A 144179-nucleotide genomic window follows, 5' to 3' on the forward strand; every position below is an offset into this window, starting at 1 on the left:
CCTGTCAAGCCCTCTAAGAATTTTATACATTTCAATGAGATCACCTCTCATTCTTCTAAACTCCAGAAAATATAGGCCTATTTAACTCAATCTTTCCTCATAGGACAATCCTCTCATCCCACTTCTAAGGCAAGTATATCATTCCGTAGGTAAGGAGACCAAAACTGTACACAGTACTCTAGGTGTGGTCTCATCAGAGCCCTGTATAATTGCAGCAAGACGTCCTTACTCTTATACTCCCACCCCCTTGCAATAAAGGCTAACATATCATTTGCCTTCCTAATTGCTTGTTGTACCTGCATGTTAACTTTCTGTGATTCATGTACAAAGACATCTAAATCCCTCTGAACACTAACATTTCTTAGACTCTCACCTTTTAAAAAAATTCTGCTTTTCTATTCTTCCTACCAAAGTGGATAATTTCACGTTTCAAGCTTCAAGTGCTGATTGTGAGCATGGCTTCTGCCTTATGAATAACATAAAACCGAAACCACGAAACGGCTTGAAAGAATATCACCTTGATATGTTTATGTGGATCAAATCTCATCTGTCAAGTGGTGGAGAAGTAAACCTGGACAAAATATATTAACGCTGGAAGAGAGGGAGAGTCAGAAGAGAAAAATACCTGAACCAGAGACAGCCACCCTCTTCTCCACCATCTGGCCTGTCATCTACAGACTCTGGGACTCAATCAGGATGTCCCCATTTCTCTGGTGGTTTACTTCTGGAATTTCTATAACCAGTTTTGTTTAATTAAAAATCCCTGACAGCTCGCCTTGTTACAATTATCCATTATTTTGTACATTTGTTCTGTTTGTTATTTACCCTGAATAATATTTCCGAAAAAGATGTGCTATTTAAAGTTGTGATCTTTTTTTACCATGATGGACACAGCCTTTATATCGCTGCACAAACCCAAAAAACATGGCAAAAAATTTGAGGTTTGAGGGGAGAAAGGGAAAAATCAGGGAGAGAGCCAGAGGAATAGAACATAACTGAAATGGGCCCTGATGGTAGACCTTCTCATTCAAGTCAATTTTATTCGAATTTGGCCATTTTAAAAGGGACGAGAGCTGAGCTCAGACTTGCTCTGAGGGAGCAAAAGTTATGTGAGGCCAGAGTAGGTTTGACGTCAGGAGGTGGTTCTTCTCCCAGAGAATAGTGGGCCTCTGGTACAGGCTCGTGCAGTGAACGCCGATTCGCTGAATTCCTTCAAGCAAGAGCAGGGCCTTTTTCTGGCTGAGGCGGAGATCATCTCGTACCAAAAGGTAGGTGCTGCACGACATTAATCAGGGCCAGGGTAGTTTGCTGGACTGGTTTCGATCACTTAAGGAGGTTGGAGAGGAAACATAGAAACATAGAAAATAGGAGCAGGAGTAGGCCATTCGGCCCTTCGAGCCTGCTCCGCCAGTCAATATGATCATGGCTGATCCTCTATCTCAATACCGTATTCCCACTCTCTCCCCATCCCCCTTGATGCCTTTTGTGTCTAGAAATCTATCTAGCTCCTTCTTAAATATATTCAGTGACTTGGCCTCCACAGCCTTCTGTGGTAGAGAATTCCACAGGTTCACCACCCTCTGAGTGAAGAAATTTCTCCTCATCTCAGTCCTAAATGTCCTAGCCCGTATCCTGAGACTGTGACTCCTCGTTCTGGATCCCCCAGCCGGGGGAAACATCCTCCCTGCGTCCAGTCTGTCTAGCCCTGTCAGAATTTCGTGGATTTTATTTTCCCAAATTGGCCTTGGGTTTTTCCTCTGGTTTTTCTCCTCTCCCAGGAGATCGCATGGCTTTCAGGTGGGATGGGGAAGTGTATTTATTGTGATGCACAAGGCATCGCAGTTATGAGGGACATGCTCAAAGAACCAGAGGGTCTTTTCCTGTCTATCTTTGGTCGTATGTCTGTTATTCCCCTTTTGTGAACACAGCAGGTAGAATAAACTGACTGGGGGAGGGTGGGGAAAGCTTTGCCGAGCAGGTTTGCTGCAACACGATTAAAATTCAGGTCGGCATTGGCTAAGATTACAAACAGGGCCAAAATAAATTTTTAAAATTACTTGCATTTCTGATATAAACCAGTATTTTTAAGAGAGAAAATCCTTTTTGCAGCTCCAAATTGAATCTGAGTTTAAAAGGCCAGAGAGCCCACTGGAAAATAAATATATATCTCATTGTTGGACTTATTGCAATCTTCTTTTAATTTACAAAAACATGAGTGGCCCATTACCAGATAGAACCTATCTCATACAGTCCACAGTGATCCATTGGTGTCAAGGGTCACTTGGTCCAAGCACTGAAGTCTATCCCTAAGCTTCAAGCATAGAAATTAGATTCTCTGTTAATTCTATAGTGTTTTTAGCTTTGGAATCGTGGTGATTTATTTGCTTTAAATGTTGTTCATGATCTCACCCATTGCTGCCAGGAGAGAGAAATGCCAGGCTGAAAACTCCCAGGAATGGTGTGTAGAAGAGAGTGGGAGGTCTGGCATGGAAGGAAGTGGGAATGCCATGGAAGAAGGGAGTGGGAATGTCAGGGTGGAAGGGAGTGGGAATGTCAGGGAAGAAGGGAGTGGGAATTTGGAGTAGAAGGGAGTTGGAATACGGAGGTAGAATGGAGTGGGAATGACAGGGAAGATGGGAGTGGGAATGTCAGGGAAGAAGGGAGTGGGAATACGGAGTAAAAGGGAGTGGGAATGCGGAGGTAGAATGGAGTGGGAATGACGGGGAAGAAGGGAGTGGGAATGTCGGGGTGGAAGAGAATGCGAATCCTGGGGTAAAAGGGAATGGGAATGTCGGGGTGGAAGGAAAGATGTCCCCGGAGATGTCAACATTGGACAAATCCCCAGGAGTGAGATTTTCGGTCATGGGCTGTCTGAAGTCCCCCCTCGCACCAACAACAAACGTGGATAAAAATGGCACAAGGGACTGCCAGATGGTGTTGTTATATTCTTTGAGATTCCTATTTCTGATCCTCTTTTCCATGTCCTCTTCTTTTCTCTGTCTCTCTTTTTCTGTATTTCTCTCTCTTCATGACCCGCCTGGCCGTAAGATTTGCAAATATTTTCCCGTGCTACCACTCAGACAAGGCTATTCATAACAACATTTAAAACCCTCCGTTAAACCTTAAATTCTGTGGAGGTTCTCCTGATCACCAGCCGTACCCTAGGGAATGGGTGTCAATGGCTGTTATGCCATTTCTGCCGATCTTTCCACCAAAGTTATGGCCGGGGATCGGAAGAACCATTCCACACCGTAGGATCCATAACTTTAATAGAGGACTTTCAGCTTTATGATGAATGATGGGAGAGCCCTGCCTCCATGACGATCTCTTCTTTTTTCATGCTCCCCAGTGAGCGAAGTGCTGGGAAATGCCAGAACAATACATACACATGCGGGATTGTGATCCAAAGGGTAGCTGGGATTTCAAGGGATTCCTGAAATCCCTTTGGGAGTGGGAAAATTCTGGGTAATGTCGGAGGGTGAGCCACCCTGGATGGTGCTTTTGGATATCTCGCAGTAGCCAGTTCAAGATTAGCACAGCTCGGACTGGGACAAGACTGATTGTCTCATTCCCTGACCAATGAAAGGTACAAGGCTCAGGGGCCCAAAGAGAGCCATTGCAAGTACAATATTACTGCTCATATATCTGGTTTTGTACAGCTCATGCATGTCTGAGTATTATTTTATGTACATGTACTGTGCACTGCAGGTAAATGGGAACAATTCCCTCCCATCTGAAGCTATACAGCTTGTGCATGTCTCAATGTCAGCTCCTGTAAATGTACAGTACAAGGTAAAAAATGAATGATTCACTGCTGTCTGGTGCTATATGGCTCGTGTGAGTGTGTGTGTCTCAGTATCAGCTCCTGTAGACATACAGTATAGCGAGGGTAAAAGGGAATGATTCACTCCCATCTGGTACTAGATGGCTCGTGGGTGTGTCAGATCCTGCACGTAACCGTTATAAACTGAACAAATTGTATGCAAATACAATGATAATTTGAGAGCAAGACAAGCTGTGCTAGTGATAGAGAAAGAAAGAAAGACTTGCATTTAGACTGTCCATTTTAGGATGTCCCCAAGTGCTTTATAACTAATGAAGTACTTCTGAAATGTAGTCACTGTTGTAATGTAGGAAACGCGGCAGCCAATTTGCGCACAGCAAGATCCCACAAACAACAAGGGCATGATTTTAGCATGGTGGCGGGATGTAAATAGGGGTGAGTGGGGGGGGTCAATGGGCGTGTGGGAAACCCGGAAAAATTTGTCCTACCTTTTCTCGAGCGATCGCGACGTAACTGAAGGCCATTAATGTGGCTTTCGGGTTTGGCACCTCCAAGCTGCGCGGTGGGCGCACCGCGATCCTAAAAGACGTGCTGGCAGCTGGAGTATTTAAAGGGCCATTGCAAGAGGGCTCTTGTGGGAGAAAGAAGCTGTTGAAGGAGATTGAGCAGCAGGGGAGCAAGCCAGGTTCAGTGACTCCTCACTTGAGGTGCTACTGGCTGGGGTGAGGAGGAGGAGGGAGACGCTGTACCCGGCGGACAGGAGGAACAAGAAGGCCTGGCTCGAGGTGGCAGAGGAGGTGACCAGCAGTGGCAACATCTCCCGCAGTTGGGTGCAGTGCAGGAAGCGCTTCAATGATCTAACCAGGTCAGGAAAAGTGAGTAATGTTACTGATTCAAATGCATTCTATGGTGCACATCACCCCCCCCCTCACACTCTGCCCTGTTAAGCCTACTCCATCACATCACTCCTCACACCCACTTAAGGCTCATTGTCAACTTACCTTCACTTTCTGTGCACTTCCTCACCTCCCCATTTGTGCACCCAGCACTCCCACTCACCCCAGTCCTGATGCAATGTGAACAATCTGTCATGTAGTCACCCTCTGATGCATCTCTTTCATTGTCAGCCTCACCCAAAGCAATTCATCCATTGGGTGACTCCATTACCCTCACTCACTCACACGTCTGTATCTTCTCTCCTTGTAGGTGGAGAGAGCGCAGAATGCAAGAAAGAGGGCGAGGGCTGGAAGTGGGCCACCACAAACCCTGGCCCTCACAGAGGCGGAGGAGGAGGCCCCGCTACTTAATCGGACGGTGGAGTGCCTGGCCGTTGCTGATGTCGAGACTGGCATCCCGCAAACATCTGGTGACAGAACTTTAACATCCCTCACGCACAACATGAATTGATGTTGTTAGTGATTGACCTGTTGCACACCTCAGTATGTCCATCGCAACAGTACTTCTGCGATGATTGTATTGCTGTATGTTCGCTTCCAGGCCCTTCAAGGAGTGAAGACATGGATAGGGGCAATTCCTCAGAGGAGCACCCTGCCTCTGAGGGCTCACCGTCACATTAGCGATTTTCATTCCCCCCCTCCCCCAGCCCACCTGATCTTGGGGGCTAAAATCATGCCCCAAATCATCTGTTTTAGTGATGTTGGTTGAGGGATAAATATTGGCCATTACACCAGAAAGAACTTTCCTGCTCTTAGTTCAGAATAGTGGCACAAGATCTTTTATATCCACCTGAGAGGGCAGGCAGGGGCCTTGGTTTAACATCTCACCCAAAAGGCAGCTCCTCCAACAGTGCAGCACTCCCTCAGAACTGCACTGGAGCACCAACCTGCATGATGTGTTTATGGCTCTGGAGTGGGACTTGAACCCATAGCCTTCTGACTCAGAGGCAAGAGTGCTACCAACTGAGCCACCGCTAACACTTTCATATAAAGGCTGTACAACTTCCATGTAATACCTGTTCATCAGGCATACAAGGGTCAAAATAACGCACTATATTGTTTTAACATTGTCACCTTCATAAGCAACCAACATACTGAATCCCTTTATGCAATCTCTGCTGGGCTTCTGACAGGTACCTAGATTTTATATTCTCATTTTATAATCAATTAGGTTTTCAGATTCTCTTTTATATCACCGTAAAGTGCTTTTTATTGCTGCTTATTAAAATGAAACACGTTAGGAGTTTTATTGGCTTCTTGTGGGCGGGGATGTGGGGCTGCATTGAGGCTACTGGGCACTTTGGCACTCCGCACTTCAAGAGAAAGGGACTGCCCATCATCGGAAGTGGTTGGCAGCTTGAAGGATTCATTAAAAGGAATGCAACACACCATCAATCTGAGGGGTAGCGAGCAGCAAAGCCTGTAGTGTGCCTTCTCACAGGAAGCGAACTGTTCAATCTGGCTGCAGTGAAAGGTATGGTTTGCAGGGGGAACTCTTTAAGAAATCCCACCAGTGTGTCAGTCTGTGGTACAGTGAGTGGTGAGACCTGCAGGAAAAGCTGAGTCCTCTTTTGTTTTATTCTTGGAGAATTAACAAGCATCCCAAACTACATTTACTCTGCTATATTTAGGCCAGTGTTTATACAACTAAACCTTGCCCACTCTCAACAACAACTTGCATTTAAATAACGCCTTTAACGTAGTTAAGACGTCCCAAGGTGCTTCACAGGAGCGTTTTCAGACAAAATTTGACACCAAGCCACATAAAGAGATATTAAGACAGGTGACCAAAAGCTTGCTTAAAGAGCTAGATTTTAAGGAGCATCTTAAAGGAGGAGAGAGAGAGGTAGAGAGGCAGAGAGGTTTAGGGAGGGAATTCCAGAGCTTAGAGCCTAGGCAGCTGAAGGCACGGCCGTCAATGGTGGAACGATGAAAATCAGGAATGCACAAGAGGCCAGAATTGGAGGAACGCAGAGATGTCAGGGGGTTGTAGGGCTGGAGGAGGTTACAGAGATAGAGAGGGGCGTGGCCATGGAGAGATTTGAACACAAGGATGAGAATTTTAAATTTGAGGCTTTGCGGGACCTGGAGCCAATGTAGGTCAGCGAGCACAGGGGTGATGGGTGAATAGGACTTGGTGTGAGTTAGGATACAGGTAACAGAGTTTTGGATGAGCTCAAGTTTACGGAGGGTGAAGGGTGGGAGGCCGGTCAGGAGAGCATTGGCTACCACCTGTTTTGTTTTGAACTACATTCCATCTTTTGTATCTGCAAATTTCTAAAAAATATAAATTGATCGCTACAGTTCTGATTTTCCAAATGGAAGCCCATTTTCCCACTTACTACTTAATGTTTTATTAGGTGGAGACCTTAACCATTAAGGTTCTTAAGAGTTGAGCATAGTTAAGTTGTCAGCCTTAGCACTCTCACCTCCGAGTCAGAAGGTTGTGGGGTCAACCCCCATTCCAGAGACTTGAGCACAAAATCTAGGCTGACTCTCCAGTGCAGGCCTGAGGGAGTGCTGCTCTGTCAGAGGTGCCGTCTTTTGGATGAGACGTTAAACTGAGGCCCCATCTGCCCTCTCAGATAGACTTAAAAGATCCCATGGTACTATTTCAAAGAAAAGCAGGGCCAACATTTATCCCTCAACCGACATCACTAAAAAACAATTATCCGGTCATTATCACATTGCTGTTTGTGGGAGCTTGCTGTGTCCAAATTGGCTGCCACGTTTCCTACATTACAACAGTGACTATACTTCAAGAAGTACTTAATTGGCTGTAAAGTGCTTTAGGTCATGCTGAGATCGTGAAAGGCCCTGTATAAATGCAAGTTCGTTCTTTCTAATGGTTTTCTATCAACTTTTACTATGAACAAAGCATGACATCTGAAAAGAAGCCAAGATCCTACTCCACACCTTGAACTCTATCCAGCCAGTCCCTCTTGGGCTTGACTGTACAAGGCGACTGTACTTAACAATCGACTGGTGAAGCTGCCACATTCCTTCCAAGGTGCTCTTCATTCCACTTTGTGGTAATGAAGTGTATTGCTGTCCTCTGTTGATACTGGAAAATTCATTTAGCTGAAAGGCTTTCATTGCTAACACTCAGGCCACAGGCGGAAACGGCTTAAAATGTCCCCAGAGCACCATTGTGGTCTCTTCCATCAGAAAATGTATGCACCCAATCAAGGTGTTCCTCTCAGTGAAGGTCAAAGGGCAACTGGTAAAATGTGCCAAGGTTAAGCATTACACTGTGTACTCTGTATGAGGGGTTTTGATAGAGTAAATAAGAAGAAATTGTTTCCAGTGGCACGAGGGTCAGTAACCAGAGGATACAGATTTAAAATAATTGGCAAAAGAGCCAGAGGGGAGATGAGAATTTTTATAACGCAGCGAGTTATTATGATCTGGAATGCGCTGCCTGAAAGCGTGGTGGAAGCAGATTCAATAGTAACTTTCAAAAGGGAATTGGATAAATACTTGAAAAGGAAAATATTACAGGGCCATGGGGAAAGAGCTGAGGGTGGGGGGGGGGGTGGGATTAATTGGATAGCTCTTTCAAAGAGCCAGCACAGGCATGGTGGACCGAATGGCCTCCTTCTGTGCTGTAAGATTCTGTGATTCAATACAGTAGAATTGACAAAGAATGCAAAGATCATACCCTTAGAGAAAAGAAAAAGGTAAAATGACCTTGTGCAAAATAGGCACAAATGGTAACGCTAGAATAATTCCAGCTGCAAGATTTCCAGTCAACTGCCATATATCTGAGGTACCCCCTCCTCCAAACAGCATAAACATTGCTAAAGGTCAGAGAGGTACATCACCACATGGTCCACATGGAAGGGCCAAATGGCATTAAAGAAAGACAGAACTTTATATAACTCCTTTCATGGCTTCAAGACATCCCAAAGTGCTTCACAGCCAATGAATTACTTTTGAAGTGCAGTCGCTGTTGTTATGTAGGCAGCCAATTTTCACACAGCAAGATCCCACAAACAACAAATAAGATGACTGATCAGTTAACCTATTTTTGGTGGTGTTAGTTGAGGGTTAAATGTTGGCAGGACACTGGGAGAATTCCCTGCTCATCTTTCAATAGTGCCGTGGCATAGTTAATGTCCACCTGAACAGGAAGACCGGGCCTCGGTCTAACGTCTCATCTGAAAGACGGCTCCTGTGACAATGCAGCACTCCCTCAGTACTGCACTGAATTGTCAGCCTAGTTTAATGTATTCTTCATCTCTCTCATTTCTTTTCCCTGTATATTATTTTAGTATCTTCCTCTCTCACACTTTTCCTCCTATCAATGCCTGCCTGCCTATGGCACTTGCGAGTGCATTCCCTGGCAGCTATGGAGGCAGACTATCCCAGCATTCATAGCAGTAACGAAAGCCCTCTATTAAAGTTATGGCTCCTTTAGAAAACTACTGTAAAGGATGCTAGGATAGCACAGTAAAAACACATGAGATTGCGATCCCAAATTAGGAGGTCAAAGAAAGGATAATTTCAGGGATAAGGCTTCCACCAAATGTGGGAGAGTTGGTTGACCTGGGAACAGGACTAATGCAATTGACCTTAACAAGGCTGTTCAAAATCATTATGTTCAAAATCATGACGGGTTTAGATAAAGTAAATAAAGAGAAACTGTTCCCATTAGCGAAAGGGTCGAGAACCAGAGGACACAGATTTAAGGTGATTGGCAAAAGAACCAAAAGCGACATGAGGAAAATCTTTTTTTACGCAGCGAGTAGTTATGATCTGGAATGCGGCGTCTGAAAGAGTGGCAGATTCAATCGTGGCTTTCAAAAAGGAATTGGATAAATACTTGAAGGGAAAAAATTTGCAGGGCTACGGGGAAAGAGCGAGGGAATAGGACTAACTGGATTGCTCTGACAAAGAGCTGGCACAGGCTCGATGGGCTGAACAGCCTCCTTCTGTGCTGTAATGATTCTATGATTCTATCTATGCCACATTTTTTGACATCCATCCCCACATTATGCCTACAATCCCATGTCTCACTTTACATCTAACCTTGAGACCCCAGTGAGTTGGACTTTAAGATCCTGATTTAAACCCATAGAGCTTTACAGCACAGTAGGAGGCCACTCAGCCCATTAATTCTGTGCCAGCTCTTTGCTAGAGCAAGCCAAAACTAATCCCACAGATCCACTCTCTCCCTATGGCCCTGTACCTTCCTCGGCTTCAAATATTTATCCAATTTTCCATTATCCACTCCCCTGTCGCAAAGCATGCCATGCTCCAACAACCATCTGTGTAAAAAAATTCTCCTGATCTCTCTCTTATTATAAATTAAAGACCCCTCATCACTGATTCCCCAGCCAGAGAGACCAGTGTTTCCCTATTCACTCCATCAAAATCATTATAATTTTAAAAACCTCTATTAAATCTCCCCCCTAGCCTTTAGGTTTCAGTATTATCTACATACCCACTGACTATAATTCTTGAAGCAATGAAAATCTGTAGCCTGAAATTCCAACGTGGGAAACTCAGTCTCAGCTGATGCATGGTGTGCAGCAAATGCAGGTAGACTGATTTTAAAAGGAAGGGGATGGTTTGTCCAGTGATGTGGGGATCCAACACAAGAAAGAAAATAACCCTAAAAATCATAAGTAAAGATATGAAATGGTGAGCTGTAAGGTATGTACTATACTTGAGATTGGGGCAGGTTTGGTGACAGAATAGCTGGTATTTAAGAATTGGACGGTTTATCAGATCATAGTTGAAAGTGTTGGTGACAGGGGAACAGATAAATTCCTAACTGAGGAGAGAGAGGTGGAGAGGTAGAAAGATTTAGGGAGGGAATTCCAGCTTAGGGCCTAGACGGTTGAAGGCACGGCCGCCAATGGTGAGGTGAAGGAAGTGGGGGATGCACAAAAGGCCAGAGTTGGAGGAACGCTGAGATCTCGGAGGGTTGTAGGGCTGGAAAAAGTTATAGAGATAGGGTGGGCCGAGGCCATGGAGGGATTTGAACACAAGGATAAAAATTTTAAAATCGAGGCGTTGGTGGACCGGGAGCCAAGGTAGGTCAGTGAGCACAGGGGTGATGGGTGAATAGGACTTGGTTTGAGCTAGGATATGGGCAGCAGAGTTTTGGATGAGCTTCAGTTTACGGAGGGTGCAAGGTGGGAGGCCAGCCAGGAGAGCATTGGAATAGTTAAGTCTGGTGGTAACAAAAGCGTGAATGAGGGTTTCAGCAGCAGATAGATTGAGGCAGGAGCGGAGATTAGCGATATTACGGAGGTGGAAGTAGGAGATCTTGCTGATGGAGACTAGCACCTTTCATGTAGAAAATGCCCAAAGCACTTGTCAGAGGAGCGAAAATAGATAAAAAGAATAAAGTGACGGATACTGAGCCATGGTGGAAGAGTTAGGAGAGGTGACTAAAAACTTGGTAGAAAAGATGAGTCTGGGGAAGGTTTCTAACAGTGGAGACGGGATGAGAGACTCCCTGGGCAGATGGTGGAAGCAGGTACCTTTGATTTATTCAAATGCAAATTGGATAGATTTCTTTCAGGAAATAACTTTTTGCGATACAGTATATGAGTAATTTGAGACATGGCATGTGGTGAGTGTAACATGTTTGGGAGGAACAGGTGACTTTGGACCTATGGTTCCCAAAGCTATCCACCACTGGGGGTTTTCCTCACCTCATGTCTGGGTCTGTTGGAGACTAATTGACTGAGATTGATTGCTAGGATTAGTCAACAACTCCATTACCGTTGCGTCAAGTGACTAACAGGATGGTAGAAGGCGAACTAGAATCATAGAATCATAGAAGTTACAACATGGAACTAGATGGGCCTTGGACTTTTTTCATCGAGCAATTCCAATGTTCCTATGTTAAGGAGGGGGTTCCAGAGAGTAGAATCAAGGCAGCTAAAAACTGTGCAACTGATGGTCGAGCAAAAGTTGGGGGGATGAACAAAACATGAAGACAGAAGGATGTAAGAGGGGATTTAAGCAGGGAGGAGATTGCTGAGATAGGGTGGGTGAAGCAGTGGAAGAATTTGACTAAGGCACTACCTTATTTAGCAGTCTCATCTCTGAGTCAGAAGATTGTGGGTTCAAGCACTGCTCCAGAGACTTGAGGACATAATCTAGGTCGACCCTCCAATACAGTACTGAGGGAGTGCTGCACTGTGCTGTCCTTTGAATGAGACGTTAAACCGAGCCCCCTATCTGCCTGTTCGGGTGCGCCCCAGAACATAAGGGAGCTTCTCCCAGCATCCTGGCCAACATTCCCCCCTCAACCACCATGAAAGAAAAACAATTGATTGACTGGTTATTCATCTCATTTGCAGTTTGTTAGATCTTGCTGTGCGCAAAACAGCTGTCACTTCTCGCTACATAACGGCAGGGTCTGCACTTTGAAGCAATTCACATTTCTAGGAGAGAAGACATACCGCTAATTAAACCCCAACCTACCTTTTAAAATAGCGGGCGAACAACTTTTATAAGAACAGTTAGAATTTGGGGCCGTATTTATCTAATGTGGCACAATTTTAAAGCTGCATCTATTGATGCCACTATTCCCGGCCAAAATAGGGATGATTGGGTAAATCCCCCATCAATCACGCCTGGAGTAAGTGACTGGGATTGATTTCACGCACATAATTTGTATTATGGAACTATCCTCCACTCGCTGCATTTTGTTGTAGAAATCACCCTGCTTTTATCGGGAGAAGGTGCTGTAGTTTCGGTTATGGGTTTGGTTTGTTGTAGCTCGTACAGACTCTTTTTAAATAGACTCTGTAGACTGTTTGCTGTAGTGGGCTGTTTAAATAGACTCTATTTGCTAAGCAAATAGACTTTGTTTGCTGTAAAATAGAGTGTTTGCTGTGAATCCTGTCGTAAGTTCCACCCCACCTCCAACTCATTTGCTGACACAGTTAGTGTCAATAGACACTCTGCAATTTTAACCCTCAATGGGCTGGATTTTTTTTCTTTGTGACTAACACTGACCCTTCCTGTTCAATTTCCACCCAGAAAATGTCAGGTGTATTTAGGAGAACGATGGTTTAAGATGGATTTAATGTTTAAACGGAAATGCTCCGACCAATTTTTTTTTAAATTAAGACACTGCAAATGTTTGCTGCCGAGGCAGCTAGACCCCAAATTACGGTAGCGACAATAAGCTCCATGGTTGCGTTTCTGTTCACTATTGCACTGCTGTGTTTGGCTTCCTGCCGAGATTAACAGGAGAGTAACCATCCAGAAGAGAGAAGGAGAAAGGAGAGGAGTGGAGAAAAGGGGAAAGAGAGAAGCTATCATTCTCCCCTGGGGTGGGGGGGGAGAGGGAGGGGGGTCTCTCTTCCACCACCCCAAGAGCTACTGCTCCCGGTCCGAGGGTCTACGGCTCCGGAGAGCTGGGGACATGTAGTTCGCCATGGAGCCGTTGCTTTGGGAAACTGCAGCCAAACCGAGGGGGTGAAACATACAGGAAATAAACAAAAGGGAGGGAGAAAAAAAGCTGCAGTGAGAGAGAGAGAGAGAGAAAATCCAGAGCTGGCAGTCAAGGGGGGGTTCGCCTCGAAAATGTGAGTAAAGCAACATTCATTTTCTATCTGCCCATGTTGTTAGGGACCAGGGAGCCCCCTCCCGCACCCCCTCTCTCCTCCTTTCTAACCGATACAAAATGGTTCCCCTTCAAGATAATGTAGGCAACGGAGCTGGCTTTATAGACAGGAGACTCTGGATCCGATCCAGTAGAGTATGGGAGGCTGGTTTAGATCGGAAGTGAATGGAAAGTGTTTTTGTAATCAAATAACATTCGATCTAGGAACAGGATTCCGACTATTGCTCAGAGAGGGGGGGCTCACATACACGTTCACAGAGAGTGGCAGACACCGAGTCAGATCGAAAAATATACACAAACACACACACAGCAGACAAATGTACAGACACAGCGAAGCACACACATAGAAAGTGGGAGAAATACTGACAGCGAGAGAGAGAATGAGAGAAACCAAGATACAGCGATATAAACAAATACAAACACCAATTGAGAAAGCAATGCATAGAAAGACACAGCAGAAAGCACATACGAAGAAAAGCAGGCAAACACATAATCATAATGGTAACACATCGACACCAGACACACAGAACAACAGACTCAGAGAAACACACATATAGAATCACAAAAAAGATAGACAGGAAACATAGACGTACGGAAAGGCAAAGAAAACAGGGAATAAACACACAGAGAATCAGAGGCAAAGAATACAGAAAGAAAGAGAAAAACAGACGCCTACTCAAAGAGACAGATACAGACGGAGAAATGGACACACAGAACAATAAAGAGGCACAAAGAGAGATTAAAAATACAAAGAAGGAAACAGTGAGAGAGAAAACAGAAAGGATCGCAGAGAGAAACATAGAGACGGACACAAACACAGAGAGGAATGAAACAGGGGGAAGCAAAGAAAGGCATAAAGATGGAACTACAGGTAGAAACCCACAGAAAAAGAGAGATCGGAGAGATTTAAAAAAGACAAACAAAAACTGAGAGAAACATAGAAATGCACAAGAGATCAGAGAAGGCAGAAATGTTGTGTGCAGTGTGTTGTGCCATGTGTGTGCAGTCTGATGTGAAGGATGAAGACACCTGTAACTCAGTATTTGTTAATGCTCCAAATACCACACGCTCTCTGTGTGCACATGGTCTCAGCTGACCCATGGATGCTCTGTGTCCCAGAACTGCTAGCAGACTGTGACTGCTCTCTGTACCAAATCTCATTCCGCATTGCACTCTCCCTCTCAAGGTCTATTACAGGAGCAATCAGCTTGGTGATGCCAGTGTAAAGAAGTAACTATAAAAATTACAACTTGATGCTTTATGAAACTAGATTGAATTATGCATTGCTTAATGCATGCCCATTACTGCGTGGGACTGACGTGCGGAGATGTTTGATGAATGTTTCTGAAGTGCACGGTGCTGTATTTTAGTGTGTATACGGTTCCTTGTGATAAACTTGCTGGGACTGACAAATAATGATTCTGAGTGTGGAGTTTATTGGAACTCCAGATTATGATGAGATTTTCGACATGATCACGGGAAAGATTTGGCCACTGTTTGACAGGGCAGCATTATTAAATGATTATGCTTTTTAAAATGTTTCTATAAAAAGAAAGAAGAACTTGCATTTATATAGCACCTTTCATGATCTCAGGATGTCTCAAAGCGCTTTACAACTGATGAAGTATTTTTGAAGTGCAGTCACTGTTGGAAAGTAGGAAACACAGCAGCCAATTTGTGCACAGCAAGATCCCACAAATAGCAATATGATAATGACCAGATAATCTATTTTTTTTTCGTGATGTTGGTTGAGGGATAAATATTGGCCCAGGACACCGGGGAGAAATTCTCTGCTCTTCTTCGAAATAGTGCCTTGGGATCTTTTACCTGAGAGGGCAGGCGGGGCCTCGGTTTAACGTCTCATCTGAAAGACGGCACTTCTGACAGTGCAGGGCACCCTCCGCTGGAATACTGGTCTAGATTTTGTGCTCAAGTCTTTGGAGCGGGACTTGAACCCATGACCTTCTGACTCAGAACCCGCTCTCTTTCTGTAGCAGCAGGAATCGGACACTTGCACGGCTCATGACCACTGACCAGTGTGGCCAATTGTCCCTCTGGTGAGATTTGTGGGTTTTTTTCTTCTCCTTCATTGTGAGGTTTGAACAATTTTGTTTTCGTCTAAGGTGAAGGCCATAGTGCAGGGCAGCACAAAAGTGCTGGCAAATCAGGAGGTGGCACTAATTTTAACCTAACCCGCCCGTCAGGAAACTGATAGGACCGGGTGCAACACTGGTTTTACACCCAGCCCGATTTTACTCTCAAATTGAAGGCATTTGAAGTTCTTGTGGGTTTCCCACCTGGGGAGTTAGGTTAAAATTACCCCCATGTTTGGGTTTATAAAAGCCTCAAGATTGGACGAGGAAGAGAACTTGTCCAGACAGGGAACACTCACTGGCATCGGGTAACATCAGAGCTAAAGCCAACTAGCTTCAGGTCCGTAATATGGCGCTGCCATTTTGGAGCTGGTCATGTTTGAGTGTCTGGATTTAAAGTGTTTTCCTCTGCTCCACTCACCGTTTCGCTGCTATTATTGGTGCTGGTAATTGATGTCTCAATGGATGTATAATTGGCGATTCAAACTGTCAATCATAACGCTCCTCGTAGAGAGTCAGTGTCAGTGATACTGGCATTAGTCTATAGATCGGCACTGAACCATAACTGAAGAGAGCAGTGGCTTCAGGGCTGACTCAATTTGCCGACGGTGACTGATGGAATCCAGATAATCATTTGGGAACGCGTAATTTATGATTCTGAAAGGAGCGAATTACATGATTCCGAGTGTCAAGAATAGAATTATTCCCCCAATCCCACAATTTTACGGATAGCAAGAGTTTGTCTGACAACAGCAACAGCTCTCATTTATACAGAGCGTTTAACATAGTACAACGTCCTAAGGTGCTTCACAGGAGCGATTATCAAATAAAATTCGACACTGGGTCACGTAAGGAGATATTACGTGACCCAGTGGGTGACCAAAAACTTGGTCAAAGAGATAGGTTTTAAGGAGCATCTTAAAGGAGGAGAGAGAGGTGGAGGATTTCAAGGAGGGAATTCCAGAACTTAGGGCCTACGCAGCTGAAGGCACGGCCACAAATGGAGGAGTGAGAGGCCAGAATTGGAGGAGAGCAGAGATCTCGGAGGGCTGTAGAGCTGGTGGAGGTTTCAGAGATAGGGAGGGGCGAGGCCATGGAGGGATTTGAAATCAAAGGTGAGCATCTTAAAAATGTAAAAACTGGGGTTGTCCCATGACCCGGAGTGACCCCAGGACTTGTAACATCACACGGCATCCGTGAGCATGTTTCTGGTACATTGTAGTGACTGGGACTCAGTGCAACAGCCTTGCGTTGTTTGCTCTGGAGGGAACGGGGCCTGTTAGAGAAGTGCACTCAGGAGCAAATAAATTCCCATTACCTTGGAATTGTCCGAATTGAGGAACATTTGTTTTATTGACGCAGTTCTCAGGCAGAGTTGTGACTAGCTCCATTAGTGGACGAGGACCATAAGAAATATGAGTGGTCCTATCTCTTAATACCATTACTTCCTAATTAAGTATCTATCTCCCTTTAAAACAACAGGACAATGGTGAGTTCAAACCCAGATTTAATGGAGAGCCCACACTTCCTTACCCTCACTATGCAAGTTTTGGTGATTATTGCTCGAACACTAAATGATGCGTCGCTGCTGCTGTGAAACGTCAACGACTGCTCAATTTCACACTCCATGCATGCAACTTTCCACTAAACAGTAATGCAGACACGCGCAGTAAGCCTTTGTTTTCTAAGGGGAAAACACCGTTTTAGAAATATCTTAAACTATCTAGAGTTGTAATGCAACCAATTGGTGGGGCTGCAATTTTGCGTGTTTTGTTCCGACTGAGACAAATGAGCAGGAAATTTCGGCGTAAGTTCCCGATGACAAGATCGGAGCAGAAGCTGGCGTAAATTTCGACCTAATTGCTGCATGCGTGCGATCCAGGAAAATCGGGACCTGCCAGAGTCAAGAAGCCGATGTGGAAGGGCTATTTGGGAACTATCCATGGTACCAGAATTGCATTCAAAAGTTTACTGGATGGGGAAGTACAGGCGAGGAGCCAATTACCATCAGTCTGTCCTGCCGCGTGCTGGAGCATTAAGACTTTGACCCTTGACGTAAAGTTAGTGAGTAACACTGATACTTTATTTTTAAATTGGGAAATCTGTGTGAAGGGTCAAGGCCCACAACGCCAAAGGTTCAGTGGCTTAAAGGCATGTCAAATCTTATCCCCTTGGAATAGGGCTCACTCATTTTGGGTTAACATATGTTAATCTGGAACATCACAGCTCCATCCTGTTCAGTACATCCGCAATCTGTCTCACTCGCTGCTCCCTAATTTCTTTGCCAACCTGTCTTCCTCCTTTCCTGAAGGTGTTGCCACCTTGCTGGGTTGCGGTTCAATGGGCACTAGGCCCCTGCCAGTACCACCCTCCCCCCCCCCACCCCCCCCCATTGGCCATTCCTCACCAGCCAGTGAATGTCGGCAGGTTACTTAACAGTGGAGACCAAGCCCGATCCTGCCCTCACCCGGTATCTGTGCGCACGCACCTTCCCGCAGAGGCTGTTACAATCACCAGTTTCACTCCGAGTCTTTCCCCGCAGTCAGAGCCCCGATCCTGAGTGTGTCTACCAGGCAGCACTGAACGTGCTTTTTCATTCATTGCAGTCAGTGATGTCAGTGCTGGGAAATGAAATCACCTTTCCTGGGTCTAACGCCAGCATCAACACTCCCAGGGCAGGTACAGGATGGGTTAGATACAGAATAAAGCTCCCTCGACACTGTCCCATCAAACACTCCCAGGGCAGGTACAGGATGGGTTAGATACAGAATAAAGCTCCCTCGACACTGTCCCATCAAACACTCCCAGGGCAGGTACAGGATGGGTTAGATACAGAGTAAAGCTCCCTCTACACTGTCCCATCAAACACTCCCAGGGCAGGTACAGCACGGATTAGATACAGAGTAAAGCTCCCTCTACACTGTTCCATCAAACACTCCCAGGGCAGGTACAGCACGGGTTAGATACAGAGTAAAGCTCCCTCTACACTGTCCCATCAAACACTCCCAGGGCAGGTACAGCACGGATTAGATACAGAGTAAAGCTCCCTCTAACCCGGGATAACCAGGATCCAATTCCAACCCTCAAAGCCCAGGCAACAGTGCTGTTTTCCTTTATAGTTCATACTCACTGGCTTGTCCTGTTTTGATCTCATGGGCCTGAAAAGGGCAGTTTTTATCACTGTTGCTTTATTGGTGGATAAATTTTAAATCAGAACATCCAAGATCTGTCACTATCAGCAACTGGAGATATCTGCAAATGAATGAGAGCAGGGATTGGCACTTTATCTATTGGCACACAACTAAGCAGCCCACAGAGATACGAAAACTTGGGACACTCCTGCTCCATGCTGTGCCTATCAAGCACTCTCAGATTTTGTGTGGGCCACGCTGGCAAGACCACATTTATTGCCCATCCCGAGTTGCCCTGTGAAGGTGCTAGCAGGCCCCATTGTATTGGACTGGAGTCAGATGTAGACTAGGTTCCCTTCCCTGAAGGACTTTAGTGAATCAGTTGGATTTTTACCAGCAATCCAGCAGCATTCATGGTCATTTTTTCCTGGCACCAGCCCACAAATGACCAGATTTGTTGAATATATCGGAATTTGGATCTTGTGATCCCAGGGTTCCAGTCTGGTAATGTCACCACTGCACTCCCGCACCCCAGATCAGCTAGATCAAGGGTCAGATGCAGGACAGTTAGTCTTGTTCAGCGCAACATTTGCTTCAGCGGTGGCCTGTCCTAACAGGATGGTTTGCTTCCAGTTTATTGCTCTCTGTGGTCCTCGTATAGATTGATTGGGCTGTGTTATGATGCCTTTAAGTTATTGCTTGCTTTGGATCATAGCAGACTTGCATCCGTACACCCGCTCCCTGACTTTACACCAGCTCTCTTATCCCGGCCCACAGAAAGGTGGGTCAGTAATTCTGCTATTGGGATGACGGAGCTGGATTTAGCAGTGTCGGTGAAAGAGCATCAGTGTCCCGTCATCCAAATTCAAAAGTAACTTCACTGCAGAATTGGAACTGGACCAGTGTAGGGTAGCATTCTGAGTACACCCACCACGACTGGCCTGAGAGGCGATCGGGTGAGAGGCCTGAGAGGCGATCGGGTGAGAGGCCTGAGAGGCGATCGGGTGAGAGGCCTGAGAGGCGATCGGGTGAGAGGCCTGAGAGGCGATCGGGTGAGAGGCCTGAGAGGCGATCGGGTGAGAGGCCTGAGAGGCGATCGGGTGAGAGGCCTGAGAGGCGATCGGGTGAGAGGCCTGAGAGGGGATAGGATGAACTTTACCTACACACACACACACACACACACACACACACACGCATACACACCCGCCCCCAACGGAAATCATTTAGCAGCGGCAACCTGGCCCGATTATTTTTCCTTCTCCTCCCTAGGCCAGGGGAGCTGAGGCCAACTGCAGCGCCCCAGCTGCAACTTGGCCTGGAACTGATAACCCAGCCCAGGCCAGGGACCAGCCCTTGAGGCTCAGTACCATTGCATTTACCCACTATGCCATTTCTATGTATAATGACATGCTGGGCCCACAGGTGGGGTTGCCAAGTCTGGTTGGATGTATTCCAGGAGGTTTCGCCATCTGACCTCCAAACACCCCACCCCGACACTCAAGCTATCGGTCCCCCGACAGGCCAATTGGAATACGAAGAGACTCTTCATTACCTGCTTTGGATGAATCTTGACTATGAGTCAAACAGTTTTCACCCATTCCAATATTTTTATAACTAATAATAAATGAATGCGTTCAAAGAAAATGGAGAAAAAAAACACCCAATTTTCTTTTATTGCCCCTATGATTTTTCTCCCGGAGATTAATCTTCAATTCCTGGAGACTCCAGGGCAATTCCTGGAGACTCCAGGGCAATTTCTGGAGGGTTGGCAACCCCTATTGTGCAGAGCTGTGGAATAATGAACGTAACTCTTGCGATACTCTGTGCCTTCTGATTGGCTAAAGTGCTGTCGGCAACTTATTAAAATGATGCTTCGATGGGCACCGCATAGAAATTCTGATTTTAGTTTAATCTCAATCCCAATGCAAACATTTTTTTCGGCCCCTGTTTATCAGGATTGATTCGGGGAGAGGGGGCAGGAGGGGGACTCGATGAGTTAATTGCTGCAGGTCAACGTTCACAAATGAGGAATTAAAAATGTTTTTAAAAATGCAGAACTACTAGCAAGGGCAATGGAAGGCCCCATTGAGCTCTGCAGGAGATTGCAGGCTGTATCTTATCATTAACATGGGCCTCACATCCTCAGTGCCAGCTTTGAACAGCTTATAACGTAATATAGAATCAATTCCCACCGTCGCCACCTCCTCTCTCCTCGCAAACCAGCATTAATCATTTTCTACACCGGGCTAATACTCCACAGCCAAGGAGCCTGTTTGACATGGGCCTAGGATTCTGCTCTGCACTGAACACAAAGACGTGCCATCAAAGTTTAAATAAGAGGGGGGATAAAGGATTTACTTTTTGCTCTGGGTAGGCCCAGTTCTGTGAGTGAGATACCTCGAGAGGTAAAGGGACTCATCAGAGTGCCGTGTAATGGAGAGTAGGGAAAATCTTCCTTTGTAACACCAGCGAGGCTGGTGTATAAAAGACATTAAATGAGGGTGAAATTCTTTTAATGAGAAAGCAGGAGAGAGCTTGCTTTTTCTCTCTAATTATTCAGCTACCAACAAAATTGCATCCTGAGAAAATCTGCCGTTTTGTTAGTGGGCCGTTAATTGTAAATCAAAATCAGCATTCCTTAATGTTTCCATCTGAACGGTTTTGGGTTTTAACCAGGTAAGATTAGTCTAAGACGTGACTGTGTGATATTAGTATACAAACGCTTGACGCATTTGTACATGAACGTGTCGGCTAATTTCATAGAATCGTAGGCCATTCAGCCCATCGAGTCCGCGCAGGAGTGTATAAGATAGTAAAGGGAATGGGAAAAATAAGTCTGAAATATTACTTTAAATTAAATTGCAAGGGGATGCAGGTTCAAACTAGTAAAAGGTTAATTTAGGACTGATATCAGGGAGTTCTTCTTCATACAAAGGCTGGACAACATGTGAAATGAATTCCTGGAGTGAAAAGTGGAGGCAAAAACCCTGGAATCATTTGAGAAAGAATGGGATGCTGCAATGGGGGGGACTGTGTGGTTTTTCTGGATGGATGAATTAAGATGGGCTGAATGGCTTTCCTTGTCTGTAACTATCTTGGGATCTTACAGGCTTTGGATAAGGAAAGGGAAATCCATGAAAAAGGAGACAGGAAAATAAAAGAAAGACTTGCATTTATATAGCGCCTTTCACGACCTCAGGATGTCCCAAAGCGCTTCACAGCTAACGAAGTGCAGTCACTGTTGTAATGTAGGAAACGCGGCAGCCAATATGCGCACAGCAAGATCCCACAAACAGCAATGAGATAATGACCAGATCATCTATTTTAGTGATGTTGGTTGAGGGATAAATATTGTCCAGGACACAGGGGAGAACTCCCCTGTTCTTCTTCAGAATAGTGCCATGGGATCTTTTAGGTCCATATGAGAGGACAGACGGGGCCTCGGTTTAACGTCTCATCTGAAAAACGGCACCTCCGACAGCGCAGCCCTCCCTCGAGACTGCACTGTGTACTCCCTCAGTACCGCACGTGTCGGCCTGGATTACGTGCTCAAGTTTCTGGAGTGGGGCTTGAACCCACAACCTTCGGTTCAGAGGTGAGAGCGCTACCCACGGAGCCATGGCTGATACCTGCCTTAGGACTGATTTACAGGCAGGAGGACTAGTATGAGCAGCGGAGTACCCAAGGGTCGAGCCAAGACGTGCTGCTGTTTGCAGCGTTTATATAAAGAATTTGATGAGGGTACCACAAGGGGAATGTTGAAGTTTGCAGCTGAAACCAAGTTTCATGGAAAAGGCAAAAATGTTCAGAACAAAGGGATAAAATTCAGAGATTTACAGAGACTGACCACCTAAGAAGATGAATCACAAAAGCGTTTGTATGTGTGTGTCTGTCTGCGTGTGTCTATGCGTGTTTGTCTCTATCACTTTTCTTGTTGCCTGTGTGTTCTTTCTATATATCTGTGTGTCTCTTTTCATGTCTGTGTCCATCTGTCTCCCTGTGTTTCTCTGTTTGTATATGGGTGTCTCTCTCTCCCCAGTCCCACCCACACCCTCTCTGCCTGTGTGTGTCTGTGTCTCTCTTATTGTCTATGTATGTCTTTCTATCTCTCTGGGTGTGTGCACTACTCTCATTTCTTTCTCTTTCTCTGCCTACATCGGTATTTCTGTGCATTTCTCTCTCACGTTTTACTCTGTGTCTGTCTCACTGCTTATCTGTGTGCATATCTCTCTGAGTATCAGTGTCTCTTTTTCTATAATGGTGTACATCTCCCTCCCTTGTCTGTGTTCCTGCGCTTGTATGTCTCTTTCTATTTCTGTATATATGAGTCTCTCTCTGCCTGTTTGTGTCTGCCTACCTGTCTCCCTGTGTACGTATCTCTCTGTACCTTCTTCTTTCTCTCTCCCTCTGGCTCTCATGCTGATTTAAATTTCTCTCTCATCTCTTTCCTTGCGCGTCTGTGTCTCTATTCTTGTATGTATGAGTGTCTCCTTATCTCTTTGCCTGTATGCATCAGTGTGTCTATCTCTCTCTCTCTCTCTCTCACTCCTTTCTCCTGCGGCTGTTAAAGATGACCCCATGTGGTAAACGTAACGATCCCAAGCGGGGTCACGACTCCCAGCGGAGCGCAGATGCATAGGAACAGGAGTAGGCCATTCAGCCCCTCGAGCCTGTTCCGCCATTCAGTGAGATCACATCTGATCTGTATCCTAACTCCATCCACCCGTCTCGGCTCCAGATCCCTTAACACCCTTGACTAGCAAAAATCTATCGATCTTAGATTTAAAATTATGAATTGAGCTAGCATCTACTGCTTTTTGTGGGAGAGATGTTCCACACTTCGACCACCCTTTGTGTGAAGAAGTGTTACCTAACTTCTCTCCTGAATGGCCTGGCTCTGATTTTAAGGTTATGTCCCCTTGTCCTAGACTCCCCCACCAGCGCAGAACCATCGTGCAGACTGAGGATGCACCAGATTGTAGCACTGACCCTACACGGAGGAGGTGTACGAGCACCAGCCTCAGAAAAGACTATTGATGCTGGTTCCGAACAGCCACGCGAAGGCCTCGACAGTCCTTCAGTGAGCGATGGTTGGAGCAGCTTTATAAATTATGGGCTGCGAGCTATTATTAGACCATAATTGCTCTTCAACATATGGCATCGATGAGATAAATTTGTGTTCAGAGTCCCGAGCAGTAACGGGCTGTGTAATATTAAAGATAGAAGCAGCACGACAGCGGTGATTTATAAATACCAAGCTGAGGCCCAGGCGCTCTCGAAAGAAGCTTGTGAGAAGGCCCTTGCTACAAATCAGCCCATCAGACTAATTTACTGCAGAGGTTCCCTGACTTTATCTGTGCTGTTTATCTTGAGGTTCCCTAAATCATGCCCATGTTTTTCAATTTCGCTTTTTTTATTATTATATTTCTAAGGGAGGAATCATGGAAATTAAACTGGGCTCTGTGGATGGGATTTGCTCTGAGCGTCAATCGTTGGGTTGTGGGAGGGGCTTGTTGGGTGTAAACAGGAGGGGGCAGCTTTTTCGGGAATTTTGTTTGTACAAAGTCTGCCGTTGTATTTTAGAAAGGGAAGAGGGACGTGTGGAAAATGCAGTGGAGACTAAGGAGATGGAAGGCATGGAAACAGAAAGATGGAGGGAGAGAGAACAAAGGGAGGGAGAGTGAGAGAGAGAGGAAAGGAAGAATCATACAGATCAGGTATGATCTGCGTGTGTGCAGATCTCAGTTGCTGCAGCTCTTCCAGTGCTACAGTTGACTTCAGCATCCCTGGGCTAGGGAGAGGCAAAGGGAACTCGGATAGGCTTCCTGCTTCCGATCATTATCCAGTGACACCTTACTAGAAAGAGTGAGTCTGTGTATGTGTGTGTGCGCGCGAGTCTGTGTATGTGTGTGTGTGCGCGCGAGTCTGTGTATGTGTGTGTGTGCGCGCGAGTCTGTGTATGTGTGTGTGTGCGCGCGAGTCTGTGTGTGTGTGTATGTGCGCGCGCGAGTCTGTGTATGTGTGTGTGCGCGAGAGTCTGTGTGTGTGTGTGTGTGTGTGTGTGTGTGTGTGTGCGTGCGCGCGAGTCTGTGTGTGTGTGCGTGCGCGCGAGTCTGTGTATGTGTGTGTGCGCGCGAGTCTGTGTATGTGTGTGTGCGCGCGAGTCTGTATGTGTGTGTGTGTGCGCGAGTCTGTATGTGTGTGTGCGCGCGCGAGTCTGTGTGTGTGTGCGCGCGCGAGTCTGTGTATGTGTGTGTGCGCGAGAGTCTGTGTGTGTGTGTGTGTGTGTGTGCGCGCGCGAGTCTGTGTATGTGTGTGTGCGTGCGCGCGAGTCTGTGTGTGTGCGTGCGCGCGAGTCTGTGTGTGTGCTTGCGCGCGAGTCTGTGTACGTGTGTGTGTGTGTGTGTGCGTGAGAGTCTGTGTGTGTGTGTGTGTGTGTGTGCGCGAGAGTCTGTGTGTATGTGTGTGCGCGCGAGTCTGTGTATGTGTGTGTGCGCGAGAGTCTGTGTGTGTGTGTGTGTGTGTGTGTGCGCGCGAGTCTGTGTATGTGTGTGCGCGCGAGTCTGTGTATGTGTGTGCGCGCGAGTCTGTGTATGTGTGTGCGCGCGAGTCTGTGTATGTGTGTGCGCGCGCGAGTCTGTGTATGTGTGTGCGCGCGAGTCTGTGTATGTGTGTGCGCGCGAGTCTGTGTATGTGTGTGCGCGCGAGTCTGTGTATGTGTGTGCGCGAGAGTCTGTGTGTGTGTGTGCGCGAGAGTGTGTGTGTGTGTGTGTGTGTGTGCGCGAGTCTGTGTATGTGTGTGTGCGCGCGAGTCTGTGTGTGTGTGCGTGCGCGCGAGTCTGTGTATGTGTGTGTGCGCGCGAGTCTGTGTGTGTGTGCGTGAGAGTCTGTCTGTGTGTGCGTGTGTGTGTGCGTGAGAGTCTGTGTGTGTGTGTGTGTGCGTGAGAGTCTGTGTGTGTGTGTGTGTGCGCGCGAGTCTGTGTTTGTGCGCACGCGCGCGCGTCTGTGTGTGTGAGTGAGTCTGTGCGGGCGTGTGTGTGTGTGTTAGTGTGACTGAGTCTGTGCGTGCGTGTGAGCGAGCGAGAGCGTGTGTGAAAGACTGGTTGGGGACAGAATGACATTTTGCAGTCATGCCTTCCATAGCCTGCTGACACTCGCTGTCTGGGTGACTGCTGGTACGCATAGAACCAGATGCCGCCACCTTCCAGGGTGGAGGAGAGAAAATTGAAAAATAAAAACCAGGAAGAACAAAATCTGGGGCAGGTTAATAATCCCTTGTTGGAGATTGCTGCTTCTTAAACATGCTATGGGGAATCAGGGAACTGTTTATAAAGAGACACGAGCAGCTCACTGAAGGGCCTGATATTCCCATCCGAGTTACTGAGCACACACAAAGCGAAATGCTCCATCCTTTGAGAACTGGTGTTATTTAAGCTTCTGTAAGCTTGCATATTTCTGTCGTGAACCAGAATTTACTTTAGTCTCCCAGTAACAGTAAATCAAACCTTCCTCCATTCCCCTTCTCCTCCAATTCTGGCCTCTTACGCGCCCCCGATTTCCTTCGCCCCACTATTGGCGGCCATGCCTTCAGCTATCTAGGCCCTAAGCTCTGGAATTCCCTCCCTAAACCTCTCCGCCTCTCTCTCATCCTTTAAGATGCTGCTTAAAACCTACCTCTTTGGCCAAGCTTTCGGTTAGCTGTCCTAATGTCTCCTTCTTTGGCTCGGTGTCAATTTCTGTCTGATTACACTCCTGTGAAGTGCCTTTGGGACGTTTTGCTACATTAAAGGCGCTATATAAATGCAAATTTGTTGTTATAATGAAACATTGGCAGGTTGTACAAGAGCAGTCCTGAGTTCCTCCTCTTCCCAGTGGGAAGTGGATGTTATGTCTGTGTAGTGACACGTTAGAGATTGGGAACTCAGCCCCGAGCAGATTAACGGGAGCAAACCCGTGGTCTGCGGGACATACAAGCAGTGCGCTGCGTTACGGGTCCCTGATGTGAGTAAGCGCACTGACCAGCACGTGCACCGAGAGCGCGAGTTCGTTACTTCATGAGTTACTCGTTTATTAACTCATTTATTAATTCGCTATTAAGCGCTAATTAATAAGTCAGCGGCACGGTGAGAAGGCAGGGTCGAGCTAGGCAGGATCGGTTGGGCCGAGCGGCCTTATCCCCAGCTCACGAGCGTGCCGGCGATCTCGGGGGAAAGACGAGAGCTCGGGGATGCTTGAAGTGCGGAGACAGATGGCGAGGGTGAGGGAGAGAAAGAGGTGCAGAGATACAGAACGGAGAGAGTGCCGCAGGTTAGTGTTGAGATTGTAACGAGCGGCAGATGTGTCACCTCGACTGGCGTCGTTGTGACATTGCCTCGCACCAATTAATATTTCACACCATTTAGTTGCAGCAAAGGCGCCAGTCGGACGGGGGAGGCTAATAAGTGGCACATGCAACTGCCAGGCAAGGGTGCTGACCCTTTACCATAGTCTCCACGCAGTCCTGTTCCGTGCATCCTGAAAGGAGGTCAGTGGAAGCCATCTTCTGCCACAGCGTCACAGACCCCTGGGCATAGGAGGGAGAAAGGACTGGTCGGAATAGGTTGGGATCACTTTGCTGTGTGGCACTTGGAGGTCGCGACTCTCCCACCCAGAACGGAAAAGTCGGGTAGTGGTGGGGGCGGGGGAGTGGATGTAACGAGCAGTCAGCATCAGACCAAACTGGGGGTCAGATCTTTGGTCGTAAGCTGATACGTGAGGAATCCACTTCCTCCACGACCCTAATTCTCCCTCCGAAACTCGTCCCTCTAATACCCTAACTCTCCCTCTGAAACTCGTCCCTCTAGTACAGTAACTCTCCCTCCGAAACTCGTCCCTCCAATACCCTAACTCTCCCTCTGAAACTCGTCCCTCTAGTACAGTAACTCTCCCTCCAAAACTCATCCCTCTAATACCCTAACTCTCCCTCTGAAACTCGTCCCTCTAGTACAGTAACTCTCCCTCCGTAACTCGTCCCTCTAATACCCTAACTCTCCCTCTGAAACTCATCCCTCTAATACAGTAACTCTCCCTTCGTAACTCGTCCCTCTAATACAGTAACTCTCCCTCCGTAACTCATCCCTCTAATACAGTAACTCTCCCTCCGAAACTCATCCCTCTAATACAGTAACTCTCCCTTCGTAACTCGTCCCTCTAATACAGTAACTCTCCCTCCGTAACTCGTCCCTCTAATACCCTAACGCTCCCTCTGAAACTCGTCCCTCCAATACCCTAATTCTCCCTCTGAAGCCCGTCCCTGCCAGAGATCAACAGAACCACCAGAAACGATCGGGCTGCCAAAACAGGGATGAGACTGTGATGTTGAGGCTCAGGTGTGGGAGATTACAGCCTCGCTCAGGAGTGCTGGTGGGCTTGTTGGAGTGAGTGCTGTTTACCTCGAGTGGGAGAGAGGGTTCTATATATTGAGTGTGGGGCGGAGGATGTGTACAGAACCTGTACATTATGTGAGAGTGTACAGCGCTAAAAGAAATCACGCGTCAAACTGCAAAAAGTCAGGCACAAAAAGGCCATGGGGGGACGCTAACTACAACCAAGTCACATTTTGCATTGACTTCTTGAAGGCATTACAATGAGAGCATTGAACCCCCCTCCCCGAGTTTAAGGTTTGCCACCAGCTGTCCAGTACTTGACTGGGCTGCCAGGAAACCATCAATATGTAAACATCCCCATCCTCAATGATGGCGGAGTCCAGCACGTGAGTGCAAAAGACAAGGCTGAAGCGTTTGCAACCATCTTCAGCCAGAAGTGCCGAGTGGATGATCCATCTCGGCCTCCTCCCGATATCCCCACCATCACAGAAGTTAGTCTTCAGCCAATTCGATTCACTCCACGTGATATCAAGAAACGGCTGAGTGCACTGGATACAGCAAAGGCTATGGGCCCCGACAACATCCCAGCTGTAGTGCTAAAGACTTGTGCTCTAGAACTAGCTGCCCCTCTAGCCAAGCTGTTCCAGTACAGCTACAACACTGGCATCTACCCGACAATGTGGAAAATTGCCCAGGTATGTCCTGTCCACAAAAAGCAGGACAAATCCAATCCGGCCAATTACCGCCCTATCAGTCTACTCTCAACCATCAGCAAAGTGATGGAAGGTGTCGTCGACAGTGCTATCAAGCGGCACTTACTCACCAATAACCTGCTCACCGATGCTCAGTTTGGGTTCCGCCAGAACCACTCGGCTCCAGACCTCATTACAGCCTTGGTCCAAACATGGACAAAAGAGATGAAATCCAGAGGTGAGGTGAGAGTGACTGCCCTTGACATCAAGGCAGCATTTGACCGAGTGTGACACCAAGAAGCCCTAGTAAAGTTGAAGTCAATGGGAATCAGGGGGAAAACTCTCCAGTGGCTGGAGTCATACCTAGCACAAAGGAAGATGGTAGTGGTCGTTGGAGGCCAATCATCTCAGCCCCTGGGCATTGCTGCAGGAGTTCCTCAGGGCAGTGTCCTAGGCCCAACCATCCTCAGCTGCTTCATCAATGACCTTCCCTCCATCATAAGGTCAGAAATGGGGATGTTCGCTGATGATTGCACAGTGTTCAGTTCCATTCGCAACCCCTCAAATAATGAAGCAGTCCGAGCCCGCATGCAGCAAGACCTGGACGACATCCAGGCTTGGGCTCATAAGTGGCAAGTAACATTCGCGCCAGATAAGTGCCAAGCAATGACCATCTCCAACAAGAGAGAGTCTAACCACCTCCCCTTGACATTCAACGGCATTACCATCGCCGAATCCCCCACCATCAACATCCTGGGAGTCACCATTGACTAGAAACTTAACTGGACCAGCCATATAAATACTGTGGCTACGAGAGCAGGTCAGAGGCTGGGTGCTCTGCGGCGAGTGACTCACCTCCTGACTCCCCAAAGCCTTTCCACCATCTACAAGGCACAAGTCAGGAGTGTGATGGAATACTCTCCACTTGCTTGGATGAGTGCAGCTCTAACAACACTCGAGAAGCTCAACACCATCCAAGATAAAGCAGCCCGCTTGATTGGCACCCCATCCACAACCCTAAACATTCACTCCCTTCACCACCGGCACACAGTGGCTGCAGTGTGTACCATCCACAGGATGCACTGCAGCAACTCGCCAAGGCTTCTTCGACAGCACCTCCCAAACCCGCGACCTCTACCACCTAGAAGGACAAGAGCAGCAGACACATGGGAACAACACCACCTGCACGTTCCCCTCTAAGTCACACACCATCCCGACTTGGAAATATATCGGCCGTTCCTTCATCGTCGCTGGCTCAAAATCCTGGAACTCCCTTCCTAACAGCACTGTGGGAGAACCGTCACCACACGGACTGCAGCGGTTCAAGAAGGCGGCTCACCTCCACCTTCTCAAGGGCAATTAGGGATGGGCAATAAATGCCGGCCTCGCCAGCGCCGCCCACATCCCGTGAACGAATAAAAAAAATAAATAAACAGGGCACCAAGGCCTTGATATTAGGTTCTGTACATCAGGTACAAAGCATGATAAACCTTTACCCACTGTTTAACAGAGGACCCAACTTGCCCCAAGATATGAACGCCTCTGTTAAGATAGTTGGCAAAGGGCCTTCAAACTAATGTGTTAAGGGTTCACATTTTAATATAGAAAGGGGGAGAAATTCAACATTGTTTTTAGGCCGTAAAATCAATGTTGGTGGGGAACCAATTTCAGGTCGCGATGTCCCGCCGCCCGATGATTCCGGAAGTGCCAAATTGGAAGCCGGTGACTTCTAGGTGCACAGAGTGCCAGCCTGAAACAAGCAAGGCGTTTGTAAATCGGGGCCCTAACACTATTTGCAGGACACCACCCGAAATTGTTCGGCAAATGACGGGAGCTCCCGCCTCGCACGCTCCGCATGCTTGTTCCGGGTCTTGAGCTGCCTAACTATAGGCCCTTAAAGGGACAACTGGAGGCCGCTCAGAAAAATCGGCCCGAAAACCTTTTTAATGGTATTGCTTCTTTGGAGCCAGTGGGAGCAGGAGCCTTGCCCCGATTCCACAAATCTACTGTCAGGCGCTGCTGACCCAGGCTCTCCTCCCGGCCCCCTCTCCTCGCCATCCGTCCCCTCCCCTCCCCTCGCCGTCCGCCCCCTCCCCTCGCCGTCCGCCCCCTCCCCTCGCCGTCCGCCCCCTCCCCTTCTCTCCATCCCTAAGGCCTCCTTGGCCTCTTCAGCTGGCCTGTTTCATTCAAATGGGGCCTGATGCTGAATTTGGCTCGGGCCTCTCGCAGACGCCCTTGGGGCATGGTTTCAGATGACGCAGCCCATTTCTCCCTCAAAGCAGCCTAATTTCAAATGCACAGTGGCCTCGTTCTTGGAACAAAATCCCAGGGCCTTGGAATTAGAAACAAAGGAACCGGAGGAGGCCATTCAGCCCCTCGAACCTGTTCCACCATTCAGTTAGCTCAGGGCTGATCTATATCTTAACCGCCTTGGTTCCGTAACCCTTAATACCCTTACCTAACAAAAATCTCAGTTTTGACATTTTCAATTGACCCCCAGCCTCAACAGCTTCTTGGGGGGAGAGAGTTCCAGATTTCCACTCCCCTTTGGTAAACACTGGGCTAAAAAGGAGGAACGTTTGAAACACTCGGGATGAAGTTCCTCCCTCCAATATTTTCGTGGGGCTGTGTAAAATACACAAGCTAGAATAGCCAGGAGGAATTTCAGGAGAAAGCTTTAAATGCTCGTTACCCGCTATCGACACAGCATCATTTCGAGGCCGACATTTCTCCCCCAAATGCTGATGCTTCGTTATTCATTTTGGATCTTGTGGGGTGTTCTGGGGTGGTTCATGATGATGTCGGCATAGGCGAGGGGATCTGGAGCTCCATCTAGTGGTGGGAGTGTGGGTCGAGCTGTCGGCGTGACGGTGTGTCACAGAATGGTGATGCTCAAATAAGGAGTGTGTGACATACATTGCAAATTTAGTATAATATAGATGGTATTTCAATGTGTTTCTGTTCAAATATCCCAGTCACAGGCTTTATTTAGTCACTGGGATTATTTGGGATCATTTATTCAGTGAAATTGGTAAATTTTCTGTGATTCAGATGATAATGGAAGCTGATTTATTTTTCCCCAAGCGCAAAAATAGACTCTACAGCCTACGGATTTTTTTTCTAAAAAGCTGTGACATTTAGGATATTTTCGGCAAGCTGCAGCCTTCCGAACTGTGAGTCACAAAGGGCTTAGTGACATATCTGGTACACACAGTGCAGGTGACTGATGGTTCCAGGAGGCTGCTGCACACAGACCTTCTTAAAGGGGAACTGTTCTCAGCCAAACAATTTCATAATTCTATATACTGTAACGGGAGGTGACGCTGACTGGTATTTCTCAGTCATTCTCTGAAGTACGCCAGTCAGTGTACAGATATCTCCGTGCGAGAGGGACTGAGAGACACCAGTCAGTGTACAGATATCTCCGTGCGAGAGGGACTGAGAGACACCAGTCAGTGTACAGATATCTCCCTGAGAGAGGGACTGAGAGACACCAGTCAGTGTACAGATATCTCCCTGAGAGAGGGACTGAGAGACACCAGTCAGTGTACAGATATCTCCCCGAGAGAGGGGCTGAGAGACACCAGTCAGTGTACAGATATCTCCGTGCGAGAGGGACTGAGAGACACCAGTCAGTGTACAGATATCTCCCTGAGAGAGGGGCTGAGAGACGCCAGTCAGTGCACAGATATCTCCCCGAGAGAGGGGCTGAGAGACACCAGTCAGTGTACAGATATCTCCCTGAGAGAGAGGGGCTGAGAGACACCACTCAGTGCACAGATAGCTCCCTGAGAGAGGGGCTGAGAGACACCAGTCAGTGTACAGATATCTCCGTGCGAGAGGGACTGAGAGACACCAGTCAGTGTACAGATATCTCCCTGAGAGAGGGGCTGAGAGACGCCAGTCAGTGCACAGATATCTCCCCGAGAGAGGGGCTGAGAGACACCAGTCAGTGTACAGATATCTCCCTGAGAGAGAGGGGCTGAGAGACACCACTCAGTGCACAGATAGCTCCCTGAGAGAGGGGCTGAGAGACACCAGTCAGTGTACAGATATCTCCCTGAGAGAGAGGCTGAGAGACACCACTCAGTGCACAGATAGCTCCCTGATAGAGGGGCTGAGAGATACCAGTCAGTGTACAGATATCTCCCTGAGAGAGAGGGGCTGAGAGACACCAGTCAGTGTACAGATATCTCCCTGAGAGACACCAGTCAGTGTACAGATATCTCCCTGAGGGCGAGGGACTGAGAGATGCTAATCAAAGTAAAGAAAGAGCAAACTTGCATTTATATAGCGTCTTTCATGACTTCAGGATGCCCCAAAGCGCTTTACAGCCAATGAAGTACCTTTGAAGTGTAGTCACTGTTGTAATGTAGGAAACGCAGCAGCCAATTTGCGCACAGCAAGATCCCACAAACAGCAATGTGATAATCACCAGATCATCTGTTTTTAGTGATGTTGATTGAGGGATAAATATTGGGCAGGACACCGGGGAGAACTCCCCTGCTCTTCTTCGAAATAGTGGCCGTGGGACCTTTTGCATCCACCTGAGGGGGCAGATGGGGCCTCAGTTTAATGTCTCATCTGAAAGACGGCACCTCCGACAGAGCAGCACTCCCTCAACGCTGCACTGGGAGTTTCAGCCTAGATTATGTGCTCAAGCTTCTGGAGTGGGACTTGAACCCACGACCTTCTGACTCAGAGGCGAGCGTGCTACCCACTGAGCCAGGGCTGACACCATGGAGGGATTTTAACTCCATCCTCTTGGCAGAAACCAGGTGATGCGGGAGTTAAAACCGAAGCGATGGACTTACCGCTGGTCGTCCCCTCTGCTGCCATCTTCCCACCGCTGGTCTAATAGGCGGCTGAACTGTTCGCCTGATTCAGGCGGGAGCCTTGGGGTTCTATTGTGTAGCTAGGCCCCACACAAATAATCCGGGCCTGTGCCACCCCCGGTTACCCACCCCCTTCCCCCCCTCCCCGATCGTGAACTCCGGCCCTGGATTTACCTCGCTACCAGACGGACACCCCGATATTGCGCCTGTCCGGCGAACTGCATCCCGATGCCCATTTGGGGCAAGCCCTGACCTCAAGATGGTCCTGGCCTCCCAGTCGATCGGCCCGTGAGTTATGCCCAAATGACCGGGGTGGGGTGGGGGGGCGCGGGGGCAGGGAGACCCTGGACATTAATCTTTATTGAATGTAGGATGATGCAGAAATGGAGACGAGCACACTTCCCCTTTAAGGCCTCAGAGTGAATTTTTTTTTTCTTTTTTTAATTAATTGCACGAACACCTTTCTCTCTTCTAATTATCGCCATGTACTTGTAATGTTTGTTGGGACTGCGGCCTGCTCGTGAACAGAGATTTTTTTTAAAAATCTGCTGATCCCACTAAATTAATTATGGCTCAAATGAAATCACGACTGAAAGAAGGATTTTGTAAAAGTTAAACACACACCAATTACTCTTCTGAGCAGATTTCTTTTTCGAGGCTTCAATCTCTCTCTCTCCCACTCCCCAATTTATTTCTGCTTCCCTCTGTCCCTCCCCCTAGTCCCTTCAGGATATCACTTCAAGGAAGCAAAGCAGAGACATAAACTGGTGAGAGATATTTTTAAAGTAAAGGAAAAATAGTTTTACTCAACGAGGGATAAATGTTTGGAATGATCTTCCAGATGGGTTTGCGGAGCCAATTAATTTAGGGATGTTTGGGATGAGGCTAATGTGGGAGTTAGGCTCCAGGAGCGGAGAGCTTCAATAGGCCGAATGGCTTTTTGTCGTCATGGTTGCGTCACCTGCTGCCACATCTCCCAGCTCCCAGCCAATGTTGCTCCAAACCGGCCCACCAAAAGATCTATGGTTCCCCCCACCCGTGCTACTCTTTGCCCACCGCCCCATGGTGAGAAACTCTTGGCCTATACTCACCGCCTCCCCATAGGAGCCCAGCTGAGGTCAGAAAGGACCGTTCGTGGAACACCTCACAATATCGGGTCACCACCTGAGCTGGAGGTGTAACGCAGTCCGCCCGGTTACAAAAATGGAGGCTTCAGAGACTCGGGCTGGGCTGTTGGATTTTGCCTGGTCCCAAAACTGGACAGAGGAAGAGGCGGAAAGGAGGGGCGGGAGGAGAGGGTCGGAGGGGGGTCGGGAGGAGAAGGTCGGAGGGGGGTCGGTAGGAGAGGGCCGGAGGGGGGGCGGGAGGAGAGGGTCGGAGGGCGGGCGGGAGGAGATGGCCGGAGGGGGGGTGGGAGGAGAGGGTCGGAGGGGGGCGGGAGGAAAGGGTCAGAGTGAGAGGGACCGGGAAAGGGGGAGAGCTGTGAATTGACATTTAAAAAATGGCAGCAGACCTGAGCAAACACAAAGCAAACCCCGTCACTCCAGCGCAAATCCGTTTTTAAATGCAGCGGTCGAACAAAGAAATTTTCAGCTTTCCTTCCACAGATTTACTGGCAAATCAGGTTCTCTCCATCCCCAAAACTGGAGTGCCCATTTCCAAATTGGAATGGAATCAAATTGAATTGGAATCAGCCCTGTTAAATTCTGGATGTGTAGCAAAGCCACCAAGTTACACTCCCAAAAAAAAAACTTAATAAGCGTGAAACTAAAAGCCCTGAGCTCCCCAAGGTGGAGGACAGTCGCCTGGAATTTCCGCGGGATTTCCCCCGATCTTGCGCCAAAGTTAAGGCGGGAGATCGGAAATGCGAAAATTCTAATCGTCCCGCAGTTTCGATTCTCTCTCCCTGCCTGACCTACAATGGTGGAAAAGAAAGACATGAGGTTGTAGGATGGTGATACAGCAACTGACAGGAGAAGGACCCAGAGATGATGAATCAAATCCCCCACCCCCCCACAACTAGTCGGGGAGCAGCGTGGAGAATAGGCTCAGATATCTGACTTCAGTGCAAATTCCTGTTTGTGAAAGTGTGGCCTAATAACTGACTACAATCTCTCGGCTAACTGGCAGGGCAGAGTGGTGATAAAACATCAGGAACTTGGTGCTGGATTAGAATCAAAATCCAGCTGTTCGTAATCATTATCCGACTTACTTAGCAGATGGATTTGTGTGAGAGGATTAACCCCATCACTGGCCCACCAGGAACCTTCTCAGCAAACTCTCATTACGACACTCCGTTAAATCTTCTTTGAAGTGCCATGATGTTTGAAAGTTTAAGGGGTTTTTTTTTTTCCCCAGTCTGTTACATGTGTTTCTCTAATGATGTAGTACCAAGAGACTCGAACCAGGAGAGTACAGGACAGGTAAAAGGCACTTCTGTCTTTTGCTGTACAGCTGGTGTGTCTCAGTGCCAACCCCTGTGCATGTACAGTGCACACAGGGTAAAAGAGAATGATTCACTCCCATCTGGTACTGTACGGCTCGTGTGTATCTCAGTATCAGCCCTGTACATGTGTAGCATAAACTGGTTAAATTCAATCATTCATATGTTTCAGTTTCAGCCCCTGTACATGTACAGTACCCTCAGGGTAAAAGGGAATGATTCACTCCCATCTGGTACTGTACAGCTCGTGTGTATCTCAGTATCAGCCCTGTGCATGTGTAGCATAAACTGGTTAAATTCATTCATTCATATGTTTCAGTGTCAGCCCCTGTACATGTACAGTACCCACAGGGTAAAAGGGAATGATTCACTCCCATCTAGGACTGTACAGCTTGTATGTGTCTTAGTGTCAGTGTACATGTACAGTACGCACTGGGTAAAAGGGAAATCGCCTGAGCACACACCAGCGCTCTGTCTATGATTTTCTGATACGCGCTGGTGATAACCAAGGTCTCTCACCTCAAGCCTGTTATCGGAAAATGTAGGCTGTTCAGTAACTCTGGGTATAGGAGAACAATACACTCCCGTCTGGTACTGTGTGACTTGTGTATGTATCAGTGCCAGCTCCTGTATGTATACAATACATTCCAGGCAAAAGGGAATGAATCGGGCCCGTCTGATACTGTGTGCTTCCAGTACAGAGGCTGTAAACTCAATAAACTGTGTGCCCGTTAAACTGTGTGCCAGCTACAACAAATCAGTCAATACCTGAAGCTGTCTCGAGAATGTAGAAATATTTCAGAAGATGTATATCTTCATGAGACACACACAAGCTGTACAGTATCAAATGGCAGTCGCAGCTCCTGTACACATACAGTACACACTGGGTAAAAGGGAATGATTCCTCTCGTCTAGTACTGTACAACCTCGTGTGTGTCTCAGTGTCAGCTCCTGTACATGTACAGTACACATGATAACAGGGAACGATTCACTCCCATCAGGTACTGTACAGCTTGTGTGTCCCAGTATCAGCTCCTGTACTGAGGCACACGTAAGCTGTACAGTATGAGATGGGTGAATTATTCCCTTTTACCTGATGTGTATCGTACCTGTACAGCAACTGATGGTGAGTTGGTCTAACTATCTTTTTTTTAATTCTCGGGATGTGGGCGTCGCTGGCAAGACCAGCATTTATTGCCCATCCCTAGTTGCCCTTGAGAAGGAGGTGGTGAACCGCCTCCTTGCTACAGACCCGTGTGGCGAAGGTGCTCCCGCAATGATATTGGGCCAGAAATCGTGCAGAGCTCACCGCAGCTCCAGCGAATTAAAGTAACAAAAATACTTACTGCGGGCTCAGTGGCGTCGAATTGTTTGATTTTGAACTTTGAAAAGATTGTGCGCTGTCAACCCAGCCTCCGAGCAGTGTGAGTTGACGCACATGGAACAGTCTGTGAGAGAAGACATGCCCACAAAATCTGTCAGGAAGAGAAGCCATGCCCACAGATTCAGGCTGCATTGCTCAAGCGGGCAAACAGACAGACTAACTTTCATTGAAAGTTAGTATTCATGTTTGCCATTGTAAATAAAAATTTAACATTTTTTTATTAAAAAGCCAAAGAAATAATTGAATTAAATTAAAGAGACAGAAAGGGGAAAAAAAATTTAATGACCAAAAACTATTAAAATAAGAAGTAATATGAGACTCCACATTTTTAAAATGTAATTTGTAGTTGTTTGGCAGTCATCGAGACTAATTGCATTTTAAAACTTAGTTTAGATCTGGTATTTTTAAGCGTACCTGTTTGGTGGTGTAGTTAGTTACGTTCCAGCTGGGCGGCTGAGCAAGTTTGCGGTTTTTTTTCAGTGATTTCTCTGATTGCAGCGTGCGATGGCCCTTTAATTCGCAGCCGTCAATCCGCCGGCGAACCAGTAGGAGCAGGTTCACGATTTCTGCGTTTTGGTGCGCGTGTTCAAACGCGGGAACTTGCCCCTTCGGTCCGCCACAGAGGACGGAGAGCGCTGTCGAGATCCTCCGTTATTTCGGGAGCAATTTCTGGCCCATTGAGTAGGGAGTTCCAGGATTTGGACCCAGCGATGATGGAGCAAGGGCGATGTATGTTCGAGTCAGGATTGTGTGTGATTTGGAGGTGGTGGTGTCCCCATGAGCTTGCTTCTCTTGTCCTTCTAGATGGTGGAGTTTACAGAGGAGGGAGATGTTGTCTTAAGACCCATTTACTAATGAATAAATGGTATGTATTTATCTATCTGTGTATATATTTATATATAAGTCTTCAGAGTGTCTGGAATATTTAAGGAATGACACTCCAGTGGTCATACCTCACTCTCATTCCCTGCTTGCTTATTCCCTGATCTGGAGCCAGGAATTTACAAACACCTGGCAATCTGCAGATTTCCCTCACCAAACAGCAACCCTGATTGACATATTGTAACCACTTCTCCACAGCGAGTACTCGAGCCAGTGAGCCTTTAAGGGACAGGCCAGGTTAACAGGTGAACACCATAGCCTGGCTCCAGACCCCAAACTACCCTTGGGCCAACACCGTGGGAGGTCCACTGGGAATGGACTGAAAGCCTTGTGGATGCAGCACACGTTGGCCTTTAAAGGAGCCTCCGGCACGTCACATTTCTGTGATCGCCTCAGATTTATCAGGGAGCAAACAAAAAAAAATTTGCCACTACCGACTTCTCACCACATCTCTCATGAGCTTCCACCATGACCTCCGGCTCACCACTAGCAACATCACTGTGGATTTACCAGTAGGTTAAAATTGCCACGATGCACCTTTCAAAGCTCCTGATCCGCCTGTCAGGATTCTGTCCCGGCCGTGACTGCCCATGTTGCAGGCGAAGCTCCTTAGGGCTGTCTGGAGCGAGGCGTCAGGAGTTGGAGGCCACCACAGATAACCTGGACTCTTCTGCAAGAATTGCAAGGACCACTATTTTCGTTGCTGCACATTTGGATGCCAGTCTTAAGGAACTTTAGATCTGAGACTTACCCGATGGCCACTGCCAGCGAGACAAGTGGCCCGACATGCATCCTCTTCAAATGGTCGAGCTGCCTCTGGAGGATTGACAGGCACTGGCAGATCGTCCAAATGATCGAAATGAGGCCCGAGGCCTAATTTCAGGTGAGTCTCGGGCCTCCTGGCCGAGGTGCGCGTCAGCTGCCTGCGCACCGCTGATTATGCGCCCAAAGAATCGGGCCTAACCAATTTGTACCCCGCCGTCTTTCGGGTGTGCCATTAAAACAAGGGCCTTCCTCACGTGAACATAAGAGATCCTTGGGATTATTTGAAGAATGTGGAGTTAGGAAAAGGAGGAGGCCATTCTGCCCCTCGAGCCTGTTCCGGCCTTTCATTTAGACCATGGCTGATCTGTATCTTAACTCCATCTACCTGCCTTGGTTCTATAACCCTTAATACCCTTGCCTAACAAAAATCTATCAGTCTCAGTTTTGACATTTTCAATTGACCCCCCAGCCTCACCAGCTTTTCGGGGGAAAGAGTTCCAGATTTCCACCACCCTTTGTGTGCAGAAGTGCTTCCTGACATCACCCCTGAACGGCCTAGCTCTAATTTTAAGGTTATGCCCCCTTGTTCTGGACTCCCCCCACCAGAGGAAATATTTTCTCTCTATCTACCCTATCAATTCCTGTAATCATCTTAAACACCTCAATTAGATCACCCCTTAATCTTCTATACTCGAGGGAATACAAGCCTAGTCTATGCGACCTGTCCTCATAATTTAGTCCTTTTAGCCCCGGTATCATTCTGGTGAATCTGCGCTGCACCCCCTCCAAGGCCAATATATCCTTCCTGAATGTTCTGGAATAACACTCTTCCCTCAGTAAGCAATTGTTTCGAAGCAGATGCACAGTTCCAGTCCAGCACATGTTCAATTGCTTCAATGTTGACATTGGCGCTCTGTAAAATGGAGCGGATTCAGAGAAGCCAAAGCTTTAATGCACTGCAGAACCAGGAACGTCATTGATGTCCGCACACCGGTCTTATGTGCTTTATATTCTGAGGGCGTTTTCTCAAATCAAAGCGCAATTTGAAAGAGCCCCTTCACAACAAAGGGAGAGCTTCACACTCCGCCACAGAGTAGAAATCACAAACATCAAAAGGTCAGTCCGACAACGATTAATCCAGTCTCTGAGAGCATCTTTGAATTACACTTCTAACACCTAGCCTTGAGTGACACTCAGCTGATACTGAGCAATTGCGAAGCAGCTCTAACAAACCAGAAGTCCGGACGTGGGCTGAGAATCTCGACATGTGCCCAGTATAGAGAAACGTGGTTAAAGCAGCCCTCGCCGCACAGAGAGACACACGCTCAGATTGCACTGTGACTGAGGCTCGAGAAACCAGGCCCCTCGATGTAGGATCACATGCTCACCTTGAGAGCACAACAACTTGCATTTATATAGCGCCTTTAACGTAGTAAAACGTCCCAAGGCGCTTCCTGTTGTAGATTTTGTTTCGTACTTAAAGAATTGTGAGTCCGATACCACAAGATGGTTTTGCCTTTATTCGCTTCTGTGTAGAGAGCGTTGATTACATGGATTGAGTATCGTCAAAGGCCTGAGCATGGGCTTCTATCAGGTGCCACTTCAAGATAGTGAGGAAAGGCTCCTAGTTACAATACTGCTGAACAAAAGCAGCCAAGCTTTTTTATACATTACTACTGGCTTGCAGTTACATTGCTACCATTGTTTCATTTGAAATTACATAGATTGTTAAACACTTAATCTAATCGTAGGAACTGGCCAGACCAGACCACCATTGAGTGCAAAATAGCTAAGCATTTTTTTTAATTTCAAGATATACTTTATGAAGTCACACTTCAAACAATACAACATAGGTTATACAATTTGCAACGGTAGATCCAGTACAAATCAACGGTCCCTGTACAATCAATACAGTTACACATCATACATTGTACATACAGTTCATGGCACCCTAGGGTGCCTCATTGCATTACAGTCATTACAGGTTACAGAATCAGTACACTGCGTTACATTCTTTTATCATTTTACGTTCAGCCTGAGGGTTTTTTTCTCTGATTCCAGCCCCTCGATGTACAATGGTGGGAGGACCTTGAACTGTGGCCTTTCCCCACGGAGCCTTTGCGACGGCCGCACCCAGCTTCAGTGCGTCCCTCGTCACCTAGTCCTGGACCTTGGAATGTGCCAGTCTGCAACACTAGGTCGAGGACAGCTCCTTGCACTGGAGGACCAGCAAGTTTCGGGCAGACCAAAGGGCGTCTTTCACCGAGTTGATGGTCTTCCAGCAGCAGTTGATGTCTGTCTCGGTGTGCGTCCGGGGAACAGTCTGTAGTGCACAGAGTCTTGTGTTACGGGGCTGCTCAGGATGAACCTGGACAGATACCACTGCATCTCTCTCCAGACCTTCTTTGCAAAGGCACATTCCAGAAGGAGATGGGTGATGGTCTCATCTCCACCGCAGCCTCCTCGGGGACAGCGCGCAGTGGCACTGAGACGCCGGGTGTACATGGAGGATCTGACGGGAAGGGCCCTTCTCACCACCAGCCAAGCTACGTCTTGGTGCTTGTTAGAAAGCTCTGGCAACGAGGCGTTCTGCCAAATGACTTTGACGGTCTGCTCGGGGAACCATCCGACAGGATCCACCATCTCCTTTTCCCGCAGGGTCTCGAGGACGTTACGTGCGGACCACTTGCTAAGCATTGCCTTCCCCAAGACAAAGGAGAATCTTGGATTCAATGGAAGCAGCTAGCTGGTCAGTAAATCTAAGTACTTGTGAACAGGATTCCCATTAAAAGCACATAATCTAATAGAATCATAGAAAGGTTACAGTGCAGAAGGAGGCCATTCAGCCCATCGAGTCCGCGCTGGCTCTGTGCAAGAGCAATCCAGCTAGTCCCACTCCCCCGCCCTTTCCCTGTAGCTCTGCAAATTTTTTCCTTTCAAGTACTTATCCAGTTCCCTTTTGAAGGCCATGATTGAATCTGCCTCCACCGCCCTCTCGGGCAGTGCATTCCAGATCATAACCACTCGCTGCGTAAAAATGTTTTCCCTCACGGCACCTTTGGTTCTTTTGCCAATCACCTTAAATCTATGTCCTCTGGTCCTTGACCCTTCCGCCAGTGGGAACAGTTTCTCTCTAACTGTCTAGACCCTCCATGATTTTAAATACCTCTATCAAATCTCCTCTCAACCTTCTCTGTTCCAAGGAGAACAACCCCATCTTCTCCATTCTACCCAAGTAACTAAAGTCCCTCATCCTTGGAATCATTCTCGTAAATCTCTTCCGCACCCTTTCTAAGGGCTTCACATTTTTCCTGAAGTGCGGTGTCCAGAACTGGACACAATACTCCAGTTGTGGCCGAACCACAATCACTGAGCCCATGACACGCTAATGGGAAAAAGATCTCACCACACAATAATTGGGTTCTGGCCTGTCAAAGTCATTTGGCAGAACGCCTCGTTGCCAGAACTTTCAAACAAGCACCAAGACGTAGCTTGGATGGTGTTGAGAAGGGTCCTTCCCGTCAGATCCTCCATGTACACCCGGCGTCTCAGTGCCACCGCCGCTGTCCCAGAGGAGGCTGCGGTGGAGACGAGACCATCTCCCATCTCCTTCTGGAATGTGCCTTTGCAAAGAAGGTCTGGAGAGCGATGCAGTGGTATCTGTCCAGGTTCGTCCCGAGTAGCTCCGTAACACAGGACTCTGTGCTCTACAGACTGTTCCCAGCGACGCAGACCGAGAAGGGTGGAGCCTACACTTAATACTGGCTGCATATGTAGAAAAAAACACCCGTGAATAGAACCAACTTTATAACGGCTATTTTTAGAAGGGAACCAGAGAAAAGAAAACTCTATCTAAGTTACTTCCTTGCCTTTTCTCAATACTTACCTAACTCTTTACACTTCAATGTTTCCAACTCTTCGCGGGAAGGTAATCTGACAAAAATTGACACTGAGCCAAATATGGAGCTTTTAGGACAGGTGACCAAAAGATTGGTCAAAGAGGTAGATTTTAAGGAGCTTCTAAAAGGCGGAGAGGTTTAGGGAGAGAATTCCAGAGCTTAGGGCCGAGGCAGCTAAAGTTGGGGATAGTCAAGAGGCCAGAATTGGAGGGGCACAGAGATCTCAGAGGGTTGTAGGGCTGGAGGAGGTTTCAGAGATAGGGAGGGGCGAGGCCATGGAGGGATTTGAACACAAGGATGAGAATTTTAAAATCGAGGCATTCCCGGACCGGGAGCCAATGTAGGGTCAGTGAGCGCAGGGGGTGATGAGTGAACGGGACTTGGTGCGAGTTAGGATACGGGGTAGCAGAGTTTTGGGTGAGCTCAAGTTGATGGAAGATGGGAGGCCGGCCTGGAGAGCATTGGAATAGTCACCAAGCTCAGGGCAGAATTGGTTGAGTGTTACTGTATGTTGGGACTGGGCCTAGTTCAGGACAGGGAGAGTTCCCTCCAAACAACCCTAAGCTCTTGGGGGGGGCGATGGGAGAGAGAGGAAGGGCAGCAGGAAAAGGGAGAGAGGAGAAAGGCATGTTGGTTGCTTTCTACAGCTAGGGGCACGTGCTCCCGATTCTCAGCCAGCATGTGACAAAAGAAAAATTACATAAAATAACAACATGTATGAGTCATAAACACCAGGAAATCCAGATTATAAATCACCCTGTTGCGTGAATCATTGTTCTTTAAAAATAGGACATTGTTAAAATGCTCCTGCTTCTTCCAATCACTCAATTGGTAGAGGAAATGTATAAAGAAAGGAAAGCAAAAGAATTTGCATTTATATAGCGCCTTTCATGACTTCAGGACATCCCAAGGTGCTTTACAGCCAATGAAGTACTTTTGAAGTGTAGTCACTGTTGTAATGTAGGAATCGGGGCAGCCAATTTTGCGCACAGCAAGCTCCCACAAACAGCAATGAATAATGACCAGATAATCTGTCGACTGAGGGATAAATATTGGCCAGAATAACGGGGAGAATTCCACTGCCCTTCTTCGAAATAGTGCCATGGGATCTTTTATCTCCATTGGAGAAGGCTGACGGGGCCTCGGTTTAACATCGCATCAGAAAAATGGCACCCCCGACAGTGCAGCACTCCCTCAGTACAGCGCTGGAGGGTCAGCCTAGATTATGTGCTCAAATCTCTGGAGTGAGACTTGAACTCATGACCTTCTGACTGCTTCTGAGTCAGAAGGCTGTGTGGGCTGGAAGGCTCAAGGTTTGATACTCAGTCTTGTTGATCTGCTGAAGGAGCTGACATGTGCTGGGATAACACTTCCACAGGTGCCAGCCGCCTCTGGTACATCACCAAGTGGCTATTCTTCGTGTATGAGTCTAGTCAGGGAGTGTGAACTGTCTATTCAAACATGGAGGGCAATTCTAGCCAAGCCCCGGTCCTGTCCCACCCGTTACCCGCACATGTCTAGTTTCCAGAAAGGGTCACAGGATAGAGAACAGGAGCTGCAACTCCAGCTAATCTTATTTTATCCTTCAAGAACCATGGGGCACTGAGGCTAACACATCACAGTCTGTATGGTTTAGGGCAACAGGAGGTGATGCATTTACCGACTCAGCCAATGGGGTGGTTTAACCATCTCCTCCCATCCAGATGTTAATTTCAGCTGTAGTTTTTCTATTAAAAATGACCCTTCATCCCATCAGAAGGAATGCATCCCAAACTCAAAGCAAACATTCTCCACAAGTATTGTGGGGGGGGAGGGGAAGGAGGCGGGGGAGGGGGAGGAGGATTAGCACCATCAATCCTCCTAATTATGAAGGGTTTTGATAGAGTAAATAAGGAGAAATTGTTTCCATTGGCAGAAAGGTCGGTATCCAGAGGACACAGATTTAAGATAATTGGCAAAAGAACCAGAGAGGAGATGAGGAGAATTCTTTTTACGCAGCGAGTTGTTATGATCTGGAACGCGCTGCCTGAAAGGGCGGTGGAAGCAGATTCAATAGTGAATTTCAAAAGGGAATTGGACAAATACTTGAAAAGGAAAAATTTGCAGGGCTATGGGGAAAGAGCAAGTGGAGTGGGACTGTTTGGATAGCTCCTTCAAAGAGCTGGTACAAGCACGATGGGCCAAATGGCCACCTCCTGTAGTGTAAGATGCTATGATTCTATTGCTATTATGTTAGTGTTTTCCCCTCTCCCAGGAATCATTTGGACATGATTTGCAGTGGAGGGTGAACGTAAAGCTGTTACACAGGGACCATGGCAACGCAACCAGCTCAGGCTCGCCATGTTTGCGGGGGGACAGCGTTTGGTCTCCTCCTGTTCCTATGTACCTTTCAGCCCCTCGAGCCTGTTATGCTATTCAGTTAGATTATGGCTGATCTGTATCTTAACTCCATTTACCCGACTTGGTTCCGTAACCCTTCAGCATTTATTCCTCAACTTTCTCCCCACCCGATTTAATATTTATTTAGTTTCGTAACATAATACTCGGGATAACAGTGAGACAAAGAGCTTAGTGTCATTTCTTAATCAGCTACACATGTAGGAAATACATTAAAGTCACCCTAACTAAGAGCGGAAAATAATCAGACAATCGATAAGTGTACAGTTACACAGGAGGTTTAAAAAGAAAGAACTTGCATTTATATAGTGTTCTCACAACCCCATATCCCAAAGCTCGTTACAGCTAATTGAAGTACTTTTGAAGTGTAGTCAGTGTTGTAATGTAGGAAACGCAGCAGCCAATTTGCGCACAGCAAGATCCCACAAACAGCGAGCGGCGCCCACACCCTGAGATTGAATTTTTATAAAGTACTGTCAGGAACAGGAGGAGGCCATTCAGCCCCTCGAGCCTGTTCTGCCATTCAATTAGATCATGGTTGATCTGTATCTTGACTCCATCCACTCACCTTGGTTCCATAACCTTTAATACCCTTGGCTAACAAAAATCTATTGATCACAGTTTTGAAATTTTCAATTGATCCCTCAGCCTCAATAGTTTTTTTAGGGAGGGGGGGGGAGAGTTCCAGATTTCCATTCCCCTTTGTGTGAAGAAGTGCTTCCTGACATCACCCCTCTACGGCCTAGCTCTAATTTTAAGGTTATGCCCCCTTGTTCTGGACTCTCCCACCAGAGGAAATAGTTTCTCTCTATCTACCCTATCGAATCCTTTAATCATCTTAAAACACCTCAATTAGATCACCCCTTAATCTTCTATACTCAAGGGAATATAAACCATCCTCTCTTTCTGACTAGTAAATCAATTTTGAGTGGGGGTGGCAGTGCAGGGTTGGTTGGAGGTTGAGACTGCCTGCCTGAGACCCATCTCCCCTAGACTGCCGCTCAGGGTATTTAACGCGTAGCATCTTGGAGGGTTGCATCGCTCAGGCCTTGGAGAAAAATAAAATAAATAACGGAGTTGCCACAAATGTCAGGGCGCTACGCTCTGTCAATCGTAACTTATTCTAACAGCTCGATAAAGGCAGAGAGGGGAGCAGAATTTGGAATGGGCCCCAGAGCAGGAATTTGACAAACTGCTAACTTAACCCCCTCCCCGTTCGACAGCAACACTCCGCAAAAGAAGCCTCCAGCACAGGCCTCACTTAAAGGGACAGCTGTGCCACTTTCGGGTATTCGTAGCCAGGCCCGGATTCTAGGAGAATTTTGCACGCAATCTCCTCCTTCGCTGCCTCCTCTGTCCCCCCCCCTCCGAAAGGCAGCGCCTGTTGCTTGCGTGTGGCCTCACGAGGGCTGCTGGGCCTCCAGTATCTAACACAAGCAGCCATTCTGCATGCTTGAGTAAGACAGTGAGCTCAGTGGACTCTTTAACAGTGACGGTGTATAGGAACTTTAGGAACAGGAGTAGGCCATTTCAGCCCCTCGGGCCTGCTCCGCCATTCTATCAGACGATGGGTGATCTGTACCTCAACTCCATTTACCCACCTTTAATCCACATCCCTCGATACCCTTACCTAATAAAAATCCATCGATCTCAGTCTTGAAAGCTCCAATTGACCCTCATCATCCACAGCCTTTTGAGGGAGCAAGTTCGAGATTTCCACTACCATTTGTGTCAAAAATTTCACTCCTAAACGGCCTGGCTCTAATTTTAAGATTATGCCCCCTTGTTCTGGATTCCCCCACCAGAGGAAATAGTTTCTCTGTATCTACCCTGTCGAATCCCTTTATCATTTTGAACACCCCAATTAGATCAACCTTCTAAACTCAGGAGAACACAAGTCACATTTACACAAACTGTCCTCATAATTTAACCATCGTTCTGGTGATGGGCAACGTGGCAGAACTCAATCCTGTCCTCAAGCCCCGAACACATAAATGGACTTTCCATTGAGGGGAGGTCACCAGCTAGCGATTGGGAGCGGGACCCCCCACTTCGCAGCCCAGTGGGACTGAGGCAAAGTCTATCGCTCCAACCGCTGCCAAGATCAGCATGGGACAGGACATTGAACTAAAGGCCACCTGGTCCGGATTACCACCTCCGGGCAGTCCAATTGGCGTAAATAAATTGTAATTTACTCCCCGTTTTCTGCCCTCCTCTCTTTGTGCGTCAGCCCTGGTGAAGATTACAGCCTCTGAGTCAGAAATTTCTTTCCATTCCTTCCTTCCTTTTCTTTCCTTCCTTCCTTCTTTTCTCGGAGGGTTGAAGACACCAGGCCGGTGACCCGAATGGGCCGAGCAACTGGAGGCAGCCGTAGGCTCGAGAAGCTGACCCCGGAGTGGCATGGGGAGTGGCTCACTCCCGGGCGAGCCTAATTGGCTTCATTGTGGCTCTTTTATTTTGCGGTACTAATGCGCTGTCACTTCTCCCCGCACAGTGCTCACTTGGTGATGCATCACAACGGGCTAAAAATATTCAAGAGCGATGGTCACTTTGGGAAATGTCAGGCCCCAGAGAGGAATGGAATCAATCTTTCAGAGCAGCGCTCTGAGCTTGCAGAGTGCTACTTAAAAATGCTTGACAGTTAACATTAAGAACCTGGCGTTGAGTAGCTCAAACTTCTGAGGTCGGGGTGGGTGTGGGGGTCGGGAATGGCATCAAAGTCGGGAGAGGGGAGAGGGGAGATTGAGGCAGGAGATGGCCCACGGTTTCCTTGTGGGGCTTTGAGGAGCTCTCCTGCTCCTTCCCCGCACAGGCCTCAGGTTAAAATTGCAGTCGGGCCCTGATGGTGTCATCACTGTGGCCATTTCAACTGCCTGTCGACCTGATCTCTGCCTGGCAGGCAGGGTTAAAATCGGGCCTTAGGAATGAATTACAATTGATTTAGGTCAATTGCACTGCCAGGAGGTTGCAGTCCTAAAGCCCTGTGGACCAGAAGGCTGTTGATTCAATATCCAATCTATGCCGAGGTATCTGATCTAGGTCGAGGCAGTGGTTTGATCGCTTGCCTGGGACGTGGGTGGGGGGGGTGAAAGAAAATCATCCAGGGTTCCATCTCCTGATCGTAATCTAGTCCAGGCTCACACATGAAGCATACTGTGGCATGGTGCCAGGCAAAGGTTGGAGTCATAAGAGTCAAAGGGGATAGATCTTAGGATTGCCAATACTGATTGGAGGCATTCCTGGAGGTTTGATCACATGATGCTCTGACCACATGACATCTGATCACGTGATGCCTCATCACGTGACAACATGCGGGCGGACTGCGGCGGGAAATCTAAATCACTGATCTCCCGGGTTGCTACAGGCAGCGTCAGGATCGGAACCCAAATTCCAGGAGACTCCTGGTCATTCCGGGAGGGTTGGGAGCCCCAGTAGATCTCGACTTTGTGCGATAGTGTAAAACGGGTGACAGCGAATCGGCAGCTCGTTTCACATCTCTCCCGACTGACTTCAGTGGGAATAAAAATGGGGAGAGATGTAAAACAGACTGCCGACTGGCTATCACCCATTTTACACTATCGCACAAAGTCAAAATTATACCCAGTGCCTTCAAAAAAGAAGGGAAGAAGAAAAGGAGGCGGGGGGAATCTAGTCAGGATCAAAGTTATATCTTTGAATAGAGTGAGGTACTTTCAAAATAAAAATGTTTCAATAGTAAAAAAACAATGTTTGACATGACAGCACTCAGCTGGGATGGGCTCATTCCCATTGATTCACCCACCTCGCCCCTCCACAATAACGCAGGTCAATTTGGAATCCCCCGTCCTCTGTGACTGTGTCGCATTCCTTTCCTTATTTCATCTCAATCCAGTGCAAAGCTCGGGGATAGTTATAAGAAAGCCTTCAGTGTCACCCCTCCATCACTGCCCCAGCAGGCTGCAGCTAACATACAATGCGCTCCTGTGAGAGCAGAGGTGGTGCAGGCGGCCCCTGTGTGCAGGAAGGACTGAGGCAGAAGTGTAGCATCCTTGAGATAGCACACTTCTTTTGTGGTGGGGGGGGGACCATTAAAAGCAGAGTCTGTTGCACCATCAGGCCGACAGTACGACAATTGGAACTCCGGCAGACTCTCCATCTGCAGAGATAACGGGCCAGATTTTTGGCATAGTATCTAATGGCGCCTGCCATTAGTTAGACTTGCTCTTGCACGTTTAGGTTTTTAAAATTATTTGCATGGCAAGTTGCTGATAACTGGGCAGTGAGAGGCAACCGGTCATCTGAGACCTGAGTGAACAGGGCAAGCAACTGTGTATCTCCTGTGCTGAGCCGGGAACAAACAGTACCCACTCCTCGTTAGATTTAAACTTACCCACAAACTATCCACGGGCTTTTGGGCGCCAACTTGCTGTAATAGGGAGTGGAAAAAAGTGCTGCCTCCTCTCCCGGGCATCTGTGAGCTGTGTGCGCGGGGAAAGGAACCGCGTATCCCCTCAACCAATCAGATTGCAGCATCCTTGGCGAGCCGGGCAGCGTGAGAACCAGGAAGTGAAAGTTACAACAGTAAATTCAATGTAAAATCAGTTAGAGAAAGCGAAATAGAGAGAGGGAAAGAAATATTGAATTAAAAGACAGAGATAAAAGACAAAGGAAAACTTAAAATGTTAATTTTTTTTCTTTTAAATGCCCAACAACAATTAAAATTGGAAGGAATGAGACTCCACATTTTTAAAAGTTAATTTTCAGTGCCAAAGAGGTTGTTTGGCAGTCGTTAAGACTTACCACGCGTTAAAAGTTAGCTTAGACCTAAAGGAAACCCAGTGTACTTTTTTCTGTGTAGATTAGTTCGTTTCCAGCTGGGCAGGAGAGCAACTTTGCGCTGGTCCATTTATTTCACCAGGGATCCTGCTGGCGATCTGTCCTTCCCGCGTTTGACAGTGCATGTGTGCTCGCTGGAAGTCGCTGTTCCAATTGCCCTGAACCCTGTTAGCATCGCCGTTATTTTAAGAGCAAATTCGGGGCCAGCAATTAAAACCTGAAGGAATGAGACTCCACACTTGTAATAGTTAATTTTCAGTGCCAGCGAGATTGATTGGCAATAATTAACAATTACCACGTCGTTAATAGAGTACTTACGCTTGGAATGATGGGACTTAAGTATCTGCGGTGAGTTTAGTTCGTATCTACCATGCAAATACAGCAACGTCACGCTGTTCGATGCGTTTCAACGGTGAGGCAGACGGCGAGATGCCATTTTCGCGAAGCTAACAGCGGAACGACACTCCTCGGACAGCAACATTTGGATATCCGTGTTTAACCGCGCATCTGTCCCTCGCCTGAAGTTGCTGTACCATTTACACATATATAATGGCGAGCACCATTAACCTCACCGTTATTTTTTTACCTGGGCCATTCTGTACAAAGACACTAAGTCACTGTGATGCCCTCACTAGTCGAATAGGCTGCTGACACTCACACTGGAAGAATAGCCAGTTGCACGAAATCTTAAAAGACAGCAACTGGTGCAAATGGAACTGTACCACATGAGAGTCGGTGCCTCCAGGAGAGGAGGGAGGAAAAAAATAACCCAGAAAATCTTAATTAAATCTTAATTCCTGGGGCAGCGGAGAGGTTAATTCCACATTCAATCACGGTACTGGATGAATTTTACTATTAGCACATTGATCGAAGTGCACTGTACAATAAGTCTGTCGCTAATGAACATGCACTTGGCACAGTCTTCCTCATTTATTTGCAGGTCAAGATGCTCATTACCCACTGACTGTATATATATCTCACCTTAAAAATTAAAAAACCAGCATCTCTCGAAAAAAAAATATTTCTGTGACAAATCACCAAACATGACAAGGTTAGTGTTTTTAACGTTAATTGGGAGGCTTCTGTTAACCCTCCAAGTACCAATGGAGCCTTTTGCTCACAGCTATCTGCCGACCAATTTTGGATCCAATTGTCAACATGGCCCCTCACCCCCTCCCTCAGCCATGGGTGAATGGTGGCTTAGCCTTGCCCATGAGATTCTCTTCTCCCTGCCAACTGGAAGGGCCATTGATCAAAAGAGGTTGGAGAACTCTAAACCAATTGGGCACAAGGCCATGGTACAAAACTACCCATCATTGGACTTGAATTGATAATAGATTTGCAAGTGAATGGTTTCTAGGTGTCAGCTGTGACTCAGTGGTAGCACTCTCGCCTCTGAGTCAGAAGGTTGTGGGCTCAAGTCCCACTCCAGAGCCTTGAGCACAGAATGTAAGCTGACACTTCAGTGCAGTACTGAGGGAGCGCTGCACTGTCGGATGAGACGCTAAACCGAGGCCCCGTCTGCCCTCTGAGGTGGACATGAAAGATCCCACAGCACTATTTTGAAGATGAACAGAGGAGTTCTCCCCGGTGTCCTGGCCAATATTTATCCCTCAACCAACATCACTAAAACAGATTATCACATTGCTGTTTGTGGGATCTTGCTGTGCGCAAATTGGCTGCTGCGTTTCCTACGTTACAACAGTGACTGCACTTCAAAGGTTCTTCATTGGCACTTTTAAAGTCCTGCAGTTGTGAAAGGTGCTATATAAATGCAAGTTCATTCTTAGGGAACGGGAAATGTCACGTTGTTGCAGTTGAGGTCCTCAGGCATGCAGCTCCCAAACCCTGGCGTTCCAGCCCACGAAGCCCCGATAACCTTGATGAGACGGAATAGAAGGAGCTTTACTCTGTATCTAACCCGTGCTGTACCTACCCTGGGAGTGTTTGATGGGACAGTATAGAAGGAGCTTTACTCTGTATCTAACCCATGCTGTACCTACCCTGGGAGTGTTTGATGGGACAGTATAGAAGGAGCTTTACTCTGTATCTAACCCATGCTGTACCTACCCTGGGAGTGTTTGATGGGACAGTATAGAAGGAGCTTTACTCTGTATCTAACCCATGCTGTACCTACCCTGGGAGTGTTTGATGGGGAAATATAGAAAGAGCTTTACTCTGCATCTAACACTTGATGAGGACAGGTTGTCATAGATTAGGCTTGTATTCCCTTGAGTATAACAGATTAACGGGTGATCTAATTGAGGTGTTTAAGATGATTAAAGGATTCGATAGGGTAGATAGGGAGAAACTATTTCCTCTGGTGGGAGGAGTCCAGAGCAAGTGGGCATAACCTTAAAATTAGAGCTAAACACTTGGGGGCAATGTCAGGAAGCACTTCGTCACACAAAGGGGAGTGGAAATCTGGAATTCTCTTGCCCCAAAAAGCTGTTGAGGCTGGGGGGGCCAATTGAAAATTCCAACCTGAGATTGATAGATTTTTGTTAAGTCAAGGGTGTTAAAGGTTACGGAACCAAGGTTACGGAACCAAGATACAGATCAACCATGATCTAATTGAATGGCGGAACAGCCTCGAGGGGCTGAATGGCCTACTTCTGTTCCTATGGGGTGTGTCCATAGGAGGAAAGAAGTGGAGATTTCTCGGTAGTGTGGTGGGGACGCTCGTAAGCTTGGTGAAGGGTTTCTGCATCGCTGACCAGGAAAAAAATTTGCAGCACAAATAGTGTGCAGCTGCCACTTAGTTAAGATAGGCACAGTACATCCCAGCAGTGGAATACCGTGGATGTAAATTTTGAGCTTGATTCTGCACTTTCCCCTGCCATCCCCTTGTGTGATGCATGGATGTTCCAATACATTCGCTCTCTGCCACATACAGATGCTTCAGTATCTCCCGCACACAGACCTGGCAACACAGAGACTAATCATATACCTGAAGCCTCAACTCAAGCTGTAAACAAAAACGTGACCGAAGGCAAAAGACTGCATCTGCCTCATCGGCCAAGAAGGACGGCCAAATGATATCCCTATCTGAAGCAGATTCAATAGTAACTTTCAAAAGGGAATTGGATATATATTCGGAGAATCGTACAGCACAGAAGGAGGCCATTTGGCCTGTCTTTTCCTATTAATGCCACTCCCCTGCTCTTTCCCCACAGCTCTGCAAATTTTCCCCCTTTCAAGTATTTATCCAACTCCCTTTTGAAAGTTACTATTGAATCTGCTTCCATCGCCCTTTCAGGCAGCGCGTTCCAAATCATAGCAACTCGCTATGTAAAAAATTTTCTCCTCATCTCCCCTTTGGTTCCTTTGCCAATTATCTTAAATCTGTGTCCTGCCAGTGGAAACAGTTTCTCCCCATGTACTCTATCAAAACCCCTTAACATTTTGGAACACCTCTATTAAATCTCCCCTTAACCTTCTCATCTCTAAAGAGAACAATTTGGAAATATTTGCAGGGCTATGAGGAAAGAGCAGGGGAGTGGGATAATTGGATAGCTCTTTCAAAGAGCCGGCACAGGCACGATGGGCTGAATGGCCTCCTTCCGCGCTGTAAGATTCTACGGTCTCTCAGGATACATGCTCCTTCTCAAACGCTGCTAGCGATATCACACATTCCGCACCACTTAGTTGTTAGTGTGAGAACAAAGAGCTCCAAACAATTCTGTTCTGTGAAACGAAAAGACAGCTTTAAAAAAATGCAACGTTAATGGAGGCCTCAGGGTACATTGTAGAAACACAACTACCTTCCTACATGATCTCCCTCCTCCCCGCATCCCCACTGTGTTAAGTCAAGACTCATTGTATCATCTCCTACTCTAACTTGCAAATATAAGACTAAACATAAGAGGTCAGGGAGCAGGAGAAACTTTTTTACACAGAGGGTTGTGAGACTGTAGAATGCACTAAAGAGTTAGTGATTGAAGCAGAGACCAGGTCAACATTTAAGAATAAGTTAGGTAGATGGTTGAAGCAGACGCCTACATCCCATGAATGAATAAAAAGAAAATGGAACTGAAGGGATTTGGGAACAGGGTGGGTACATGGGACTAGAACGAATGCTCCTATGAAGGATTAACACCAGAGTATTGGAGTTCATCTTTAGAGGAATACGTTACAAAAGCAGGGAGGTAATGTTAGATAGAACCTTGGTTGGACCACACTCGGAGTACTGAGCACAGTTCTAGACTCCATACTACGAAACGCACATCGAAGCACTGGAGAAAGTGCAGAAAAGATTTACAAGGATGCAACTCTTTCACTATAACTCACTATAAATATAACTATAACTCAATAACTCATTGAGGGCACTATCGAGTAAGAGTGTGGAGACTGGGCCTCTTTTCTCTGGAAAAGAGAAGACTAAGGAGTGTAGAAATGCATGAACAGTTACTTGACCATATTAAAGAAGAAATGCATTTTGGATATTTGACCATGTTAACTCTTTGGCTCACATAATGGGGTAGCTACAGCACACACACACAGAAAGACACAATTGTGTAATTACGTTTAAGCCTTGGTATGTTGATAATTAAGTTGGCTGTGCAGGTGCTTAGTACCGTCTGGCCCCCCGAGCAGATAAGGGTATTGCTGACTATAAAATATAATGAGAATACAGTTTCTTGAGAGGCCATGTGGCCTTGAGACTGACTTCAGCCAAGAATGTAGGGAGGATAAATGTGCTCAGGCCTACGTGCCAATATAGGAATGAGCTATGGACGTCCAGAGGGGGCAGGCTCACTACTTGATTGACCAACTACCTGAACCAATAAAGAATGTACATGTATGCCCATATTCTATGACAAGTGGGCATTACTAATTAAACTGTATAAATGTGAACTGTTTCCTTTGTTCAGTGAAGAGGTTGTTCTGACCATTGTTCAGAGTACAGCTTCCCTTGTAAACAAGTCAATTAAAGTAAAACTTTTCCCTTTGTGATACTGGTCTGAGTGTGTTAGTGTATTGGTATAGTGTTAAGTTTCGACAGGAGACCTGATAGAGGTCTTTAAAATTATGAAGAGGTTCGATAATGTGGACGAGGAGAAATTGTTTCCACTTGTGGGTGAGTCCAGAACAAGGGCGCATCAATGTAAGATACCCATTAACGGATCATATAAAGAATTTAGGAGGAATTTCTTTACTGAGAGTGGTGAGAATGCGGAACTCGCTGCCACATGGAGTGGATGAAGCAGATAGCAATGATAAATTTAAGGAGAGGCTTGATGCATACATGTGGGAGAAGGGAATAGAGGGATATGGGGACAGGATGGGAAGAGATAATTAGAATGGGAGGAGGCTCATGTGGAGTATAAGCACCAGCCTAGACCAGTTGGGCCGAATCCTGTGCTTAGGTTCAATATACGGACCCTTTTCAACGTGTTGGCCTCCTGCACTTTGACCCTTTACCTAACTTTCTCAGTTCTTAAGATAATTATTATCATAATGTAGCTTTGTTTGCTATCTGGGTCTCATCTGTCGGTTCTATGACAGGCTGGTGTCCTGACCACTCACAATCTAGAAATCTTTGCTCACTACAAAGCAGTGCTCCTGGGGGAGATTAACCAGCTAATACATCTTATCTGATTTGCTATGTTCAATCAAATGGTAAGAATCAAAATTTCAGCTATTTGAGACTTGAGCACAAAATCTAGGCTGACACTGCAGTGCAGTACTGAGGGAGCATTGCAATGTTGGAGGTGCCATTTTTCGGATGAGACGTTAAACCGAGGCCCCATCTAACCTCTCAGGTGGATGTAAAAGGTCCCAAGGTACTATTTCGAAAAAGAGAAGGGGAGTTGTCTCCGGTGCCCAGGCCAATATTTAACCCTCAACCAACAGAATGATAAAACAGATGATCTGGTGATTATCTCATTGCTGTTTGTGGAACCTTGCTGTGCCCAAATTGGCTGCCATGTTTCCTACATTACAAGAGTGACTACGCCTTGAAAGTATTTTATTGGTTGTAAAGCGTTTTGGGTGGTCCTGAGGCCATGAAAGGTACAATATAAACTCCTTCCTCTCCTCTCTTCTCTCTTCTCCTCTCTTCTCCTCTCTTCTCTATGATATTGTCATACAATATAATTGCAAGAGGAATTCGGATCACCAGAGCTGACCTTTGACCCCAAAACCAGAAGCAGTGCTGCTGACAGGGCAATTGATTGAGTGGGAGGTCAGCTCCCAACCTCAGAAACCCCTTCCACACCTATGCCCCATGGGGCAAGTCTGCTTCATGAACAGATTTACCTCTCGCCCGCCCCCATTTCACTTCAACAGAATTCCACTGAGCGGAATGACCCATAATTCCTCATTCTATTTATTTGTGGTCATTAAGATGAACAACACTAGTGCTGGGGAATGGGATACTTTCCATTTCAGACACCGAGGAGTCGATTTCAATGGGAGGCGGGGTCGGTGGATTGGGGGAGTGGTGATCAGGGGAGAGCGGCAGTCTCGAGCGATGGCGCCATGGGAGGCCCGGAAAGATTTTAGCTCCTTGGCCTCGTTATGCTACGGTAGATTGGACTCCCGCCCGAACTCGGCAGGTATCAGTACCCAGCGGGCGGGCGAGAGCAGGGATGTCGGGATATATGAGGCCGCTGCTGAGGACGTGACAGAACGGATCCTGGCACTACAGGAAGGATGTGATCGCTTTGGAGAGGGTGCAGAGGAGATTCACCAGGATGTTACCAGGGCTGGAGCGCTTCAGCTATGAAGAGAGACTGGGAAGATTGGGTTTGTTTTCCTTGGAGCAGAGGAGGCTGAGGGGGGACATGATTGAGGTGTACAAAATTATGAGGGGCATAGATAGGATGGATACTAAGGAGCTTTTTCCCTTCGTTGAGGGTTCTATAACAAGGGGGCATAGATTCAAGGTAAAAGGCGGGAGGTTTAGAGGGGATTTGAGAAAGAACTTTTTCACCCAGAGGGTGGTTGGAGTCTGGAACTCACTGCCTGAGAGGGTTGTGGAGGCAGGAACCCTCACAACATTCAAGAAGCATTTGGATGAGCACTTGAAATGCCATAGCATACAAGGCTACGGACCAAATGCTGGAATATGGGATTAGATTAGACTGGGCTTGATGGCCGGCGCGGACACGATGGGCCGAAGGGCCTCTATCCGTGCTGTATAACTCTATGACTCTATGATAGTTTGTGGGGAGGAGGGGGGTGGAGGAAGGGTCCGGGGGGGGCAATCATTGGCAGGGGAGGGTGAAGCCCAGGACAGGGGAGGTGCAAGGTTTTCTTGCGAAGACCTGGAGAAGCACTGGGTGCTGAGGAGAATTCCATCGTCCCAACTGCTGCCTTGGCTGAGATCAGCTGCCTCAGTGAAGATTGGGATAAAACCTGGGACCGCCAACAGAAAATCGGATGGTGGCTTAAAGTAGACTCGTGGTTATGGTACTGGACTAACAATCCTTGAGTTCAAATTTAATTTTTTTTTTTAAATCTGCTAATTTGTGGACTGGTGCCAGAAAGTGACCATGAAAGCTGCTGGATTGATATAAAAACCCAACTGGTTCACTGAAGTCCTTCGGGGATGGGAGCCTCCCAGTTTGTGCTACACATGACTTCTGTTCAACACTAGATGGCTGCCTCTTAACGCCCTCAGGGCAATTAGAGATGGGCAACAAATGCTGCCTTGCCCATGTCACCATGACCCAAGAGTAAAATTTAATTAAAACAAGCATCAAATATTCTACCCGCTGTGAGGAAGAGGTGGCACTTTAACAAGGAAATTCAGACAGATCTACTGGGACAGCCAGCGCAGGGAAGAGCATCTGCCTAAGAAACTGTGATGAGGGATGGATGGTATCTGTCACATGAAAGGTGGACAATCAGTGGAGCATGAAACCCAGCACAGTATGAGATGTTTGCTTTGTAATGTTAGAGAAAGCCCTGCCTGCAGCCAGTAGGAGCTGGGAGTGTAGGTGGCTCAATTGACTTCAGATTGACTGAGATGCTTTTTCTGGAAGCTTAAACGATGATGTCACTTGCACTAAAGATTTTGTGGCGGTACCTGCGGGCGAATTAGTGACAAAACAAGCAGCTCAAGCCTACCTGGCAATTATGACACATACGGGGAACATCTCTTAAAATGATTCATCCGTACCTTACTGTATCTCCCTGTATTTATAGAAGAAAGAACTTGCATTTATATAGCGCCTTTCATGACCTCTGGAAGTCCCAAAGCGCTTTACAGCCAACGAAGTACTTTTTTGAAATGTAGTCACTGTTGTAATGTAGGAAACACGGCAGCCAATTTGCGCACAGCAAGATCCCACAAACAGCAACGTGATAATGACCATCTGTTTTTAGTGATGTTGGTTGAGGGATAAATATTGGCCAGGACACCGGGGAGAACTCCCCTGCTCTTCTTCGAAATAGTGCCGTGGGATCTTTTATGTCCATCTGAGAGGGCAGATGGAGACTCAATTTAACGTCTCATCCGAAAGACAGCACCTCCGACAGGGCAGCACCCTCTCAGCACTGCACTGGAACGTCAGCCTAGATTTTGTGCTCAAGTCTCTGGAGTGGGACTTGAACGCACCATCTTCAGACTCAGAGGCGAAAATGCTACCACTGAGCCATGGCTGACACCAAAATATATAAATATTAACCAAAAGTTAAGACCTAGCTGAATAAACCAGGCTTCAAAATGGAGCAAAACTCAAGATCCAGGTTCCTGACACAGGACTGACCTCTGAGGGACAAAACTAGTGGGATGGATTTCTAAGAGGTGATCGTCAATTTAATGAGGGTGTTTAAGAAATTTCTTGGTGAATTATTTAAGTTTTTACATTACAAACGCTATTACCATGTCCTCAGGTTGCTGACGAAACAAGATGGCAGCCAAAAACATTTTCAAAGCTATTTTGAGCAGTTCCATTGGTTTGCCTTGTCCTGCTTGTTTCTTATATATTGGTACCTGTGTTCGTTCTTCGTTAGTACTTTTCATAACCACTTACTGCTTATTGTTTGTTGGGTTCTCTACGTGCTCAGCCAATACCTCAGGCAATCAGCATCTGTCGAAAACTTAATTACCTATTATACACAATGCATTAACTCCAAACACTTATTTTCAGACAAGTAAGAATTTTAATTAAAAGAAACTTGAGCTCAAGTGGAAGGGTGTCTAATACAATGGTTAGAACCACCTCTTCACTGAACAGAGGAAACAGTTAACTTTTATACAGTTCAATTAGTAATGTCTGTCTATCATAGAATATGGGCGTACATGTACATTCTTATTGGTTCAAGTGGTTAGTCAATCAAAAATAGGGAACCCACCCTCTAGTTTCTCATGACTGCCTCGTGATTCTTAAACATTGTCTGGGAAAACACATTTCCTTAGTAACACTGTTTCTTATCAGTGGTTCTATACCTAGTCTCAAGGCTATATGGTCATTAATTTCTGTGGGTCAGACAGTTATCTCATAAGCAGACAATAGCTCTTCTGTGTGTCTTTGCTGGGAACTGGAACATAAGCTTTCTATTATATTCAGCTGGTCAGCTAACATGGTCAACTTATCCATCATGCCTTTCAGCTTTATGGTTTAGGTGTATTAGAAAGTTAATTTGGTCAGGCATTTCTTTATGGTTTTCCACACATCATGTAGTTCACTGTGATTAGTTGTTTTAGGAATATATTTGAGCCACTCACAAGCAATTGTGACATACGCTTGCAAGATGAAAAACATTCATATTATAGATATATGCCATATAATAATATACACAAGGTGCTGCATCCCTGTTTTTATAATATACACACAGTTCTGTATCCCTGTATTTATAATATACACAAGGTGCTGCATCCCTGTTTTTATAATATACACACAGTTCTGTATCCCTGTATTTATAATATACACAAGGTGCTGTATCCCTGTATTTATAATATACACACAGTTCTGTATCCCTGTATTTGTAATATACACACAGTTCTGTATCCCTGTATTTATAATATACACACAGTTCTGTATCCCTGTATTTGTAATATACACACAGTTCTGTATCCCTGTATTTATAATATACACACAGTTCTGTATCCCTGTATTTGTAATATACACACAGTTCTGTATCCCTGTATTTATAATATACACACAGTTCTGTATCCCTGTATTTGTAATATACACACAGTTCTGTATCCCTGTATTTATAATATACAGATGGTTCTGTATCCCTGTATTTATAATATACACACAGTTCTGTATCCCTGTATTTATAATATACACAGAGTTCTGTATCCCTCTATTTATAATATACACAAGATGCTGTATCCCTGTATTTATAATATACAGACGGTTCTGTATCCCTGTATTTATAATATACACACAGTTCTGTATCCCTGTATTTATAATATACACACAGTTCTGTATCCCTGTATTTATAATATACAGACGGTTCTGTATCCCTGTATTTATAATATGCACATGGTGTTGTATCCCTGGATTTATAATATACACACAGTTCTGTATCCCTGTATTTATAATATACTCACAGTTCTGTATCCCTGTATTTATAATATGCACATGGTGTTGTATCCCTGTATTTGTAATAAACACACAGTTCTGTATCCCTGTATTTATAATATACACATGGTGCTGTACCCCTCTATTTATAATATACACACAGTTCTGTATCCCTGTATTTATAATGTACACACAGTTCTATATCCCTGTATTTATAATGTACACACAGTGTTGTATCAGAGCAGAACTAGCAGCTCGAAAGATGGCATGCCAGGCTGTCCTGGCTCACTCTATTGCAGGCAGACCTCCTCTTTTGCATTGTCCCACTGCCCTCTCTGGAGTAGTACCATTGGGAGGCTTGCCTGCTGCGTTGGCAGTCAGGAACTGGCACAGGTGATACAGGCTGCTCTCAAGAGAGTTGTGAGCCTGCAGGAGTGCATTGTTTCAGCCTGCTACTCGAGGATAAGACCATTGCAAGGTCTTATACTGTACGTCTGCTTGTCCGATCCTGGTTTGCCTCATGAGCAGAGTGCAGAGCTGTCAATCACTCTACCCTGTGTAACAAACATTGCCAATTATAAGTACATAGCCTTGTAACAACACTTGCTTGTACCTAGCTAAAGAAACATTAAGAAATTGGCAAACAATGGTTGTTACAATCCTCAGCCCTGTACACATCGACAAAGGACAAGGAATGCCAGCACGGAATACGACCTGCAATGAACAAGCTCCACGTTAACCCTTTCTCTGTCAATTCTGATAAAGTAGAATCTCCCACTCCAGCGATTTGAGCACATAATCTAGGCTGACCCGCCTAGTGCAGTACTGAGGGAGTGCCGCACTGTCCGGAGGTGCCGTCTTTCAGAAGAGGCGTTAAACCGAGACCCCCCCCCCTCTGCCATAAAAGATCCCACAGTGCTATTTCGAAGAGTGGGGGAGTTCTCCCTGGTGGCCTGACCAAATTAATCCCTCAATCAAAACGTAAATGATCTCGTCAATGATTGGCCTTTTGCAAATTGGCTGCCATGTTTCCTACATTACAACAGTGACTACACTTTAAAAAGTAATTCATTGGCTGTAAAATGCTTTGGGACGTCATGAGGTCGTGAAAGGTGCTATAAAAATACAAGTTCCTTCCTTCCTTCCTTCCGCCCTTCCCTCCCTCCTTGGTGCATTTCTCTCCCCTTTAACCTAGGGCACTGAAACCAATTGCAGAGCCCCAGCTGCTGCCTTGGGCTGAGATCTGCTAACCCACCGCAGGCTACGGCTGGAACCCGAGACCTTCTGTTGTTTGTGGCTCGATGCCACACCAGGCGCTGACTATTGGGGCGGCCCCAAAATGTAAAATGTATTGAGACAATTAAATACAAAAGAAGTGTTGCTATAGCACCTCACTCTGCAGTGCTTTTGATTCACCGCCATGTGGTTGAGGTCACCAAAAGATGTTTTTAAGGCTCAAAGACAAACGCACTGTTATACGACTCAAATTGCACAGCTGAGTACCCTGCATTGTGGAAATCCAACTCGGAGAAACACTTCCAACCCGCAGTGGGAAAGATGGTATAGATTCCAAAGGTGACTGAGGGTACACCTTGTAAAAGTATAGTAAAGCGGTGTAGAAAAGGTAACAACAGAACACTGCTTCAAGGTAAACTATGGCAATGTTCAAACTGGTGAAGGGTGAATTTAGGACTGATGTTATGGGTTTCTTGGACTACTGGTGGAAGTGAAAACCTTAATGTCATTCAGGAGTCAGTTAAGACGCTGAGATGTGGGAATGCTTTCTGAGTGGATGAGCTAAGATGCCTTTCCTCATCCGTATTTAACTTGTGATGTCCGTACTCTCTGGAATACCAACCCTAAACCCATCCATCTACCTCTGACCTCAAAATCTACTTCATTGGCCAAGTCGTCTAACTTCCTGCTCTGTATCCGTCACTCCTCCTGTAAAGCACCATGAAGGGTATCATTTGTTATTGATGATTACACAGTTACCACCCAACCATTGGTATACAGTTCCCATTTTGTTTTGAGCAGCAATTTACCACTGCCTCGAATTCAAGACCTCAACAGTAGATACAAGGCAAATGATTGTGGGTTCAAGTCCCACTCCAGAGACTTGAGCACATAATCTAGGTTAACACTTCACTGTAGTACTGAGGGAGTGCTGCACTGCCAGAGGTGCCGTCTTTCAGATTAGATGTTAAACTGAGGCCCAGTCTGCCCATTTAGATGGACCTAAAAGATCCCGAGGCACTATTTCGAAGAAGACCAGGGGAGTTCTCCCCGGTGTCCTGGGCAATGTTTATCCCTCAACCAACATCACTAAAAAAACAGATCATTTGGTCATTTTCACATTGCTGTTTGTGGAACCTTGCTGTACACAAATTGGTTGCTGCGTTTCCTACGTTACAACATTGACTACACTTCAAAAGTACTTAATTGGCTATAAACCGCTTTGGGACATCCTGAGGTTGTGAAAGGCGCTATATAAATGCAAGTCCTTTTTTCGTTTAGTGACCCAGAAATGATCCTCTTGACCTTTGTTAACAGGTTTTTTTTCTGCTGATAGTAACTGAGACAAAATGGCACCACACACAAACATAAGGCCTTAGAAAGGGGGCAGAAGAGATTTACTAGAATGATTCCAGGGTTGAGGGAATTCAGTTATGTGGATAGACTGGTGAAGCTGGGGTTGTTCTCCTCGGAACAGTGACAGTTGCAAGGAGATTTGATAGAGGCATCCAAAATCATGAAGGGTCTAGACAGAGTAGATAGAGAGAAACTGTTCCCATTGGCAGAAGGGTCAAGAACCAGAGGGCATAGATTTAAGGTGATTGGCAAAAGAACCGAAGGTGACATGAGGGAAAACCTTTTTATGCAGCAAGTGGTTAGGATCTGGAATACACTGTCCGAGGGGGTGGTGGAGGCAGATTCAATCATGGCCTTCAGAAGGGAACTGGATAAGTACTTGAAAGGAAAAAATTTGCAGGGCTACGGGGATAGGACGGGGGACTGGGACTAGCTGGATTGCTCTTGCATAGAGCCGGCACGGACTCGATGGGCCGAATGGCCGCCTTCCGTGCTGTAACCTTTGTATGATTCTATGATTCCAAGGGAGCATGAGCTTCAAACATTCGTGAAAGGATTTGTTAAAGGGGAAAAGGGCATCTCTTCCCAAAATAACTTTTACCTATAGGAAGCGGATGTTGAAAGGCCCAGGCTAAAAATTACGCCCCCCACCCCCACCACAAACAAAATACTAAAACAAAAAAAGACAAGCAGCGGGCTCCAGAAAGCCCCTCATGACATACGAAGAATGATGAAGATGAAGGTGAAGACGGATGGAGAAGCAAGGCCAAAGATGGCCTTGTGGTACCAAAAACATATTGATTGCTCCGGAAAGAAATGTGACCATATTTTGCTGTCTCACAAGCGAAAGGAGCTTATCCACTGAGGCCCCAGATCCCAGTAAGTTATTTTTAACATTCTATTGTGTCACTGCAATTCAAATGTAATTCATTGTATGCGAAGGGCTTTGAGAGGTTTCTGAGAGATGTGATAAGGCTCTTTCTTTCCTTAACATACTAAGAGATACAATAGGTGAGGTTGGTAAAACACCATCGCCAATGCTTATCCATACCTGACAAAAAATACATTTGTGCCTTATGCCGTGATCTTTCCTTAGTTGATGCAGTGTGCAAGGTTTAAAAGCCACCTTTTATATCCATATAGCTGAGTCTGTGTCCAATTCCTGTGGAAAAAAAGCACCATTATCTCTTCTTGAAGAGGAGACAGAAGATAAGGTGGAAGACGAGGACGAGGACACAGTGGCACTGGACATCGAATAACTGAGGGTCACACGACTGAGAACAGGGAAAGGCTGGAGGGTGTCACCTCAGCTGTGTCATTTTCCACAAAGGCCCTCCAATGAAGAGGTCATCCAATTTTGAGCCAGGAAAACATGAAGTGATAGTTCAGCCACATAGCCTAGGAGCTGCCTTCTTATCTGTTCCATATTCTGAGAGCAGGAGCCAGGGATGCTCAGAGAACACTGAATTTAAATTTTTTTGATGCTGTGCAGAGTAGCTTCAGCTGTATAATAATGCTTTATCTTTATGTCGCACTATGCACATTGGCTGGGTACAAGTAACCAAGCAGATTGTCCTTTTTGTGCTCGCTGATCTACATTGGCTCCCGGTCCAGCAATGCCTCGATTTTAAAATTCTCATCCTTGTGTTCTGATCCCTCCATGGCCTCGCTCCTCCCTATCTCTATAACCTCCTCCGGCCCTACAAACCCTCCGAGATCTCTGCGATCCTCCAGCTCTGGCCTCTTGTGTGCATCTTCGCCCTTCCATTGGTGGCCGTGCCTTCAGCTGCCTAGGCCCTAGGCTGTGCAGTTCTCTCCCTAAGCCTCTCTACCTCTCTCTCCTCCTTTAAGTCTTTGACCAAGTTTTTTGGTCACCTGTCCTAATATCTCCTTATGTGGCTCATTGTCACATCATGTCTGATTACGCTCCTGTGAAACGTCTTGGGGACGTTTTGCTACGTTAAAGGCGCTATATAAATGCAAGTTTTTGTTGTTGTCATTCTTTGTCAACCAACCCCCTTCCCAGCACAAACTCATGGATGCCGCCAAGTATACCTTCTTAGAGTTTCCACCCAGCCAGCCAGGCAGGATCACTGGTGCAACCTGGAGTGCCACTGTGGCTAATGTGCCCTTCCTCTCCGAGGCTGACTTTCAGGAGCATCTTCGTAGTGACCCTAAAGTTCTACTCGAAATAGAATTTACAGCACAGAAACCGGCCATTCGGCCCAACTGGGCTATGCCAGTGTTGACCGCTAACACCTTTTTACTGCATCTATTATTTGTTTATCTTTTTACTGAATCCTTACGGAATATTAAAAAAAAATTTCATTGCTTTAAGCGTCCGAGTTCTTTTTCCTTAATGGCAGAAAGTTGCTTTCAAATTTAAGGTCAATTTTTAAAAAATCCGTCAGAAGAGTCCGTACTGTGAAGGGAGGGGGTCTTGTGTCTTGCACTTTCACTTTCAGTTCATGTTCTCTAAGGTGGGCTATATTTTATCTGGTGGCTCCTCATTTCCTCACCATGCAAATTTAGAGGTAGCTTATTCTACTGGCCAGGTCATTCTTATAAGTAAATAGAGTACAATTTTCATCTGTCATTTTTATTTACTGGAAATAAAGTACATAATATAATTTCTTCCAGAAAGAAAGAATTTGCATTTATATAGCGCCTTTCCTCAGGACGTCTCAAAGCGCTTTACAGCCAATGAGGTACTTTTGAAGTGGAGTCACTGTTGTGATGTAGGAAACGTAGCTGCTAATTTGTGCACAGCAAGATCCCACAAACAGTAAATGAGGCCACGACCAGAGCATCTGTTTTGGTGACGTTGCTTGAGGGATAAATATTTAAATAATATTTATTTCAGTGACATTGTGGCCCAGTGAATGGGGACCTGAGAGAAAGAGGTAGACACCATTAGGGGAGAGTTAGAGAGCCTGATGGTGAGGGGGACAAAAGGAAGTGAGACCTTCATAGGGACCTGGTTGGGAAGAGGAAGAAAGAATGAGAAAGAGGAAGTGCGTTTGAATGAAGGTTACAAAAGAGAGACCTTATTCTGGCATTGCGGAGAGAAAGAAAGAGACTTCTATTGAATGGGAGCAAGAAGACAGAGTGAGATATACAATATTGGGGGAGGGGTGGAGAGAGCAGCTTGGTGAGAAGGGAAGTCCCTGTTGAAGGGGCAAGAGGCAAGAGGATGCCCTGTTGAGCAGGGGAGAGGGGGAGAAAGAGACAGGAAGAGTAACTTTATTGTGGAAAATGGATGGGAGACCTGACTGGTGGGAGTGGGAGGGATGGCTGCTGTCACTCTCAGTGTACCCACATTATAAAACACCACATGCTGACACTCGTTGTGAGCAGGGCAACAGGGGTTTCCATTAGACTTTAAGATCCACACAGAGAAGTTTACCAGTTGCAGTTTCTGCATCAAAGATGAGTTGAGTTAGCTTGTAAGTATTCTGTTCCCAGCGACTTTCGAAACGCTGTCTCCTTCACTGGAGTTACTTCAATATTCCTGCAATAGCCACTCAGCTCAAAAGATTACAATACCATCCTACTGAGATATTCTGGCCATGAACTGCCCCCAGGTGAGGAGCCAATAATGGGACCCTCAGAGCCAGTAATGAGTTCCTCTGGGCCAGTAATTATACCCTCAGGGATAGCTACAACTGCAGTCTCTGAAACAAACCATCATCCTTTCTCACTCTCCAAACAATGCAGAGGTAAGTTTCATTGCCTTGCTTGTGTCTTCTCCCCAACACACTAAATAACATTCATTGGATATGACAACAGGAGTGAGGGGAAAGTATTTTAAAGGATTCCTGACATTTGGTCATAATGGTCTGTTCTGATGGGAACAACTGATGGGAAGGAGAGTCTTTTTTCTTGGTGCTTTTGTTTTCAGCGCCATTGGGCGAGCAAGGGAAGAATGACGCAGGGTTTCCCACTCCTGACTGCTATCTAGCAACCCTATCTAGGGTTTGGCTATGATGCTCCCTCTCCCCACCCACTAACAAGAAATGAAAGAAAGAATTTGCATTTATATAGCGCCTTTCACGACCTCAAGACATCCAAAAGCACTTAACAGCCAATGAATACTTTTGAAGTGTAGTCACTGTTGAAATGTAGGAAATGCGACAGACCTATTTGCGCACAGCAAGATCCCACAAACAGCAACGTGATAATGACCAGATAATCTGTTTTGAGATGTTGGTTGAGGGATAAATATTGGACACCGGGTGGAACTCCCTGCCCTTCATCAAAACAGTACCATGGGATCTTTTACGTCCACCTGAGAGGGCAGACGGGGCCTCGGTTTGATGTCTCATCTGAGAGACGGCACCTCCAACAGTGCAGCACTCCCTCGGTGCTGCACTCGGGTGTCAGCCTAGATTTTGTGCTCAAGTCTTTAGAGTGGGACTTGAACCCACAACCTTCTGACTCAGAGGCGAGAACGCTAACGGCTGAGCATTAACACCGAAATAGCCTGGCAGCACTCACGGGCAAGGGTTACACAAGGATACGAGGGGGTGGCAGCACTTATGGAACTGAACACCAGCCAAGCAGTCGATGCCCTTTAGAAGAGGGGAAAAGGAGAAAATTGACAGGGAGCATTGATTGATCACAGAAAATGTAAATCGATCTCCCCCTCCTGGCTGCGATTCAATGACGTGGCCAGGTTGTCAAGGAGTACAGTGTGGACCTTCTTTACACGAGACTGGTACTGTTTAAGTGCACCTGTGTTCAGTGCCACCGTGCTTCTTAACACCACAGATTAAGCAGACGCAGGTCCATGTGAACATGAGAAATTTTTGGAACATGGAGAAGCGATGAGACCCAACAATTTATCACACATCACCTCACCCACCCTACCACTGCATCATATCCCTTAAACCCGTCTCTCTCCTCAAATGCATGTAATCTCTAATTGTTCCATTTACACTGTTCACTTCAATGCCCTGCCTTGTTCCACTTGTCTCCCCTTCTCACCCCTAACCTCCTTATTTTTAAACTTGTCCTCACTGGTATTTGAACTCTGTGCTGCCGCGAACAGTTTGCCCAGATCAATTTTTGTCAGTTCCCTTCTCATTTCAGTCCCTTCTCTTCCAAAGAAAGCAAGCCTTTTGATTCACCATGGTGGACTATGGACTGATGATTCGGGTTTCCAGAACATATTTTAAATGTGTCAGTTGTTCTCTCCCTCTTTGCCTACAAGACGCAAGTTGTATATGGCAGTTCATTTCATTATAAGTCAGCTCTGTCTCACCGCAACATAGGTGCAGCATCTGAGATCTGGGTTGTGTAGATGGTTGGACTACTGATCATTCATCTCCCTGGGCTTGAAATCAAACCGAGCTGATGGGATGTGTCTTCTCTCTTGATCAGCTGTCAAGGTTCTATATGAACTGAGTTTGGCCAATTTCAATCTGGTTTGACAACAACTTGCATTTATATAGCGCCTTTGATGCAGTAAAACGTCACAAGGCGCTTCAGAGGCGCATAACCAGACAAAAAAATTGATATGGAGCCAAAGAAGGAGATACTGGGACTGGTAGCAAAAAGCTTGGTCAAAGATGTAGGTTTTAAGGAGAGGTTTGGAGAGGGACTTCCAGCAATGGTGGTCTTAATCCAGCACCCAATGGGCAAACATCTGCAGAACAGAGCTCCTCAAAATTCAACACCAGTTGGCATTAGGGCAATCTTACTGAGGCCACAAGGATGGCTGATGTGGGGAATAGAAATAGTAGAGTGAGGTACACAGGAGTGCTCCTCTGAGACTGGGGTTAAGGTACATTGGGACAAGAAATCCTCAGGATGCTTTGTGTAAATGATTCATGAAGATTTCCTCTCTGGTAATTCTAGGCCAATTGTAAATACATTTTAAAAAATGTTTAAAATACCAAACAGCAGCAATCTTTACAAACACACTTACAACATCCGTTACACATGGGAACTAGAGGAATTCTTACCTAATAGTTGGGGCAGTGTAGAGGGGACATCCATGTTGTATCTGACCTGGGAATGCTGGATGAGGCAATGTAGAGGGAGCTATCCTCTGTATCTAATCCTTGCTGTATCTGACCTGTGAGTGCTGGGAGCAATGTAGAGGGAGCTTTCCTCTGTATCTAACCCTTGATGTATCTGACCTGGGAGTTCTGGATGGGTCAATGTAGAGGGAGCTTTCCTCTGTATCTAACCCTTGCTGTATCTGACCTGGGAGTGCTGGATGGGGCAATGTAGAGGGAGCTTCTCACCTGCTTTGGATAGTCTCTGACCTATAGGGTGACGAGGCAATTTATTCCCAAGCCACCGCTAATGCTAATATGCAGTCTGCTTTCCTTCCTGTGGGGAAGGCAAAAAGGACATTACAGCACCAACACTCCATATCAGCGTGCCACTCTGACCACCCCATGAAGCAGCTGGCTCCAGAGCTCCCCTGATGGGTGAAAGCTCTCCCCGCTGTAGGCCTCAGCCACCCAGACCAGAAGGTCGCTGGTTCCACTCCCCTTTTGTACTATGGAAGCCTTTATGCTGCATGCGAGGCCTCACTTGCAGCATGGGCTCCTGCAAAATTCACCCCCAGGCCTGTTGGCTAATTGTTAAGTCATGGGGAATTAACACAAAGGTCACCAGCCTTAAGGGCAAGGTTGGCACATAAAAGTCTAACAGTTACATGCTGTCAAACTCAGTGACAGGGATGAAAAATATTCTTCACAAGGTCCTGGTGATATGAGCCCTTGTTGGGTAAGTAAGGTGAGCACTTAATGTATGGTGAGAAGGCAAATGTTCATTACTAGCTGTTCGCAAGAGTTTTTATTGATTTCATCCCCTATCTCCTCTCCAAAAATAATGATGAAATAATATTTTTTTTTAGGCCAACTCGGACTGGCATCTGGTTCCATTGTTGAAAACACTTGCATTTAGAAAGCATATTTAACGTCCCAAGGCACTTTACTGAGGAGATAAGGAGGGGGATGGGAGAAATGGATACTGAGAAGCAGCAAAAGACAGCTGAAGGCGAGGTCAAAGTTGAAGGTTTCGAGGAGCCATTGGAAGCTGCGGAAAGAGGTAGCAAGAGAGAAAGGGTTTAGGGAGTGAAATCCAGAACGTAGGGGCCAGAGACGGCTGAATGCCTTCGCCTGCACTGACAGCCCTCCACTACCTTACCCAAGTGGCCATTCTTCATGTGTGAGCCCAGGCAAACTATGCGACCGTGAAGGGCATCACATTCGAGCCTTACCCAACGTCCAATAAATACACTTTCCAGTCGGAGTCACAAGATGGAGATCAGATCAAATAATAAAGAAAGACTTGTATTTAAACACCTTTCACAACACCCAAAGCACTTTACAGCCAATGAAGTACTTTTGAAGTGTAGTCACTGTTGTAATGTAGGAAACGCAGCAACCAATTTGCGCACAGCAAGATCCCACAAACAGCAATGAGATAATGACCAGAATATCTGTTTTAGGTGTTGGTTGAGGGATAAATATTGGCCAGGACAACGGGGAGAACTCCCCTGCTCTTCTTCGAAATAGTGCCATGGGATCTTTTACATCCACCTGAGAGGGCAGACGGGGCCTTGGTTTAAAAGCTGATCTGGAAGTGCAGCACTCCCTCAGTACTGCACTGCAGCTTCAGCCTAGATTTTATGCTCAAGTCTCTGGAGTGGGGCTTAAACCCACAAACTTCTGACACAGAGGCGGGAGTTCCACCAATGGAGCCACAGCTGACACGTGCTGATTTATCTCTCTTTCTTGGCCCAGGGGCACTGAGACCAATTTTACCACCTTCACTGCTGCTCTCTCACCACCCAGCTATGCTCAACCAATTTAGCACTGATCAACGATCAGACCTGGGGCCACTTAGTCTTTATGGCTTATGGCAGTGCTTGTAGCTGCTAGGCCATCTGTTGCAGGAGCATCCAAGAGCACAACTTTGTATTGATGTTAAAAATACCCTGCTGCCCGTCTCCTAACTCGCACCAAGTCCCATTCACCCATCACCCCCGTGCTCGCCAACCTACATTGGCTCCCGGTCCATCAACAACTCGATTTTAAAATTCTCATCCTTGTGTCCAAATTCCCTCCATGGCCTCCCCGCTCCCTACCTCTGTAACTTCCCCCAGCCCTGCAACCCTCCGAGATCTCTGTGCTCCTCCAACTCTGGCCTCTCGTGCATTCCCGATCCCCGCTCCATCATTGGCGGCCGTGCCTTCAGCCGACAAGGCCCTAAGCTCTGCAATTCCCTCCCTAAACCTCTCCGCCTCTCTCTCCTCCTTTAAGACGCTCCTTAAAACCTACCTCTTTGACCAAGCTTTCGGTCACCTGTCCTAATATCTCCTTATGTGGCTCGGTGTCAAATTTTGTCTGATAATCGCTCCTGTGAAATGCCTTGGGATGTTTTACTGTATTAAAGGCGCTATATAAATGCAGGTTGTTGTCATTGCTGTACATGGATGGTTCTGCCACCCACTGCCTCCTCTGAGAGTTCTCTGTACCTCTGTCAACTGAATGGCAGGCTGCCACTGTCCCCTAATGGGCAAGCTCAGGGGCAGATATGCGTCGCATGTTATCACCGATCACGTCTCATCGATGCGGAGAGATGTCACAGCCGTGACCAGGCAGGGAGACACCCCCCCCCTAAGTATCCGGAGATATAATCGGAGCGGGGGGGCAGGGGCTTTCCATCAACAAAATGAGGGAATGTCAACGTGGCTGTGCTTTGGTGACATTTTACAAAGAGACTATTCTTTCAGCACTCGTAGGGTTAAGGGTTAGATCTCGGATACACAGCTCCTGTGGCGTTGGGAATCACTGAAGCAGCGAGCTGCATACAGAGCTGGGTGCTGGAAGAGGTTGGTAGCACAGTGCGGAGGAAAGGATGTGAGGGGGCTGTCGTCTGGGTATATTTATTTATTTATTGTTAAAAGAGTAGGAGGGCGCAAGAAGGTGGCGATGTGAGTCTCTGCCTCTCAGCACGGCTCCCTAAACATCTCCAGGACCCTGCTAATCCAATTGGGCAATCGCTGCCAAGATGATGGTCTGTAATTAGAGAATTGGATTTTATGTATTGAAGTGAGAAGAGAGAGTGAGTGAAAGAGGGAGAGAGAGAGAGAGAGAGGAGCAATTCTATGCGTCGAAGAAGGGATACCCTTTCTCAGTCTCAGCCAGTCGAAGTGGACGTATTTTTTTTAAGAAAGAGACACTGGGAATCTGTTGCAAGCCAGAAATTAGAAGAGCAAACCATTTTTTTTTTGCTTTGAGGGCTGGACTGATTTGGGCTGCGAGGGACTCTGAAAAGGCTTCAGGACTGGCACTCTGTGTTTAAAAAAGGAACAATTTCTGCCCGGGTCTACCTGTTATTCAGAAGAAAGGAATCATTTGAAGGTTAAAGGAAGGAGGGGTGACGGAAAATGGATTGTGTTGCTCGTATCCTGGCTGACTGCTGCAGAGTGTGCGCATTGATTTAGAGAGAGAGAGAGAGAGAGAGAGAGGGGGAAGAGAAGATATAGAAAGAAAAGGCAAGAGGAGAGGAAGAATAGGCAGAGAGGAAGGAGCTTGCAGCTGAGAAATTCCCGCACTGCCGTGTGACTGGAAATCTTAATAACTTGACAAAGGCGAGATTATCCCACTAACAAAAGGCTGGGAGAGCAAGCCACATTGAATAGGGTTCCCACTGCAGGGTCTAAATCTTCAGTAGGAGGGAGGAGGGGAAGGGGGCAACCAAAAAATAAAGAAAAAACAAATAGAAAGAGAGGCAGTGAAAGCCATCGATCGGGCGGAAAATGCTGCAATTGTTCAAAGTGTCAACTGGAGAAAGCAAGTGAAACCATCACCACTTCCTCCTCCTCCTCATGTGGGAACAGAAAAAATGGGATTTGGACAATCCGAATCTGGGAAGAGCTGAGGCCTGATTGATTGATTGATTTTTTTTTTTAATTCCCTTCTTTAAATTTTTTTTTTATTGGGGGGGAATGCTTGAGATCAGAGTGACTGTCGTTTCGAGGTTGTGCTGCCATCTACTCTGTGACTGGGCGGAGAAGGGATTTTTTTTTGCTGTGAGGAGATGGAAGGAGGCGGAATGAATAAGAGGCTTTTCATGGGAGACCAGGAGCAGCTCGGAGAGGGTGAGTGGTAACCATGGTGATTGGGGGGTTTTTTTTTTGGGCCATGGGAGATTGGTGTTGGTGGGGGGAGGGAGGGAGGGAGAGAAAGGGAGACAAGCGAGGATGAGAACGAATAAAGAGAGACGGATGAAAGCAGACCTCTGAAAGGAATTCTACAAATAAAAAGATAATCATCAATGAAAGGGCGGTGGAAGCTGATTCAATAGTAACTTTCAAAAGGGAATTGGATAAATACTTGAAGGGGAAAACATTATGGGGAAAGAGCAGGGGAGTGGGACTAATTGGATAGCTCTTTCAAAGAGCCGGCACAGGCATAATGGGCCGAATGGCCCCCTTTTGTGCTCTACCATTCTATGATTCTATGATGAGACTGACAGAAAAATAAGCGAGTGGCCTAAGGGCTGGATATGGAGAAAGAGGATGGCCCCAGTGAGGTAATGAGAGAGGATAAAGAAAGGGGATTAAAAAAAAAAGAAAACAATACAGAAGAGCGTAAAGAGCAAAAATTAAAGGCTGAAAATGAGAACAGAGGGGAATAATATGGGCAAAAATTTAAGAGAGTGACACAATGTGTGAGAAGATGGAAGAGTAGAGCACACAGGATAGAAAGCAGAAAGAAGAAGAAACAGAGAAGTGACAAGAAAGGACAGACAGAAGAGAATGTAACACCAACAGGGTAGACAAAGAAAAAGACAGAGGACAGACAGCAGAGAGCGGTGAGAGTGAGGATAGTAGAGAGAATTGAAGAAACAGGGCAGGCATAACTGAATTGAAAAGTAGACAAAGAGAGTGTGTGTAAGGCAGACGGGACCAGAGAAGTTAATAAGTAATGTAGGGCACACAAAGAAATAAAAGCCTGAAGGAGAAACAGCTGAGAGTGAAAGACAGAAAGAAACAGGAAGTAGGGTGGGTGAATGAAGTTTGACTTCAGTCTTAGATGGAATTGGACATTGTGGAGCTGGGGTAGCCAACCCTCCAGGATTGCCCTGGAGTCTCCAGGAATTAAAGATTAATCTCCTGGACACTGCTTCCAGCAACCCTGGAGAAAAATTAATGGGGCATTAAAGAAATAATGTTTTTTTTTCCATTTTCTTTGAACGCTTTAATTTATTAATTATAAAAATATTGGAGATGGGAGGAAAGAAGGTTGTTTGACTGACCACCAAGAAGCATCCAATCGGGTAAAGGAGAGCCTGTCCGCTTTCCAATTGGCCGTGGGAAGGCGGTGTAGCATGAGGATGGATGCGTTGGTCGACCAATGGCGGGAGAGTGGGGGCGGGGTGGTTGGAGGTGGGAGGGTCACATGACGATACCTCCAGCAAATCTATGTGGCGCTGAATTGTGAGCCGAATGTGTTGTTCTTTCTCCTCCAATTCCCTTGGCTTTACTAAGCTGAGATTTGCATTTAAAGATCCCAGGAAATCCAAACCCACCAGGCCAGGCCAAAGAAGCAGTGAGAAAAGTGTGAGGGAACAACACTTGAGAAACAAGGCGAAATTGAGCAGAGGCAGCTCCTCCAGTGACCTCTGACCTCTAGTGTAAAGGCCACCACCAGGTGTAGGACATGGGCACACGGACTAGCTGATCTCAGGTTGGGGGCATCAATTATGCTGAGTGCCCCTCCATTAGGTAGGAGACGCTCTTGATTGTTAATCAATAACTTCCACTAGAAAGTGAGCACATGTGGATACCAGGTGAGGACTCAAGCTGTGAGGCCCTCCACAGTCAAATACACGACTGTTGCTCACTTTCACAGGCACAATGGGCCGAATGGCCTCCTTCTGTGCTATATCATTCTATGATTTCCAGCCTCAGGCATGAAGAATGGTCATTTTAGCAATGTGTTGGAGGGCTGCCCATGACGATAGCCCATCATGAGTTAGAGCCTTCAGGAAAAAGAGGGAAGGAAATAAAGTCCTAACCCGAGCGCCTCTAATCTAGATCAGAACTGTTCTTAACCCCCTTGCCGGCCAGCTCCCTTTGGCCAATTTTTGTTGCTCCTCAGCAAGGCCATCGTATGGAGTGCTCGGCGGTGGTAGAACACTCCATCTTGGAGAGGAGGAAAACCAGCAGGACTGTCCCACCTCCATCTCAGTGTCCTTCTGGTCAGCCAGTGACAGACAGGTAGCCCAGTAAAGGTCAAGAGGTTTGCAGCCCAGCTCATCACACGCTCTTGGTTTGACGAGGGTACGGGATGATGTAATGCACGTAACAGAGTGAGGGCGTGTAAATAAATAGGGGGAGAGGAAGTTAATAATGAAGTGAAACAGAGCTAAAGGAAGAGAGTATTGGTAGGAGGAGACTGCACTCCTATACACAGGGCCTCCGTTCAGTTTGTGCTGTGTAAAGTGAATCGAGGCTCCCATCCATTTAAAAACTAATAGGGACCAAAATTGCTGGGCCTCTGCTCCACCACCAAGAGTGCGATGCGACAAGGCTTCTGTCCGCCGACTGTCCCGACCTTTGACCCTGTCCCAAATTCCAGCAACGGGGTCATTTTAATATTTGACCCCGTCAAACAGTGCGAAGATCAGAGCAGCTCCAATGGGGGCAGACTGAGGCCTTTATAGGGCCAAAGAAGTAAGAGAAAAAATGTTAATATCGCCCTGCAGGGAAACCAAGGCCTGTATTCTGAGATGGTCGTTCCTTTGTCAGATCCGGATCGATTTGCTTTTGCTCTTTAACATCTTTGAGGCCTTTAGAAAGCCCAGCAAGGGACCTAAGTCTTTCCCTCAGCAGGTGTCGTGTCCACTGGGCCTCTCAGCTTGTGTGCTGGGCATAAATTGCCCGGATAGGCCTGGAACATCCCACAGACACATCCCCAAGGTCTGTGCAGGACACGAGGGGAGCGGAATTTGCAGCATAGGGGCGAAAACTTGATGGATCTTGGCGCGGTGAGTCAGTAAACAGAGGACACAGATTTAAGACCATTGGCAAAAGAGCCGGAGGGGAGATGAGGAGAACTTTTTTACGCAGCGAGTTGTTACGATCTGGAACGCACTGCCTGAAAGGGCGGTGGAAGCAGATTCAATAGTGATTTTCAAAAGGGAATTGGATAAATACTTGAAAAGAAAAGAAAATGCAGGGCTATGGAGAAAGACTAGGGTGAGTGGGACTAATTGGATAGCTCTTTCAAAGAGCCAGCACAGGCATGATGGGCCGAAAGGCCTCCTTCTGTGCTGTATCATTCTATGATCTGGGATCTGCCCCGAATTCCGGCCCAATCCCCACAAGCAAAAAACCCCGCCATCCGCCCTCCCCCAAGGGAGTAATTTCAGGCCCCATAGTTTGTCAAAGAAACATTTGGTCAACTAACATTAGGATAAATTCATGGAGCCCACACTTCCAGTGAGGAGCCACACGCAGAGAGAGCACGGATCAAAGAGGGGGCAACAACACTGTAATTCCAATTCGCCAAAGAGTTGTCCCCTCTAATGCGGGGGTAGGGGAGGGTGGCCCGGGATCAATCAATTTAACCTAATGTCCATTCACCCTTAAACCTGTGCATGTTCTAACTGCATTGATCAAAGCAAGAAATGGTCATTTAATGAAGTGATTCACATTCAGGGGAGGGCAGGTTTGTCTCATGATGTATCTGGAAGCCTTTCAGAGCTGGAGGACGTTGCATGTTTGCCCCACAACAAGCTCAGATCAAAAGGCCTCGACAGTGTACATTATCGCAGCTCAGTTGATAAATGCAATGTCCAGTGTGAAATGCAGCCACACTGGTCCCATGCTCATTCAGTACCATAACCTGACCTCAGCTGGAGTTGCAGTAAGGGTGTCACAGTCAGTCTTGGTGCCCCTGCACTAGGAAGGTGTAAAAAATGAGCCAACAAGCAGGAAATTCAGCAACCCAGGTTGGATGGTGCAATGTGTGTGAGCATGTGTGTAAGGTGTATGAGTGTGTGTGAGTGTGTGCGTGTGTGTGTATGAGCGTGTGTGTGTGTGTGTGTGAGTGAGTGTGTATGTGTGTGTGTGTATGTGTGTGAGTGTGTGTGTGAGTGTGTGTGTGTAAGCGTGTGTGAGTGAGTGTGTGTGTGTAAGCGTGTGTGAGCATATGTGAGCGTGTGTGTGTGTGAGCATGTGTATGTAAGCATGTGAGTGTGTGCATATGTGTGAGCGTTTGTGTGAACATGTGCGTGTGTGAGCGTGTGCATATCCGAGTGTGTGTGTAAGCATGTGCGTGTGTGAGCTTGTGTGTGCGTATCAGCTTGTGTGTTCATGTGTGAACGTGTGCGTGTGTGAGCGTATTATGAGCATGTGTGTGCATTTACGAGCACGTGTGTGAGCATGTGTATGTGCGAGCGTGTGTGTGTATGAGCATGTGTGCATGTGTGAGGGTGAGTGTGCGTATGTGAGCATGTGTGTGTAAGCATGGGTGTGTGAGCTTTTTGTGTGAGCGTGTGAATGTGTGTGTACGCATGAGCGTGTGTGCGTGTGTGTGTGCGAGTGAGCAAGTGTGAGTATGTGTGAGTGTGAGCATGTGTGTGTGTGAGCGAGTGTGTGTGGAGCTCCATGCAGGCAGGATCGGACTCCAGCAGTCAAATAGTCCGCCAGCTCTCACTCTGTAGGCTCACACGTGAAGAATGGCCACTTGAACAAGGTCCTGGGGGGGGCTGCTGGTGCCTGGGGTACCTGTGCCCCTGCAAGAGTCAGCACCTTCAGGAGAGGAGAGGAGGGGAGGAATGTTCAGTAGTAGAGAGGCGGCAGCATAATATTTGCACAGTTGCTATTAAAGGGTTAATGCGGCATGATGGGATGTGCTTACATCCCTCACGAAGTATTCAGATCAGCCAATAGCAGATAACGCAGGATTACGAATGCAGTCTTGGTGTAGGCAGAATGAATCAGAATTGAATCGTGCGATTATTAAGCTGTTATTCAAAAGCATACCACTAGAACATGGATTGGACTTGTCCTCAATGGGTGAAGGGGTTGAGCTGGATTATCAACCAGCAGGTTGCGAGCACAGAGGTTCCTTTTACTGACGCACATTTCTCCTCGGAGAGCTCGGTGTCGGTTTTCCCGTGGATTGGCGGAAAGGAGGCAAACCGCACGACAGCAACGGGGTTGTTGGATCACAGTGTGGCTGACAGGAACTCAGTAACCGGTTGTCACAGTGTAAGAAAGCTCCTGACACACTCGCCCAGAATATCGCGTCCTCCGCCAGTCACAGCATAAACACTCTGCTCACTGTCGGTGCAACGAGCTACCGTTACAGCCTGCGAGTGTGTTAAAACTGCTCCGTGGTCACAATGAAGCCATTTTGATCCAATCAAACAATGAAAGGACAAAGCGTGAAACTACCAAAGCTTTTTTCTTTCTTTTAATCACGTCAGTGCTTATGATTTCTTTTTTTGTTTTAATTTGGTACTTGTGCCAAATGATTGAGGAGACATCTGCTCAGCTTGGACTGCGTCGGTATGAGGTAAAGCTGTGCACTAAGATGAATCCTAGTGGGTCAAACACTGTTTTAGGCGCATTCTGCTGCTTCGTAATTATGCTAAGGGTATTTGATTTTCATTACTGCCATTTTTATTTCTTTTAAATCGTTCTAGCTCCTGCTCGTAGTTCTCTCGACTCCCCAACACTTGCCTGATGCAGAACAGTGAAGGGTTAGAAAGTGTGAGGAGGCAAACAGAGATAGTTATTATTCCTCGATATGGCAGAATTCCACAATTTGCGTGATATATTCAACATTTTGTTGGCACTACTTTTGTTCATCAAACACAAGTGTGAACAGAATGCTGTGTGAGGAACTTTGGGAAGCCAAATCTGTTGTCCAGCGAAAGCAGCTCCTACATAAGTCAATGAACGATGGATTCAAGTGTTATCACAACTCCTTCCCCCTCGAATCAATTCTACGTTCCGTGTTTACTGATCTTCTAATTATTGGAGGATGGGGAGGTTCTAACCCAGACAGAACCAATCCTTCCTCGCATCAACTCCTGATTTAACAGGCTTTCCACCTCTAGACCGTAATCCTGGCTTACCTTTCTCAGACAGGGCCTCCAAATGGCCTGTCGTCACGGGAGGGAGCCAGTAGAGGAAACTGTGCCAAGTGTCCCACCTAATTGGATGGTGTATGTGTGCGTCTCTCTAATCTCTCCATTTCTATCTCTGTCTTTAAAAACCTTCTCAAAGGCCATCTTCTCAGATAAGCTCCTATCTCTTCCCACCTTGGCTCAGTGCCTGTTCTTTTATTCCTCTTATCTACGTCCCCCCTCCCCCATTCAATAAACTGCTTTGAGATGTTTTCAATGTTAAAGGCACTATGTAAGTGCACGTTGTGAGAGTATGTGTGTGCGTGGGAGGAGAGACTGAAAGGAGACAAACATAACTCTTGGGAGCACCTTTTTTTTCAAAGATTATTTTACCCTTCCTCTCCTGAAGGAGCTGGGGGCACCATTCTCTGCACTCCGGCTGCCTTCTGGTGCCACTCACTTGCTGCTCTTCATGTATGAGCCGAGACAGTGAGTGCCATCAGACTGTTTAACCATAGTGGGTATGGAGACAATCCCAAGATCCATACGCGTTCACTGTCCAGCATAGCAATCAGGATCTACTTGATATTTACCCCAGCCCAACACAAGGGCACTGAGGCCCTACTGCTACCCTGCCTGAGATCAGCTAACTCAGCACAGGTTAAGGATCTACTCTGGAACCTTCCTGGTTATGGCTTGTTAACACACTTGGCAGTGCATTTAACCAACTGAGCCAGCGGGGACCACTGTTAAATCGGAAATAGCGAAGCTAGAAGTTCATTCATGCGTTGTCCAAATTTCATCGAGTCCAATATTGAATTCAATTTAGAGAAGATGGAGCTAAATACACATCAGCCACGATCTAATTGAATGGCAGAACAGGCTTGAGGGGCTGAATGGCCTCCTCCTGTTCCTGTGTTCCCAATGTAGTGCTGATCTCTTTATGTAAATATGATCTAATTTTGGTGTTTATTAGATGCACGAGCAGCATTTAGTGGCAGAACACACTGGCCCTGAAATTCCACAGGGCTTCTCCCTATCACCTGCTGTAACTTTGGCATGAGTCTGGATGTACCCCAGTGACACGATGTAAATGGCCCTGCCGAATTTCAGGGGCACTATTAGTAAATTTGCTAATTGATCTCCCGTGGCATTGCTCAAAGTGTGGCCGAGGATATAGTGGAGCTACAACACCACCTAGTGATCGGATGCTGTAACAACAGTGTCACCAGGACTATTTGCCAGCAGAATTGTAACTAATTACACTGGCATTTTCTACGTTAAATGTTGACATAGAAAGCATGACCAAGAATTGCAGTAACACGAAGTGAGATTTGTGCAACATTTTTAATATAATACTAGATTTTATTGACACTTTAGCCCCGATTTTAACCTGGAGCGGGATTTGGGCGGGCGGAGTGAGAGCAATTTTAACTCCCGGCCCTCATCTGCATGCCACTGATTAGCGTGAAAGCTGGCCAGCTTGTGGGAGCAGAAGTTCAGGCGACAATGCTAGCACTGAGCAATGCGAGGGTGAAAATGATGAGAAGTACAATAGATGTCTTTTGAATTTGCCTGTCCACGTGTGTCACTTGTCACATCTGGCAGAAAATCCCAGAAGGGACAGGGGCGAATGGAGAGCCAACGTGGGCGGGGGGTGGGGGGAGGGTGGGGAGGGATCCTGCAGAATCCCCTGCCCATGTCCACCAGATCTACACCATGGAACTAGGAACATAGGAACAGGAGTAGGCCATTCAGCCCCTCATGCCTGCTCCGCCATTTGATAAGATCATGGCTGATCTGTGATCTAACGCCATATACCTGCCTTTGGCCCATATCCCTTAATACCTTTGGTTGCCAAAAAGCTATCTATCTCAGATTTAAATTTAGCAATTGAATTATTTTAATTGCCGTTTGTGGAAGAGAGTTCCAAACTTCTACCACCCTTTGTGTGTAGAAATGTTTTCTAATCACACTCCTGAAAGGTCTGGCTCTAATTTTTAGACTGTGCCCCCTACTCCTAAAATCCCCAACCAGCGGAAATAGTTTCTCTCTATCCACCCTATCTGTTCCCATTAATATCTTATAAACTTCGATCAGATCACCTAGCGTAAATACAGCGGAAAATCCTTCCTAATGTCTATAAGTTGAGTGATTATTGGGCGATATCTCTCGGTTGAATGTGTCTGAGCCATTGTCTATTGATTAGGTAATTTGTTTCATTGGGCGTTGGACACATGGCTCAATCTAGTGATGGTCAGGAGATAAAATTGGAGGAAAACAGAGAGAATAATCAGGGTGAAGCTTACATATTTTAAGCTCACGAGGACCAGGAAAGTACCTCTTATCAGTTATTCATCTAGTTGAGAGTGCAGTCTCTTTGACGTACTATAATGGAATTTTCGGTAGCCAAGAAATAACTTGCATTTCCAGACCTTAAGCTCTTTACAGCCAATGCACTATCTTTGAAGTGAAGTTATTGTTATAATGTAGGAAACAGTGCAGCCAATTTGCACACAGCAAGGACCAGATCATCTGTTTTAGTGATGTAGTTTGAGGGATAAATATTGGCCAGAAGACCTCCCCTGCTGTTCTTCAAATAGTGCCATGGGATCATCTACATCCACCTGAAAGGGCAGACAGTGGTTTTAACATCTTCATCTTACAGTGCAGCACTCCCTTGGCACCTGTACTGGAGTGTCAGCCTAGATTATGTGTTCAAGTTTCTGCAGTGGGACTTGAACCCACAATCATCTGACTCAGAGGCGAGAGTGCTACCCACTGAGCCAAGGCTGACACAACAACATTGATGAACATTGTATTGGTGGAACAGAATATATTAAATATCCAGCTCAAAGCATGCAAATAAGGAGCATCTTTTCAGAGAAGCAGAAGTACTATTTCCACCTTCCCCCAAAGAAATAAATCCACAGCAAAACTGTAACCCATAATTCTACACTAATTGGAATGCCTTGTCTCACTCCGAAAGGAAGGAAGACTTGTATTTATACAACTCTTTATCATGTCTCTCAGAAGCATCCCAAAAGCATTTCACACACAATACTTTACTTTGCGGTGCAGTGACGCTTGTGTTATAGGTAACCATGGCAGTCATTTTGCTCACAGCAAGATCCCACAATCAGCAATGAGATGAATGTCCAGGTATTGTTTTAGGTGGTGTTGGTTAAGTGGAAGGGCGGGGGGGAATGTTGGCCAAGACTCTGAGAGAACTCCATGCTCTTCTTCAAATAATGTCATGGGGTAGTTACCATCCACTTGAACTTAGACGGGAGGCTTGTTTCTGGTTGGACGGAAACGCGACTTTGGCAGGTGGCAACCATACTCCTTGTGTCATTTGTTGTGATGTTAAACAGTAATTATTTCCCATATGTAGTGAGTTCCCTATCTCAGCCATGCCATCACTTATAAGGCCACATAAACAGAGTCCATGGAGCAGGTCAGTTGCCCACTTACATCAACTGGGCAATTGCCCACCTTTCATCTGAACAATGAGATGTGGAGGACGTATGTTACAGAGGACTAGTAACCACAGGAGGTGACTAGAGGGCAATGTGCCTGACTCAAGATGCATAGTAGCTTTTTTAATTCCATTTCCCCTCGGCAATTGTCCAGTTGAATAGGTGGGCAACTGACCTGCTCCTTGGACTCTATAAGTGACCACAAGGAGGTGTGCAAAACAACTCTTTGTCTGGTTTTGACGTTCTTTTTCCTCCTTCCGTAGGCAAAAGTTTTTAAGCTTCTACTTTGTTACCTCCATGATGGCATAGCTGAGATAGGGAACTCACCACATAGGGAAACAGGTAAGAGTCCGACATTGATTGGTGCAGTATCCTCTTATAATATAGCAATGTCACATTGTTTCTAAAAGTTGATGCAGTTTATAGTATTCTGATACAATATATAATATATTTTTTTAATGGATTTAAGTCTGTAGTTTACAGAGTACCTGTTTCTGACATTATTTGAACCTCTTAATGAGATCACTGCCTTGCGATTGCTCCTAAGTATCTGTTATTCTCTCTCTTTCTTTCTCTTTCTGAGAGACAGCTGTGTTAGAGATGGAGCAGCTGATATTTGAATGTGTGACAGGCTGGGTTGGTAATGGAGGAGCTGGCGAATTTAAAGAGCGTGTGCAGGGATGGTGATGGAGGAGCTCGTACAGAATGTGTCAGTGGTGAAGGTGTTGCAACATGAGACACCTTTGTCATAGCTCAGCAAAGAGGGAGCCCTGGGAACAGGTTACCAGTGTCTCAACTGGGGAATCATGTGGTGAACTGAAACAGCTAGATAAAAATACGCTGTGTGGAACATTAGCATACGAAGACTAAACACACTTAGAAAGGAGCAGGAGGAGGCCATTCAGCCCCTCGAGCCTGCTCCGCCATTCAATTAGATCATGGCTGATCTGTACCTCAACTTTATTTATCCGCCTTATCTCCATATCCCTTGATACCCTTACCTAACAAAAATCTATCGCTCTCAATCCTAAATAGCTCCAATTGTTCCCCAGCATCCGCAGCCTTTTTAGGGGAAGAGAGTTCCAGATTTCTACTACCTTTGTGCTTCCTGATTTCATTCCCAAATCTAATTTTAGCTCTAATTTTAAGATGATGTCCCCTCATTCTTGATTTTTTTCCCCCACCTGGGGATATAGCTTTACTGTGTCTACCCTATCGAATCTTTTCAATATTTTAAAAACCTCGCTCAGATCACCCTCAATCTCCTACACTCGAGGGAACATACTCACCCGAACTTCTGAACTTTGCTGTGTTAGTGGAGGCATTAATCAGTTTAAAATAAACAGGGTAACGTCTCCACAGAGAGGAATTTCAGACAAACGTTTCAAGCTTATCTTCAGGGCCCTAATAAATAGCAATTATTGACAATCCAATTGGATAAGACAGCAGGGGTTATTCCCTGGTGGAATATTTTAGATTGCTGTTGTTATTAATGGATTGGGATTTACTTGATGGGCTGAGTCTCAGACCGTTGATCATGTATTATCTATTAAGATGTTCCTGTATCCGACCATGGCAAATTGTGAGAATCAAATTCAATAAATCTCGTAATTTGCAGGCTGGCACCAGAAAAAGAATGGCCATGAAAGCTGCCAGGTTGTCAGTAAAACCCAATTAATGCCCTTCAGGGAAGGGAACCGTCACCCCTTGTCCGGCCTGCACACGAATCCAATCCTTCATTGTACGATTGGCTCCTAATGCCCTCTGAAGTGGCCTGGTAAAAGCCACTCAGTTGTGAAAGCAATTGCCCCCAGTACCACTTTCTCAAGGCGGCTAGGGATGGGCATTAGATGCAGCCTTGCCCACATCCAGAAAAGAAAGGGGAAAAAAATTACAATGCCACGTACCGTCAAGCAATAGGAACATAGGAACAGGAGTAGGCCATTCAGCCCCTCGTGCCTGCTCCGCCATTTGATAAGATCATGGCTGATGTGTGATCTAACTCCATGCACCTGCCTTTGGCCCATATCCCTTAATACCTTTGGTTGCCAAAAAGCTATCTATCTCAGATTTAAATAGAATTGTATTTCCCTGGGCCATTTTCTGTGCAAAGTAAATGTGGTTTGTGTAATTAGACCTCTCAGATACTGAGTGTGTATCAAACCTCATGGAGGAAAAGGACTTGCAGTCCAACTTTGCACCCTGGATTCCCCTTTCTTCCCAGCAGTCAAAGGAGCATTGTTTCCTTGTTAATTCTCCCATCATGCCACCTAATTGTATCTGGAATTTCCCGGGTATTTTATTCCCTTGCTTGATAAATTATTACAAATATTTATCAACGTTGGAGTAAATCTTTTTTCTTTTATCCAATATCTAATTTACCTTTCACTAATTTCCATCTGATTCTACTTTGCTTGCTGAGTTTGAAGTAGTATTCTGAGTTTATCTTATCTATTATGGTGAGTTTTCCTAATTATCCACTTTCTAGACTGTAAAGCTTAATCTTCACTCAAGTGTTTTCGTAACTCATCCTCTTTCCACCTGGGAACAGTCTTGTTATTCTTTTCTATAGCCGTATTATTATTTTTTTTGTAGCATGGTGGTCAAAATTGAACATAAAAGGGATCCTGCAATCCCAGCATTAAAACTTTGCTAGAGGAGAGCAGGTCAGGGAATCAACCATCTCACTGACCTATGTTCCTGTCTAGCGAGACTCAGCACTGAGATAAAAAAATATTCCCTCGTATTCCAAGCGTAGTTTGGCTCCATGAAGCCTTAGCGTCACTTCTATTATCATTAATGACAACAACAACTTGCATTTATATAGCGCCTTTAACACGGTAAACCGTCCCAAGGCACTTCATAGGAACGTTATCAGGCAAAGTTATGAGCCACGTAAGGAGATGTTAGGACAGGTAGGTTTTAAGGAGTGTCGTAAAGGAGGAGAGAGAGGCAGAGAGGTTTAGGGAGGGAATTCCAGAGCTTAGGACATAGGCAGCTCAAGGCATGGCCACCAATGGTGGAGCAAAGGAAATCGAGGATGTGCAAGAGGCAAGAATTGGAGGTTTGTGACTATGACACTTGAATATTCCACCCTACCACCTTCATCTAAACAACATCGACGATTCCCCTTTAAGAGTGCATCATTCCATTTGAATAAGTGCTGTGATTTGGGAACTGTTCTATATATTTTTCATCCCGTGTAGATCACGTTGACTTCCGAGAGTGAAGGCCCCCCTATTGCTGCACCATATTGTAGTGTATGCTCACAGTTGTTTTATAGTCTTTTAGCATGTTTCACAGAACTGGAGGGCCGCCTATTGCTCGATCATACTAGAGATTGTACTGACAACTGCAAGATGTACTCGATAAAACAACCATCAGTGTGCTCGCCAATATGGTGGAACAGTTGGGTTCCTTCATTCTTGCATCTAAAAACAAATGGCCTTTAAAAAGTATTACTCTTCAAGATGGATCGAGCCCTTTTGTTCCACCACAGTTGACTGTGGACTGATGATTTGGGTTTCCAGAACATATTTTAAATGTGTCAGGTTGGGAGGGTCTCCTGGCACTGCAGTATATTTAGTGCAACCGTAGTTGTTCTCTCTTTCTCTCTGCCTACAAGACGCAAGTTGTATATGGCAGTTCATTTCATTATAAGTCAGCTCTGTCTCATCGCAACATAGGTGTAGCAACTGGGACCTGGGTTGTGTAGATGGTTGGACCACTGATTTTTTGTTTCCCTGGGCTTGAAATCAACCTGAGCTGATGGGATGTGTCTTCTCTCTTGATCAGCTGTCATGGTTCGATATGAAATGAGTTTGGCCAGTTTCAATCTGGTTCAACAACAACTTGCATTTATATAGCGCCTTTAACGTAGTAAAACGTCCCTAGGCGCTTCGCAGGGGCGTCATGAGCCGAAAAGTGATACCGAGCCAAGGAAAGGAGACATTAGGACAGGTGACCAAAAGCTTGGTCAAAGGGGTAGGTTTTAAGCAGCATCTTAAAGGAAGAGAGAGAGGTGGAGAGGTGAAAAGGTTTGGGGAGAGAATTCCAGAGCTTAGGGCCTAGACGGCTGAACGCACGGCCGCCAATGGTGGGGCAAAGGAAGTGGGGAATGTACAAGAGGCCAGAATTAGAGGAACGCAGAATTCTCAGAGGGTTGTAGGGCTGAAGGAGGTTACAGAGATAGGGAAGGGCGAGGCCACGGAAGGATTTGAACACGAAGATAAGAACGTTAAAATAGTGGCCAATGTAGGTCAGTGAGCACAGGGGTGATGGATGAACGGGACTTGATGCGAGTTAGGATACGGGCAGCAACGTTTTGGATGACCTCAAGTTTACGGAGGATGGGAGGCCAGGCAGGAGAGCATTGGAGTAGTCTAATGTCGGAAATGGAAAATTAACATTGGTGCAGTTTTAGGTGCTGTTCTGAGAATGGGATTATGATATACTGTCGGGTTAGATTGGGAGGATTTACTCTGCATCTAACTGGTGCCAAACCAGATCTGGGAGTGTTCGAAGGGACATTGTTGAGGGAGCTGAGTTTCCATTTAACCTGCACTGTACCCAACCCGAAGAGTACTTGATACTGGCACCAGATGCAAAAAACAGAGACGTGTTCTGTTCTGTGACCCTAATATCTTTCACCTCGATGAGCATTAAAATTCACCAAAAAAAAACATTTTTTTCTTTTAAAAAGTGTAGTGATACATAGTTCTATGCAAATTATACAGGTGCATATTTGCATATGAGAAAGAAGGATTTGTATTGTATTGCCCTTATCATGCTTCTCAGAGATTCCCTAAGCACCTCACATATGATGAATCAGAGTCAGTGTTATGTGCATGGACATGTGAGCAGAACTGGATGCAATTCATGGAGAACTGATTCCGTGTGATTTAAAGCAGAGCTGTCTTCATGAAAGGGTGTTTGATCGATGTCTCTTTTTTTTCAAGGGGGGAAGAGCTCTCATTTAATTTGCCTCATGACTATATCGCCCACCAGCTCTGCGATTACACACATCACTTAACAGTATCATGTACTTATGAACAAATGAGAAATGGTTTGCCAAACACCTCATCATGGAAGATGGTCTCTTTTTTTAAAAAAAGCCCTCAAGTTTTAAATGTTTAAATGATATATTGGCCTAGGAGGGGGTGCAGCACAGATTCACCAGAATGATACCAGGGGCTAAAAGGGTTAAGTTATGAGGACAGGTTGCACAGACTAGGCTTGTATTCCCTTGAGTATAGAAGATTAAGGGGTGATCTAATTGAGGTGTTTAAGATGATCACAGGATTTGATAGGGTCGATAGAGAGAAACTATTTCCTCCAGTCAGAGAAGTCCAGAACAAGGAGGCATAACCTTAAAATTAGAGCTAGGCCGTTCAGGTGTGAAGCACTTCGTCTCACAAAGGGTAGTGGAAATCTGAAACTCTCTCCCCCAAAATGCTGTTGAGACTAGCAGTCAATTGAAAATTTCAAAACTGAAATTGATAGGTTTTTGCTAGGCAAGGGTATTTTCTTTTTGTTCATTCATGGGATGTGGGCGTCGCTGGCAAGGCCGGCATTTATTGCCCATCCCTAATTGCCCCTTGAGAAGGTGGTGGTGAGCCGCCTTCTTGAACCGCTGCAGTCCGTGTGGTGAAGGTTCTCCCACAGTGCTGATAGGAAGGGAGTTCCAGGATTTTGAGCCAGCGACGATGAAGGAACGGCTGATATATTTCCAAGTCGGGATGGTGTGTGACTTGGAGGGGAACATGCAGGTGGTGTTGTTCCCATGTGCCTGCTGCCCTTGTCCTTCTAGGTGGTAGAGGTCGCAGGTTTGGGAGGTGCTGTCGAAGAAGCCTTGGCGAGTTGCTGCAGTGTATTCTGTAGATGGTGCACATTGTTAAGGATTACAGAACCAAGGCGGGTAGATGGAGTTAAGATACAGATCAGCCATGATCTAATTACACGGCAGAACAGGCTCGAGGGGCTGAATGGCCTGCTCCTGTTCCTATGTTCCTACTAACTATAGAATCTCTACTTACGTTTTTGGGCCTTGGTTAAATATCTCATCTGAAAGATGGTACTTTCACCAATGTAGCACTCCCTCAGTTCTGCACTGGGAGTGTCAGCCTAGGTTTTTTGGAGGTGAATTTTGCGAGGCCCGAACCACCGGAAGGGACTCGTATGTAGCCAGCACAGATCAGAAAATCACGAGCAGTGTACCAGAAATGTTCTGACACACGCTGCTTTGCGTGCAAGGTCCCCCTGGTGGTGCAGGATGTCACAAAATTTACATTTAGATATTTCCCTCAGACCACGCCTGTAAAACAAAAAGGAACGGAATTGCATGACACGACCTCAGAATGTCCCAACCCATGGAGTATTTTTGAAGTGTAGTCACTGTTGTAATGTAGGAAACGCAGCAGCCAATTTGCGCACAGCAAGATCCCACAAACAGCGATGACATAATAATCAGATGATTTGTTTTAGTGATGTTGATTGAGGGGTAAATATTGGCCCAGGACACCGGGGAGAATTCCCCAGCTCTTCTTCAAAATAGTGCCATGTGATCCTTTACATCCACCTGAGAGAGTAGATGCACCTTGGTTTAATATCTCATCTGAGAGCTGGTACTTCCACCAATGTAGCACTCCCTCAGTTCTGCACTGGGAGCGTCAGCCTAGATTTTGCACTCATGTGGGGCTTGAACTCACAACCTTCTGACTCAGAGGCGTGAATGCTACCACTGAGCCACAATTGACACCTAGGTGAGTCCTCACTCCCTATGTACCTTTACCCACCCAATATCTAAGCAATTTGTCGTGCGCCCAGGGATTGAATAGACAACCCTTGTTACTTGTATTTCGACTTACTCGTTGTATCACTTGCGCTCGTGTGATCACCCTTTGACTTGAAAAGGTGGAAGAATAAATACCTTAATGGACTCTGGTGTAGTCTATAAACTGTCAAACAGATTTATTAAGCTGTAAATGGATGTGCACAGTAGCAATGTAACACTATAGAGTTTACAACAGTAATAAGCTTAACTATTTCCCCTCGAGTTGGTAGGAAATAACAAAGCGCAATGTCTGCTGCACTAAACTGAAAAGCAAGTACTGTGTTGCTCTTACGTGGTAGTTACTTTTGTTAACTGTCCAAAGAATCTCCCAGACCCCTCTGTTTCTCTCCCTGATGATTTCAAATGTACGACAGAATTTTAGAAGGTAGCCTGAGAAACACTTTTTAAAAAATGACCGATACGGAACAAATTTAAAAATCTTTCTGCTAAACTCAAAAAAATGTCGCCAATCGAACACACATACCAAGTGCACAAGATGTTTGTATTTGAATTGAATGGTGAGACCTCCCACACAGATACTTGACCCAGACAATAGACTTTGGTTACGTATCTATAAAGAAAGCTGGTCCATTTTCTGTGAGTGAAGCCATTTTGTGGTTTTTAACTTCACGTGTATCATGACAGAAAAAAATAAAACACGATGCATCATTGAAAAGAATGCTCAAGTTTTAGCACAAACACTGGGCCATGTTTTAGAGCATTGGGGCAATTTGACAACGTATAACGTAATGTGACGTTCATTCCCATCTCTATAGGCAGCATTGCAGGATATTAATGATATTCCATTCAGGGCCAGAAGAAAGCAAGGATTGAAACAAAGCAATTTAGCCCACCAGACTGATTCCTGTTACAAACTGTGTAAAATCATGAACTGCACCCCATTTATTTAAGGGTAAATTTTACAGGTTTGCAGAATTTCAGGGGACAGGAGTGTGTACTGGGAATTTGGATATGCCCAATTTATGGTCCACACAATCTATCATCTCTTCATTTTAATGGGCAGCAAACCATGCAGCTCGCGAATCAGGTACAGTCATTTCCCCACCCGAATTCCCAACATACCATCCCGTCACAGGAAGTTCTGAGCCGGGAGTGCTAACAAATAAAATTTACCCCTTAACCTCCTCAGAAACAGTTCTGATAAATACTCCCTGATTCCTAGAAGTTATGACGGGATAGCTTGCTCATAGTCTAGATTTGAGAAGAGTCCAATTAAGACAACCTTCTGTTTCCCCTTAATGTCAAGAATCTTACAACACCAGGTTATAGTCCAACAAAATAAAATTGTTGGACTATAACCTGGTGTTGTAAGATTCTTGACATTTGTCAACCCCAGTCCATCACCGGCATCTCCACATCACGTTTCCCCTTAAGCCAGCTATCTATGCAGCATTATATTTTACCCGTTCCTCCACCCTTTGTCACCAAGAGCTCGGCATGTTTTTCCATGGGATCTGAAACTCAATGTTACTTAAAGTCAAACAGTAAATTTGGAATTAAACATTCACGTCTTTAAATCAGACGGTTCCAATCAGCCAGTTGGTAAAGTGTGTGACCTTTCAAGCCAATTCCCTCACCAGAAACGCTCGCAAACTTACATTTATACAGCGTTCATGACATACAGAGAGACATCTCAGAGTGCTCATTCACTTGTGAATCCTGTGATGTGCTGAAGTATTTTTAAGCCTTATGATTGATGCAGGAAGTTCAGACGTAGCAATCCATATGTTTACATTTCCTATGTGGATTGCAAGCATTGAAAAAAAAACTTCTGTAAATTGCAGGACTCACAAGTAAATCCCAAGTGCTAAACCAGCCCTTACCTACCAAGTAATTGTTTGATTCTCCTCTTTATGCTTTTTACATATTGTCGCAGTTGGGATGGGAGGTTACACATTTATGTGTTGTTAATCCAGAATGTTGTGGCAGTCAGACTGTCTAAGTAAGTGAGACAGTCGGTGAGTGATGGCCCCTTCAGAGCATGAGGCAACTGGAGAGACACACGGACACAGACACTGCTTAGCAACCCTGTCATTCTCCCTTTTTGGAATGTTGTTGCTTTCATATCTTTGCGCTCTTCCCCTGGAGAATAGCGTGAAGTAGTGGAAGGATTCGAGGGATTAACAATCTGTGAGTGAACACTCCTTCCATGCTCGTAACCACCTTCGTACCAGCCATAGGGTGGTGAGTCCTGTATGGTGGGAGGGCTTTATGGGCTCCCATAGCCCATACAATGATGGGGGGGAGGTGGGGGTCAGAATTCAGAGCTCCGGTTTCCACTTTCTGGAGTGGGGATCAAACGCTGCACCTTCTGACTCAGAGGCAGGAATACTACCACACAGCAAAAGACTCATTCCATCCAGTTTTGTAATAATCTTAAAATATAATACCAAACTTCACTTCCAGCCTCATCAACAACGAAATACATTTTTTTAAAATTCTAATATCTATGTTATCAGCTGTGGCTCGGTGGGTAGCACTTTCATCTCTGAGGTTAGACGATCATGGGCTCAAGTCCCACTCCAGAGACTTCAGCACAAAATCTAGGCTGACACTCCCAGTGTAGCACTGAGGGAGTGCAGCACTGTCGGAGGTGCCGACTTTCAGATAAGATGTTAAACTGAGGCTCCGTCTGCCCTCTCAAATGGATTTAAAGATCTCACGGCCACTATTTCAAAGAAGAGCAGGGGAGTTCACTCGAGTGTCCTGGCCGATATTTTTCCCTCAACCAACATCACTAAGACAGATTATCTGATCGTTATCATGTTGCTGTTTGTGGGATCTTGCTGTGCGCAAATTGGCGGTCGTGTTTTCTACATTACAGGTGACTACACTTCAAAAGTACTTCATTGGCTGTGAAGCTCTTTGGGAATTATTGATATCATGAAAGGCGCTATATAAATGCAAATTCTTTCTTTGTTTTGGTATCGTTATTCTCTCCATCTATTTTTGTTTGTCTTCACTGTTGGCAAAATTCTCTTGCTTATAAGATTCTTTGCATGTTTTATCCCTAATACTACACTTTACAGTCCTACATAACCAAATTGCCGCTTAATCTATTTTGATTTTGGCAGGATGGATTTAAGTTGTAGTCTCAGCAACACCTCCTTAAATATTTCCTAGTTTCTCCTGTAGCTCTCTCAAACATTATTGTAAAGAATCTTACAACACCCGGTTATAGTCCAACAATTTTATATAAATGCGAAACGTTCAAGGATTCCCACATTCACCTGACGAAGGAGAAAGCCTCCGAAAGCTTGTGATTTTCAAATAAAATTGTTGGTCTATAAGCTGGTGTTGTAAGATTCTTTACATTTGTCAACCCCAGTCCATCACCGGCATCTCCACATCATAAACATTATTGTGCTCTCATTAACTTTTCCTTTAAAAACTTTCTACTATATGTGAAATTTCTGTTCTCTTTTCCTTCTCCCATCCCCTCGGGAGCATTTCCACTCCAATAACATTATAATCCGTAGATCCAAATACTTCCCTACTTCTGCCTTATGTACCTTACTTGGTTCATTCCTAAAGACTAGGTAGGAGCACCTTCACCAGAAGGACTGCTGTGATTCAAGAAGAAGGCCCACAACCACCTTCTCAAGGGAAACCAGGGGTGGGCAATAAATGCCGGCCTTGCCAGCGATGCCAAGAATGAATTTTTAAAAAATAGTCTCAGACCGTGTTGGCCATTCTCCAGAGTGAGCAAGAAACTATTGTGCACCATCTCCAGGATCTTGTTTAGCATTTCCTCTGCTGTTTTCCCAGCCAATATCTGGGTAATGGATAAGTCCACGATTAACATCCTGACCTTTTGCTCTGTAAAAAGAATTGTTTTCTCGGTTAACCCGCTCCTCCAGTCTGGGTGGAGGGGAGGGGGCAGATTTATAATTGCCTCGGCATTAAGCTGAGTTCCTGTGTACCTGTTCTGTTGATTGAAATGGATGTTAATGAACCCATGATAGCAGCTGAAGAGGAGCAGGGAGGTCCTCTAGTGTTCTGGCCAACATTCAGCTAACATCACACAAAAAAACAGATTTAACAGGCCATTCATTATAATCTGTGTGAAATTACTATGTGCAAAGTAGCTGCTATGTTTTTCTACATTCAGTGATTGTACTTCAAAATAATTCACTGTTTGCGAAGTGCTTTGAAACGTTCCTGAGAGGTCTGATAAGGTGCTACGTAAATGCAAGTTCTTTCTTTCTATCCTTGACTTCAATCCACACTGGATCCTCTGGCACTTGGGTATCATTTCGATGTCCTCTCTGACCCAAATCGCCACTCTTCCCCCTGCTTTATTATGCAGTCCTTCCTCGAGACTCTCCATCCTGGCATTGTAAGCTCCCAGTTAGTATCCTGGGTTTACCCAGACCGTGGTTATTCCCGTTAAATTGCACTTTCCCTTGAGGAATCCAATTATGCAAATTTATTTTTGCACGTGCTCGGCATTAGAATAAATAATAATTCGCTTTTCCCCTCTCTGTTTTATTATTTCTCCTCTTTTTGCTTCTTTTGTCCCATGCAATGTTGACTTGTATCCATTTTCCCTTTGGGAACCAGGCATCCTCCTCCTAGCATCACTATATCCTCCACGCACTGGTGTTGGCCAGGTTATTATCTATCGTGGCAGCTAATCTACCTGGTTGAGATGCAGCCCCTTCGTCCTGTTCCACCAACAGTCCCAATTATGTATCAATCCAGTGCCTTCCAACCAGCACCATTGGCCAGTCACTCATTCACCCCCAAAATTCTACTCAGCAACTCATTACGTTGACCAAATATCAGTAATAACACATTCTCGCTGATCCTCCAGCTCTCTGGCAAGGTGCCGAGGTACTTTTGAGAACCTCCGGCCCACTTCCTCTTGTATTCCCACATGTGCAACCACTATGAGTAGTACTATTGCATTTAGTGTTTATAATTAATTGAAATTATATTAAGTAGAACGTAATGAAATGCAATAGATAAAGCTCACTATAAATATTGTTTCATGGATTCCTGCGATTTTAATTTTCTATTTAAAGTTGAAATCTGTATAAAACCTAACTGCTGCTCCCATATTGGCGAGACTCTTCGAATACCTTTCTTACGCCCCTAGACTGTCTGATAGGTGCCCCCTCTTATCTCTCTCTCCATTGCAACTTTATTGCCCCTCTTTAAGTGATCTAATTAGCCAGTATTCTTCTAAGTCTGCCTTTCTTATCCCTCCTAAGCTCTAAACTTCCCTTCCTACACACTTCTTTCTCGTCACATCTTCACTGCGTCGAAATCAAGACTCATAGAATGATTACAGCACAGAAGGAGGCCATTCGTCCCATCTAGCCCATGCCGACTCTCTGCAAGAGCAATCCAGCTAGTCCCACTCCCCGCCCTTTCCCCGTAGCCCTGCAAATTTCTTTCCTTCAAGTACTCATTCAATTCCCTTTTGAAAGCCACGATTGAATCTACCTCCACCACCTTTCAGGCAGTGCATTCCAGATCATAACTACTTGCTGCGTAAAAATTTTTTCCTCATGTCACCTTTGGTTCTTTTGCAAATTACCTTAAATCTGTGTCTCCTGATTCTTGACCCTTCTGCCAATGGGAACAGTTTCCCTCTATCTACTCTGTCTGGACCCTTCGTGATTTTGAATACCTCTATCAAATCTCCTCTCAACCTTCTCTGGTCTATGATGTGGAGATGCCGGTGATGGACTGGGGTGGACAAATGTAAGGAATCTTACAACACCAGGTTATAGTCCAACAAATTTATTTTAAAATCACAAGCTTTCGGAGATTATCTCCTTCGTCAGATGATTGAATGAAAAGGTTCTCAAATCGCATATCTTATAGCCAAGTTCCGCACCCATGAGGACGGCCTCAACCGGGATCTTGGGTTCATGTCACGCTACACGTAACCCCACCAGCAAAAAGGGGGAAAAAAAAAAAAATTTATATGTTTTTTAAAATTCTCTCTCTCTCTCTCTCTGCCATTTTAAGTTTCTTTCTGCCTGCCTGTGTAAAAGACACAATGTATATCGAGTGTACTGGGACGTGCTGTTCTCCGTGACTGGCCTGTTTGAATAACAACGACACCTTTTGATTGGTGTGATGCTGTCCCAACATCGTATAAGATATGCGATTTGAGAACCTTTTCATTCAATCATCTGACGAAGGAGATAATCTCCGAAAGCTTGTGATTTTAAAATAAATTTGTTGGACTATAACCTGGTGTTGTAAGATTCCTTACATTTCTCTGGTCTAAGGAGAACAACCTCAGCTTCTCCAGTCTATCCTCGTAACTAAAGTCCCTCATCCCTGCAATCATTCTAGTAAATCTTTTCTGCATCCTCTCTAAGGCCTTCACATCCTTCCTAAAGTGCGGTGCCCAGAACTGGACACAATACTCCAGTTGTGGCCGAATTAGTGTTTTATAAAGGTTCATCATAACTTCCTTGCTTTTGTACTCTACGCCTCTATTTATAAAGCCCAGGATTCCATATGCTTTTTTAACCACTTTCTCAACCTGCCCTGCCACCTTCAGTGATTTGTGCACATAAACCCCCAGGTCTCTCTGTTCCTGTACCCCATTTAGAATTGTGCCCTCTAGTTTATATTGCCTCTCCTCGTTCTTCTTATCAAAACATATCACTTCACACTTCTCTTTATAAAACACTTCACCTTTATAAAACACTGGTTCGGCCACAACTGGAGCATTGTGTCCAGTTCTGGGCACTGCACTTTAGGAAGGATGTGAAGGCCTCAGAGAGGGTGCAGAGGAGATTTACTAGAAAGATTCCAGGGATGAGGGACTTAAATCACGTGGATAGACTGGAGAAGCTGGGATTGTTCTCCTTGGAACAGAGAAGGTTGAGAGGAGATTTGATCGAGGTGTTCAAAACCATGAAGGGTCTAGACAGAGTGGATAGAGAGAAACTGTTCCCATTGGCGGAAGGGTCAAGAACCAGAGGGCATAGATTTAAGGTGATTGGCAAAAGAACCAAAGGTGATATGAGAAAAAACCTTTTTACACAGCGAGTGGTTAGGATCTGGAATGCACTGTCCAGGGGGGTGGTGGAGGCAGATTCAATCATGGTCTTCAAAAGGGAACTGGATAAGTACTTGAAATGAAAAAAATTGCAGGGCTACGGGGATAGGGCGGGGCAGTGGGACTAGTTGGATTGCTCTTGCATAGAGCTGGCACGGACTCGATGGGCCAAATGGCCTCTTTCCGTGCTGTAAGCTTCTATGATTCTCTGATTCTACGTTAAATTTCATCTGCCCATTCCACCAGACTCAAGTCTTCTACGCCAACTCATTCTTTCTCATGGCCTCACCTCCCTCAGTCTTGTCTCTTTCCTGCAACTTACAGGCTTGGCATCGCCCAGCCCCAAGTTCTTGGATTTACCTCTTCTTGTATCCCACTCCTTTCAATCTTGGTGGTCTTCTGCAAATGGTATGTTGGCCTTCATTGCAAGAGGATTTGGGTACAGGAGCAAGGATGTCTTACTGCAGTTATACAGGGCCTTGGTGAGACCACACCTGGAGTATTGTGTGCAGTTTTGGTCTCCTTATCTAAGAAAGGATATACTTGCCATGGAGGGAGTGCAGCGAAGGTTCACCAGACTGATTCCTGGGATGGCAGGACTGTTGTATGAGGAGAGATTGGCTCAACTAGGCCTGTATTCACTAGAGTTTAGAAGAATGAGAAGGGATCTCATTGAAACGCATAAAATTCTGACAGGGCTAGACAGACTGGATGCAGGGAGGATGTTTCCCCTGGCTGGGGGGTCCAGAACGAGGGGTCACAGTCTCAGGATACGGGGTAGGACATTTAGGACTGAGATGAGGAGAAATTTCTTCACTCAGTGGGTGGTGAATCTTTGGAATTCTCTACCACAGAGGCTGTGGAGGCTCAGTCATTGAATATATTTAAGAAGGAGATAGATAGATTTCTAGACACAGAAGGCATCAAGGGATATGGGGAGAGAGCGGGAATATGGTATTGAGATAGAGGATCAGCCATAATCATATTGAATGGCGCAGCAGGCTCGAAGGGCCGAATGGCCTACTCCTGCTCCTATATTCTATGTTTCTATGTTTCTGCAAGGTGAACCTTAGTCTTTCACTCAGGATTCAATGCTGGAAATTAACAGAATATGTATTGCATAGTTGTTAAGTAGCAGGCCAAGGGGGTAATTTTCACTTTGGTCTCCCCTAGTGGCCTGTCACAGTGTATGCATACAAGGCTTCTGTGCACGCTAAGAACAAAAGTTTAAATTGTACACTTGTGCGTACTCAATGGGTACAGGTATCGGGAGTGTTACCTTGTGTAACTGGACAGAGTTCCTGTTTATTCAGCAGGGCAAGGATTACTCACTGTGTAACTGGACAGAGTTCCTGTTTATTCAGCAGGGTAAGGGTTACTCACTGTGTAACTAGACAGAGTTCCTGTTTATTCAGCAGGGTAAGGGTTACTCACTGTGTAACTGGACAGAGTTCCTGTTTATTCAGCAGGGTAAGGATCACTCACTGTGTAACTGGACAGAGTTCCTGTTTATTCAGCAGGGTAAGGGTTACTCACTGTGTAACTATACAGAATCACTGTTTGTTCAGCAGGGTAAGGATTACTGCTACATAACTATACGGAGTTTCCTGTTTATTCAGCAGGGTAAGAATTAATTACTGTGTAACTGTACAAAGTTGCTGTTTATTTAGCAGGGTAAGGGTCACTCACTGAGTAAAAGCTGACAATTCATTCCCGTTTGGTACTGTACACCTCGTACATGTAGAGCTGCTGAAAGTGGGTGAGGGGAAGGGGCAGGTGCAGAATAAATATGCTGATGCTGAGAGGTTGTTTCCCTTGGCTGGAGAGTCTAGAACTAGGGGGCATAGTCTCAGAAGAACTGAGATGAGGAGGAATTTCTTCACGCAGAGGGTTGTGAGTCTTTACCCCAGAAGGCTGTGGATGCTCAGTCATTGAGTATGTTCAAAACTGAGATCGATTTTTCGACTCTAGGGGAATCAAGGGATATGGGGATCAGGCAGGAAAGTGGAGTTGAGGTCGAAGATCAGCCATGATCTTATTGAATGGCGGAGCAGGCCCGAGGGGCCGTATGGCCCGCTCCTGCTCCTGTTTCTTATATTGGCCCGGAAATTGCACTGAGCAGCGAACAAACATCGCCTGCCGCTCATTACACACAAACTACTCGCGGGCTTTTGTACGGCAACTTGCTTCAATGGTGAGCTGAAAAAAAGTGCAGCGTCTTTACCCGGACTTCTGTGAACCATGAGCACGGAGAGGATCGCTCTCTCCCCTCAACCAATCAGCTTGAAGCGGCGCAGCGTCAGAACCAGGAAGTGGAAGCCACACCAGTAAATTCAACGTAAACACAGTTAGAGAAAGCAAAATAAAGAGAGGGTAAGAAATATTGAATTAAAAGACAAAGATAAAAGAGGCAGAAAGAAACAGTAAAAAAATTGAAACTTAAATTTTTAAAAAATCTCCAACAATTAAAATCGGAAGGAATGAGACTCCACATTTTTAAAAGTTAATTTTCAATGCCAGAGAGGTTGTTTGCCAGTCATTAAGACTTACCACGCCGTTAAAAGTTAGTTGGACCTAAAATAAAAACCAGCGTACCTTTTTCTGTGCAGATTAGTTTGTTTCCAGCTGGGCAGAAGAGCAACTCTGCGCTGGTCCATTCGTTTCACCGGCGAGCTGTCCTTCCCATGCAGCTTTCAAGCGAGTGGGGATCTCCTAGAGCAACTTCTGGATTTGCGCGTTTGACTGCGCATGCACGCTCGCCAGAAGTTGCTCTTTCATTTGTCCTTAAATAACGGTGAGTGCTGTTCGGCTCTGCCTTATTTTTGGAGCAAATTTCGGGCCAATGAAAGTTTCAGGAGGTCATTTGGAGGAACAACTGCATAAAGCAAGTTCTCTCCGGGTACAAACACCTGCTGGTGAATTTTGCTGCCGAGGTTTGAAGTATTGGAACGGAAATCAATGAATTTGATCTCTGTGTCGAAATTGATATATATTTTATTATTTGTTTTTCCAATTTGTCTCTGCCTGCCCACCTCCGAATACGCAGTCTCTTGTGGTACGGTTTCACGGTTGACAGCAGGCCTCTGGTACTTCACCCTAGCAATCAAACATCATGCTGAATCTACAGTAATTGGCAGGCTATTTGAGCGTGGGGAGCATCTCAGCCAAACCTCTCACCATCTGACATGTAGCTTTAGCTGAGATCAACTAACTCAGCACAGACCAAAAATCTAACAGGGGGCCTTCTGGCCTGTTCTAGCACCTTGGCTGGGCCTTTACCCTGTAGGCTGTTGTAGCAGCAACCTTATATGTACATATATTTTTTAAGTTACTTATTTCCCTCCTTCTTAAAGCCTCCATGCCCCCTACTGGGCAACATCCACTCACTGAGAGTGCCAGGGCACAGTCCACTGCCTAGCTGATGTCAAGTAGCCAATTTGAAGATGCCCGAGAGCAGTTTAATTCACCTCCAAGGATGCCCTTGGCCTTCCCTTACAACCTAGCTGGGATCAGGGCCTCACCATGTCAGCAACTATGGGCTTAAAGCCATGTCCTAGCTGAGGGAGCATCTACGTGAGCATCATTTCCACTTTTACCACGGCTTGAATAGAATGCGGTCGTGACTGAACCGCCATTGAGAAAGGTTATTTGCTTTGTTTGGGAGCACTGGACAGAATGGTACTTCCAACCATTGAGGTGCACCAGGCTCAGTAACGTCTTAATCAGTCTCAGGAAGCCAAAGGAGGAATGCAGTTAACCAGCGTCTGAAGTGAAAGAGAGGAAGTTCTCAAAGTCCAACTTACAGAATCTCTACTTTCTCCCAGAAGGCTCCATGAAGGCAGAGGGTACCTTCTGTCTTATCTGCCAATCAGAATTTGCCTGGGAAGCCATTCCAATGAGTTGAGAAGCATCAGCCCCTCCCTCCACATTAGCAATTAGAATTCGTGTCAAGAGGGAGTTTCACTCTGCATCTAACTCGTGCTTTACCTGATCTGAGAGTGCTTGATGGGACAGCATAGAGGGACTTTTACTCTACATTTAACCTGTGTTATACCTGACCAACAGGTGCTTAATGGGGCAGTGTAAGAGGAGCTTTGGTTTCTGTCTAACCCCTGCTATGTTTGACTGGAAGTGTTTGATGAGGCAGGGTCGAGGGAGTTTTATTCTGCACCTAACCTGGGAGTGTTTGACGAAGCAGTGTAGAGGGAGCGTTACTCTGTATCTAACCTGGGAGTGTTTGACGAGGCAGTGTAGAGGGACTTTTATTCTGCACCTAACCTGGGAATATTGGATGAGGCAGTGTAGAGGGAGCTTTACTCGATACCTAACCTGGGAGTGTTTGATGAGGCAGTGTAGAGGGAGCTTTACTCTGTATCTAACCTGGGAGTGTTTGACGAGGCAGTGTAGAGGGACTTTTATTCTGCACCTAACCTGGGAATATTGGATGAGGCAGTGTAGAGGGAGCTTTACTCGATACCTAACCTGGGAGTGTTTGATGAGGCAGTGTAGAGGGAGCTTTACTCTGTATCTAACCTGGGAGTGTTTGATGAGGCAGTGTAGTGGGAGCTTTACTCTGTACCTAACCTGTGAGTGTTTTATGAGGCAGTGTAGAGGGAGCTCTACACTGTACCTTACCTGGGAGTGTTTGATGAGGCAGTGTAGAGGGAGCTTTACTCTGTATCTAACCTGGGAGTGTTTGATGAGGCAGCGTAGAGGGAGCTTTACTCTGTACCTGCCCTGGGAGTGTTTGATGAGGCAGTGTAGAGGGAGCTTTACTCTGTACCTAACCTGTGAGTGTTTTATGAGGCAGTGTAGAGGGAGCTCTACTCTGTATCTAACCTGGGAGTGTTTGACGAGGCAGTGTAGAGGGACTTTTATTCTGCACCTAACCTGGGAATATTGGATGAGGCAGTGTAGAGGGAGCTTTACTCTATACCTAACCTGGGAGTGTTTGATGAGGCAGTGTAGAGGGAGCTTTACTCTGTACCTGCCCTGGGAGTGTTTGATGAGGCAGTGTAGAGGGAGCTCTACTCTGTACCTAACCTGGGAGTGTTTGATGAGGCAGTGTAGAGGGAGCTTTACTCTGTACCTGCCCTGGGAGTGTTTGATGAGGCAGTGTAGAGGGAGCTCTACTCTGTACCTAACCTGGGAGTGTTTGATGAGGCAGTGTAGAGGGAGCTTTACTCTGTACCTAACCTGAGAGTGTTTGATGAGGCAGTGTAGAGGGAGCTTTACTCTGTACCTAACCTGAGAGTGTTTGATGAGGCAGTGTAGAGGGAGCTTTACTCTGTACCTAACCTGAGAGTGTTTGATGAGGCAGTGTAGAGGGAGCTTTACTCTGTACCTAACCTATGCTGAAACTGACCTGGGAGCCGTTAGAGGTAAAAAGAGGCAGAATATTCCATTCTCCAGCATTTACATGCCTCATATCAACAAACACAGAATCCACCAGTAGAATGAGAAGTCCCAGTTTCTGCTTCTTGCAGCATTAAAGATTTTGCTCATTTACATCATAACAAAAATGGAAACAGAGGGATTTTCGATGAAGGGAGGGTTATACAGCCAGGATTTTCTTGGGGCCTTTTCTTTCTGTTTTTGTGACAACAGAATGTCCTATTTTGCGAGCAGTACGGATGGGATGATTCAGGCTGATGCTAGCCCAATACATCAGCAACAGAGTGTAGGTGATTGAGAAGACAGAAGTCATTCTAAATATAAATACTGCAATTCCTCAGCCAGTTCAGCATGCGTCACATGCTCAAGAGACTGAGAGACGTTAGAGCCTGATAACAAAAGGCTTGGGGGGGAGGGGGTTAGCACAGAGCAGAACAAAATATAGGCTAATTAACATTTCAATACGATACAGGCCATAATAAACGCCGTAAATCAGAGAAGACGTCAGATAAATTTATACGGGTGTCAGATTGGCCCAGTTGATCGCTTTTCCTGCTTCTACATCAAAAGGTTGTCAGTTCAAGCCCGACTCCAACAACAACTTGCATTTATATAGCACCTTTAACATAGTAAAACATCACAAGGCACTTCACAGGAGTACTTTCATATCAAAATTTCATTTCAAAATTTGACACCGAGCCACATAGAATCATAGAATCATAGAAAGGTTACAGCACAAAAGGAGACCACTCGGCCCATCGAGTCCGTGCCGGCTCTATGCGAGAGCAATCCAGCTAGTCCCACTCCCCCGCCCTATCCCCGTAGCCCTGCAAATTTTTTACTTTGGCCATGATTGAATCTGCCTCCACCACCCACTTTGGCAGTGCATTCCAGATCCTAGCCACTCGCTGTGTAAAAAAGCATTTCCTCATGTCACCTATGGTTCTTTTACCAATCACCTTAAATCTACGCCCTCAGGTTCTTGACCCTTCTGCCAATGGGAACAGTTTCTCTCTATCTACTCTGTCTGGACCCTTCATAATTTTGAATACCTCTATCAAATCTCCTCGCAACCGTCTCTGTTCCAAGGAGAACAACCCCAGCTTCTCCAGTCTATCCATGTAACTAAAGTCCCTCAGCCCTGGAATCATCCTAGTAAATCTCTTCTGCACCCTCTCTAAGGCCTTCACATCTTTCCTAAAGTACAGTGCCCAGAACTGGACACAATACTCCAGTTGTGGCCGAACCAGTGTTTTATAAAGATTCATCATGACTTCCTTACTTTTGTACTCTATGCCTCTATTTATAAAGCCCAGAATCCCGTATGCTTTTTTAACCGCTTTCTCAACCTGCCCTGCCATCTTCAATGGTTTGTGCACATATACCCCCAGATCTCTCTGTTCCTGTACACCTTTTAGAGTTGTGCCCTCTAGTTTACATTGCCTCTCCTCGCTCTTCCTACCGAAATGTATCACTTCGCATTTTTCTGCATTAAATTTCATCTGCCATGTGTTCGCCCATTCCACCAGCCTGTCTATACCCTCTTGAAGTCTATTACTATCCTCCTCACTGTTCACTACCCTTCCAAGTTTCGTGTCATCTGCAAATTTTGAAATTGTGCCCTGTACACCCAAGTGCAAGTTATTAATATATAATCAAGAAAAGCAGTGGTCCCAGCACCGACCCCTGGGGAACACCACTGTATACCTCCCTCCAGTCCAATAAACCTCTACTCACCAGTGAACACTAGTTCTCTGTTTCCTGTCACTTAGCCAATTCTGTATCCATGTTGCTACTGCCCCCTTTATTCCATGGGCCACAATCTTGATGACAAGCCTGCCATGCGATACTTTATCAAACACCTTTTGAAAGTCCATATACACCATATCAACTGCATTGCCCTCATCTACCCTCTCTGTTACCTCATCAAAAAACTCTATGAGGTTAGTTAACATGATTTGCCTTTAACATGTCCGTGCTGGCTTTCCCTAATCAATCCATACTCGTCCAAGTGACTGTTAATTCTGTCCTGGATTATCGTTTCTAAAAGTTTCCCCACCACTGAGGTTAAACTGACTGGCCTATAGTTGCTGGGTTTATCCTTACACCCTTTTTTGTACAAGGGTGTAACATTTGCAATTCTCCAGTCCTCTGGCACCACCCCCTGCATCTAAGGATGTTTGGAAGATTATGGCCAGTACCTCCACAATTTCTACCCTTACTTCCCTCAGCAACCTAGGATGCATCCCATCCGGACCGGGTGACTTATCTACTTTAAGTACAGCTAGCCTTTCTGGTACCTCTTTATTAATTTTTAGCCCATCCAGTATTTCAACTATATCTTCCTTTACTGAGAATCTGGCAGCATCTTCGTCCTTGGTAAAGACAGATGCAAAGTATTCATTTAGTACCTCGGCCATGCCCTCTGCCTCCATGAGTAGATCTCCTTTATGGTCCCTGATCGGCCCCACCTTTCCCCTCACTACCCGTTTACTGTTTACATGTCTGTAGAAGACTTTTGGATTCCCTTTTGTATTGGCCGCCAGTCTATTCTCATACTCTCTCCTTGCCCCTCTTATTTCCTTTATCACTTCCCCTCTGAACTTTCTATATTCTGACTGGTTCCCACTTGTGTTATCAACCTGACACTGGTCATATGCCCCCTTTTTTCTGCTTCTTCTTACTCTCTATCTCCTTTGTCATCCACGGAGCCCTGGCTTTAGTTGCCCTATCTTTCTCCCGCATGGGAATATAACTAGACTGTACCTGAACCATCTCCTCTTTAAAGGCTACCCATTGTTCAATTACATTTTTGCCTGCAAATCTTTGATTCCAATTTACCCGGGCCAGATCTATTCTCATCCCGCTGAAATTGGCCCTCCTCCAATTGAGTATTTTTACTTTAGAGTGGTCCGTGTCCTTTTCAATAGCTATTCTAAACCTTATGATACTATGATCGCTGCTCCCTAAATGCTCCCCCATTGACACTTGCTCCACTTGGCCCGCCTCATTCCCTAGAATCAAGTCCAGCAATGCCTCCTTCCTCGTTGGGCCAGAAACATACTGGCTAAGAAAGTTATCCTGAACACATCTCAAAAATTCCTCCTCCTCTTTTCCCCTTATATTATTATTATCCCAGTCTATATTAGGATAGTTGAAGTCCCCAGTTATCACTACTCTATAGCTTTTGCACCTCTCTGTAATTTCCCTGCAAATTTGCTTCTCTATATCCTTCCCACTAGTTGGTGGCCTATAGAATACACCCAGTAGCAGAGTGGCCTCTTTTATTTCTTAACTCTAACCAAATAGATTCTGTCCTTGACCCCTCTAGGACATCCTCTCTCTCCAGCACTGCAATATTCTCCTTAATCAATACTGCCACCACCCCCTCCCCTCCTTTCTTTCCTTCCCTATCTTTCCTGAACACCTTGTATCCAGGAATATCCCAATCCTGCCCTTTTTTGAACCAGGTCTCCGTTATCGCCACAACGTCCTATTCCCACGTGGTAATTTGTGCCTGCAGCTCACCAACCTTGTTTACCATGCTTTGTGCGTTTACAAACATGCACTGCAAACTAGTCTTAGACATTCTTGTACTCTCTCTTAGTCTGATCCCACCTAATACTGTACTATTACTTGCTCTAGTGCTATCTTTCTCTCCTGATCCTCTGTGCCCCTTGTTTCTCCTTTCCAATGCTACATCCTGGTGCCCATCCCCCGCCAAATTAATTTAACCCCCCCCCCCCCCCCCACGGCACTAGCAAGCCTCCGCATGAGGACATTGGTCCCAGCTCTGTTGAGGTGCAACCTGTCTGGCCTGTACAGGTCCCACCTCCCCCAGAACCAGTCCCAATGCCCCAGGAATGTAAAGTCCTCCCTCCTGCACCATCTCTCCAGCCACGCATTCATCTGCTCTATCCTCCTATTTCTATACTCACTAGGGTGTGGCACCGGGAGTAATCCGGAGATTGCTACCTTTGAAGTCCTGCTTGTTAATCTCTTTCCTAACTCCTTAAAATCTGCCTGCAGGACCTCATCCCTCTTTCTACCTATGTTGTTGGTACCGATATGGACCACGTCCTCTGGCTGTTCACCCTCCCCCTCCAGAATGTTCTGCAGGTGCTCAGTGACATCCTTGACCCTGGCACCAGGGAGGCAACATACCATCCTGGAATCACATCTCATAAGGAGATATTAGGATAGGTGACCAAAAGCTTGGACAAAGAGGTAGGTTTTAAGGAGCGTCTTAAAGGAGGAAAGGGAGATAAAGAGGTGGAGAGGCTTAGGGAGGGAATTCCAGAGCTTAGGGCCTAGCAACTCCAGGGACTTGAACACATAATCTAGGCTGCCACTCCCAGTACAGTACTGAGGTAGCGCTACATCGGTGGACGAACTGTCTTTCAGATGAGATATTAAACTGAGGCCTCGTCTGCTCTTTCAGGTAGATGTAAATGATTCCTTGACATTATTGGAAGAAGAGCAGGGGAGTTCTCCCTGGTGTCCTGGCCAATATTTATCCCTCAACCAACATCACTAAAACAAATGATATGGTCATTTATTTCATTGCTGCTTGTGGGAGCTTGCTGTGCACAAATTGGCTGCCATGTTACCTACATTACAACAATGACTACACTTTAGCTGTGAAGCGCTTTGGGACATCCTCAGGACATTAAAGGCGCTATATAAATGCAGGTTCTTTCTTTCGAGGAGAGAGACAATTTTTGAAATTTGAGCAATAGAAGAGTGTTCCAAAATGACGAGAGCAGTCAAACTTGCAAGGGGTATTTGCCAACTTTGCATGGCGGTCGGGAGCCTCATCCTCTGAGAGTGCATATCCGGCGTTCCAAAGTGCCCTGCCCACGATTTTCTGACCATTTAAAATAATCGGAAAATCGTGCACCCAAACACACTGTCAGTGGGTGAGGCTCCCTGCCAGGAGCAGGAAGTCAGGAAACTGCCTGATAGCATCTTCCCAGCAAACCCCAACCCCACGGCTGGTTGGGACCTCAGGTAACCTCCCTTCTCTCCTTCTAATCCCACCCTCAAGTCTCCTACAACGGTCTCGCTCTTCAGTTGAAGGAAACACTTGCACATCCCACAGCTGGACAGATTGTGCAGTCACACAGATCAATACAGAAGAGAAAAAAAAGAGAGGCAGGGAAAAGATAAGGAAGGAGAGAAGAAAGATACATGAATGTCACTCGCCTGTTCCCTGCATCACTGGTACACAGAGGCAGCTTGTCTCTTTAGCCATGTTTATACTTGTGTCACTAGCGAGAATGCCTTAGGTACACAGCTCATGTCTCACACCTAGAAATTGGCAGGTCTGAGACTGGACCACCAAGTAGCTACCGATATTACTTAATTCTTAATTCAATAAGGAGTGGAGGAATATGAGGCAGGAGGGAGATGTAAATGGGCCTGTATGTGTCCAATAGATCAACCTATACAGCAAGGCAAGTACGGTATTGTAGTGGTTGTGTTACTGGACTAGTGATCTCAGAGGAAGTGAGTTTGAATCCCACCATGATAATTTGGAATCCAGTTTAAAAAATCTGGAAATAAAAATTTGGTATCTGTAAAAGTGACTATGGATTGTTGTAAAAACCCAACTGGTTCACTAATATCTTTTAGGGAAGGAAACCTGCCGTCCTAACTCAGTCTGGACTATATGTGACTCCAGTCCCACACCAACATGGTTGACTCTTAACTGCCACTCTAAGCTGGCCTAGCAAGCCACTCAGTTGTATCAAAACCTCAACACCTTCTCAAAGGGCAACGAGCAGCAGACAATAAATGTCGGCTCTGCCAGTGACTCCCACACAGAGAGAATGAATTTTTTAATAAGACCAAACCAAATGGGCTGAACAGCCTCTACCCGTTTCTCAAGGTATCCTTATCAACACCCTGATTGATGGCTCAATGGGCAGAAGCACCGCATGACAAGTTCACCAGACTACGGATAAGAAAAGCTATTCAGCCCATCTTAATTCATCCATCCCGAAAGACTTGGTCACTCCCACTGCAGGATCTAATTGCCTCTTAAATGACTTTTGAGTTTTTGCCTCTACCTGCAAGTCCATTCATGTGTTGACCGCTCTTTGTGTGAAGAACTTCCTTAAATTAGTCGTAAACTTACTGCTCATCGGTGCTGAGCCATACAGACCAAAAGTCCCCAACTTAATCCGTCACCCCGCGCTGTGCAAGCTGATCTCAGCTGAGGGCAAAGGGTGGAGGGAGGAAAAGATGGCCAGAATTCCCACTGCTGATGACAATCCCAGCTGGAAAGTCCACCCGATGAGAGTCGGATCCAGGTTCAGCTGTTATGCCCTCCACAGGTGAATCGGAGCAAAATGCTGCAGAACGGTCAGAATAATCTCTTCAGGGGAGAGGGGGGGGGCACAACAGGTGAAAAGAAGAATGAGAAAATGAAGCAAAAAGAGAAAAGCCTCTTTTTCTTCAAGACATTCAGCAATCTTGTGATTCATTCAGTCAGTGCCTCCCCAATGCTCTGAGATAATCCGCTGGCATATACAGTATTGATTAAGCAATGCTTACAGTTGACCAGTAAGGAAAAACTTGCATTTATATAGCACCTTTTACAAACTCAGGATGACCCAAAGTGCTTTACAGCCAATGAAGAGCTTTTGAAATGTAGTCATTGCTATAATGTAGGAAACACGGCAGCCAATTTGCACACAGCAAGCTCCCACAAACAGCAATGAGATAAATGACCAGATAATCTGTTTTAGTGATGTCGGCTGAGGGATAAATATTGGCCAGCACACCGGGGAGAACTCTCCTGCTCGTCCTTGAATAGAGCCGTGGGATCTTTTACCTGAGAGGGAAGACAGGGCCTCGGTTTAGTTACTCATTCGAAAGACGGGACTTCCGACAGTGCAGCACTCCCTCAGTACTGCACTGGAGTGTCAGTCTAGATTTTGTACTCAAGTCTCTGGAGTGGAACTTGAACGCACGACCTTTTAACTGTGCTGCCACGGAACCACGGCTGACACCTTATAATTTTGCAATTTAAAGAAAAACACACTAACTGTATAGGAATGCAATAAGCACCTTTTAAAGTGTATTGAGTAAAAGAAATATGATCTTGTTTAGTGCAATCTATACTTTTACACGCAAAGCGATTAAGAAAAACACAAATACAAAAACTCTTTTATTTCAATAAAACACGGTTAGCTCTACTTTCAATGTCAAAAAGTGAACATTTCCAGTACACACCGAGTGGTTAAAATCTAATGGGTAAGGTCATTAGTTTGTAGCTTACATGTAAAATTGGACAAAATTTGATCCCCAAATCACCAGCAAAAATTCCTGAATCCCATGTAACAAAGATGGAATTTGTCGAATTCTGTCACTATACCCAAGCAAACCCCTCAGCTCTAACTGTGGTTGGGCAATAAATGGGGCCTTGCCCGAGAACCAAATACAATAAAACTATTAAACCAGCAGCCCTTTTTTTTGTCGTATTCATTTATTGCTCTTTGATTCAACTGAGTGGCTTGCTGGTCCACTTCAGAGGGCGGTAAAGTGTCAATCATATTAGTGTAGGGACTGCAGTCATATATAGGCCCAGACCGGGTAAGGACGGCAGGTTTCCGTCCGTAAAGGACATTAGTGAACCAGTTGGGTTTTTACGACGATCCCAAAGCTTCATGGTCACTTTTACTGAGACTAGCTTTTTATTTGCAGATTTTTTAAAACTCAATTCAAATTCTGAAACTGTCGTGGTGGGATTTGAACTCACGTTCTATCAGATTATCAGTCCGGGCCTCTTTGGACTACTTGTCCAGTAACATAACCACTACATTACCGTACCCTCTAATAATGGTGATCAGAGGGAATTACAGTATGCTATTCTCAAAACACTTGCAAACCCCAAGTGTAAAAAAAAGCTGTGGCCTTTGCAACTGGAAAGGGAGTAGGCACCAGCATTGGCCACTAGGTGACAATGTGGAACAAGTTTCTCAACTAGTTCTCCCAACTTTGGTCACCATGTTGTGTGTATAAACTTACATGCGTCTACTGACCACAGGCGGTTTACTAGTTTATATTGTGATTTATTTCATCCTTTTAGATTGGTGTCGATTTAGGGATTGACTAAAAAATGTTAATCAAATAGAAAAAGGATTAATGAGTTGCCTTGGTGGCTCAGTTAGTTAATGCATTGACCAATGGAAAACTGACCCATACAGACTCTAAAGAAACCAGTGTTCAATCCCTACTTTACCTTTGACCTCAGAATGATACCGGGGCTAAAAGGGTTAAATTACGAGGACAGGTTGCATAGACTTGTATTCCTTTGAATATAGAAGATTAAGGGGTGATGTAATTGAGGTGTTTAAGATGATTAAAGGATTTGATAGGATGGATAAAGAGAAACTATTTCCTCTGGTGGGGGGAGTCCAGAACAAGGGGGCAGAACCTCAAAATTAGAGCTAGGCCGTTCAGGGGTGATGTCAGGAAGCACTTCTTCACACAAAGGGTGGTGGAAATCTGGAACTCTCTCCCCCAAAAAGCTAATGAGGCTGGGGGTCAATTGAAAATGTAAGAACTAAGATTGATAGATTTTTGTTAGACAAGGGTATTAAGGGTTATGGAACCAAGGCAGGTAGGTGGAGTCATGATCTAATTAAATGGCAGAACAGGCTCGAGGGGATGAATGGCCTCCTCCTGTTCCCATGTTCCTATGACCTACCTTCACGGGCTACACTGAGGAACATCTACTGTCTGTCATGTAAATTTTCCTACTTTGCTGAAATTAATTTCTTAACATCCTTGTCTGTTTCAGCCCACAGAGATATCTGGATGTTTTGGTCAAGAACCGTGAATAAATTATGAATGTAAGCGATGATGATGATGATGATGAAGGAACATCAAACGCAGAGGATGAGATTCAACATTGGCAGGACTGTTAGCCGTCTCGTGTTTTTGACCCTTTGGACTTTGTCATTGCTGGCCGGACTTGTCCAGTCTCACGTCTGCCCCAAAGGCTGCTCCTGTAGCAACCAGTTCAGCAAAGTGATCTGCACGCGGTACGAGCTGCGGGAGGTGCCCGAGAGCATCTCCACCAACACCCGCTACCTTAACCTGCAGGAGAACGTCATCCAGATCATCAAGGCCGACACCTTCAAGCAACTGCGCCATCTGGAGATCCTGCAGCTCAGCAGGAATCTGATCCGCCAGGTTGAAGTGGGCGCCTTCAATGGTCTCACCAACCTCAACACGCTGGAACTCTTCGACAACCGGCTCACCACTGTGCCCAGTGGGGCTTTCGAATACCTTTCGAAACTCAGAGAACTTTGGTTGAGGAATAACCCCATCGAGAGCATCCCTTCCTATGCTTTTAACCGCGTGCCCTCCCTAAGGCGGCTCGACCTGGGCGAGCTCAAGAAACTGGAGTACATCTCAGACGCGGCCTTTGAGGGGCTGATTAACCTGAGGTACCTCAATCTGGGGATGTGTAACCTGATGGAGATTCCAAACCTCACCCCCCTCATTAAACTGGAGGAGCTGGAGCTGTCTGGCAACCGGCTGGAAGTGATTCAGCCAGGTTCCTTCCAAGGCCTCACCAACCTGCGCAAGTTATGGCTGATGCATGCCCAGATTCAACTGATCGAACGCAATGCCTTCGACGACCTCCAGTCCCTGGAGGAGCTCAACCTGTCCCACAACAACTTGACATCGCTGCCGCACGACCTCTTCACCCCCTTGCACCGGCTGGAGAGGGTCCACCTCAACCACAACCCCTGGCACTGCAACTGCGACGTCCTGTGGCTGAGCTGGTGGCTGAAGGAGACGGTGCCTAGCAACACCACCTGCTGCGCCCGCTGCCACTCGCCGCCCAACCTGAAGGCCCGCTACATCGGCGAGTTGGACCAGAGCCACTTCACCTGCTACGCGCCGGTCATCGTCGAGCCGCCCGCCGACCTGAACGTGACCGAGGGGATGGCGGCCGAGCTCAAGTGCCGGGCGGCCACCTCCATGACCTCCGTCAACTGGATGACCCCGAACGGCACGCTGATGACGCACGGCTCGTACCGTGTGCGCATCTCGGTGCTGCACGACGGCACGCTCAACTTCACCAATGTCACGGTGCAGGACACGGGCCTCTACACCTGCCTGGTCAGCAACTCGGCCGGCAACGCCACGGCCTCGGCCACCCTCAACGTCTCGGCGGTGGACAGCAGCAACAGCTACAGCTACTTCACCACCGTCACCGTGGAGACGGTGGAAGTGGTGGACGAGCCCAAGTCGACGGAGCGCGGCGAGCCTGGGCCTACCCCCTCGGGCAACTGGGAGACGCCTTACTCGACGACGTCGCTGACCCCCCGCAGCACCAAGTCCACCGAGCGGGCTTTCACCGTCCCCATCATCACCACCGAGGTGACCGACAACATCATGGCCGGCTTGGACGACGTGATGAAGACGACCAAGATCATCATCGGCTGCTTCGTCGCCATCACCTTCATGGCGGCCGTCATGCTCATCATCTTCTACAAGCTGCGCAAACAGCACCAGCTCCACAAGCACCACGGGCAGACCCGCACGATTGAGATCATCAACGTGGAGGACGACATGGCGGAGACGACGCCGGGGGACAACTGCCTGACCCTGCCGGCCGTCGACCACGAGCACCTCAACCACTACACCACCTACAAGGCCCATTACAACAACAACACGACCGGGGGCACCGGCGGCAGCGGCGCCCTGAACTGCACCAAAAACCCGCTCCACAACTCCGTGCATGAACCGCTACTCTTTAAGTCCAACTCGAAAGAGAACGTGCAAGAGACGCAGATTTAACACACAAGTCGCGGTTCCGTGAAATAGATGCTTAAATGCAAAAATGGCAACGAGTAACTGGCGCAGAACTGAACGTTTGATTCCACCTCTAACCTCCTCCTCCTCCTCCTCCCCCCACCCCCCTTACAGTCCGGGACTGTTTTGGCAGATTAAGGTTTGTAGCCGTCCAGCGTGACACTGGATTGTAGCTGTCAATCAGTCCAATTTACTGACTTACACAAATGGACCCTACAGTCACAGGCTGGCAACCATTTGCGTTGTCTCTCTCAGTGCCTCTTTGAAAATCCCTTTCCTAATTGTGCAGTCCAGATTGGGCTGCCATTTGCATTGTTTCTATTAGCCCCATTTACTAAGCTTTGCGGTAGTAGATAAGCAGCCATTTGCAATGTCCCATCCTTCCCGCTTTCTGGACCCTGCTCCCCAGACCGACAGCCATTTGCGGTGTCCCATCAGTCTCATTTTCCTGACTGCACTCCAGACCGACAGCCATTTGCAGTGTCCCATCAGTCCCATTTTCCTGACTCTACACTCCAGACTGGCAGCCATTTGCAGTGTCCTTTCAGTCCCGCTTTCCTGACCCTGCACGCCAGACCGGCAGCCATTTGCAGTGTCCCATCAGTCCCACTTTCCTTACTGTGCACTCCAGACCGGCAGCCATTTGCAGTGTCCCATCAGTCCCACTTTCCTTACTGTGCACTCCAGACCGACAGCCATTTGCCGTGTCCCATCAGTCCTGCTTTCCTGACTTTGCACTCCAGACCAGCAGCCATTTGCAGTGTCCCATCAGTCCCAACCCAGCATTGTCTCCTTTAGTCCCATTCTAATAACCACTTTCCTGACTCTCCAGTCCGGACTGACAGCCATTTGCAATCACCAGTGAATATGCTTGGCTGACCTTTTAAATTAGGCTAAAGTTCAAGAGGTCAGCGCACAAGAATCGGGAGGCCCCATAGCATCTTAGCCCTGCCAGACGCTGATATTTTCCATTTGTGTTACACCGCACCAAGTCAAATACAAAGGGCCCTATCTCATACTCTGGTGATCTGTCCAAGGATGCTTCAGGGGACCAATGGGGGAACGCCAACACTGGATGTACTCGAACCCCATGTCTTGGGTGGGGAACCAACGTCAGAATTTCTGCGATGCGAAACTATGAAAGGACCATGTAGTCGAGTTAAGCTGATGTCATCGAAATAAACATAAGACTTATTGGAGATTTTCACACACAAGGCTTCAAAGCTATTGGGGGAGGGGCACTACTATGGAACCTCGGGGCAGCTGCAGTGGATTTCTGTCAAGAAGTATCACAATGAAGGACCTGTTGTTGACATTTTGTGGGCCTTCCTATCTTTTCCCCCTTCAAGATGTGTAACCTCACAGTCTGTGGGCTGTTGGGATCGAGGAAAGAATCTCAACCAATTATCTAACTCCCATTTTTACAGATAACTGCAAGGCCTCAACTTTGACCCTTGGGATCGACCCCTCCACCCCCACCCAACCAATATTTAAGAATGCTTTCTCTGGATCCAAGAGAACTTCATGAAACACCAGCTCTTGAAATTTGATTGTGAAAAAAAAATGTTCCTCTCAAAAGAAGTGGGGGGAGCATGTTTTAAATTCATTATGACAAAAGAAGGTTAGGTCTAACACTTTTTTTAATGGTCAAGTGTAATGGGGTCCTTCTCGTTCTTTGTCAACAGCCGAACCTTTAGGTCAAGACTGGAAAAAGGGACCCGCGATCGCAAAGTGCGGTACCGTGTCTTTTCAGTCATGAGTTGGTCCTTTCCTTTAGTAGCGGATGCAGCATGAACGCTGAATCCTATTTTCCGGCCTTAAGTCCCATGGCTTTTTATTTTCTTCCCTCTCTCTGACTTTCAGTACTTGCATTTTGATTCGAGGAAGGAAGAAATGATGGGTAGGGAGGAGGGGCTGGGGAGCGAGTTAACGATTCACTCTTAACTGATTCATTTCGATGATTATCTTATTCCTCCCTCCCCCCACTGCTTTCCCCTTCCTTGGGGACGAGGGAAGCTTATTATGAGTTGAGTGGAGCCCAAAAACATTCCCAACAATCACCCCCTTGGACCTTTTTCTTTTACAGTATTATTTGGAAAGAGTTGAGGTTAGGATACAGCCAATATTAGCAACATCAAAGGTACGAGGGTTATCGAGTTGCTTTTGTGATTATTCGGTATTTTTAAAGCTTGTCGTGAGGTTGATATAAAAAAGGAAATGTGGTTATTTTATCTTTTCTGGTATTATTTTACTGTGAGACACAGTGGTTCACAACAACTTACTCTAACACAGGAAAGCCCAGTCGGGGTGGCCCGTTAGCTCTTGCCAAAGGGCACAGGACTTCCAGTTCACTCAGAAGCCTGGAATTCGAAACCTTGTCTTGATGCATATTCAGGTTAACCTGCCTTCCCAAGTTACAGGGATGAAGGGCTCACCGGAGCATGAGAAAGACCCCACAGGGATAGCCCTCCGCAGTCAGGTTCTGCGGCCTCTTGTCGGTCCGCAGTCGAACAGCAGCAATCGTGAGGCCTGGGGCCTAGACCCTCCTGGTTGAGGTAGGAGGCCTGACAGTGGGAGATACTTGGGGGGGTGGGGAAGCAAATCCCAGTCAAAAACAAAAAAAAACCCAGGAAAAATCTAAATCAGCATGGAAATTGTGAGGGAATAGATATTTCCGTTTATTTTGTAGAACAGGATGTTACATTTTAGCAATAATCCCATCCCAGTTCTGGAGGTACTGTTTGGGACGCAGCCTGTAAGGAATCTGAATATTAGTTTAAATGAAATATATACTATCTTCAGGATAGTCGAGTAGTGGATGCAGAATATGAAGACCATAGGTCAGTGGCTGTACTGCTAGGGCTACAGGGAAATGAGCGACTCCTACAGGCCTTGCCAGGTGTTCTACTATCACAGCCGTGCAGAGAAGCTACAGGACATCAGGGTGCTCCTGCTGCCTGTTCCAGGACCTGTGCCACAAGATGTTGTAAGCGAAGCTCTTAGCACAGCTCCATGGTAAAGCTGTTAAGTTTCCCTTCCAACCATGACTCCCCAATTAGTTGTCTACTCCTTCCGCCCGCACCCCGTCCCACCCAAAGAGACAGGAGTTCCCAATGGAGGGAATAACACGTTGAGCGTTTAGTGTCCTTTGAACCTTCTAACAACACACATTTTCTCTACATTTCTACTGAATGTCATACATGATGTCAAACTGAGAAATTTGTACAGAACCATACAACTGTATTCTCTGAATTAAGTAAGAAAAATGTTTGTCAGTGGAGACATGCTGCTGTTGTCCACAAGCTGTTACTTTTACAAGTGTTATGTTATAGATTGAAAGGGTTTTTGATTAAATTTAATACCCAAAATCTTTTGTGATTTTCCAAGATGGCTTCCCTGTGTCCCAGAATGCACTGCGAGCTCAGTGCAGTGATAAATTCGTGCCAAAAACCAAGCCTAAAAAAATGCCCAAAAGGCCTAAATTAATAAAATAAAATACAATAAGCAAGGTTTATAATGATGTGAAGTAATCATTACTGTCATATTAGGCAATAAAATTTATAACGAGGTTAGTTGTTGGTGACTTTCCACATTGGGCTCCTTTGCTCCTACGAAACGCAATAAAATAAAATTCACAACATCCAGATTAATAATCAGTAACCCTGTGCAGCAATTTCCATTTTACAAGTATATTGTAAGTCGTTCTGTCTACTGGAAGCCCGTCTGGTCGGAACCAGCCCAGTGACCCTGATGAGGCTAGCCATTCTGGCTTCCTGACACCTGAAGTTAATCTCAGGGTCTTGTACCCGCCCCCCCCCTCCTTAACCCCATAATGCCACCCTCACGCTGAAACTATAACCCCTTTGCCACGCAGAGCTCTGGTTGTTATTGAGTTTTCTCTGAGCCTCAAAAGCAGATCCTCTGGTCATTTCCACATTGCTGCTTGTGGGATCTTGCTGTGCGCAAATTGGCTGCCGCGTTTCCTACATTACAACAGTGACTGCACTTCGAAAGTGCTTAATTGGCTGTAAAGCGCTTTGGGATATCCTGAGGTCGTGAAAGGCGCTACATAAATGCAAGTTCTTTCTTTCTTTAAACGAGCACTGCGATCCGAAATTGTGGTTAAATATGGGTTGCTGATAGTAGTTTGCCACTGAGACTAGGAAGGTCGATCCCAAGGTCTGTGCCGAGTTAGACGATCCCAGCTTTTGGGTTATGGAAGTGGGGGTTAGGGAATCAGCCAGGGTTCCTGTTTCTGATCAGTGTCCCCAACCAGAAAGCATGCGTGTGCAGACAGCAAATGAGGAGAGTGTCAGGATTGGTTGGGTACTCATCTCTGAGTAGCCAGCTGACACATGCTGGGGTCACACATGAATGGCCAACTGACTGAGGTAGTATAGGTGTGATGGTAACCATGGAAACATATCACAGTAAGGGCCAGCATCAACAAGAGAACAAAAAAAGAAATCAAAAGTAAGGAAGTTATGCTGAACCTTTTATAAAACACTGGTTAGGCCTCAGCTAGAGTATCGTCTCCAATTCTGGGCACCGCACTTTAGGATGGCTGTCAAGGCCTTGGACAGGGTGCAGAGAAAATTGACCAGAATTATACTAGGGATGAGGGACAAGGGACTGCAGTTATGTGGCGAGACTACAGAAGCTGGGATTGTTCTCCTTCAGACGCAGATGGTACAGAATATAATTGTCCATGAACCTGAAATCAGAGACTGGGCACCAAGCAACTGTAATTTCCAGAACTTGTTCCACATCAGCCTGCGTCATTGCTGCAGTCACGTCATTAGACACTGATTCTCTGGTTCCGCAGATACCTGCCATTTGCTGTTTTGTCTTTGTGGCACTGAGCCGCATAAGGAGATATTCGGACAGGTGACCAAAAGCCTCGTCAAAGAGGTGGGTTTTAAGGAGCGTCTTAAAGGAGGAGAGAGAGGTAGAGAGGCGGAGAGGTTTAGGGAGGGAATTCCAGAGTCTAGGGCCTGTAACAGCTGAAGTGGAGAGGCGAATGAAATCAGGGATGCACAAGAGCCCAGAATTGGAGGAACACAGAGTCCGCAGAGGTTTGTAGGGCTGGAGGAGGTTACTTTGAGTGCACTTTGAAAGTAATTCACCAACTGTGAAGTGCTTGGGGGACGTCCTGAGGAGGTGAAAGTCGCTATATAAATGCAAGTTCTTTCTTTGACTATGAATAAGAACGTAAGATATAGGATAAGGAGTAGGCCATACGGCCCCTCGAGCCTGCTCCGCCATTCAATAAGATCATGGTTGACCTTCGACCTCAACTCCACTTCCCGTCTGATCCCCATGTCCTTCAAATGCCGGAATGCCCACTGAAGTGACCTGGCAAGTCACTCAGCTGCCAGGGCGACGAGGGATGGGCAGTAAATGTGGTCTTACCAGAGAGTGGGTTACAGTACTTACTCTGTGAAAGGATGGGGAGGGGTAAAACAGAAATGCGTTCAGCATTTGAAGCGTCTTAATATTCGAGGGGACGGTCCCTGTTTTCAGCAACAGCAGAATGGTTATGCAGCAGTCTATCATTCATTTGGGATTTAATACAAGGCCTCAACGCTAAAAGGCTCTTTCTGGATTCTGTCACCCTACAAGGGAACAATACACCCCCAAGGTCACATGAGTGATGTTGTTATGGCGACCGTCCCCTTCCCAGCAGCCTCACCTACCTTCAGATTTAATGATGTCACTGCACAGGGAAATCAATCAATTGTCACCATATTTGCCAACAACATAAAAAACCTTTTACAAAATTAAAAAAAAACGCGGCTTGCTGTTCTTTGCACTTTGCCACGGTGCAAGAATCTCTCGTTAAACGCCGCGCGTGTTTCTGCCCTCAGGCGCCGATTGCTGGCAAAATACAAGTAAGAGGCAGAAAGGAGTCACTAGGCTGATCTGTGGTGTTAGAGGACTGAGTTTACGAGGAAAGTTCTCCAGAAACTTGGGCGTTTCAACCCTTGAAAGGAGCTAACGCCGAGGTGACCTTAAACACGATAGAGAAGGGAGATCTGAAAAAAGGCGAATGATATCAGGAGCCAAAACCCTCGAGTCATTCAAGAAACAGTTGGAACCTGTGGATGAACCCTGTATAGGGTTGACGACCCTTCAGGATTGTCCAGGAATTGAAGGTTAATCTCCAGGACACTGCTCCGAGCAAACAATCTGGAGAAAGAAATCATAGGGGCATTAAAAAAAAATTGTGCTTTTTTCATTTTCTTTGAATATTTTCATTTATTAGTTCTAAAAATATTGAAGATGAGGAAAGAAGGCTGTTTGACTGACAGTCAGGAATCATCCAATCGAGTAATGAAGTTTCTGTTTCCTTTCTAATTAGCATGAGAAGGCGGTGCCTGCGAGGATTGACATGTCGGGTGACCAATGGGGGGTGAGTGTGGGGGCGGGGCAGTTGGAGGTGGGATCATGTGATGAAATCTCCAGGAATACATCCAACCAGAGTTGGCAACCTTAGAACTGTAGGATCTTTTGTCGATGGGCCCAGAATGGCACTTGTGGCCACCTTTATCTGTATCTTGTGAAGTGAAGCATTGTCGTGACAACAAAATGGCCAAATGGTTTATATTTGAAACAAAAGCTACCCCAGTTGGTAAGTAAATTGCCATTGTGGTATTCAACCAAACTGACCTAGAAGGTAAAAGATTCAATGACTGGTCAAACTAACTTCCAGAGGGTGTATTTATTCCCCAATCCCCTCAAGATTGTCTCCCTTGCGCTCCTGAGAGACCTCAACTCTTCCTGGAGTACATTTCCATGGGCACTAACAGTACTTTCCAAGTGACCATTCTTTATGGGTGAGCATAGAAAGTGAGAGCAGGCTATTCAACAGTGGAGGGCTTCACACCTGAGCCCTATCCTGGCCTCACCTGACACCCGCGCATACGCACTTCCCCAGGAGGGACCACTGATCAGAAGCAGGATTGATTTTTCTCCTCCCTGGCCCAGGTGTGCGGAGGTCAACTGAAGTTCCCCAAACGTTGCTCCGTCTGAGATCATCTTAAGGTGCATTTACACTACTTCAGAGTCACGCCCGATTTACACAAGTTTAGCGTCCATGCGAAGCCGAATCGGCCTCACACTGGCACTAAGGCGGTGGTGTAAAAGCATCTTAACTCAGCACAGACCTGCGATCAAACTTGGAATCTCCTGATTCTGCTTCGTTTAAGGCCCACCCCTAGTGTCACCCAGCAGGTGTTAACAGGTTGAAAAGGACAATGAGGAGAACTCCCCTGGTCTTCTTCAAAATAGTGCTGTGGGATCGGGGCCTCGGTTTAACGTCTCATCCGAAAGACGGGGCTCGGTATCACTCTGTACCTGAGCTACAGCACCCCTGGCTGGATTCTCTGTGGTCATTGGGTGCAGAGTGGAAATCATTTAATTTTCCAGCTCTCTCTTAGAATCATGACCAAAACTTAGGATGGGAAAGGGCAAGGAAGAAAAGAAAGTACAACATTCGAGAAGAACACTCACTTTCAAACTTAATGGCCTCGCCCCTCCCTATCTCTAACCTCCACCAGCCCTACAACCCTCCGAGATCTCTGTGCTCCCCCCAATTCTGGCCCCTCGAGCATCCCCGATTTTCTTCACTCAACCGTCAGCGGCCGTGCCATCAGCTGTCCAGGCCCCAAGCCCTGGAATTCCCCCCCCTAAATCTCTCCACCTCTCTATCTCTTATCCTTTAAGACGCTCCTTAAAATCTTACCTCTTTGACCAAGCTTTTGGTCACCTGTCCTAACACCTCCTTGTGTGGCTCGGTGTCAAATTTGGTTTGCTAACGCTCCTGTGGTGCACCTTGGGACTTTTTATTGCGTTAAAGGCGCTATATAAATGCAGGTGGTTGTCGTTGTTAAATAATTGTGGGTTCAATGTAAAGACAGTTGGTCACCTCAATCTGCCTGGGAGAAGTTTCTTAAGTTCTTAGTCAGGTCACCAGGTGGAGCCACATGTCAAACCAAAGCATTTAGCAATTAAGAAGAGTCAGAGACAATGTCGACAAAGGTAAAAATTTATAACCAGACGTGCCCTATGTTCCTGTTAAAAAGTTGGGTGCCTTTGGAGGTAGCAAGAGAACAAAATATATATTTCAAAACAAAACACCTCAGAAAGCCAAGATAATGGTGCTGGTCATTCTGAACGTGTTGGGGTAATACTTCTAGCACTGGGCTTGAATTTACCTCGTAAAACACCACGACAACTATGAAAGGCCTCGGTGAGACACAATAAATATCAGGCCTCTCTGCAGGCCCGGATGCTCTACACGGTCAGCTCATTAATCACTCAGTGACACTCAGACATGGAATAGTGCCAAGCTGGCTGTTAGTTCTCACCAAAGCAGCGAGTGACCCTCTTTCTAAGTAAATCATTTGAACACTGAACAGGTATGTTACCATTCAGAGAATTGATCAGGGGACCTCCCAACTACTGCGGCGAGGCGACAAGTCCACGTCTCCGCTGTCCTTCTCGTTGAGGAAGACGCCGTCTGCAGGTGCCTCCTGAAGCTGTTCTTAACATTGATCCTTGCTCAGACTCCCTGGTGGCCTAGTGGGTAAAGGCACCACCCAATTGCAGTGCCAAAGCCATAAGGCCAGAAGATTCCAGGTTTGATCCCTGGTCTGTGCTGAGTTAGCTGATATCAAACAGGGTAACAGGGTACAAAAAGTGGGGTTGGGGGGAGAAATCAGTTTGGGTTCTGAATCTTCATCAATATTCGGTGACTCCCGATGGAAAATGTGTATGAGCGGACATTTCCTAAGGAAAACATCTGTGAAGTACAGTTGGCTACATTTTGGACCTCGAATGTTGTAAAGAAAGAACTTGCATTTCTATAGGTCTTTCATGACCTCAGGACGTCCCAAAGCGCATCATAGCCAATGAGCTACTTTTGAAGTGTAGTCATTGTTGTTTTGTAGGCAAACACGGCGGCCAATTTGTGCACAGCAAGGTTCCACAAACAGCAAATTGGATAAAGGACCAGTTCATCTGTTTTGGAGATATTGGTTGAGGATCATGTGTTGGCCAGGACATCAGGGCAACTCCCTGCTCTTCTTCAAATAGTGTCATGGCATCTTGGGTGAGATAAGAGTGTCTTTGTGAAGAGTGGGAGTGGGAGTGGGAGGGGGGGAATGTCTCGGTGAACTGGGGGAAAGAAAGGGTTAAAGAGGGTAGATTGTCTCTGTGAACTGGAGAGGGTTTGAGGGGGCACAGTGCGTCTGAAATGGAGGATAGAAAGACTTTTAAAGGATGGTGCATCTGTGAACTGGAGGGAGAGGGGCATCCGGGAGTAGTATGTTTATGAACTGTTGGTGGGGAGGGGGAGGACAGGGAAATTGGCTTTGAGAACTGTTTGTGCAATGTGGGAGGGAAGGGGGCAGGAAGAGTGGCTGACGAGGTAGCTTTTGGGGGGAGTGATGGTTTTGGTTTATGTGCGGAATATAAATAAACCCAAATGTCACTTGTTTCTCCTATTATTTCCTGAGATTAAAAATTTATTGGTGTTGACGTAAAAAGCAAAGCATTTAAAATCAATCAGAATGCTGCATTGTGAGAATTCACAATTTTCCAAAGCAATATCGCCAGAAAGGCATCACCAGTGGGCCAGGAGAAAGGGGGTAATATTTGAAAGGGGTGTGTACAATTCAAAACTTGCCACTCTTTGGGAGACTCACCTCGTCTCGTACCCAAAGAGTGGTGAGGATATGGAACTCGTCACCACAAGAAATACTTGAGGCAAATAGCATAGATGAATTTAAGGGGAAGTTAGATAAGTACATGAGGGAGAAAGGAATAGAAGGATATGTTGATAGGGTTAGATGAAGTAGGGAGGGAGGTGGCTTGTGTGCAGAATAAACACCGGCATGGACAAGTTGGGCCAAATGGCCTGTTACTGTGTCCATGTTACTCGATGTAACTCTGATCCAATTTTTCCTTGTCGTAGAAATCTGATAAAGTCACACCCATAGGGAACAATCTGAAAGATAAATTTTTCACATCCCAGCCTTGGTCAAATTCTTCTGTTCTCAACACACACACACACACACACACACACACAGTGGATCGCGCCATCAATTTTTTAATACTCAAAACAAATATTATGCATCAATTGAGCACAACCTGGACCGCACTCTTGGGCTCGGGAGGGGAGGTGAAGAGAGAAAACAAGAGAGAGAGACTGTGGGGTAGACCTTTGACTTTGTGCGACAGTGTAAAACGGGCGATAGTGAGTCAGCTGTCTGTTTTAGATCTCTTCCCATTTTTTATTTCCATTGAAGTTAATGGGCGGACGACTTGGGCGGACAGATAGAATATGATGTGGAAAAATGTGAAGTTATCCACTTTGGTAGGAAAAACAGAAATGCAGAGTGTTTTTTAAGTGGTGAGGGATTAGGAAATGTTGATGTTCAAAGGGACCTGGGCGTCCTTGTACATGAGTCACTGAAAGCTAACATGCAGGTGCAGCAAGCAATTAGGAAGGCAAATGAAATGTTGGGCTTTATTACAAGAGGATTTGAGTACAGGAGTAAAGATGTCTTACTGCAATTATACAGGGCCTTGGTGAGACCGCACCTGGAGTATTGTGTACAATTTTGGTCTCCTTACCTAAGAAAAGATATACTTGCCATAGAGGGAGTGCAACGAAGGTTCACCAGACTGATTCCTGGGGTGGCGGGGTTGTTGTATGAGGACAGATTGAGTAGACTAGGCCTCTATTCTCTACAGTTTAGAAGAATGAGAGGTGATCTCATTGAAACATACAAAATTCTTACAGGGCTCGACAGGGTAGATACAAGGAGGATGTTTCCCCTGGCTGGAGAGTCTAGAACCAGGGTCACAGTCTCAGAATAAGGGGTCGGCCATTAAGGACTGAGATGAGGAGAAATTTCTACACTCAGAGGGTGGTGAATCTTTGGAATTCTCTACCCCAGAGGGCTGTGGAGGTTCAGTCACTGAGTACATTCAAAACAGAGATCAATAGATTTCTAGGTATTAAAAGCATCAAGGGATATGGGGATAGTGCAGGAAAATGGCGTTGAGGTAGAAGATCAGCCACGATCTTGTTGAATGGCGGAGCAAGCTCGAGGGGCCGGATGGCCTACAGCTGCTCCTATTTCTTATGTTCTTATGTTATCACTGATTTTACACTTTCGCACAAAGTCAAGATCTACCCCTATGAGTGTGTGCAGGTTAGTTTGTGTGAGAGTTTGTGTGTGAGTGCGTGTTTGTGAGTGCGTGTGCACGAGTGTGTATTTACATCGGGTGAAGACAGGACCAGACTCGGTTGTGATGCCTCCCGCTGTCAAATAGACTGCCCACACTCGCTGTCTGGCCTAATATTTGTAGAATGGCTTCAGCGAGGTACCAGGGGAGGTTGTCAACTCCCATTAAATGGTAAGGCAGGACATTGAATAGATGGGAAAATCAGACAAAAAATACTTCAGACAAAAAATACTTCATAGACACTTTTTTCTGGACCAAAACCAGCTACCAAGGGAGTGTACTCTACTCTCAACCCTGTAGATCCCATGGCACTATTTGAAGAAGAGCAGAGGAGATCCCCCACCACCCCACCATGCCCTGGCCAATATTTATCCCACAACCAACACCACTAAAAACAGATGATTATCATTATCACATTGCTGTTTGTGGGACCTTGCTGTGCACAAATTGGCTGCCATGTTTCCTACATCACAACAGTGACTACACTTCAAAAGTACTTAATTGGCTGTAAAGCGCTTTGGGACATCCTGAGGTCATGGAAGGCGCTACATAAATGTAAACTCTTTTCACTGAGGGTGGGGCTGACAGAGGAAGCAAAGAGTAACTAAAGATTAACTGAATCATCACAAGGCTGGTGGTAGGAACTTGTGTGATCAGAAAAATCAATTTACTTCTTGAAGCTTGGCAGCATGTGTCCTTTGCAGGGAGCTGAACTATACTGTCCATCAGCCTCTGAAGGAAACTCGCTGTTCAATTTAAAATCTGACCTGCGGATCACAGGCCATCGCGCTACGCTGTGAATTAATTCAATGGAGGATGATCGCCTCAGACACACACACTGGAAACCTCCCCTCGGCCCAACCACCTACACAGCAAGAGGCCCCCAAAACCAAGGAAGCTGCAAGATAACTGCAGCCGCACTAGAGGTCGAATGTTTAACAAGTGTCTGTCGTCATCCTAGATATGTAGTGGGCTTCTCTTTACAAAACGATCTCCTTTGCAACATGCTCCCTGGTCACTGTGATGAGGGCTTCAAAGGGTTAAATTAAATGCCCGGAAGTATCTCCTTCGCAGAGAATCATCGCCCCCGCCCCCCAGATTGAACTGTCGAGATTTGTGGCAAGTTCGGGGCCTTTCTAGCGCTTTGAAAACTTGATAAATTTACGAGAGGAGAGTGTTTGCAGCTTTAGGAGGTTACGTGGCTAGTCAGTAGTCAGTTCTGATTGTGTTGAGTCAGAGACAAGCACTGTGGTGTGACTGATGCCCAACATTTGCTTTCGGGTAATTATTAGAGTCTACAATTAAGGATAGAGTGACTAAACACCTTGAAAATTTTCAGCTGATCAGAGAGAACTAGCATGGATTTGTAACGGGTAGGTTCTGCCTGATGCACCTGATTGAATTTTTTGAAGAGGTGACTAAAACCTGACTGAATTTTTTGAAGAGGTGACTAAAGTAGTGGTCAGGGGAATGATTATGTATGTTGTTTCTATGGACTTCCAGAAGGCATTCGATAAAGTCCCTCATAAGAGACTTAAGTTAGCTAAAGTTGAAGCTCGTGGAATTGAGGGCAAATTATTGACCTGGTGAGGAAATTGGCTGAACGGCAGGAGACAGAGAGTAGGGACAATGGGCAGGTACTCAAATTGGCAGGATGTGGTTAGTCGTGTCCCACAGAGATCTGTGTTGGGGCCTCAACTGTTCACTGTATTTATTAACGACTTTGATGACGGGATAGAGAGCCACATATCCAAGTTTGCTGATGACACAAAGATAGGCAGCATTGTAAGCAGTGTAGATGGAAGCATAAAATTACAGAGAGATATTAATAGATTAATTGGGCAAAACTGTGGCAAATGGATTTCAATGTAGGCAAGTATGAGGTCATCCACTTTAGACCATAAAGGATAAATCAGAGTACTTTCTAAATGGTGAAAAGCTCAGAACAGTGGAGGTCCAAAGAGACTTAGAGATCCATGTACATAGATCATTAAAATGTCATGAACAGGTACAGAAAATAATCAAAAAGGCTAATGGGATGCTGGCCTTTATATCTAGAGGATTAGAATACAAGGGGGCACAAGTTATGCTACAGCTATACAAAGCCCTGGTTAGACCACACCTGGAGTACTGTGTTCAGTTCTGGGCACCACACCTTTGGAAGGATGTATTGGCCTTGGAGGGAGTGCGGAGTAGATTTACTAAAATGATGCCTGGACTCCAAGGGTTAAATTACGAGGAGAGATTACACAAACTAGGGTTGTATTCTCTGGAATTTAGAAGATTAAGGGGTGATTTAATCGACGTTTTCAGGATATTGTGGTGAACTGATAGGGGAGATAGAGAGAAACTATTTCCGCTGGTTGGGGAGTCCAGGACTAGGGGACATAGCCTAAAAATTAGAGCCAGGACTTTCAGGAGTGAAGTTAGGAAACACTTCTACACGCAAAGGGTGGTAGAAGTTTGGAACTCTCTTCCGCAAACAGCAGTTGATGCCAGCTCAATTGTTAATTTTAAATCTGAGATTGATAGATTTTTGTTAACCAAAGGTATTAAGGGATATGGGGCTAAGGTGGGTATATGGAGTTAGATCACATGCTCTCATTGAATGGTGGAACAGGCTCGAGGGGCTAAATAGCCTACTCCTGTTCCTATTTTCCTATGGTGCCTGTCCGTGCGCTGCGCCTGCGACCGACGCCCGTCCGTGCGCAGCGCCTGCGACCGACGCCCGTCCGTGCGCAGCGCCTGCGACCGACGCCCGTCCGTGCGCTGCGCCTGCGACCGACGCCCGTCCGTGCGCAGCGCCTGCGACCGACGCCCGTCCGTGCGCAGCGCCTGCGACCGACGCCCGTCCGTGCGCAGCGCCTGCGACCGACGCCCGTCCGTGCGCAGCGCCTGCGACCGACGCCCGTCCGTGCGCAGCGCCTGCGACCGACGCCCGTCCGTGCGCTGCGCCTGCGACCGACGCCCGTCCGTGCGCTGCGCCTGCGACCGACGCCCGTCCGTGCGCTGCGCCTGCGACCGACGCCCGTCCGTGCGCTGCGCCTGCGACCGACGCCCGTCCGTGCGCTGCGCCTGCGACCGACGCCCGTCCGTGCGCTGCGCCTGCGACCGACGCCCGTCCGTGCCCTGCGCCTGCGACCGACGCCCGTCCGTGCGCTGCGCCTGCGACCGACGCCCGTCCGTGCGCTGCGCCTGCGACCGACGCCCGTCCGTGCGCTGCGCCTGCGACCGACGCCCGTCCGTGCGCTGCGCCTGCGACCGACGCCCGTCCGTGCGCTGCGCCTGCGACCGACGCCCGTCCGTGCGCTGCGCCTGCGACCGACGCCCGTCCGTGCGCTGCGCCTGGGACCGACGCCCGTCCGTGCGCTGCGCCTGCGACCGACGCCCGTCCGTGCGCTGCGCCTGCGACCGACGCCCGTCCGTGCGCTGCGCCTGACGCCCGTCCGTGCGCTGCGCCTGCGACTGACGCACCCTGGTGTGACTGATGCCTGTCCAAACACAGTAGTGTGAATGTCGCTTGTAGATTGGATCTCCAGCCCATCTCTGTGCTCATGAGAGACACAAATAAAATTCACTCTGATTGTGCGACCAGCAACAAAACAATCCGCTAACTGAGACTCCCCCTTTGCCGTCTCGTCCATGAGCAGAAAATGACTTGGGATATTATTTTCTTGGAGAGATTTATTTTAGTCCAAAAACCAATAAACGGCTTTTTAAACAATCTTAATTTTTTTTTGTGAGCAGGTGAGGAAGAGTCTTGCTGATCTAAATCAAGTCTTTCTATAGCTCAGCGCCAAGATGAGAGACGAGAGGGATTGCAGCTAAAGCAAGTGGGTTGGGAAGTATGGTATTAGCATATTGAGATTTAATCGCACGGACAGGCAGGTCACACTTGAGCAGACTATCACTGAGATTAATTGGTTTTGTGTGAGGCCGGTTTGGGAAAGGGAGGGGGCTGGGGAAGAGGGAGAGATGGAGGAAATACAAGGACACTGACAAGGTGTCAAATCACCTCGAGTGTCTGCAGCGGGCCCCAGTCAGAGGGGCGAAGGCTGTCAGCAATTTATCCAGCCTCATAAATCACTCATTTACACAATCTACCAGAGCAACCATTGACTTCCCAACTGCACTGAACACCTCCGGGAGGGCAGCGAACTCCTTCTCACTGTCTCACATTTCCTCTCTCTTATCCCACTCCTCTAGCAGAATCACCCTGAGTTTCTTTTTGCACTGGCTGCCTCTGTAAACCTTTCTCCCTTTCACCACTCGCTGTCTGCTCTCTCTTTCTCTGCTTCTGTAAACCTGTTCTCTCTTTCACCTCTTGCTGTTTGCTCTTTCTTTCTCTGCCTCTGTAAACCTGTTCTCTCTTTCACCTCTTGCTGTTTGCTCTCTCTTTCTCTGCCCCTATAAACCTGTTCTCTCTTTCACTTCTTGCTGTCTGCTCTCTCTTTCTGTGTCTCTGTAAACCTGTTCTCTCTTTCACCTCTCGCTGTCTGCTCTCTCTTTCTCAGTCTCTGTAAACCTGTAATCTCTTTCATCTTTTTCTCTGCCTCTATAAACCTGTTCCCTCTTTCATCTCTCTGTGGGATCTCTCTTTCTCTGCCTCTATAAATCTGTTTCCTCTTTCATCTCTTTGTGTGCTCTCTTCCTCTGCCTCGGTAAACCTATTCTCTCTTTCATCTCGCTGTGTGCTCTCTCTTTCTCTGACTCCATAAACCTGTTCCCTCTTTCATCTCTCTGTGTGCTCTCTCTTTCTGTCTCCGTAAACATGTTCCCTCTTTCATCTCTCTGTATGCTCTCTATCTTTCTCTGCCTCTGTAAACCTATTCTCTCTTTCATCTCTCTCTGTTTGCTCTCTTTCTTTTTCTCTGTTTGCCTCACTCTTCTCCTCTCTGTCTTTTTTTTAACACATTCTCGAGATGTGGGCATTGCTGGCAAAGCAAGCATTTATTACCTAATCCCAAACTTCAGAGGGCCAACCATTTTTGTGCGGTTTCCCCCTGTTTTCCAATGGGTTCTGCCAGACTCCCACCAGAGGTACAGTGAGAGTCCAGTGAACCCCTAAATAAATTTGGGGCCCTTGCATTTATATAGCACCTTCCAAGATCTCAGGATGTCCCAAAGCAGTAATTTGGAAATGTAGTCACTGCTTTAATGTAGGAAACACGGCAGTCAATTTGCAGACAGCAAGCAAAAAGAACAGCAAAGTGATAAATGACCAGGTAATCATTTTTTGCGTGATATTGGCTGAAGGATAAATATTGGCCAGGACACCGGGGAGAACTCCCCTGCTCATCTTCGAACAGTCGCATTGGATCTTAAATCCACCCGACCGGACAAACAGGGCCTCGGTTTAATGTCTCACCTGAAAGACGGCACCTCCAACAGTGCAGCACTCCCTCACTGTCGGCCTAGATTATGTGCTCAAATCTCTGGAGTGGGATTTGAACCCGCAACCTTCTGACACATGCAACTGAGCCAAGCTTACGATTAATTGGGTGAGGAGCAGGAAGGCAGTGATGCGTGTAGAATTGTATCTGGCAAGAACCAGTGACGGGGAGGGTTAAGAAGGAGAAACGACAATAGAGAATATCACTTTTAATTGGTTCCACAGGCAAGGCACATAAACCACAAGGTCTCTGAGGTCCTGAAGCGGTTGAAACACCCCCAAAGTTGCCCGGACTGACAGCATCTTCAGGCCTGTTCTACAACAAAATATGGCAGGCCTCTTCCTTGTGTGACAAAGGTTGTTAATAATATTCTACATTACAACAGTGACTACACTTCACAAAAGTACTTACTTGGCTGTAAAGCGCTTTGGGACATCCTGAGGTCGTGAAAGGCGCTATATAAATGCAAGTCTGTCTTTCTTTTTCTCAGTTAGACACGGTGCCACTTTCTCCTTGCCACTTGTGTGTACCTCCCCCCCTCCCAGTGAGTGAGCCAAGCTGCCCAGACAGCCTCTCCCCTCCCCCATCTTGATCTCCTGTCACCATGGCAACTACCCCCCTCCCACCCACCCCAACACACACACACTTGACCTGCCATTTTAATTGTTCTACAAACAGAATGTCCCTCAGAGACCAGCGAGCACCAAGCAAAAAAAAAAGGGCCGTTCAGCTCTGTGGCGAAAAATAAACTTTTAAGTTAGATTCTCTCGCACGTGTCTGGCATGAAATCGGATCGATTTGTCAAACTAGGAAGGCGGGGGGAACTCGCAGATGTGGAGCCAAGGAATCAATAAAGAGCTTCAGACTTCTTCAATATTCAATGACATGAGATCAAAGCTGCAGCAGATAATCCCTCAGCACAGCCACAATATGAAACTACAATCCGACAAAGACGTTTTGTAAGCTGTTTTGTCAATGCTTGAGGGTGTGCGGAGTGAACATTAATTAAATAGACTTCACCCTAATGCTGAGGAGGATTCGAAGCAGATCAAGAGTTGTTAGAAATAGGTTACATTTCTTCTTTTAAGATTTCTCTCCCGCCCCGCCCCCCCCCCCACATTGAGATTTCTCTTCTTCGCTCCATGAAGGTAACGAGTTGCATCGGGCTGCAGTCACTCGCCGGTGTGTCCGCTATTCAACTGTGGAGGGCATCGCAGCAGAGCTCAATGCTGTCCTCGTCCAACAGAACCACAGGCTATCCAACTGTGGAGGGCATCACAGCGGAGTCCTAAGCACAGGCTGTTTTGTGGGGGTGAGGGGGCAGGTGGTGGGGAAGTGTCGAAGAAAGAATAATGACCAGGTCATCTGTTTTTAAGTTAAGGGATAAATATTGGCCAGGACAAGAGGGAGAACTCCTCTGCTCTTCTTCAAAATGGTGCCTGGGGATCTTTTACATCCACCTGAGAGGGTAGATAGGGCCTCGGTTTAATGTCTCATCCAAAAGACGGCACCGCCAACAGTGCAGCACTCCCTCAGTACCGTACTGGAAGTGTCAGCCTTGATTAGGAGCTCAAGTCTCTGGAGTGAGACTTGAACCCACAACCTTCTGACTCAGAAGGCAGAAGTGCTACTGACTGAGCCACGGCTGACAGAGGGTCACTGGCTGTGGTCACCCCACTGCTAGAGGAGGATAATGAGGATGGAGAATTACCTGCAGGAAAGGGCTGCTGAAGGGGGAGTCTGAAGCTGTCTGAAAGGTTTGACTTTGCTGAATAGCCACGGGCTTTGGTGAGACATCATCTGGAGTACTGCGTACAGTTGTAGTCTCCTTACCTAAGGAAGGATATACTTGCCTTAGAGGCGGTGCAACGAAGGTTCACTAGATTGATTCATGGGATGAGAGGGTTGTCCTATGAGGAGAGATTTAGTAGAATAGGCCTATATTCCCTGGAGTTTAGAAGATGAGAGGCGATCTCGTTAAAAATGTATAAAATTCTTAGAGGGCTTGACTGGGTAGATGATGAGAGGCTGTTTCCCCTGGCTGGAGAGTCTAGAACTAGGGGTCATAGTCTCAGGATAAGGGGTCGGCCATTTAGGACTGAGATGAGGAAAATGTTCTTCACTGAGAGGGTTGTGAATCTTTGGAATTCTCTACCCCAGAGGGCTGTGGATGCTCAGACGTTGAGTATATTCAAAACTGAGATCGATAAATTTTTGGACACTAAAGGAATCGGGGGAAATGGGGATAGGGCGGGAAAGCAGGGTTGACGTAAAAGATCAGCCATTGAATGGTGGAGCAGGCTCAAGGGGCCCTATGCCCACTCCTGCTCCTATTTCTTATGTACCTATGCCATGCTTTGACTCTTTCACTCTAGATAGTGATGCCTTCTGTGTTTTAAACAGCTCACTCGATGCCCTTAGGTATTCACACTTCTCGGTGAGTTGGATAGTGTGCCCAGCATAACAAACAGAAGACCGTGCTTTAGCTACTGGTTCTATCCTGTCCCTCCACAGAGTCCTAGGAACACTGGGAACAAGAGTCGACAATCACCCACATGAGGCTAACAAGACTGGCACCTTCTGTTACCCCTTCAGTGGTGAAACATGACAAGCTAGCTAACAATGACAAATATGAAAAATCTCACCTAATATTCTCTCCTGGCAGTCAGTTTGCAAATTTTTTATTAATAAATTTCAATCTTTTTGCCTTGCAAAAACAAACACGAGAGAAGACCCAAAACATTAATGAACTCGACAACCAAAAGACTTCAGTTAATCCACTCATCGCCGTGCATGTGTTTTAACCAGGATGAGGGACGGGCCCAGGATTTTGATGTCAAAGTCTAGCGTAGGAACAGTAGGCCAATCAGCCCCTCGAGTCTGTTCCATCATTCAATTAGATCATGGCTGATCCGTATCGTAACTTTATCTACCCGCCTTGGTTCCGTGACCCTTAATACCCTTGCCTAACAAAAATCTCTCAACCTCAGTTTTGACATTTTCAATTGACCCCCCAGCCTCAACAGCTTTTTGGGGGGAGAATTCCAGTTTTCCACTCCCCTCAGTGTGAAGAAGTGCTTCCTGACATCACCCCTGAACGGCCTGGCTCTAATTTTAAGGTTGAGCCCCCTTGTTCTGGACTCTCCCACCAGAGGAAATAATTTCTCTCTCTTTGCCCTATCAACTCCTTTAATCATCCTAAACACCTTAATTAGATCACCCCTTAATCTTCTATACTCAAGGGAATACAAGCGTAGTCTATGCAACCTGTCCTCATAATTTAATCCTTTTAGCCTTGGTATCATTCTGGTGAATCTGCACTGCACCCTCTCCAAGGCCAGCGAATTAATTTACAAAATTATAAATTTCTCCTGTTCGAGTCCCACTCAGCCCGGCCCCACATTATTCAAGCAGTTCTTTTCATCCAGGTGTCAACCTTGGCTCAGTGGTTGCTTTCTGGCCTCTGAATCATAAGTTGCAAAGGGAAATAGACAGACTAAGCGAGTGGGCAAAACTACAGCAGATGGAGTTCAATGTGGAGAAGTGTGAAGCCACCTGCTTTGGATCCGAGAAAGACAAATCGGGATAATTTCTTCTTGGTGAGGGAGTAGGAGCTGTGGAGGAGCAAAGGGATTTGGGTGTCCATGTACACAAATCACAAAAAGCTCGTGCACAGGTACAATGCATACTTGCATTGGAGGCAGTTCAGAGAAGGTTCACTAGGTTGATTCCGGGGATGGAAGGGTTGTCTTATGAGGAAAGATTGAACAGGTTGGGTCTGTACTCATTGGAGTTTAGAAGAATGAGAGGAGATCTTATTGAAACGTACAAGATTCTGAGGGGACTCGATAGGCTGAAAGGATGTTACCCCTCATGAGGGAATCTAAAACTAGGGGGCAGAGTCTCAGAATAAGGGGTCGCCCGTTTAAGACGGAAATTTCTTCTCCCAGAGGGTCGTGAATCTTTGGAATTCTTTACCCCAAAAAGCTGTGGAGGCTGAGTCATTGAATACATTCAAGGCTGAGTTAGACAAATTTTTGATCAGCGAGGGAGTCAAAGGATATGGGGAAAGGGCGGGAAAGTGGAGTTGAGGTAAAAATCAAATCAGCCATGATCTCATTGAATGGCGGAGCAGGCTCGAGGGGCCGAATGGCCTACTCCTGCTCCTATCTCTTATGGTCTTATGGTCTAAAAAGATTAATGGATTGTTGGCTTTTATCTCAAAGGGGCTGGAAGACAAAGATGAGGAAGTGATGTGGGATACCACATTCAGTTTTGGGCACCGAACCTAAGGAAAGCTATACTGGCCTCGGAGGGGGTGGAGTTCACATTCACCAGAATGACACCAGGGCTTAAAGGGTTAAATTTCAAGGCCAGGTTGCAGAAACCTGGTTTAGAACATTGAGGGGGTGATCTAAATTGAGGTATAAAAGCAAAATACTGCGGATGCTGGAAATCTGAAATAAAAACATGAAAATGCCCGAAACACTCAGCAGGTCAGGCAGCGTCTGTGGAGAGAGAAACAGTGTTAACGGTTCAGGTCAATGACCCTTCACCAGAACTGGAAGATGATCTAAAATGATTAAGAGATTTAATGGGTTAGATACAAAGAAACTATTTCCAGAACAAGGGGACATAACCTTAAAGTTAGAACTAGGCCATTTAGGAGGAAAATCACAACAACAACAGCTTGCATTTATATAGCGCCTTTAACGTAGTAAAATGTCCCAAGGCGCTTCACAGGTGCGATTATCAAACAAAAATTTGACACTGAGCCACATAAGGAGATATTAGGACAGGTGACCAAAAGCTTGGTCAAAGAGGTAGGTTTTAAGGAGCGTCTTAAAGGAGGAGAGAGAGAGACGGAGAGGTTTAGGGAGGGAATTCCAGAGCTTAGGGCCTAGACAGCTGAAGGCACGGCCGTCAATGGTGGAGGGATGAAAATGGGGATGGGCAAGAGGCCAGAATAGGATGAGAGCAGATTCAGGCAGCAGGTCGAAAATGAAGAGCACCCTCCAGACATGGACCCTTGGGCACAATCCCATTTCATCTCACACTGATTGATTGTGTTATATGTGTTACCACATTTTGTCTATTTTTGTGATTAATAACTGAATCGACACCTCTCTTGCATTCCTGGGCAAGGTAAAGTTTGTCATAAGCAATCCCTCTAATTTCCAAATTCTTTCACCCCATCACAGCCTTTCTTGTCTCTATTTTAATCTCAAGTCTCATCGCACCATCTTTTAATCTAACTCATTCTTTCCCCTGGCTTCAAAAGTGTGGATCTCCCCACCTTCCTTGGTCTTCCTTCCCCTTGCAATCTTCAGACTTTTAAAACCCTTAGCTTGGTGTCACCTAACCACTTACCTCATCTTCTCTCCTTGTGCTTTTCAGGGCGAGGCCACGGGTGTGCCTGGGTGAGCCTTGGTTCAACCAATTAGCACCCAAGCCCACCCAGATCTGAGCCTGTGTGAATGCTCCTGATACGTGTACACACAGGTACTAGAGAGTCACAGGCATACAGATACACACAAGCACTAGATATACCAACACATACACACAAGCACTAGATATACAAACACAGATACACACAAGCACTAGATATACAAACACAGATACACACAAGCACTAGATGTACAAACACAGATACACACAAGCACTAGATATACAAACACAGATACACACAAGCACTAGATATACAAACACAGATACACACAAGCACTAGATATACAAGCACTAGATATACAAACACAGATAGACACACACACTGGATATACAAACACAGATGCACACAACCATACTTGGAGACACAAGACAAGATGCAGAGAGAGTCAGGAAGAAATATAAAAAATAGAGAGAGATAGAAAGGGAAGAAGTGTTTCTGTCTACAGAAAGTTTCAGGATGAACATTTGTCAACTATTGGCGGTTGATAGGGTTAGATGAAGAGGGGTGGGAGGAGGCTTGTGTGGGGCATAAACGTCGGCATGGACCAGTTGGGCCGAATGGCCCATTTCTGTGCTGTACATTCCCTGTAAACCTGCGAAAGCTGTGTTGAGGTTTCGATACACAGAGCACAGCTGACAGCAGGGAACTCATGACCTGCATGTTTCGTACTCCACTGGCACTGGGCTCCGAGCTTTCCTCTGACCCGCCAAGCACAAAAACAATAGCTCACCTCGGCCTTAATGTGCGGCGAAGGTGACAAATGGCAATCCCTCCCTGCAAAAATAAGCAACATCCTATTAAAATTCATCACGTACACTCACCTCAGACAATGTTATTACAATGAACCTGGTGGTGAGGAGAGTTAGAGGTGGCTGAAATTAGATTTTCTATTTTTTTTTTGGGTGCTCATTGCATGGAGATTAAGCTAGAGCATCTGGAAGACAGACTTTCATTAGAATCTAATATTCCTGATTTATTCCGTTATTTTTATTTTGTGCTATCTTATTTTTCTCCAGTTCTCTCCCCTCCTCTCAACAACAACTCATATTTATAGTGTGCCTTTAACGTAGTAAGAACATAAGAAATTGGAGCAGGAGTAGGCCAATCGGCCCCTCGAGCCTGCTCCGCCATTCAATAAGATCATGGCTGATCTGATCCCAACCACAAATCTAAAGAACACAAGAAGTCGGAGCAGGACCCGGCCACATAGCCCCTGGGCCCTCTCCGCCACCCACAGGGCATTGACCGATCCGAACTCAGCTTCATGTCCAATTTCCTGCCCGCTCCCCATAACCCCTAATTCCCTTTACTTCTAGGAAACTGTCTATTTCTGTTTTAAATTTATCTAATGATGTAGCTTCCACAGCTTCCTGGGGCAGCAAATTCCACAGACCTACCACCCTCTGAGTGAAGAAGTTTCTCCTCATCTCAGTTTTGAAAGAGCAGCCCCTTATTCTAAGATTATGCCCCCTAGTTCTAGTTTCACCCATCTTTGGGAACATCCTTACTGCATCCACCCGATCAAGACCCTTCACAATCTTATATGTTTCAATAAGATCGCCTCTCATTCTTCTGAACTCCAATGAGTAGAGTCCCAATCTACTCAACCTCTCCTCATATGTCCGCCCCCTCATCCCTCATACACAGAGCACAGCTGACAGCAGGGAACTCATGACCTGCATGTTTCGTACTCCACTGGCACTGGGCTCCGAGCTTTCCTCTGACCCGCCAAGCACAAAAACAATAGCTCACCTCGGCCTTAATGTGCGGCGAAGGTGACAAATGGCACTTTATAGTTGCTTTATCAGTCAGGAATTGACACCGAGCCAAAGAAGGAGATATTGGGACAGGTGGCCAAAAGCTTAAAGAGGTTGGTTTTAAGCACAGTCTTAAAGGAGGAGAGAGAGGGAGGGAATGCCAGAGCTTAGGGCCTAGGCAGATACAGGCACGGCCGCCAATGGTGGGGACAAGGAAGTGGGGGATGCACAAGAGGCCAGAGTTGGAGGAACGCAGAGATCTAGGAGGGTTGTGGGGCTGGAGGAGATTACAGAGATAGGGAGCGACAAGGCCATGGAGGGATTTGAACACGAGGCCTGGGGGCATGACCTCCGTTGGTCCTGAGGTGACCTGACACCCTCCGTGCCCCCACCCATGTGGGATTTCTCTAGGTATGAGCCAGGGACAGTGAGGACCAGTGAGATATTTGATGTTGGGCAGCTTGAAAGCCGAGCTAACCTCTGCCCTGCACCTGATGTCCACACAGATGTACTTTCCAGCTTGTTATCACCGAATGGTGATCAGGAGCAGGAACCATAGATGATTCTCCTCCTCCAAAGCCTAGGGACTCCTGAGGAAAAATTATTGACTTCCAGTTCTACTCTGTCCAAGAACTAAGATAACTAAGTACAGACCACGAATCAAAACTAGAACCTTCTATTCTGTGTGGCTCAGTGCTACACCAAGCAATGCCTGTATCCACTAAGGAATTGGAGAGTTTCTATTCTGTGTGCTGAGTGTGGCAACAGAGGGGGAGTGGTGTATATTTAGCTTACATTAGATAATACTGGGGTGGGGGGCAACTTGGAACAATATTAACAGGTGGTTACAGAACATCCAAGTTGATTGCAACCTTGAGTTTTGATAGTTTTTTTTTTATTCGTTCATGGGATGTGGGCGTCGCTGGCGAGGCCAGCATTTATTGCCCATCCCTAATTGCCCCTTGAGAAGGTGGTGGTGAGCCGCCTTCTTGAACCGCTGCAGTCCGTGTGGTGACGGTTCTCCCACAGTGCTGTTAGGAAGGGAGTTCCAGGATTTTGACCCAGCGACAATGAAGGAACGGCGATATACTTCCAAGTCGGGATGGTGTGTGACTTGGAGGGGAACGTGCAGGTGGTGTTGTTCCCATGTGCCTGCTGCCCTTGTCCTTCTAGGTGGTAGAGGTCGCGGGTTTGGGAGCAATTATGGGCTTCCTGAGTGTAATTATTTCCCAAATTTAATTATTTGTAAATGGGACTGAATACTGGGAAGTCCCGAAACAGAAATATGAAAAAGAGACAGGTGGAGGGAGGGAGGGAAGAAGAGACCAAGGCAAAGAAAGAGAAACACAAAACCAGAGAGAGGTACGCGGAGAAAGTGAAAGAGAATGAGACAGAGAAAGGGAGGCAGGAAATATGGAGTGTGGAAGAGGTTGAGACACGAAGACAATGTAAATCTCGTGGGGTGAGGGGGAGGAAGTGAATTTTCTAACCCCTATCTGCCTTGGTGGTCAAGGTATCAATGGGCTTTATTATTTAGCAACAATCCGAGCCTCGAGAATGCAGTCCAAGGTTCCTGGGGAGAATGCGGGGATTATTCCCTGTAGCAATCAGCAGCCCTAGCATGCACTAACGGCCTGTGACACAGTACAAGCAATGACAGGGCCTTAACTGGATGTGTCGAAGCGCCAGCGTTGCCATGCTGATGCCCACTGACCCACGCCAAACCCTGCCTATTTATTACAGACCGCACTACTTACCAGAAATATTGATCCAGCAGGAGATTGTACAGATATATCAGTGCGGTTAATTCCTATGCAGTGTGCAGCTTGCTTGCCAGGAAGGGAACATTATTTAGTTATCCTGATGTTCAACGAGCAAGAGGCTTCTTGCCAAGTTAGTTCCTGTTGAGTGAGCAGTCAAAACATGCATACACAGAAATCTTTGGTCATATCATTAATACAGCTCAATGAATTTCTCTCCTATTTAGCAGGGTTAAAAAATATGACTCTGAAGATAATTCACACACTACTCCAACCCTTCTGCCCCACACACAAAAAATGGTATTTGCTTTCTCCTGAGTAATCCTCTCTCTTTTTCTGTTTTTCTTTGCCTCTCTGTCTCTGACTCTTTTTGTATCAATATGTATGTTTTATTTATCTATAATATATATATATCATAACCTGAAAATCAGAACTAGGCTGTTCCCGGGAGATGTTAGGAGCCATTTCTTCACACAAAGGGTGGTGGAAATCTGGAACTCTCTCCCCCAAAAAGCTGTTGAGGCTGGGGGTCAATTGAAAATTTCAAAACTGAGATTGATCGATTTTTGTTCAGCAAGGGTATTAAGGGTTATGGAACCAAGGCCGGTGAATGGAGATCAGCCATGATCTAATTGAGGGGCTGAATGGCCTGCTCCTGTTCCTATGTCTTTCTCTATGCCGCTTTCTCTGTGCCCCTCTATCTAGGTGCTTTCTGCTATGTTTCTCTTTCTCTACCACTCACCTAGTGCACGTTACTTAGTTTTGGGTGGAAACCTTCCAGTATTCTATCACATTTAGAAACTACGAGTAGCAATTACACTCAGGAAGCCCTTAATTGTTCACCTGGACTGCCAAAACTCAGGGTTGCATTTAACATGAGCATTCTGTAACCAAAGGATATTAACTACAGCAGCTGTTAACACCTCTCCAAGTTGTAGCAAACAGCATTGTGTAACGTTCAACTTAGTATATAGCTCTGCTCCATTACATTATCGCTACCTGGAGCAACAGGCCAGGAAGACGGGCCATGCAGGAGCAGCAGCACCACCTAGCATTGGGAGGACTGAAACGTAAGTACATGCTGTAACACCTACTCCAGGTTGGTCATAGGCATGACACAGGAAGGAATTATGAGAACAGGCAGTGCGTGGCTAGACGCAAGGCTGATAGATTTTCTAATTATTATGCACAGGGTTAAGGTTTACATCTTTGTAAATTAGCCCAGAAGCTAAAGACCAAAGTCATCAGCCACCCCACCACCTCCCTCAAGTTCTAATCATTATTTCGCATAATGAAAAAGTAGCTGAACACAAACGCATCAAATATTTACACCAGGGGAGCCTCATTTTTCAAGGAACTCAGGTACAACTGAAAGAAATCACTAAATATCGTGCCTCTGATCATTTTTTAAATCAGTGACAGGATCCCATTGACCCGTTGAGGGACTGGAATCAATGTTTCCGTCCCTCCCAGCCCCTCCCAGCGATAGACGCAAGTTATTTTTTTCTAGGAAAGCCAGAGAGGAGATGGTGGAGCCATCAACAAGTGGGGGAGGGGGAGAGAGACACACAAACCCAGACAGAAGACAGACAGGTCGAGAAAGACTTGCATTTATGTAGCTCCTTTCACGACCTCAGGACGTCTCAAAGTGCTTTGCAGCAAATGAAGTATAGTCACTGAGACAGCCAATTTGCGCACAGCAAGATCCCACAAACAGCAACAAGATAATCCGTTTCAGTGGTGTTAGTTGAGGGATAATTATCGGCCAGGACACCAGAGAGAACGCCCCTGCTCTTGAGGGATCTTTTACATCCACCTCAGAGAGCACACGGGGCCTCGATTTAACGTCTCATCCGAAAGAGGGCACCTCTGACAGTGCAGTGCTTCCTCGGTACTGCACTGGAGTGTCAGCTGAGATTCTGTATTTAAGTCTCTTGGAGTAGGATCTGAACCCACAACCTGAGCCACTGAGAGAGAGAGAAACACATCTGTGCACATACGGAGAAAAACTTGCATTTATATAGTGCCTTTAATGTAGAAAAATGTCCCAAGCTGCTTCACTGAGGCGTAATCAGACAAAAATGGGTGCCGAGCCATATAAGGAGATATTAGGACAGGTGACCAAAAGCTTGGTCAAAGAGGTGGGATTTAAGGAACGTGTTTAAAGAGGAGAGAGAGGTGTAAAACGGACAGGGTGTAAAGCAAGCGTCTGAGCCGACACTGCCCAGTTCCCGCCGGGAGGGTTTGGTTAAAATCAGGGCTTCCTTTTGGGATTATAGTGAGGAATTTGTGAAACATCCCATTAAAACAGACTTCCCAGGAACTACAAAGAACTTACAGCAAAGAAACAGGTCGTTCGGCCCAACTGGTCTGTGCTGGTGTTTATGCTCCACACCAGCCTCCTCCCACTCCTCTTCATCTCACCCTATCAGCATATCCTTCTATTCCTGTCTCCCTTATCCAGCTTCCCCTTAAATGTATCTATCCTATTCGCCTCAACCACTCCCTGTGGTAGCGAGTTCCACATTCTAACCACTCTCTGGGTAAAGAAGTTTCTCCTGAATTCCTTATCGGATTTATTAGTGACTATCTTATGTCAGGAAGGAATCTGGCATTTGCTGTAAACTCGCAGTTTTGGCTCTCCTGCAATTTTCTCCGTTGTGCTGCCAAACTGAAAAGGCTACAAGAAGTGACTGAAAGTAATGAAATTGTTCTGTTACGTTCTGAAATTGTAAAGGAACACAATTGTTGTGTCTGGTGGAGACTGATGCACCTCATTATCCTTCGAGCACTGTGTGTGTAATAGGGCCTCAGGAATTGAAAATTGCAGGGTAGCTGATGTCTGTGCTGTGCCCCTCAGGGAAGATGCACAGATTCTGTCTGTTCTGATTCAGAATTCTTGTAACATGCCAGTCTTAAAATTACGACTGTCTGTTAACAGACACAGGGCACATCTTTCTCACTGTCTAGCTCAGGATTACCAGCCATTCTTAGTTACCCTCTTCATCAATGGCGGAGCATAGGAAAGGGAAACATACAGTGGAGCAAAGGAAGAGAGGCATACAATGGAGCAAAGGAAGAGAGACATACAATGGAGCAAAAGGAAAGGGGGCATATAGTGGAGCAAAGAAAGGGGACACACGGTGGAGCACAGAAAGGGGACACACGGTGGAGCACAGAAAGGGGACACATGGTGGAGCACAGAAAGGGGACACACGGTGGAGCACAGAAAGGGGACACACGGTGGAGCACAGAAAGGGGACACACGGTGGAGCACAGAAAGGGGACACACGGTGGAGCACAGAAAGGGGACACACGGTGGAGCACAGAAAGGGGACACACGGTGGAGCACAGAAAGGGGACACACGGTGGAACACAGAAAAGGGACACACGGTGGAGCACAGAAAGGGGACACACGGTGGAGCAAAGAAAGGGGACACACGGTGGAGCAAAGAAAGGGGACACACGGTGGAGCAAAGAAAGGGAACACATGGTGGAGCAAAGAAAGGGGACACACGGTGGAGCAAAGAAAGGGAACACACGGTGGAGCAAAAGAAGGGGACACACAGTAAACCAGAGTAGTAAGAATACTGGTACATGGGGCTGAAGAAGATCACAGAGGTCAGAGTTTGTGGGGGCGAAGAGGCGGTAAGATAGAATTGAAACCAAACACTGCACATTCCAGATTCGCCAAGGCTTCTTCGACAGCACCTCCCAAACCCGTGACCTCTACCACCTAGAAGGACAAGGGCAGCAGGTACATGGGAACAACACCACCTGCACGTTCCCCTCCAAGTCACACACCATCCCGACTTGGAAGTATATCGCCGTTCCTTCATTGGGTCAAAATCCTGGAACTCTCTTCCTAACAGCACTGTGGGAGAACTTTCACCACACGGACTGCAGCGGTTCAAGAAGGCGGCTCACCACCACCTTCTCAAGGACAATTAGGGATGGGCAATAAATGCCGGCTTTGCCAGCAATGCCCACATCCCATGAACGAATTTTAAAAAATTGAGGGGGGAATTCAGGAACTCCCTAAGAAGTTGGAACACTGAATGGTTAAAAACTCCCGACACTCATGTACCAAAAATCTACTTCGCGCTGCACAAAAGCAGCTACAATTGGCTATGAGCTTCCTGTCACCTTGGCAACCAGTGAACAAATCAGATGCCTACAAAACCCATTTTGCAACTTCCCATGCTTACAGAGAACAGATATACAATCAGCATCAGGACAGGGGAACAGTTTGACACATGCTATTTCTCTCCTGAATTATTTACATTTTATGTGGCTCAAGGTTAGAAGAATATAAAATAAATAATAAAAAAAATAATTCTCGAGGTGAGAATGTGGAGATACAATATGTTGATATCAGCTTAAGCTATGCGTCTACCCTCTGATGTGTAATTACACATAATTAGCTTACATGGGCTTTGGGGTTTAATTTGGTATCTTTAGGGAGTCAGAGGAAGATATTTAAGGAGTAAGAGGAAGCTTTTCTCCTCATTTCTCTCCTGCCATTGGTGATGCCACACTGCCACCCGTTACTTCACCCGAGTGCCCATTCTTCATGTGTGAAGCCAGCCAGTGAGTGTTGGCGAGCTACTCAACTCCATCAGGGACTGCTGCTTGAGTCCGATGCTGCCCCCGCCTCACATCCCAACGCATGCATATTCCAGCTCCCCAAAGCCCCCTCCCCTTCCACTCCACCCTCCCCAGCGAGACTATTTAAAGCTGCTTTCTGCAGTCAACTCAGCTGAGATCAGCTTGCTCAGCACAGACTTGGAATTAAACCTGCCACTTTCTTGCATGCGTGGCTCAGCCTTACCAAATGAGCTGTCAAGGAATCAGGTTGAGCAACTCTGATCAGCCCCACAGCACAAGGGAGCTAGATTAACGTCAGCAAATACATATGATGTGGAGATGCCGGTGATGGACTGGGGTGGACAAATGCAAGGAATCTTACAACACCAGGTTATAGTCCAACAATTTTATTTGAAAATCACAAGCTTTCGGAGATTATCCCCTTCGTCAGCAAATACATCGGAAGCAACACAAGGCACTGGCTGGAAGGAGTTACTGAGCCTGACAGTGTGAGAGCTGGTTTGAGCTCAGTTAGCAATACAGTGATGAGGAGGCTGATTGAACATCAGTAGGAATCACCAACGGTGTGGGCCAAATCCGACAGCCCTATTTGAACATAAGAACATAAGATATAGGAGCAGGAGTAGGCCAAATGGCCCCCTCGAGCCTGGTCCGCCATTCAATCAGATCATGGCTGATCTTCGACCTCAACTCCACTTTCCTGCCCGATCTCCATATCCCTTGATTTCCCCTAGAGTCCAAAAATCTATCTAACTCAACGACTCAGCATCCACAGCCCTCTGGAGTGGAGAATTCCAAAGATTCACAACCCTCTGAGTGAAGAAATTCCTCCTCATCTCAGTCCTAAATGGCCGACCCCTTACCCTGCGACTATTCCCTCTAGTTCTAGACTCTCCAACCAGGGGAAACAACCTCTCAGCCTCTACCATGTCAAGCCCCCTGAGGGGTTGAAGGGGTGCTGATGGTGAGACCCACTCCCTTTAAGGTATGCACCCAACCCAGAGGCTTGCATGCTTACACTGACCCTAAACCCATGTCTCTACCAACACCTTTGAGTCACCAGCTAGAAGTTGTACCAGAGCAGCTAGAGGGTAGGGTTGCCAACTCTCCAGGATTGGCCTGGAGTCTCCAGTAG

General features: G+C 46.3%; 1 protein-coding gene across 2 annotated transcripts; it reads left to right on the forward strand.

Moving 5' to 3' along the window:
• The first annotated feature begins 13098 nt into the window (after window positions 1–13098).
• lrrc4ba (leucine rich repeat containing 4Ba) lies at window positions 13099–116393 on the forward strand. Of its 2 annotated transcripts, none has more exons than XM_067974482.1 (2): window positions 13099–13298; window positions 110792–116393. In XM_067974482.1, exon 2 carries the CDS (start codon window positions 110851–110853, stop codon window positions 112804–112806), a length of 1956 nt encoding a protein of 651 aa, XP_067830583.1. In that variant the 5' UTR covers window positions 13099–13298; window positions 110792–110850; the 3' UTR covers window positions 112807–116393. The 2 variants fall into 2 exon arrangements, with proteins under 2 accessions (XP_067830583.1, XP_067830584.1); XM_067974483.1 differs by lacking the exon at window positions 13099–13298 and adding an exon at window positions 63974–63992.
• Window positions 116394–144179: the final 27786 nt, after the last annotated feature.

The sequence above is a fragment of the Heptranchias perlo genome, chromosome 40 (genome assembly GCF_035084215.1).
Source record: "Heptranchias perlo isolate sHepPer1 chromosome 40, sHepPer1.hap1, whole genome shotgun sequence".
NCBI lineage: Eukaryota > Metazoa > Chordata > Chondrichthyes > Hexanchiformes > Hexanchidae > Heptranchias > Heptranchias perlo.

Excerpts from the sequence above, each read along its gene's own strand:
- lrrc4ba (XM_067974482.1), top strand. The coding sequence starts at position 110,851 with ATGATGATGATGATGATGAAGGAACATCAAACGCAGAGGATGAGATTC.